Here is a 144,179-nt window from a genome sequence, read left to right as displayed (position 1 = left end):
CTCACATCTGAAATCAAATGGGACACAGAACTAGAGTTGCAAGATCAGCCAGACACGTGGAAGGTCATACACAAAGCAGTATGGAGCTCATCAATATCCATGCAATACAAAATGCACAATGCAAGACTATTGATGAAATGGCACTATACCCCTCAACGGCTATCTAAAATGTTCCTGGGGAACCCCCGTACTGTTGGAGGGACTGTGGAGATGTATGTGGAATCAATGGTGGAAATGTGTGAAAGTCCAGACATAGTGGAAGGAAGTTTTGGGGTGGATCAGAGCAATAGATGTATTAACAGAATACTCTCCCCTCTATTAGTACTGTTTGGCATCGAACCAGAAGGTAAGGACTCCGATGCACCACTCTCTCACATGCCTCGGAATCTATTGTTAAGCGAGAATGTGCATAACGATCAAATGGAAATGTAACATTTTACATCTTAAAAAGAGAGTGGATCATAAAATCCCACTCCATAAATGAGATGGAAAGTCTCACTGCCGCCCTACAAGAATCCTGTTCGCACATAGACTTGATCTGGATCCTCTTTATAGAAGACTACACAGCTTATTGGGAATCATTGAAAGGCACAAACTAGTATTGAACAGTGATGTGTTTAGAGCGAGCCACTATAAGTCCCGACAGCTCTTATGAAGAGCCCCCGCTCGGACTTCAACAAAGGGTCAAACGGTATCTGTCAGATGTGGACAAGGTTTTATCGAAAAAAGTCGACGTGTTGAAATAATAATTGTGAACGGTGGACCTTTTTGGGCCATATTAAGAATCCCTGTGATGGGTAAGGGAGGGGGGTATATATTGGAGAAACATAACAAAAATTAAGGTTTTACTGTTGTTTAGCACTCTTTGTTTAGTATATCTTGTGACTATCACTGTGAGGTTAACATGTGTATTAGGTCGCTGTGACACTTGCTGTTAATTGGTGGACGCTGGTGCTTGACAGTAGGTTTATGCACCGACAAATCAGCTTGACCTTGTAGACATGGATAGTACACTAGCACCTGTCATTTGAACGCAACAGTACTCTGACCATCTATGTTAATCTTTTATATGTTCATTCCAGGCCAGGTCACAGTACATAGATATCCCTGGTATCCCTTGTTACTCTTGTGTTTTGACACTTGCTGTTAAACCAATACAAATTATATTAAAAAAATAAAGAAAATGGCCCGGTCTTCTTTTTTTTTGCCATTTTCTGTTTGTGGGGTCTTTCTTGGGATGTACTCTGTGCACCAAGCCAGGTCTGAGCCCTTTGTTGCTTTTGCCTTTGGCGGGCTTCAGTACTGAAACCCACCTCTGGCTCCAGTGTGTCTGGAAGGGCAGGAAGTGAGGGAGGTTCCCGAAACCCCCTTGTCCTTTCTCTTAGGAATGCCTGAATGCATCCAGTTCTGATTGGCTGGCTGGCTGTCCTTTCAGGACAGCCACCCTGTTGTTTGAGTGACAGCTAGGCTGTGCATGAATGGGAGAAACCTGCTTAAAAGGCGAGGGTTTTAGGAGTGAAGACAGAGTCGACCACTGGGAAGAACAACCCGATGAAGAAACCGTGAACAAAGCTTGATGCATCCTCCTGGACCTTTGAAATGCCCGGCGAAGCCCTGTGGCTGTGCTGAAACTCCTTTTTCTAAAAGACAAGAGAAGCTCTGGAAGAGACGACTTCTTCCCTTGGATTAGTGGGACCAAATATCCCAGAGACGAACTCCACTGGACAACCTTCCCCGACTGGCTGTACTTCTTTGTTGCAGCAGTAACCTAGTGCTAGGTGTCGGGAAATACATAGTCAAGTGAAACGTCTTTTATCCGGCCAGAAGCTCCGGGAATCTCTGCAGGACACTCCAGAAGCAGGACGACCACAGCTCAAGTCCCCTCACCAGAGTGCAGGACTCAAGGAGTGCAGGAAGCCCAAGCGGTATCCAAGAGCCACGGTGGTGCTGTTTACAGTGCGCTGAAACCGCAAAGTGATGCTGACCTGAAAAGAGCCCGTAGCTGCTGCCGACCTCTGAATTGCTGCTGCAGGAGTCTTCCAGACGTCCTCCCTCTTGTCCCCATGAGTGAGGCCCAGGAACCCAGGATCTGCATTGCTGCAACGGACAGAAGCCAGCTGGACCACTCTTCTAACAAAAGGTCCTGTTCTGACTTGGGCTACTTACCTCAGTGTCTTTAGCTTTACTTTTCTCAGTTGAGACTTGCAGTAGCTACTTTGCTAGAGTTGATTCCAGCTCTACCCTTCACAAGTGTAACAGCTTGTGACCCTACAGTGATTTTTCTTCAACAAACTCTTTAACTTTGTGCAAGACTTTGCTATCTAAAAAGTGCCTCAGCTCCATTGACTGTGCTCCAATTGAGTTTGGCTGTCCTGGCTCCCTGCAGACTCTTTTAGTCCATTTGACTTTGATACTTACTATCCCTCATAGGTGATAACTTGGTTTTTAGCTATTATTGCTGGGAAAGGTTTTCATTTAGACTTCATTGGAAGATTTAAAGTGCTCACATGCTCTGAGAACCTGTTTAACCATTTCCCTTCCCTTAACCTTTCCTTTCTACCAACCTCATTATTTACAAAGTGTTCTAGTGATATATAAATGCCATTACTGTCCTAGTTAGTGAAGTCACCTCAGGGTCTAGGAAGTGTGTAAGAAGCATCTCTAAAGAGTATCTACTAGCTTTGTGTTGGTTCTGGAAAAGGATTTTAAAGTGTATTTGATTGCTACATATATTGCCCTTTTTAAAGAATGCTTATTTAAAAACTACTGTTAAATAAATAAATAATTGTTTATAACAGAAACCTTGATAATAAGTGTTACCTGGCTACTTGTATTTGTGGATTTCATTGCTACAGCTCTACAGCTCACAGTTACCCCTCTTGAGGTAAGCCTGGCTGCTCGGTCACACTTCCAACTTGTGTAGTACAGGCCTATACCAATAGGTGGGTTACCCAATACCAAGAGGACAAGTGTTTTGTATTCTTCCACAGTGTTAATACATCAATTCTTGCCAAATACTGGTGGCAGGCGGTGGGATAGACATAGAGTTGTTACATTGATTATTTGCTGTACTTGTGCCTAACTAAACCAGCCACAAGGCTAAGCTCCATCAAAAAGGGAAGCAATTGTAATATGCCAAATATGGATAACTTTAATGAGGCAGCCCTGATTCTTCTGACAGTAGATCAACTAAAAGAACAAGTGCAAAACCAGGGACCAGGGATCTGACTCTGAAAGGAAAAACATTTGAATTGATTACAAGGTTGTTGAATCACCAAAGTTTGGATAATAGGCCTGTAACACCTATTCACCCAAGTAATGTGAAGACAATGATGAGGATGCTAGTTTAGAGTCGAGCTCCAATCTGCAAGAGAAGTCAGAGGAGGTAGAAGAGTCTCAGGAAGAGAGACCATCTCTGCCACAGCCTGCCCTTATGCCTCAGCCATTTTCCATTTGGACCCCATAAGGTCCACATTTGAGCCCAGAATATGTTTTTCTTGAAAGACCTAGATTAGAGTTGGTGTTCAAGAAAGTAAATGCCCAAGCTGAAGCCAAACATCAAGAGGTGAAACTAAGAGAAAGAGAGATGCAACATGAAATGGATATGAGAAGAATGTCCCTTGATTCTGCTTCCCTCTTAGGGTCCTCTAGGTCTGCTAGTCCCAAGAGGCCTCGCCTGCCCAAAGGAGCAATATGTATGAACCTAAACTTTATGTGTTGGATTGGCTGGGTACGTTTGAAGACACCTATGGTCTTCAAGGAATCAGTGGGCATTATTTAATTTCTAGGCTCCCCCTTAATGGCTGTGATGCTGTGATGGAGTTGGGTGCCATTGAGAGAAAGGGTTATGAATCAATGAAGCTGGCATTTGTAATCAGATTTGGAAAAACTCCTTCCCAGTACCTTAAGAGGTTTAGGACCCTCAAAAAAACTGGTAGTACCCCTTGGGCTACCTGGGTATTTGAATGTTTGAAAACAGAGATTGATCCCATAAAGCTAGCACAAGCAACTGACTCATGGGTAGCCAACAGGGAAACTCATAAGGATACTGGGGCTACTCACACAAAGGAGGAGGGAAAGCAGCATAAGGGTGAGAATAAAGATATTTCTATTCCAACCACCCAGAAGAGGTCCACAAAATACATAATGGTAGATACAATGGGAAACCTGGTAGGTCTAGTGAACCCTATGTTGGCCAACCAGAGGGAGGTCAGAGGAAACCCCCATTCCAGAGAGCATTTGGGAAATGCTTTGTCTATGACTCTGTAGACCATGTGAAAGCAGATCCCAGATGCAAGGGTAAACCTTCAGGGGTCAGCACTGCCTCCTTAGCCTTCCTCCCTGAGGGAGAAGTACAAATGGTTAGTGCCCACTTTCACCTACTGGCTGAAGAACCCTTTAGCGTTCAAGCCAGTGTATCTTTAGTGTCACTGGGTCTGTGTAAAAACAGAATATGGATGTGTATAGCTCCATTCCAGATAACACAAAAGGGTAGGCAGTGTTCTTGTGAATGGCCAGGAAACTCCTGCCATGAGAGACACTGGGGCCAGCAGAACAGTTGCAACAGATTGTAGATAAGGCACCCAAAGGACCCACTATACTTGCTGGAGGCCCTGTTCAAATAGTTCCAATTCTACCAGCTCTTATTCAGTGTATCAACATGACGGTAAGGATCCCTCTTAGTGTTCAGAATGAGGAGCCTTGGAGAGTCCTGTTGTGGAATGACTTAAACACTCTAGGAGTAGTGTTCAGTACCACCAGGCCTCCCAGTAGGAAAAAACAGGAACAAACCAAATTGGCTAGAGAGGCAACCTTACAAGACCACTCTGATCCTGTGGGATGCTCTACAGAGAACCCCACTGTAAGTCCTTGTGTTAGTAAGTTAACCTCTAACCAAGGCAAATCCAAGACTAGAATATTAGGGAAATGGGAGTCCCAACCATGCTCTATCATTGCCAAGCCAATTGTAAAGCCTCTGACCCACACTGCTTCCGAAGAAGAGGTGGATAGACAAATTGGACCCCTATCTAGGCCTGTGAGAACTGGCAATTCTCAAAACTGGTGGAAAACCAGGAAAGACAGGTCTAAGGCTAAACACCTTAAGACTGTTGGATCTTCTGTTTGAGACTCCAGAATTAATCCTAGTGTTCAGAGGGAAACTTCTAAGCCAGGTAATGTAAGATCTAAGTGGAAGTGGAAGCATGTACCTTGCTTGACCACAACCCCTCCAACTAAGATACTCGAGACCGAACATGCTCTTGTGAGAGAGGTGGTGAGGAATCATGGACGCCCCTCCAGGTCTAAGGGATTTCTTTCCAATAACCCCTTTAAAATGCCTATTGCAGGTTCAGAAGTTGTCACAGCTTCTGAGGGACTGTTAAATCAGATCCCCTATTCATTAAACAAGAGAGATGTACCCAACAGTATTTTTAGGTCATATAGCTTGCAAATGAAAACTAATGTTAAAAAGTGCCATGGCAAGGGTTACAAAAGATTTCTGGTGTTCTCAGCAAACAACTTAACCAACTTGCAACAGGAGATCCATCCTGGTGAGGATTAGATCCTCCTGTCCCTTAGTCTGGGGGGATGAGTGTTAGGGAGAATTTTCATTTTAGTGCTAAATTCCTCCCACCTTAGAGACCCCCAGCTCTTTTTGCTGGACTTTAGGACTTTTTAATTTTAACCCTGGAATGAGTGAGCCTTTTTTCTCACTCTCTCATGTGTTTTGACCTGATTTGGATTATGTGTTTCCTTTGTTTTTGGAGTCTGACTTACTCCATAGGCATCTACTTTTTGTATGGGGAGACACAGCACCTTCAGTGCAGTGTCACAGAGAAATCATTTAGATTTCTCATAAAGTTTAAATACCTTTTCTTATGTGAAATACTGTTCCTAAGAATAGTTCAGTGAAATTGACTTTACTTACCTTTTCTCTTTGTAGGTTTAGCACACCTCATCTTATGTGGACTGCTGGTGAAAGACCAAAGAAATATCGAGGCTTAGTACCACAAAATGAAATACGCCAATCACAGGTCAAGAAGATACAAGTATCTTTTATTACTGTACAGTATCAAAGCAAAACAGATAGCTATCTGGCTCACAACACCTCGCAGTGTGTACCAGCAGACACAGTGAGGGGTGAGAGTGCTGGACATCTTAACATGGGCTCATTTATACAATTTACAATAATTGTCCAGCCCCTCTCCAAACTAATGATTTACATACTAGGGTTTGTGTCCAGTTCAACGGATTTAACAAGTTTGCATGTCCATGAAGTTACAATGGTGGCGTTGGTTTTCTGATCCACAGTAAGCCTTGTTTCAAGAATCGCTACAATGCAGTTTGGCAAAAAACGATCTGAGTTTGTTCTACATTGTCTCGTTGTTTATATGAGGATGAGGCTTGTGAACGCAGACAACACTTGGATTGCAGTTCATTAGAGTCACAAAGTTTCTTTGCATTGAACAGTCTGCTCTCGGTCAGCCTAAATATCAACAAAACTCAAAGGTCGTTCGGCTCAGCTGCAAGTTGAAAACACAGTTCACCATTTTAGGACACATAGCAGGAGTCAAAATCAAAATGGCGGATGGTTCTTAAAATGGCGGCGAAGTTGATCAGAAATCGAAACATTTCAGACACGATTTTCCGTGCAACGCTAATGGGTTTAGGCCAATTTTTATAATAAGGCGGTGTTATACAAATACAGTTTAACAAACTCTCCTTTTGGCCTAAGCCAAGAGCATTACTTAAACATTCGCTTTACTCAAAATTCCACGCCTCAATGTCCGTACATCCTGAATCACATTCTTCAGAAATATCAATCGCCATGAGTTCCTTAATAGTGATATCTTTCATTACAAAAGCGTTAGCAGTTTTCTTGGGTGCATCTACGTTTGGTCCTAATGTACCTATAATTTGTGTACAACATCCTCCTAACATTGAACATATGGCAGGAAGACATTGTATACAACAACAACAAAACAGTAGAACACCAAGAATTATCATTAGGACTGAAAAGAGCTTCCAACCCCACAAATGTAGAAAGTCCCAGAACCAAGCACTAAGATTCCAGTTTCCCTTGGGAACATGTACTTCCGTACTAAAGGTATGCAGATTTTGTATTGCCTTGAATATGGTAGGGGAGGAGTCAGGTATGAAAACACAGCACGTAGATCCCACCAATTTACATACCCCACCCCGCTCAGCTAGGATGACGTCTAACACCATCCTATTTTGGAGGGCCACTAATCTAATGGCCTTTTGCTCTAGCGTCATGTTGTACAGTATATCGGTGGTTCTGTTGATGGTTTTCTCCAATACCCTTGCTGGTCTTCTGATATCCTCAGAGTTCATTATTTGTCCCCAAAATGTCACAAAGGATTTTGCTACATCACCCAAGACTTGTGAAGGAGTATCATCATTCTCATCCCGCCTTGGACGAGTTCTAGAGACTTCAGAGGTGCTGGTCACATATACCACTGGTAACAAGATACCCAAGTCACAAGTACCCTGCCAATCTCTAGGTAACCAAGGATAAGCTTAATTACCACAAAGTAAACTGGGTCTCCTACATACAAAGGTCTGTCCTCACTGCTTAAATTTGCAATATTGGTGCAACCCTCGAATGTACCCATTGGCTGAGAACCATCCCTTTGTATACAGAAGGAAACAGAATTGAGGCTATGATTAATAGTGTAGGAAGGAGGTATGGCATCCGGGTTGCCTACGGGAGTCATCTTGAAAGAAATTAGTGACTGAAAAGGTCTAGAGAGTCTATCAGATGGCCTGATAGAAGCAACATTAAGTTTGCTCCTATTTGCAAATAGGGAACATCCCAAAGGTGTCAGGACTAATTTTTTTAATTCATTCAAATTAGTCCCATCGAAGTTCCCAGAAATACTATCGTTCCAACGACCAAAGAATAGTGCCCTTAGTGAGGTGTAGCATGCAGTAGTTAAAGGAAGAGGATGAATATACCAACCCAAACCCTTTTCCCTGTGTTGTGGCAAGTGTGAACACACCCAGCAATTTGTTCTTTTTAGAATTGCATGGGTCGCATTCATGATCAATAGAAGAGTATTATTATGATAGCCCTGTCTGTGTTGGGAGTCTCGAGGAGGAAGAGTGTGCAGATGCACGAAAGGTGGAGACACAGTGGAAACAATTTCAGTAGGTAACAAAATCTCAAGGGGACGCACCCCTTCCAAGTACCAAAACCCAAGCGAAAATACAATTGTTAAGCAGGCTAGTACTGTGATTAGAAAACAATGGGTCCTTAGGGACCATGATCTTTGATGAACAGATTCTTTATCAGCCACAAGACCGGTAGCTTGTTCCGCACGAGTAAATTTAGGAAAGTACATTGTTTCTCAGAGTCCATTTAGAATCCTCTCCGTTAGGCTCTTTTAGTTCATCCGTCGGTGGCTCCTGACCACGTGGCCTATCTTGCTTGAAGGTAGCTTTGCCGGTCCCTGACTCTTATTTACGTTTCAGCGAAAGAGTGGGCAGGGACTGGCTCAACGATGGTTCCTTGTGGGCACAGCCGATGCTGTGCTGTAAGTTTGATTCCTAGGACACAGATCGTACCTCAAGACTCCAGGTACGGCGTGATCTGCAAACAGAGTGTTGTTGCTTCCTGATGGAAGTGGTGAAGCAGAAGCAAGATTGCTCAACGATGCAGAAAGATCCAAAGAAAAACAAACAAAGCAGCAGTCTGCCCCCAGGCGCCACAGGCTCAGGAAGAGTTTCTGGGACACCCTCAGTGTCGGTTAGAACAGACTTGTGATGCATATGAAAGTGAACAATCTCCTTCTCTTCCCCTTCGTCGTGTGGCAGAAGAAAAGGTATCTTCTTGATGTGCGTTGCGTGGATCGGGTGTCGTTTTCCTTCTACTCGTACAGCTATCTGTGTGGCCAATAGGACTTGAAACAGTCCTTTCCAGTGAGGTGCAATATAGGATGCTCTTTCAAATGCTTTAGTGAGCACCCAGTCGCCGGGTCGGAGTCGATGACCGGGCCCCTCGTATTTTACTGGGAGGGCTTCTCGCACCTGTTGATAAATCAAATACAACTTTTGAGTTAACTGGTCACAGTACTCAGAAAGGAGCAAATGCTCCACATATTTTAATCGCTTAGGTTTAGGCACATTCCAACTATTGGCTAGTCTACCCATGATTATCTCATAAGGAGAGAGTACAGTTTTCGTTTGTGGGGTCGTCCGCATGGACAAAAAAGCTATCGGTAAGGCATCTGGCCATTTCAAATTGCTGCTGGTACAAATTTTCCCCATTTTGTTCTTTAATATACCGTTATGGCATTCTACAAGTCCGGCACTCTGAGCGTGTCTGGCTGAATGGAACCGTTTATCGATCTGTAATCCCCTGCATACTTGCAGGATAACAGCAGCGATAAAGTGTGGACCATTGTCCGACCAAATGACCCTCGGCAAACCAAACCTAGGAAAATATTCCTTCAGCATGGTTTTCGCCATCGTCATTGCTCTGGCATCTTTTAAAGGGAAAACTTCGACCCATTTGCTAAAAGCACAAATGACTACCAGAACATATTTGTAATTCTGACAACACTCCATTTGAATGAAGTCAAAGTGTATAACCTCGAAAGGCACAGAGGGGGGCCAAAACTCCCCTCAGTGTCGATATACCCTTCCCCACATTATGCTGTAAGCATACCATGCAATTTTGGACCTAACCCAGCAGTTTTTCGAGATATTTACATTTACCCAGAGAGGTTCTAACAGTTTACACATTTTTCTAGCACATATATGAGTTGGACCATGAGCCATCATAACCATAGCAGTGACATAAGCATCTGGCAGCATCCATCTTTTCTTTCCATTATCTACCCAACAACCTTCATCGTCTAAACTTGCTAAACCCTCAGCCCATTCCTTAAGCACTTCTGAAGTGGCATCAGCCTGAATGTCTTTTATACAACCAATTCCTTCATCTATTATACAAGTGTTAGTGACTTCTTTTGTTATATACATTTCGGAATACAAATCGGTGGCAGTTTGGCTATTCTATCAGCAAAAGCGTTTCCTCTCCCCACATCATCTGTTACTTTCTGGTGTTCTGCGCAAGTGCTGAGAGTAGCCATACTATCAAAGTGCTATGTTGTATCATAGTTCCATGTGAGGTCAAGAAACCTCTCTCTGCCCATAATCTACTGAAGTTGTGAAGCACCCCAAAGGCATACTGACTGTCTGTAAATATATTCATACTAAGCCCTTCGGAAAGTTCACAATCTCTAGTTAATGCAATAATCTCTGCGGCCTGCGCATAGTTATACAGAATTCCTTTGGTCTCCACAATAGTGCTTAATGTAGTGATAGCATAAGCAGCAGTGGATGTACCATCCAGATGTTTGAAGCAGGAGCCATTGCAAAACAGCTCCCCTTGTCGATCTTCTAACGGTATATCATTTATGTCAATTATGCCTTTAGTCTCTTGTTCTGTGGTATAGAGGTAGTCATGTGACATCTTGTCACTGTAAGCAATTTGTTGCGGAAGAGGCAATAGTTCGGCCGGATTTAATGGGCAACATCTTTTAATTTGGATATGCGGTGCAAATAGAATCAGCTCGTATCTTGTTAATCATGCTGATGTGAGATGTTGCATTTGTGTTCTGTTTACTAGAACATCTACAGAGTGAGGTACCATCACGGTTAAGGAGTGACCCAGAACCATACCCTCACTTTGTTTTACAGAAACAGCGGCAGCAGCAATGGCTCTCAAACATCTCGGCAAAGCACATGCAACAGGGTCAAGCGTTGAGGAAAAATAACCGTACTGACTATTCTTCCCTCCATGTTCCTGCGTCAACACAGCCAAAGCGCATCCATTAGATTCATGGACATACAAAATGAAGGCCTTGTCATAATTTGGTGTGTCCTAAACTGGTGCTGAACACAACACAGCCTTGAGCAGATCAAAAGGTTTCTCGCAATCCAAGTTCCACGATAAAGGCAAAGAAATTCCCTTCTTTGTCAATGCCAACATTGGTTTTATCATTAATGAGAAATTAGGGATCCATTGTCCAGAGTACGAAGCCATGCCTATCAAGGCTCTCACCTCTTTCTGTGTATTTGGGCAGACATGCTAGAGATGCTTTTTATCTGTTCAGGTGTCAGTCTTCTCCCCTCCTTTGACAGGAGATAGCCTAAATAGGCAACCTCCTGTCGATAATATTGAAACTTTTAAAATGAAGCATTATGCCCATACTCTGCTAGATGGATAAGCAGCAACACGGTGCCCTCCTTGCAAGTAACTTCTGAGTCTGCAGCCAAGAGAAGATCGTAGACACACTGTAACAATGTACAAGTGGAAGGCAACTCAAGTGTATTGAGCTGTTCCTTCAAAGCTCTACTATAAATGCTTGAACTCTCAGTGTACCCTTGTGGCACACGAGTGAATCTAAACGAGCGTCCCCCTAGGGTGAACGCAAACAAATATCTACTGTCAACATGTCCAGGAATACTAAAGAAAGCATCCTTTAGATCCACAACACTAAAATGAGTAGCTGAAGCTGGAATCATCATTAATATAGTGGTCACAATAGGCACAATTGTAAATTGTGGAGCAACAATCTTATTGATAGCACCTAAATCAATAATAAAATGGAAAGGAATTGCATTATCCCCTTTATTATACTCGGTAGAATCAGACTATTGCACAAACTTCCTGCAATTTCCTCAATCACTTCTCGATGTACAAAATCAGAAACTATACTCTTTAAAGCTTACTCACCGTCAACTGAAATCTTATACTGTGGAATACGTGGTAGTTTAACACCTGGTTTCAACACAATTTTAACAAGCTCAATTTGTAAAATACCAACATCATTATCATCAACCGCCCATAAACATGCCGGTACTTTATCCAATTCAGTCGGGAAAGGCCTAGTCAAGAATTGTGAAGCACAAGTTTGCTGAGGTGAAATCGTCAAATGCACTCTTTCTGGAGAACAATTAATTACTGCATTCAATTCTTTCAACAGATTCAACCCCAACACATTTTTGCCACAATTTGTCATCAAAAGAAATAGCCATGAATTAGTAAATGGCCCCAGTGAAATCAGTACCAGCTGAGAGACCGGACTGACCCCTGGCATACCACAGAACAATACAGAAATGTTATTCTGCCCTGACATTGTAATATCTGGAACCCGTGAATGATCAGCGGAACACTTCTGTGCTCCTGTATCTATCAAAAATAGATGCTTCCTATTCCCCACCTTCATTTCTACGTGGGGCCCTTTCTGATCGAAGGGAATAGGTACTGGTTCCAGACTCTGCTTCGGGCTGTCCTAACGGAATAGTATATCATCAAATGCAAGATCCTCAGAAAGATAGAAAGCCGAAGGATTATCAAAAATGTTCCCATTGTTTGCAATATGCTGCTGACTATCCTGTGACAATGACTGTTGATTCTGAGCAAACAGATTTCTACCAGGAACACCTATCCCATGACGGCCTCTGGATTATCTACCCATGGTACCATATGTGTTATTCGATCTCTGCTGAAGGATCGGGCATTGTGCTTGCCAATGACCTTTTTGTCTGCGATAAGCACATTGGTTCATGTGTACAGGACCCATTTGCGCATTACTCTGTGGGGTAAACTGACCTCTAAACTGTGTATTCCTATCTCTAGTTCCTCTTACTATTTGCTGTAACAATACTTTGGTTTTCAAGTCTCCCTTCTTCTTTTCAATCCTCTCTTTTTAAGTATTGACTCTATTTTCGTAATACTGAGCCATGTGCAATACTTCGGACTGTGATTTAGCTTGCCAGGCACTTTCAGAAGTCATAATTTGTGATTGGATATCAGGCAACAATCCACGCACAAATTTGTCTACAAACAACCTTTTACCTGACTCTGTGCTTAAGTCCTGACCGCTAAAATCCGAAAACACTTGTTCTAACCGATTAAAAAACTTGGTAGCGCCTTCAGATTTCCCTTGGATGCAAGCTGTAAGCTTGTCCCAGACTATTCTTCTCTCTGGAACTAAAGTCTTCAATTTAGTTACTATTCTGTCTGGCATTGTTAATATCACCTGTGGTGGTTCCTCGCCAGCTTTCCTTTCTCCATCTATCTGTACCAAGTCAACCCATGTATCACCCAATCCTGCCAAATCATCTACAGTTCTAATCTGTTTCCATAAATCAGCAGGTAGGATCACAGGGAACAATAAGTCTATATAACCCAGCGTGAAAACTGCCGAATGCAAGACAGATTCAATATCTTTGTAAAATCCTGTTGGATTTTTCCTAATATCTGTAATCGTCTGTCTAATGGTATTCACTTCCGGTCTGGAAAATGGGACATGAACAAACTGTGAGACATAATGAGCTTCAATGGTAGCGGCAGCTGTGCCTGTTGCAGCGGTAGCTGAAATCTCTACTTTAGGAACAAATGTCGGAGGAACCTCCCTCATTGGCAATTGAGAAGTAGGCAATTCTGAACGTTGATTAAGCAACAGGGCTAAATCAAGTGACAAAGCAGTTAAAGAAGTATCAGGCTAAAATGCTCTCTTATTAATGACCATCAAATCTGCAAGTCAACAAACCTTTTTCTTCATACACTCATCCTGCAGGTACTTTGCCATTACCTGTAACACTTTCCTTTGCATATCCGGTGTATACTGACTGAATGTGTCATATACTTCCATGGGAGATATTGAAACATCCGAAATCCATCTAAGCGTGTCTCTTGTGCAAATACGCGTTTCTTCACTCATTGATTTACAAGAAGGAAGAAAACGTTTCTGCACATATGAGGCGCCACTCTATAACCATCCATATCATCATTCTGTAACCGATCTACCTCCCTCTTGAACTCAAAAACCCTCTCAACATGCTCATGTAGTTTCTCCGCAGTGTCCCTTGAGTAAGCTAAGACATTCAAATCCCTCAACCCTTGTGGGACATCCATGTCCATCAAATCACTCCACATTTCAGCCAAATGCATTCCCATCCCCTCTATCAAAATATTCTGCTCAGAAATTGCAATTAAGACGGCTGATTTTTCACCTGCTTCTATACATTTCTTAGCTCATGCATACAATTCTCGTTTTCTAGCTTTAGAAACTATACTATGAGTCACTACTTCTGAATCAGCACTCACCCCTTCAATTGCTACAAGTGGAGCAGAACCACTTGGAAAAGAAAGTTCAAACAAGTCTTGTACAAGGGGTAGCGGAGACACTACCACTGGTGGTAAAAACAGAATTAAGGGAACAGCAACTGGCGGTAAGGGCGGAGATGCAGAAGTGGGAACAACAACAGGAAGAGGAGCAACAACAGGAGGAGGCGCAACGGGAAGAACAGGAACAACAACAGGAGGAGGTGCAACAGTGGGAAAAGGTAAAAGAACAGGGAGAGTCACATAAGGAGGTGGTGCAGTGGCGGCAGTCCTACGCTCGTTCAAAAGTTTATCGATTAGCTCATCAGAGGCCTGAGACGGATATATTTTCTGTACCCCAAGTTGAAAAGACCTATCCATGCTTCTAATAGATTCCGACTGTTTCTGTTGATCATACAATAATGCCTTTTCAGAGTTGGACATATGTCGACGTGCGTGCTTCTCTTTACTCTTAAATTGCTGCATAGCTTCCTTTCTCCAATTCCTAATTACATCAAATGCTGCAGGCCTAGCCTTTTTCTTTCACAATATAGACTCCAAATACTCTATTCGGGCAATCTCAAAACTACCATGAACTAGTCACTGAAATTCGGAAGCATGTCTAGTTTGTCTGTGCCAAATATCGTTGAATACTACATTGCCAAGGCCGTACTTACAGTACATAGTACACGCCGGCAAACCCTCAGGTGGCGCCGGTCAGCCATATTCCAAAGATTGTCTGTCTCTGTGGCATAAACCCCTGAAACAGGCAGACAATTTCCTAGGCATGTCAGATCACTGGTGTAACCTGGCGTCGTTGAATTTACGAGCGCAAATCTACAACCAAATATCAGGATACTTAGGAATCGGGGAACAACTCACCTGATTACAAAATGCAAAGGAGGTCCTATCGGATTACAAAGGATCTTTGTGGTTGGCAATTTTGGCAAAGAGCCTGCCTCAATATGGGGACTCTCGTCAAGATGTCCTCTCGAACCATTTGCTCACCGTTCAGGGATCGGATTGTGCAGTACTGTTGAGGTGTCACGTCTCATGAAAAGGGGCCCCCTTTTTTCTCACTCTCTGATCCCGGTCCGATAGCCGCGTCTTCTTTTCAGCGAGGAAACATCAATCTTGAGGGCCACTATTCGGGCGCCATCTGAAAGACCAAAGAAATATCGAGGCTTAGTCCCACAATATGAAATACGCCAATCACGAGTCGAAAAGATACAAGTATCTTTTATTACTGTAGAGTATCAAAGCAAAACAGATAGCTATCTGGCTCCCAGCACCTCGCAGTGTGTACCAGCAGACACAGTGAGGGGTGAGAGTGCTGGATATCTTAACACAGGCTCCTTTATACAATTTCTAATCATTGTCCAGCCCCTCTCCAAACTAATAATTTACATGCTAGGGTTCGTGCCCAGTTCACATGTCAAATATTACAATATTGTACAACGGATTTACCAAGTTTGCATGTCCATGAAGTTACAATGGTGGCGTTTGTTCTCTTATCCACAGTAAGCCTTGTTGCAAGAATCGCTACATTGCAGTTCGGCAAAAACACACGATCTGAGTTTGTTCTTCATTGTCTCATTGTTTATATGAGGATGAGGCTTATGAGCACAGACAACACTTGGATTGCAGTTCATTCGAGTCACAAGGTTTCTTTGCATTGAACAAACAGTCTGCTCTTGGTCAGCCTAAATATTAACAAAACTCAAAGGTTGTTCGGCTCAGCTGCAAGTTTGCAAGTTGAAAACACAGTCCACCATTTTAGGACACAAAGCAGAAGTCAAAATCAAAATGGCGGATTGGTTCTTAAAATGGCGGCGAAGTTGATCAGAAATTGAAACATTTCAGATGCAGTTTTCCGTGCAACGCGAATGGGCTTAGGCCAATATTCACAATAAGTTTTAGGCTTTGAGAAACCTATGGGGGGTACGTGTGTGGTAGACCTCAGCGCCCTTCTGTGTTTTAAAGAAAACTCTTGTTCAAGGTCGCATACCCCCCATAGGTTCCTCAAAGGCTAAAACCTTTGTGACTGGTACCTAAGACCTCGCAGACCGGGATTCACCCACATTTCACTTAGCCATAATGGCAGAATATTTAGGAAACAGAGAAGAAGATGCTGTGAACCTCTTTGCTCCAAAAGGAAGCAATGCACATGCCTTGGCATCCAACCTGGCCAAACCTAGAGAAGATCTTTGATACAAATTTGTCAAACTTGAAAGAGCATCTTGTAAAGAAGTGGACAAATATTGGGAAATTATTTCCCTAAAAAATTATGTTTCCAAAAAACAAATACTGTGAGGATTAAGGATTTTGATTTTCCCGGACTTCACTAAAGATGAGGATAAAGATCTGGCCGACTCATGGGAAACATTTTTAAATCAAAGCTCAAATACCATGCTAGAACTTTTGATTGAACATGCTTCATGTGAACACAAAAGAATAACACAACAAATTGAAACAATTAAAAAGGAAATCACTGAGGCAAAAGCTTTGGAAGTCACGAAAGTGAAAAATTATTAGAAAATGTTTGAAATCCTTAAAGAATATCAGGATGAAATCAAATTGAGAAAGATGAGGAAATTCTTCTGGGACAATCGAGATTATCAAGACGACAAAGTTTAAACATTCCAGGACAAAAACAATTCACCAAACCAGTCTCAAGAGACAGTACTCCCAACACCTCACCAAGCAGTTGGGATGCAGACTCAGAAGGGGATACAGATAAAGACACAGAACGAACAGATAAAACAATTGAAGGACAGGGATTCTTAAATCAAATTAGGGGATACAAAAGACAACAGAACAAACTATCAGAAACAAGTTTGTTTTTTATTACCACAGCAGACAAATCAACAACAGCAAACCGCAGGAGGAGGGGCAAGTGTGGGAGTGGTAGATACAGGCAACCCAGACGCTCTGGAGGATTTCAGACATCTAAAAAGAGCAGGGGTGAGGGAAGCAGCGAAAAGGAACAGCAGAGAAAAGGAACAAGTAAATGACTCAGTATTGAATTTATCAAATCATCAACTCAAACCAGAACAGATTTTGCTATTGAACAAAAGCTTCGCATTTGCGCCATCCACAGATTTCCAAATGATGGATGTTCACATTGATCTATTTAAATTTGTTAGGAACCTAAAATTAAAAAAGTATTTTGCCACACAAGTCTCACTATTTCGTGCCAAAGAATCAGAAATTGTGAACAGCAGCCTAACCATTGAAGATTCAACCAACATTCACCTTCTCAGATCACTACAGGACATAACAGAACGCCCAGTTCACGAAACACTACATGAACTTCAAATACGACAAACTAGCCTTTTGACAAAGGAAATGAAATCTAAATCCAAGTTTACACCACAGTTAATGCCAGATGATCTTGTTGACACATTCTACAAATCAGTTACTAAAGATCTTAATGATCTCATGGATACAAGAATGAACAGCAAAGGCAAATTCAAACACAAATTCAACAATCTTACCTATATGGAAAGAAAAGCTCTGCTTAATTTAAAACAAGATCACAATTTGACTATTAAGGCAGCAGATAAAGGAGGAAAGATAGTAGTTATGAATCGGGAGGACTGTGTAACAATGGCGACTAACCACTTGAACACACCATCCTGTTATGTCAAACTAATAACCAATCCCAAAATGGAAATACTAACTGAAGTAAATAATGCAATAACAGGCTGGCATAGACAAGGACTCATCACAGATGAAGAGAAACCATTTTTGGATATGAGACAGCCAATTTTGCCGACCATTTATTTTTTGCCAAAAATTCACAAGCATTATGAAGGAATCCTGGAGGGAAGACCCATTCTGAGTGGAGTAGGGTGGGCCACAATGAAAGGCAGATTACATCGACAACATACTAAGACCCTTGGTTGTCACAACCAAATCTTATCTGAAAGACACCACTTCAGCAATAAACAAACTGGCAGCAGTAGAATGGCACACGGATTACAGACTAGCCACCTGGGATGTCAAGTCCCTGTACACATCCATCAGACATGATACAGCTTTGGAAACAATAGATTATATTTTTTTCCAAGGAGACTGCATCCAATTTCCAATCCGTCGGCATGCTCAAAGAAATGTTATTACTAACTCTACAAAATAATGTTTTCATCTTCAATGGACATTTTTACAAACAAATCAGAGGGGTGGCTATGGGGGTTAAATATGCCCCGTCCCTTGCAAATTTAGTAATGTCAATGAACGAAGATAAGTATGTTTACCAAGATCAATCATACTACCAACAAGTAATCCTATGGACCCGATACATAGACAATGTCTTGTTGATTTGGAAAGGAGAAGATACAATGGGAATAGAATTCATTGGAATTTCCAGTGTGAATGAAGTTAACTTTTTGGACCTAAACATCTACATATCTAATAATCTACTCAAGACAAAAACTTACAGAAAGGAAACTGAGGCAAATTCAACCTTATTTGCCACGAGTTGTCACCACATTCCAGTGATCAGAAATATTCCCAACTGTGAATATGTCAGAGCCTGCAGGAACTGTACAGAACAAGGGGATTTTGAAGAGGAATGTCAGCTACTTACAAGCAGGTTTAAAGCAAGAGGATATGGGAACAAAACCATTATCAAAGCACAAGAAAAAGCAAAAAAACTGAACAAGCACCCTGACACCCAAAGTAGTGACAAGTAATAAAATGGAGAAAATCCGTTTCATCACCACTTACTGTGCAACTAATGCAAATTTGAAAAAAAATTGAAAAGAAACTGGCATCTCTTACAATTGGATCCACATGTCAAAAACTTCATTGAAGAAAGTCTGTCCATCATTTACAAACGAGCAAGAACAATCAAGAACATACTCAGTCCTTCCTTGCTCCCAGAACTCAAAATGACTAATACTGCACCATGGTTACCACAATTACCTAAAGGTTTCAGAAAATGCTGCTCATGTTCAATGTGCACACATGCTCTAGACAACATACTAATTTTTGAGGATAAATAGGGCATCCAACACAACATAGTGGACTATATCAATTGCAAAACTAAATGTGTTGTAGATGCTATCATATGTCAATGTCAAGTGATCTACTACATAGGGAGCACCATCAGAGAGCTGAGAACCAGAATACGAGAGCACTTCTCATCCATAGGAAACCAGGACATTAATCTACCATTAGCTCAACATTGGCAAAAAAAGCCACCAGTGGAGTTACAAGAGACTACTGAGATTTGTAGGCCTTAAAAAGTGACCCTTGGACCAAGAGGGGGTAACCAGGAGTCTAAATTGAGACAAGAAGAAACTAAATTGATTTAAAATTTCGCTTAGTAGAAAGAGGTTTGTACTCAGACAACAAGATGTCCTCATTTCTGTAGCTGACCTTTTGGACATTTGCCATAACCATATCTTTTGGGTCTTGTACCACTACAGTGATCTCAATTCCAATCAACTCACATTACCTTTGTACACTAAGCAAAAGTATATCTTCTGTACACTGTGATAACATCTGCTATTAACCATAATTGATCTAAACATGAAACCAACAGAGACTGGGGGGATACCGTAATATAGAATAGTAACGACCAGGGAGAGTGTTTCAATTAAACAATCAGGCAACTAGCTGCAATTAGGAACGTAACCACACATTGTCTCTGCATTGCCGGGATTAGAGACCGGGTTTAGAGGGGCTCAGCAGTTGCCAGTTCAGCCACAGAGTAAGGTACCAAGGGCCAGAACCATTGTCATTGTACTTATAAATCATAGAAACACGTGAGGGCGTGCATCAACATAACTAATGAACATAAGAGTTGATTGTGAATCATCAATTCCATTACGTAACTAAGCACAGTTACCCACTTAGGGATTGTAAATTCAATCGAAAAAGACGGGAACATAACATGCATTTTTCAGTGGTAAAATATCTCGCTAACAACCTGAAATGGAGTCTAGTCGGTAATTCGGGATTACAATCTGATAGAACAAGTTGGGATCAGTATATGCATTTCACAGGGTCAAAACGCTTTGCCATTAACCCAAAAATCGTTTTAGCCCAAAATATGGCTGCTGTAAAAAACATATTAGTAGGACTAGGTTGCTTAGCAACCACACCAAAAACAAAATGGTGTCCACCGCGCACCGCGAAGTACGTGGAAGTACTATTTGCTGGTCGGAGAAGCTGCTCTCTTTAAAAGCTCACGGACTTCAAAGAGCTTTCTTTTTGAAATACAGCCAGAGGAAGAATTTTACTGCAGCACCGTGCAGATGATGTCCCTTTAAGTAAACCACACCACTACTCTGACACGTGAGTGTGGACACTCCCCCTGTCTACTGGAGGCAACCTATATTAGCTATATTCCCTGCGCACCTCGCGCGTGCACCGCAAAGTACGTGGAAGTACTGTTTGCTGGTGGGAGAAGCTGCTCTCTTTAAAAGCTCACAGACTTCAAAGAGCTTTCTTTTTGAAATACAGCCGGAGGAAGAATTTTACTGCAGCACTGTGCGGATGATGTCCCTTTAAGTAAAGTAAATATTGCAGGAATCTCCCCTTCTTTATGTGGACTATGGATTGAGTACGAGGAAGTTTGTATATGTGTATTTAGTTAACCAAAGTCCCCCCCTTCGTTTCCATTGAAGTATTTTACCAATGAGTCAGTGGATTGTGTAGAGCCGCTCTGCCTCTGTGTACATTCTAGCCCCTGATTACACTTTCCATTGTAACCAGTGAGCCAGTGGATTGTGTAGAGCGGCTCTGCCCTTGTGTTCCTGCCTGTCTCTCTTAAGTCTCTATAGTCTTCAGCAAGTCAGTAGGCTGGGTAATGCGGCTGTGCCGTTGTGATTAATTTAGTCCCATTCTTTGTTTTTATTTTAGCCACACCACTACTCTGACACGTGAGTGTGGACACTCCCCCTGTCTACTAGAGGCAATCAATATTAGATGTATTCCCAGCGCACCTCGTGCGCGCACCGCAAAGTACGTGGAAGTACTGTTTGCTGTTTGCTGTTTGCGGTGCGCAGCGCGAGGTGCATAGTGCAGGATTTATGCTGCATGGCATTAAGAACAATAAAATAGTTACACTTGTGAGAAGAACATAAAGTCTGCATGATTGTTAACAACGCTGGGCACAATATAGCTGAAAGAGTGTGCGCTAGTGAAACGCTGCGTAAGGTGAGTGGATTTGGAATTATTATTTAAAGTTGGTTTGGTTGGTATATTAATAAATCCCAATTGATGATGAATCTAAGATCTAATAGTAGTATAGACACTGAAGTAAAAAAATTAACTGAAATGATTCAGCGACCAAACCATGCTTGCAAAAGGAAGATCATAAGCAAACACGGTCTCTTACCTGAAGCCAAGTTAGCCAAAATGATGACTTTTTTTGACAGAATTGAGTCCACAAAGTCGGGTGACACCAAATTAGCAGAGAGTGTAATGACAGAAATAAGTGCCGAGCTGGTGGATGATCTCTCCAATAGATTGCTGTGTATTGGAGTGAAATTGCTCTCTGAGCTGTTAGAAATTCCAAATAGCAGAGGTGAGATGAATGCCCATAAGAAAATAAGTATGACAGATGCTTGTAATACCTGTACCGATATGGCCATATGGAGTGGCACAGAGTTGTATCGACCCAAAATGTCCAATCCCAGTGATTCTATTAACTGGCATGAACTAGATTCCATGACGCCTGAAATAGTAAATGAAGCCAGACACTATGATGGCGACAATGAGGAGGACTGTACCCGTAATGTTGATAAATTGAGTAAACTGGGTGAGGACGTAAAAGAAAGAGTTATGGTTGACCCAATTTCTGGCCTAATAACATATGCTGTCACTTCAACTAAGGTGACAAACACAAAAGTGCCTGTCCCCAATTCTAGATTGAATACTAGTATGATCTCTATAAACAGTAAAATATCAGAAGAAAATGAGAGCTTCAGTCCATTGAAAAATGAAGAATTATGGGAAGCCCTAGAACGAGTGCTAACTGAGATTGTAGATTTATGTGACACTATAGAACGTAAGTTAGATAGTCACACTGTCTTACTGCATAAAGGCTCCAACAAAGAGTGTATGACATTTAGAGAAGTAGGTACTAATACTGAAATGTCTTCAAATGCAGCTGCCCAAGGTGGTTCTGATCTGGAGGCCAACATGGCCAAGTTACTCAACGATCAGAATCCCCAGGCTGTGGGGTATTCCATTGACTCCAATGCTATGGTATGTTGGTATAAGAAAAAGTTGAGAAATGGGAAAAAGCTAATGAAACATAGAAAATTGAAAACAATACAAAGACCATTGTCACATGATGCATCTGAGAGAGTGATCACTAATGGATGCATTGTGAGAGATGAAGTCATGCCTAATAATGTTGAAAAATGTACATCTAAACGGGAAATAGAGGTCCTTTTAGAAGCTGTGAGACCTAAACCGATTCAAATCACCAAAGAACCTAATTACTCAGGCAAACACATAGTGACAATCCACGCTCCAGTGGATAAGATTGGAAATGATAGTCACAATAAGAACAAGAAGACAAGTAAAGTGCAAAAGATATTAAAACCCACTAATCTTTTGAACAAATTAGTAGTCCCGACATTGGATGAGTGGGTAGTCCCAAACAAGGAAAAAGAAAAGAAGGAAAAAAAGATGAATAATAATAATGAAATCTCTACTAAGGTACTAAAAGCTATAAAAACTCTTTTCTTGGAAGAGAGTACTGAGCATTATCAGAGTCCAGCCTCTTGTCCTGAATCAGAATCTTCTCAGGACAGCTATGTGGAGGAGAAACAGGCTGGAAATGCAATACATTTCAGCGAATATAGTAATGATAAAGTGTATGAACCTACCTACATGAGAGATCCACTAAATGTTGTTAAGGCACTACAGTTTCAGGCAATTGATAAATCTGGACCAATTGAGATATTAAATAGACAGCAAATAGTCGAACTCTGTGCGTTGGTAGTCCCGTTGCGGACAGTAAAATCAAGTGATTTTAAGATAGTAGACCAACTAGTAACTCCAAAATTAGTCACCACTAATGTGTGGTGCTCAGAAGCTACGACTCTTGAATTTATACTAAGCCATCAAGAGTATTTTACTAAATTAGGATACACCTGCACAGAAACTTCTATGCGTAAAGTGAAATATCAGAGGGTAGCAATAGAAGTAAAAAGAAGTGAGAATTCAAGAGCCGTAACCATGAATGAGATTCCAACGGAAATGAATTCACCTAAATTGTTAAAAGCTGCAAAGGATCTAGTGAAACAAATTAATGTTAGTAATGTTACCCAACCTAGAAAGGCCGGCAACCTAAACGATCATAGTGAGACTAACAGTGATCTAGATACAGTTGGCTACTGGCAATGGCTACCAATAGAGTTCAAATACAGATTAGAACAAAGTTCCTGATGACATCAATATGATGATTTCATGGAACACTAGAGGGAATTTGCACTATGAGAAAAAAGATGGGCTCCTCAAAAAATGTGGATAGCTTCTGCTTAGTCACATTGCAAGAGACATGGCTATATGAAACATGCCAAATTGACGGATGGTGTTCTATTCAAAGTCTGGCATCCAAAGGTCCGAGAGGCCGCCCAAAAGGTGGACTTTTAACAGCTATTAAACACCCATGGACCGGTGTTAAATCTAGCTGGTCTAATGAGATGGTCCTGGGTGTGATTGTAAAAACTAATATCCCCCAATTCTTGAGTATTCTACTCATAAATATATACAACCCCCCAAATGGAACTAAGAATAAAGAGAATGTAGAGATGCTAACAAAAATTATAACAGAACATAATGCTGTGCTTCCCATTATAATTGCAGGTGATTTTAATGCTAAAATAATCCTACCAGAGGACCAAATGTGTGAGGATAGGAGTTCTGCAATAAATATGGTGAAGCCTGGTGTAAGTTGTTAGTGAGCCAACAGCTGATTATGCTTAATGGACATACTAAAGGTGATGCTAAACGAGGTGCAACAAGAGTAGGATGGGGTAGCCTAACTACAATTGACTACATTTTTGTGAATGAAAAGGCCAATAGATTCATTATCGATATGGCGATAGGAAGCCAAGAAGAAAGTGACCATTTACCACTTATTGTAATGTTGGAATACCCGTATGAGGAGGCAGAATATCATATGGCTGGGAACATAAAAGTACACAATGCCACTAATCGGATCTCTTGGAATCCCACAAAATTAGAAAAAGTGAATGTGTTAGCCATTAATGAGCTACAAAAGTGTTGGGATATGATAGATGATAGACAAACAGTCATTCATAGCGAATTTATTGGGAATTATGAAGAGGTCATAAGTAAAATCAAAGAAGCTGTCTCTCAAACACAGAAGTATTCCAGCAATGGTGAAAAATTGAATCTTACACATGGCAAGCACAACTCATATGATCCAGCAATTCATAAAACTAAAAATGTGCTGAGGAAAGCTATTAAGCAAATTGCTGAAGCCAAGAGCAGTGATGCCACCAAATAGATAAAATGGTTAAAAGAACAACATAGGAAGTGGCTACGTAACCATAAATAAAACAAAGTATGTGAAACATGGCTAAACATTGCTGCACAAGCGAGAAGTAATAATCAGCACGGGATGTGGAGAGCAATAAATGACGTAAAAAAATGTACTCTCCCAATTAATAGTGTGGCAGAAAAAGAGTGGATTACGCATGTAAAAAACACCCTGGGCTCTGATGAGACTAAAAAAGTTGGGCTGTTGATAAGTCAGGCAATATGGGTGGGCAATTATTCCAATACTTCTCTGGTTACCATGATTGAGAAATTGCACTCTTCAAGAGCTACAGGCCCTGACGGACCTGCAATGCTCTACTACGTTTGGCACCGGAAGTATGGACAAAAGTACTTAATTTACTGTTCAGATGGATTGGTATGAATGGGTTGATCCCAAAATTGTCGCATGAAAGTATAATATTGCCAATATGCTGGACATCCCGGCAAAAATATTTGCAAAAGTATTACTGGATGATCTAAACATATGGATTGAGGGGAATAAGATCCTGCCGATTTACCAAGCAGGGTTTCGAGCGAAATCCTCTACTACCCATAACATAATCAATTTAGTATCAGCAATAGAGTAGTCGTGGAATGTCCGCAAATTGCCAGTATATGTGGTGTTCATAGATTTCTCAGCCGCATTTGATACGGTGATAAGAGAGAAACTATGGGACAAATTGAAGCTGAGGGGGATACCAGAAGGGCTACTTTTTATGATACAGCTACTTTACTCTGACGCTTCAGTTAGAGTATGTTAAGACGGCAAAGGGCGACTCTCCCAAGCAATTCCCACAGTATGTGGAATAAAACAAGGTTGTAGGCTAGCAGCAACATTGTTTAATCTTTACCTGGCTGATTGCATGAACGAGGTGGATGAAAGAATGGTCAATCCAGTGAAGTTGGGTATGATAGATCTCCCATGGCTAGGATACGCTGATGATTTGGTCCTGCTAGACTGTACGCCGGCAGGGCTACAAACAAGGCTAAATTGTCTGATTCAATTCTCTGAAATGAATGGGCTAAAGATTAATATTTCAAAAACCAAGGTAGTGGCCATTCTGGGAAAAACAAAACAAACTCGGCCTAATAACTTTAAGTGGATAGTGAAATCAGAGATGCTTGAAAAAGTTGAATGCTACAAGTATTTGGGAGTCATAATAGACTTGAAGCTGTTGTGGAATCATCATTGGAATGCAACTAAACTTCTATGTTTAAAAACACTGGTGCAATTAGTAAATTAATTGGTAAACAAGGGGCAATTTCAGTAAATACCATCTTACTATTATATGCCAGTAAAATAATATCTTGTCTACTATATGGAGCTGAGATATGGGGAAGCAAATTAGCGAATGAAATGTGCAAATTGGAAGGACATTTTTTAAAATGGTTGTTTAGATTACCTACTGCAATATCCAGTGAATATATTTTATTAGAAGGTGATTTTAGATTTGCAAAGGACATATTGGAATATAAATCTGCAATGCTATATGCAAAGTTAAGCACGTCGTCCACTAGCACTTTTGTAGTCGAACTGATAAATAATTTTATCATGGATGGTCACAAAAAACATTTTAGATCTTTGAGTAAATTACATATGGTATATGTGAAATGGGCGACTAATAATGTAAAGAGCTGGTTACTTTTAAAGCAAGTTAAGATCAAAAAATGATTACAAGGAGTAATATATAGTCATGCAAAGGAGCGTGACATGATTACCTTGGGCCCAAAATCTACACGTGGCTTATTTCTAGAGCATTGGTCTTTAGTATCTGTGACACCAAAATATTTCTATGCTTTTCCCGCTGCAGCCATTGTGAGACAGTATTTTATGTTCACATTTAATTGTTGTGAAACGATGGAGATCCTAGGTGCTAAATTGGGGTATGAGAGAAACACAAGGTATTGTAGATTATGTGACACGGAACAAATTGAAACTGCTAAACATTTGCTATGTCAATGTGAAAGTCTTGTAAACCTTCATGAAAAGTATCTTTTACGTTATACGAATTCCAGTCTAAATGAGGAGATAGAAATCATTTGGAAAAGACTGATGGAAGGGAATGACATGAATCTGATATATCATATGATGAAATTTTATGAATTAATTTTAACAATTTTAAAGGACTTATCAGAGGATATTTTTGTATGTAAATTTTAACAAATGTAAAATGTGTGATAATGTGTTTTAATCTATGTTTATATATGTAAAGCCATTTATGGCTGTGAACATATTATAAATAAATAAATAAATAAAATGGTGTCCAGTTCGATGTTCGAGTCGAACGAGGACAGAAACGCACGCATTAGGGAACCGAAGGTAAGATCTTTTTGGAGCCCCCAAGTCAGACACAATTAACATTTCAAGAAGAGTATACGCACGCGTAACCACGTGCAAATCAGTGTCATTGAGCAACTCTGCGGCACGATGCGGGCACATGTGACAATATTATTTAACCTAATTCTCATCGAATGCGTGGATGCTCAAACTATATGAAACAAATGACTATTCACTACATGCCTATTAAAACTCTCCTATTTCGAGCTCCCATATATGCTGGCACGCGGCACCACTTAGATCATACCCTCTCGTCTGCAATTACCACTCGCATAGTATAGAACTTCCAATATAGGCTTAAACTAATAACAAGTATAGCAGTACTCAGGAAGTAGGCACCAATATACTACACTTACTGACAGGTCTGTTTAAAATATGTAATTTTTACTCAAAATAGGCTGGGATTTAACCCGTTAATGGACACACAAGCTGTTAAGAAAACTATATATGCAACTAAGACTGGGTAAGCGCTATTTGATTTCCCTAAAAATATATTGGATGCTACAATTGCCATAACTGAAGATGATTTATATAAATTCATCAACACAAGCAACAATGATTTTTGACTACATTTCTCTCTTCTCTTTTCTCTTTTGATTACCCACAATCCTCCTACCCTTACCCCTCCCTCAATGGCCACTCCAACCGCTTTGTTTTTTATTTGGGTTGTGCACAATGTTTCTTATAAATTGATTCATGAAATGATTGTTTAAATTGTGTATAATAATTAAAATATTGTGTCATTTTATTTTACAATTTACCATTTGATTGAAAACAACAATGTTTTATGATTTATGTGATCAAACTTATGGATGTTTAAACAATGGTCCATGTTACTACCTTTTGAACTTTTTGTACATAGCCCTGATTTGAAAAAGACGGAAGCACCGTCGAAACACGTGTCATCACAGAGGGCATTTGTTAACATAAAATTATTGATTACCGAAACTGAGGTCATCTGTCTTCTTTTTTGGTCTTGGGCGCATGAGCGTATTCGAGTGTAACGGCAAACACAGTACAATATTCATAATAAGGCAGTATTATACAAATACAGTTTAACACTGGGGGGTTACTTAGTAGCCCCGTATCCTACCTACGTATGTAAACATTTGTATGTTACCCTCACTACTTTATATGGCTGGTGGCAGTGGCTTAATTTTCCTACCATTGTGCTTTTCTACCGCAGGCTGAATCCTCAGCTGCAGTATAGCACACATGGGTGACTATTTTGTCAAAATTGCCCGGTCTTCTTTTTTCACCATTTTCAGTTTGTGAGGTCTTTTTGGGGTTTTACTCTGTGCGCCAAGCCAGGTTTGAGCCCTTTGTTAATTTTGCCTTTGGCGGGCTTCAGTACTGAAGCCCGCCTCTGATTCCAGTGTGTCTGGAAGGGCAGAAAGTGAGGGAGGTTCCTGAAACTCCCCTGTCCTTTGTCTTTAGGAAAGCCTAAATGCTCTCAGTCCTGGTTGGCTGGCTGGTTGTCCTTGCAGGACAGCCACCGTGCTGTTTGTGGGACATCTAGGCTGTGCATGAATGGGAGAAACCTGCTGAAAAGGTTAGGGCTTTGGGAATGAAGACAGAGTCAACCACTGGGAAGAACAACCCGATGAAGAAACCATGAACGAAGCTTGCTGCATCCTCCTGGACTTTAGAATTGCCCGGTGAAGCCCTGCTGCTGTGCTGAAACTCCTTTTTCTAATCGACAAGAGAAGCTCTGGAAGGGACAACTTCTTCCCTTGGGTTAGTGGGACCAGCTAACCATGAGACAAACTCCACTGGACAACCTTCCCAGACTGGCTGTTCTGCTTTGCTGCTGCAGGAACCGAGTGCCAGGGGTTGAGAAATCTGTAGTCGAGTGCAATGTCTGTGATCCGGCAAGAAGCTCCAGGAATCTCCCCAGGACCCTGCAGAAGCAGGACGACCAGAGCTTGAGTACCCTCACCAGAGTGCAGCACTCAAGGAGTGAAAGAAGCCCAGCCGGTATCCAAGATCTGCGGTGGTGTTTACTGTGCGCTGAAAACGTGAAGTGCAGCTGACCTGAAAAGAGCCTGTAGCTGCCACTGAATTCTGAATTGCTGCCGCAGGAATCCTCCAGATGTCCTTCCTCTTGTGCCCACGACTGAGGCTCAGGAACCCAGGATCTGTATCACTGCAACCAGACATAAGCCAGCTGGACAACTCTTCTTCTAACCAAAGGTACTGTTCTGACTTGTGGTACTTACCTAAGTGTCTTTAGCTTCGCTCTTCACAGTTGATCCTACAGTGATTTTTCTTCAACAAACACTCTAGCTTTGTGCATGACTTTGCTATCTAATAAATGCCTCGGCTCCATAGGCTGTGCTTCAATTGATTTTAGCTGTCCTGGCTCCCTGCAGACTCTTCTAGTGTATTTGACTTCGATACTTACTGTCCCTTGTAAGGACATGTATAGCATTTTGCAAAAAAATAACAGCATTTTATTGCCAGCAGATAATAGTATTTTTCTAGTATGTAATATAGCAATTTTTTTTTTCTACAGTATAATATAGCATTATTGGTAATATGCAAAGTACAGGATTTACAACACAGCCAAGCCCAATTTGAAACTGCAGATATTCAGAGCACGTATACAAATGTTTAGTGTGCTGCCAGGTTCAAATAATTAAGTGCACCATCTATTTTTGGATGCTTCATATGGAGACTACATTATAATACATAACCGACTAACATTAAAATATTAATTCTAACTTATGTAACATAAAATGCAGTCTCATATGCAAAATGAGGAAATCCATGTTTTGGTGGCACTGCTGAGATTTATTTTTAAATGCACACTGGCGTTTTCTTCAGTTTGTGGAGAGCAGAAAAATTGCAAGCGGCAGGAAACAAAGTGAAACAGTACCTCTAAGCATAAAGCATTCATTGTTCTGAAAATGAGGGCTGCTACAGAGCACATTTTTTTACTATGATTGGTGGAAATTGTAGGCAGACAAGCTACGTCAATAAGGGGATGGATAAGAGTTTTCTTAGTATCAAGAAATGAGTAAAGCAGCGAGTTCATGCTGGGCTAAGAAGACTAACGGAGGTTCCAGGGGGTAGAGTGCTAGCTGTGGGACATAATTAGCTGGCACTCCCCACACAAGATTACGGAAGAATTTCACGCTGACACTGGGTCTGCATATGTGAACACAATGAGGTTGTGCCGAGGACTTCAAAGAAAGGCTGACCTTGGTAGACAAGTGCTAAGTGAGGACCAGATAAAATGCTGTATGTGTGGCTAAGATTTATTGCAGTGTAGGGAAATTAGGAAATCATTGCATGTTTATTTTTCATTATTTTCGGAATGTGGGAACATTAATGCATGTTTAAAAATAAATCTGCTTGTTGTGTTTTGTTCTCTTGTATTGCAGAGGATGCTGTAATTAACCCATGGTAAGACTTGGTGATTTGTAAATAAGATTCAATACAAGAAGTATTTATAAAAACAAATGGGATTTTTGTGTCATTCATGCATCTGGGGATTATTTACATAAGTGATGTGTAAAGGGGAGACTCATATCAGTGCAGTAGTGCATTTGCCAATTTACCAATGCAAGTAAAATAACAAACAAGAGAAAGCTAGCAATAAACAATTATAAAGCAGAGGTTTGTGTGCGGTGTGATGAATGTTTCCATCCTTGCATGCTGATGGGAAGGTGTTTGATTTTGATCTGATACATAGATTACTGGGCGTACATGAGCCAGTAATACCTGATGGCACGTAGAGTACTGGATGTACATAAGCCAGTAATACCAGCCACAAACTGCAGGTAGCACTATGAATAAAATCATTGGGTTCTACTAAAGTGCTAGGTCTGGGGCTCTCTACAGACAACTCGAAGGTATTATAATAGAAAGGAAAGGTTTGTTTTATGATGCAATACCACAAAACAAGATACCACTACAGAACACCAATACAAGCTAACAAGGTATGGTCACTAAACTAGTGTGATACCAGACCCACTGTAAAAGTAAGACTACTTTAGCACCAAATTACTGTCAATATTTTTACGGTAAGAAAATCCTGCCAAATCCCAAATGTATCCAATAACACAAAATCTCTTACAACCTCATAGGTGATAACTCTGTTTTTAACTATTATTGCTGGGAAACGTTTTTATATAGATTTCATTGGACGATTTAAAGTGCTCACATGCTCTGAGAACCTGTTTAACCTTTATCCTTCCCTTAACCTTTCCTTAATACCAACCTCAGAATTCACAAAGTGTACTAGTGATATATAAATGCCATTACTGTCCTAGTTAGTGAAGTCACCTCAGGGTGTAGGAAGTGTGTAAGGAGCATCTCTAATGAGTATCTACTAGCTTTGTGTTGATTCTGGAAAAATATTTTAAAGTGTATTTGATTGCTACATATATTGCCCTTTTTAAAGAATGCTTATTTAAAAGCTACTGTTTAATAAATAAATAATTATTTATAACAAAAACCTTGAGTATAAGTGTTACTTGGCTACTGGTATTTGTGGATTTCATTGCTACAGCTCTACAGCTCACATTTAACCCTCTTGAGATAAGCCTGGCTGCCCAGTCACACTACCAACTTGTGTTGTACAGGCCTATATCAATAGGTGTGTTACCTAATACCAAGAGGTCAAGGGTTGTGTACTCGCCCACAGGGTTACTACATAAATTATTGCCTAACACCCATCCACTTGCCAGATCAATATGGGTAGCTATTAGAGACATGGTCACCCCTCCCCAACTTCGCTTTGGCCAAAATGCACACATGCATTTTAAATTCCTTGGATCCATTTTCCCAAACCTTGGACTATTGTCCCCCGAGGGCATTCACCTACAGTGCTCTAAGGCCATACCAATGGGCTAAAGGTGCTATACAAATTACAAATTATATTACATTATATTATATTACTTGTAGAGTGTATGAGTTCTTCATCCTTCATTCGGGTTTGTGAATGCCCCCTGTCTCTCTCCGGCTTTGGTGTGTCTAATTGTGTGAGCAGATCTCAGGCTTCATACTTTCCCATGCTCCTTGCCTAAGTAGCGTTCTGGCTGGGCTTAACATCTTGAATGGTATTGAAAGGCAGTCTCCTCTAGGGTCAACAAATAAAAATGACTAAGCATGTTTTAAGTCACATAATATTCCTACCAGTGCGTGTGTGGTTGTGTGAGTGAGCTCTTGGCTGTTAGTCAAGACTCAGTGATGAGGAGGAGACTGGTTTCAGCCTCCACTGGATGGTAATATATGTCAAAAATGCATTTGAATATGAACTGGACATTGATAAGAAGACGGGTTGTTTGGTGTTTAGGTTCTTCATGATATACTTTCTCTTAAGTGGCCCCATGATGCCGGGCGCGGTGCTGCTCTCAGCGCGGGCGCGCCGGCCGTACCAGTTCAGTGCCAGACCTACCTAGATCGTCCCACCACCAGCCCATCACACTGCTGCTGCTCCATGTCACATGTTTGGCGCTGCAGCAACTGCTGGCACAGGCTAGTAGTAAATACGCAACTAAAACATGCTCCTCCTGTAACTGCGCCTCGATGCCCCCGGGCTGTGTGAGCGCTTTAAAAATGCAAATAAATAAAAAACCATTCTGTTTCAGTCACTGTTGCACTGTATTTGTCTCTACCCCTTCTGCCCCATCTGACAGTCTGTTAAAGTACACCAAGTATTGTTAATCGGTTACCTCCAGGAAGAGCACCCTCCCCTCATCCCGTTCTTCAGTCACCTCATCCAGGTGTTTTGTGTAATCAATTTACACTCAAGCCCTTATTAGTCATCACATCTCATAAATGCATCCCCCTTCACCCTTCCTTCAAGTATGAGCATGGTGTTGTATAATTTGGAAAAAGTAATTTCTGCAAGACATTGTTGTGAAATCAACTGCCTGTGCTACTTCTGCTTTAGGGCCTCTTTCTACCTTAACACATATTAAAAAACTAAATATGTTTTGTCACCCAATATTCAGGAGCCAGAGGAGAATGCATATTCCGATATCTCCTTCCCACTGACATGTCCTTGACATACTTCACTAAACTGCGGGGTGTAACAGACACCCACCTCCCTATCTGAGGATTCCCATCTGAGGATTGCATGTGCTCTCATTCGGAGCACATGCTCGGAGCGTATTCTACCCAGATTAAGGGGCCACATCTGGTGTTTAAACCACACATCAGGATAGAAAACATGCGCTGGAATTATGTAAAAAAATGACAGCAAAAGACGGTTGAGAATTATACACGAATACTCAACTAGTGCTTTTATTTATGATGACAGATTAGTGGGCACATGCATGTTTATCCCCGTCTAGTTTCCATGTGTGTATCTTTAAGCCTGAAATGGCATTTCACAAGTTCGTCTTTGCATGGGCTTTTCTCGCGAAGGGCAGTCGGTTCGGTTTTGGACCAATCCGTGCACCGTTCCGGGTCCCCTCGCTGAAGGTCGTTTGTGAACTAATGAGGCTGATAACATTAAAAGGAAGAACGGAAACACCCCGGCAAAAATTCACAGTTCATGTTTCGCTTAGATGAATGCTATCCAGGGCCGGACTGGGGCATACAATTGTCTCGAGTCGGGCTCGGCACCAATGAAAAAGTGGGCAGTTTTAAACGACAATTAATTCCTTTTGTGACAGGCACTAGTGGGACCACGCTGCCGCCCGTGCCCCGCCCGGTCCTGGGCTTTGCCCTGCCTTGCCTCAAACACTTAGGCTACCTTCCGTGGGGCCACCACGGCCATGCTAAGCCTGATGATGACAAAAATAGGTGCGCTGCGCAGCGGCCCCACGGAAGGTAAGATTTTAAAAGAAAAAACATATATTTGGGCGGATGGGGCCAATCACTTTTGAAGTGATGGGCCGCAGCCGCCACTCAAAATAAGTTATTTCTTTTAAAACCTACCTTCCGTGGGGTGGGGCCCCAGCCACCAGCCCCACGGAAGGTCAGGTTTTCAAAGAAAAAAGTAAAAAACATATCTTTGGGCACAATCCACGGGCCTGGCCACCCGCGGCAGAGTCATCTGACTCAGTCTGCGGCAGCCCCTGGTCACAGAAATTGGTCTGGGCCTGGCACTGACTGCAGTCAGCAGCACACTGCACACAGGTCACACAGACAGAAGCCTGGGCACGGACGGGCCCCTGGTGGGGTCCTGACTCCTGGGCAGTCAGTACACGACCAGGGGACCATTCCACCGCCCGGGCCCCGACCTGGGCCTTCCTTGCCTGATCACTTGACTGTGACAGGCTCAGGCTGCACCGCACGCAACAAGTGACTTACCTGCTTTGCTGGCTGGGACTTGGTCTCCTGTCGGGGTCTCAAGGTGGGGGGCGCACACTGGCACCCGCACAAATGAAAAAGCAGGAAGAGGGGGCCCCAGGAAGCAACTAGTTCGCACCACGCAGTGCAGCAGGGCAGGCTCTCTCTCTCACAAGTCAGGACCGACAACGCCACGCCTCGACACCTTCACTTCACAGTAACTCGTGAAATGAAGGTGGCGCCGCGCTGCCTCCTGTGGCAACAACAACTCATCACCATGTAATTTCACTGGCTCATAAGAACAGCCAATAAAAACTGCACATTCTGTATTACTATACAGAATGTATCAAATACTGCATAGTAACAACAGAATGGTAGTTTTCATTGGCTGTTTATAACAGTTTGTTGTTCATTGCTATTGCTGGCCCCTCCCAGGCCCAGCCAGCCATGGCCTGCAACCTGCAAGCACAAGAGAGATCGAGATCTGAATGACAAATCGCAATGATTTATAATCGAAGCTTAGCGAAGTGGAAGAACAAACAAAGCAATGGCACGTGCGCTGGCCCCGCATGAGTTCCGGTGCCCAAAAAAGAGTGCCGGTGTTGGGCACCGGCAACCACCCCCACAAATTAAGCACTGACTTCACAAATATTGGGCCACTGATGGCTCAACTATCAACAGCATTTATTCCTGTACAATTACTGTAGACTCTGCATCAGCAGGGTATGTATTTGATGAAAGGATGCTGTGGTGAATTCCTGCAGAGGATGAAGCAAATGTCATGGGTTGCAAGTATCCCAGTGCAAACAGCCGGCTGCAAAAATCTGTGCAAACAAGGACGCAAATATCAAAGTGAAATCCTACAGGGTGAAAATATCATGTATGCAGCATAGTGTAGATCAGCCACCTGCAAACGTTGCAGCATGTAAGTATCACAGTTCAAAGGACCATGGTGCAAACATCACAGTGTGTAGCTGGAAGGTCCATGTAAGGGTGTAAATGTCAAGGATCCAACATCACAATGCAAATCAGCAGGATGCAAATAGCTAGGGAGCAAATATTAAGGTGCAAAATTAACTTTGTTCAAATATAACAGGGCAAAAGTAACAGTGTACACCAGCAGGGGGCATCTATCTGGGGAGGGTACCAGTAGCAGGGGTAAAGGGAGGATTTAGGGATAAGTCACATACCTGGTCGAAACATGGATCTGAGATTGAAGGGTTAGGAGGGTTATCAGTGCAGAGCAGTAGAGACAGCAAAAAGGAAAGACCGTCCTGAGGGGCCTGATGTAGTCAGGGATGCCACATGACACGAGCCACATCCTCAAAAAGGGAGATTGTGCCCAGCCATTCCCGGAGACGGTTGAGCAGGGTAGAAATAGACATGGGCATTGCAAGAAAATAAAATGTGTTAAAAACAATACCAGCACAACAACAGTGTTTGGTTGGAGGGGAAGGCCAAGACCTGAAGACCACATTCATGTGACTGTCGTACTGCAATCAGGCCAACTCTGTGGATGAATTCTGGGAGTCAATTGGGGAGGCCACAAGGTTGCCAGGTTGGGCTATTGCTTGCACAATTGGGCTATTCAAATAGTGTGCAGGTTAGGGATTTTTGGGCTAGTCGACACACCAATTCTCTCTCTCTCTCTCTCCCTCTCTCTCTCTCCCCCCCCTCCCTCTCTCTCTCATGTCCAGGGCTGCAGCCAGCACCTTACCAATCTTGAAAACAAATGTATTTTGTTATCAGTAAACTCTTCCTTATGTGTGATGGCTGGGACATTTGCAACTGAAATACCCCACACAGCACGAATTAACAAAAAAACCTGTGCCAAATTCCAAATCAGTTCAAGTGAATAGAATGAAGTCCCCTTTTAAATATTTGTTTATACCCAGGATGTCTAATAGCTCGACGTGAGTGGGGTAGATACATTTTAACATTTCTGACTCTTTAGGCCTGGAGTAGGACAACATTATGTCAGTGGTCAAGCAGTGGTTAATGTGCACTCCAGATTATTGTATGGTTGTCTGTGGTGTCTGTCAGAGCAGTGCTTAAGGAGTGCAGAAATTTATTTTGGTGGTTTTTTTATGGATTAGTGTCACTTTTAGGTACATTTAGTGCACCTTCTGGTGGTGTACATTCCATTGTGTAAACTGTGTTTTGGTGGTAGAGTTGGTATCGAGTTATGTTGTCAGTTAGGGTGGAGGTAGAATGATATTGGCATGGTTATTGTTACCATGTAATTCTCCAATCAGTGCCACATTTTATTGCATGGAACAAATCATGCAAGCATGGGAATTTGGGCCTTTAGGCAGCAACAGCACACAGAGAAAGATAGCGTTGTGCTTTCCCTTCCATCTCTCCCCTCCCTCTCACCCCATACCACTCCCTCTATTTTGGCAGCAAACAGAGTACCACTAGTCCCCATCCCCACATCAACAACTTCATATATCACAACATATACATACATTATCAAAACTATAAAGTCTAAAGTCTGTTGAGACCCAATGTTTACGTGCCAAACCTTAATAAAACAGAATTGAAGATATCGGGGCGCGGGGATTAGGGAGGCAATGAGTGATCAGTATGATATGCAGGGAGGGATGACCATTGTAAAGGAAATGTGGGTCTCACATTACCTGCTGTGAGCTACGTGAAGCTCTTTTATCGTGTCATTTACTTACCTCCATCTTGGGCAGTTTGTCAGAACACACTGCATGCAAACAGTGATGTTCTCTCACGCAAGAGAACATCACTGATTGTATGCAGTGCATTCTGTGCAGCCAACCAGACAGTCATGGAGGTCAGGAAATCACTTAAGAGCTTCCTTTATGAATGGATGAACGTATTATAAACCAGCACTACAAGTACCAGAATGCAAAGTTAAAACCAAGGCTGACCTAGTATCTCCTGAATGAAATGGGCATGTTGGCATGCATTCTTTTATATGATTCCCTCACCACCGTGTCTGGATGGCTTGGCAGAATAAACTTCATGCAATCAGTGATGTCCTCTCACGGGGAACTCTTTGTTTCTATTGTATTGGTTTGTGCCTGATTTGCAGTTTTCAATATACGATCCTAAACAAGTGTAGTTTCGTGCGTGCAAATAATATTTTGAACAGAACATTTAGGCCCATGTATGGCCAAGTATGTTGTTCGTCAATTGTTGGGCTAGTTCCTAGCTCAATTTGGGCGATAGACAGGTTTCCATTTCTGGTAATCTTTAGGAAGGGAAGGATTAGTTCATGGATGGAAAAGAAAGAGGATGCCTGATCAATAAAACCAGCAAAATAAAATATAAAGGGAAATAAATGGTAATCAGGAGTACAGCTCCACTCACCGCTGGGTCCAGTGCAGTGTTGGCATGTTGTGTAGAATTTGTTTGTATTGTTAGCCTTTCGGATCTTCCCTGCATTTGACGATATTTGCTACTTCCCTTCTAAAATGTGATGTATTCCACCACGAATACCTACTTTGAAGATTATTTATCTTGTTACTATAACACTTAAAGTTAATGTCTAAATGTAAAGTACGTGCAATGATAATCCCACAAACACGTGTGTGCTGCTAGAAAAAATGCAAGGTCACACAAACAGAAATACATCTTGCTTTTCAAAGTCCATCAGTCTGCTTGAGAGTTAATAAATAGCCTCGTAGACGGGGTGGGGGCTTTACGGTGGTGGATGGGTCAGGGGAATATAGCCATGGGCCAAAAGCAATTTGCAACGGTTAAGTCATAACACCACTGCGGAAGCGAAAGACATGCACCAGAAATATAAAAAAACACTTTAGAAATGAGGCATTTGTGCTGAAGAATTGACAGAAAATGATCTATGACAAAAATGGGAACCCCATAGATATGGTAGAGAAAATCCTGCTTAGAAACTTTGGGGAGCAAAACTGCATTTCGGGTAATACATCTGTTTGCTTTTTATGGTAGGACATTTGATCTTGTTGGGACTTTTTTCATTTTTAAATTGCAAATATTCTCGACGTGTACTTTTAGAAATGTATTCCATAAGACCTTTGAACGCCCACATTTGTAATCCGTTGTCTATGTTTTGTTTGAATTTGGTCCTGGTGTTTTCTCTCCACCTGTTAATGCCATTTCTTGCTGGAGAAATAAAATGTTTACCCATCTACTATGACATTTTGAACTTATAATTCAGCTCTATATTTAGTCCTGAAAGAAAATACAATAAAAATGTGACAGTCGACCCCCAGTAGGAATTGTTGACTGTCTGCACAATCTATATTTTTCATCATAAATGTCTTATTTTTGTTAAAAAAAAAGTATAGAGCCTTCAAATTCACAAACACATTATCTAGCATGATATGTAAAAAAACAAGACTGCGACTGGATCAATTCAGTGGGAACTTGAAAATGATCTGGAGACAATAAACCGGCATTTTGAAACGCTAACATTTGTTCAACTGCTTTAAATAACGATTCTATTCCATTTAATGCTGACCTATGCAGAATGTTCAGGTGGATCGATTTTTCTTTAGAAGCTTACGAGCACTGGGGAAAAAAGGGTCCATAATGGGATTGTGGTTTGATGTGTGGTTTGAACTTCAAATATGACAGAGCCAGAAGTTTTTTAAAGTACATTACAACGATCTGTCATCATCCACTCAATAATTGTGCTGTGCTTCATCCACCCCCAGCTGATGCATTTCCACATATCGAAATGTTATCCATCAAAAGTGTTTCTTTGTATTCTTTCACAGAGGGGTTTCAATACCATGGCAGCCATCGAACAGTACAGCTTATTGTTACCACCCCCACAATCCAGGATATTGAGGCGATAAAAGCTTAATTAAGCTAACGCATATGTCTGTCTAGACATTTGCGTGAATTACTGCCACAAGAAGAGACCCATGCTGTATTGCTACCTAGAAGAACAACATAGAGGTGGCGTCTCTGCAATAGCGTGCACAGTTTTGTTTTTGTAGTTTGTTTGCTTTTTAAGCAACAAGCTGTACTATTCTTTCCCAAAAAATCGATGATGGGTTCACAAGGTTGTAAATAACAAGCGGGTAATGTCATGTCCTCTGCACATTAGTTCTTTCGAAATCCATTCACATTTCTTTCTGTTTTACCTGTGGGACTCACTATTCAATAGAAGTCACTTTTTCCAGGGCATACAAACGAAACATGTAAACAAAGCACTTTCAAAGCTCAACAGCAAATAATTTGCACATGTCTCAGTCAGCGCAACATATACAAAGGAGTGTTCCTGCCATACATCTAAATATCAACAAGTGCATTGCAATTATATAGAAAAGTGTGCTAAACTCTACCTCAATTAGATAGGACAAAACACAAATACATACATCCAAAATAACTGACAAACTTAATGTAAACATCTAAGAAAGTGAAAAAATAGTGCAGTCAACAATGATACCGTCAAACATGATGCAATTTAGCTTCTAGATTCACAGGATCAATCAATAAAGTCGAACTTTGAGTGTACATACACTCAATGTTTGACAGAAGTACAATTGCAACAAGGCTAAATTAGATTATATTGGTCAGAACTATGTTACTCCGATTAATATTATGGTCCATTACATTTCACATGGAGCACATTGAATGATAGGTTCCAACAGGTAGACCTGATTATCTACATTACTAATTATTTAGCAACTTCATTTCGTATAACATTTCAGCGCTAACTGATTCTGACCACCTTCCTCAGGACCTTTCAAATACAATTACGACCCTCAATGAAGATATTATTTGTTTTACTTTCCTTTAAAAAACGATGGGCTCCACTGTATAAATAGACAGAAACACACAGTGAAATGTTGATATTATATATCATATGGATTTAGTCTTACAGTCCTGTTTAGCAACAGGTATCGGCTACTCACCCTGAATGGGAATCGGAACGATTTACTATTTCACAGGGACATTTGACTGTGCATATTCACGTTACAATAGACACAAATTATTTGTATTCATCTAACTGAGAGAAAGACATGGAAAAAAGCACATGACATTATTGCGGGACAAAGTCCATAGTATTTACATATTTTTACAATTAATCAGGTAAGTTGTAACAGGATCTCATTTACCTCGAAGTAGTATTAAATCCCCCGGGTTATTCAGATAGGTATCAATAATAAGCAGTGGCTTTTGGGGTTTCTAGATGGAAAACCGATGCACATTGTATAGATTAGTTTGACTGTGATAACACAACCACACATATAGCATTGTATAACTCATTGAGCTCCTTACTAATCTATGTTGTACCAATAGATAAGGACGATATTTTCCTACTCTGACAGAGCATGATCCTGTAATGACTTTTTATCAATCTCGTAGGCTTACCAGTTTTCTCCAGTTTGTTGTATGCAGGATATTGTTATTGGTCCATTGTAATTGGTTATTTATAACGTGCTTCATATCCAGAGGTTTCTAAGCGCAGACCTGGGCATCGAATCTGCGTTGCTCCATGTCGTTTTGCTTCCAAGGCAAGCACAGTGCCCCTGAGCTATCCGAGATATGTTTCTGTATTCTAAAGCAATCGCTTTCTTATGCATACTTCTAATTTATGGACATCGGAATGAGAACCGAACTACGTCATTGCGTTACAGCGTACAACGTCAAACAGCAGGTAATATTAACGTCATGACGTGCAAAAGTCAGATGACCTATCGCTATTATTATTCAAATAGATGTTACAAAATCCATTGAGCTTATTATACATGCAAAGTATCCATCACTCTTAGCATAAAGTTACAATATCCTTTAGGCTTAACAGGAAGTTCATAAGAAGCAATTTAGTTGAAACAAAATAAGTTGTTATTAAGGTCAACTCACTCAGTATGTTCCCATCAGAGCACATAATTGTTGTTAGACCTTACAGTCATTATCGTGGCATCCAGATATAAAACGTCAACTGACTTAAAGCCACTATAAAACAAATATCTTAAGGATAGCTTAAATCTCTGATAGGAAGTGACAGCCATGAGCCCTTTGCACAATAACATGCTCTGTACACGCCAGATGGAATAAAGTCACCCATCGGCCATGTCCCAGAAAATCCGGCCACTGGCCATGGCCACAGGCTATGCATCAGGCAGCAATGTTCGATCACAATTCGTTATACCTACATTTTGACTCTATAAAAAATTAAGTTCAGGACAGATGTGCAAAAGCATGCTTTCGGGTCCTTGCCAATGCTCCTCGCACAGGTTTGCTGCAAATCTGTCTAGCACGTTTGGGGTCTAGCCGCGTGCAGAATTGTTTTCCCATTCAAGCCTATGACAACTTCGAAAATGTTGGGACACTCCCTTACCGTTTTGCCCCCTCTATTCAAGATCCCTTCAAAGTTTGCACATTAAAAGTTGGGTCTATAATCATTTTGCAGACATTTGTGCAGATCCGTCAAATGGTGCAAAGTTATAAGCCATCCAAAAATGTTGGGACGCCCCTCTAATTTTGCATCCACTTGCCAAAATGGTTCCAAATGTTGCAACAACATTCAAAGTGTTGTGCAGTTTTGTTGAATGGCACCAAAGGTTTAAGCTGTCTAATGCCTGTGCTTCACCGACCGTGTAATGCAGACACATGGAGGGAGGTCCTCAAACAGTTGTCAAGTTTGAGAACATCACAACAATGTCCCTGAATGTCTGACCTCGGAGAAGAAAAAACACCAGATTTTGGGCTTTTTCTAGACGTATCCTAACCCATCCTCATCACCTCTGACCTCCCCAGTGAGAGTGTCATTTGTTTGACAAGTGTAATGTATTTTTGAATATGTTTTACCGTGATGTTTGTGGACTATGGGTGCAGTTCGCAAATCCAACATGGTGTCCATTTCAAAAGTATTGACGCACCTCAGGTTTCTCAATTGACCAGTCAGCGGCCATGTATGAAGTATAGGAATGTTACGCGTCTGTCTGATTGCCTCAGAGATGTCTGTGGACACCAATCTCTGTAACTAAGTCTGCAGACTGGACAGAGATATCACACATTTATTTTGACATACTTTTGGGGCATTTTTAACAAATCTACTGGACAGATTAACAACAAATTTGAAATGGCATGGTTTCAGGACCAGGCTGCCGGTCGTCACGCAAGTTTGGTGCAAATCTGTCCAGCGGTTTGGACTGTAGCCATGAGTAAAAATGTTTTCCATTCATGTCGAACCAGATTTAAAAAGTTTTGGAACCTCCCCTATAACATTTCTCCCCACTGACAAAACTGCACCACGCGTTGCAAAACAAATTCAGAGTCAGATCTATATTTGTTCAGTAAAGTTTTGTGAAAGTTAATTGAACAGCGTCAATGTTATAAACCAGCCAAAAACTGCTGTTCCTATGGGAAGTGCAACTTAACCATAACTACAGGGTCGCTACCACAGACCCTGTAATATACACACATTAATTGACAGGTAACATGGATGCCCCAATGCTAAGAATGTCATTATCAAATACAGTGATATTTGCCCCGTATATATTTATCCTTCACTTATGTTCCATCTACAAGCGTTTCCTGTCTTGTGACCAAGGTTCTTCAGGGATACTAGCCTACTTCAGAATACCTGTAGGAGAATCTATTGACCTGTAAAGTCTCGCCTCTGATGCCAGACTTCTAACTCCTAGTGAGAACATTGGTAGTTCCAGAGTGTATTTGCGTACGTTGCTATTACCAGACCAGAGAAACATGAAATGCTTTCCCAAATCTATATTTCAAATATATACATCTCTGTTCAACTGGATAGATGTTATTTAAGTAAACTTCAAATTCTTCGGTTGATTTTACGGACAAGTATGATTGACCATTTACACTCATGGATGCCTTCACCAGGTATTCGGTCCAACTCATTGTCCCCAAAGCGTTCTCAGCTAAATATTTAGCTTCTCTAGACGTGACCAAAATGCCTGAATGCCCAATTTATTTGCCATCAATTTCACATGTTTATTGAAAGTGCACAAGCCGAATTTCCCTATTATTAGTACCCAGCTCCTCTCTATAGGCCTGCAGTGGCAGACTTGTCCATGTAACATCCTACCTGGATGCGGGCCTGCTGGAGCGTCAGGACGCCAATAATTGTTGTGTGTACCTGTCCACACACACACACACACCCTGCTCTGCCTATTGAGTGATTATTAAATCAACTCTGATCTAGGGTCACTGTCAAAATCTGCCTTCAGATCTATAAAGAGTAAATAAATAGAGCACTTGTTTACATGGATTTGTGGGTATTTGGGTGATTTACATTATCCTAATAAACCTGATCTACACAGCTGATTCCTTTTTGAACACCTGCCTGCCAAGGGCGTTACATTTTATTGTCTCTCACCCAATACTCTTACCTAAGTTGTAGGACTGTCCCATGCTTTTTCCCCACTGAGCCTAATAATGCAATAGCATGGTCATTTTCCATATTAGTTTTATCCCCTTTTTAAAAGTTGGGGACTATCTCTACACCTCACTGCACTAAACAAAATCCTAATAAATGGAGCCCTGATGGGAAGACTTTCGCAAAGAAATTCCATAGGAATTCTGCCTTGCCCTGGTGCCCTCCCTGTATTTTGGTGGTGGAAAGCCTTAGATATGTCCTCAATTCGAAAGGGGTCAACCCTCACTAGTGCATCATATTCCTGTGATCCTGTGGTAACAAACGTGTCCTTAGCATGAGAATCTTGGTAAAAGAAACTAATGTATGTATAAAATGTTTCCTTAGTCACGCCATTCACAGGGTTTACCATGTTCTCTGGGGTTATGTTGTGTCCAATTTTCCAAAATATCTTAGTGACTTTATCATTAATAGTGTATACAGTTTGTTTCCACTTTAAACGCTTGAACTATAACTTTTTATGTTTGATGACTTCTTTTTACTCCCTTTTCTCTTTTTAACCACTTCATTACTTTCCCTCTGTTTATTTTCAACAAAAACAGAATGCACTTTTTTATTCGTTTACATTCTTTATCAGGGGAAATATAAGGTTTGGTCAAATATGGGTTATTATAATTATAGATCATATGGTATAGATCATAAACCATTTATTTTACATTTTGGCTCCTTCACATGGTTCTTCATTGTTATATGCATTTGCTACATGATTTATGCTCAAATACATATTTTGCTCTGCAGCCTTTTTCCACAGTTTCCTTTCCTACAGATTAATGTATTGTTTGGTAACAGATCTTCAGATTTTGCTTTCTGTTAAAAAAACCTCTAATCAAATGATTCCGGGATTATGCTCACTCTCTGCTCCCACCTCAATGACACAGTTTTTACCATATTGGCAGGGGTATATATTTTTTTCATCCCATGAAATGATCTCAAGCCCATATTCATTATGCCTTTTCTAACCTAAAGTATGAACACTGTTGGCCTGGTGGCACCTGTCTCTGAGGTACTCCAAAATCGATATTTCTCCTCTGTTAGGCCATCGAACTTTAGGAGTGGTTCAAATTGGAGATTACAATGCACAGTAACCTGGGTTTTCCTCTCTCTAGGATTCTTTCAATATATTCATTGATAATCACTCCAATCAACTGAATAGTGGCCATACCATTGCTGCCTTGTACTCTATTATAAGTATTTAATAAATAATATGTTCAAATTATCTTTACATTTGATCCTTAAGGCTTCTACGTCTAGAGACATTTCATCTATTTTATCATTTTGAACCTCCAATGTAGCTTATAATTTTTGGGGGTGAATGCCCGAAAAGCTGTGAAAGTGCGTGGACACTGAAATCATGCAGAACTTGGGGGGGTTTGAGTTTACCTTAAACTTGGTCCCCCAGGCTTAGCTTGTATGTACGTAAGCATAGGAGTATGTGTAGGAGAAAGAATGAGGAGGAAACCTGTGCCACTCTAGTCACTTCAGGGCAGAACTTGCATACAAATAGTATGAACATATATTTTGCAGTCACAATGCTGGCATCCATTTTTGTAACAGACCAGCTTACTGACCCCGCTGACATTCATGTCCCGTTTGCAGAGTAAGACTGCATAGCTGCTGCAGTCTAGCATGCGTGGGATTGTTATCCATTTATTTTACCACATATTTAGTAGTCTTGGAAGTACCTTTTATTCATGTATGGCATCATACTTAAAATTCCTTATTTGATGAATGCAGTAATTATGTTCCCTTTGAATATTTACAATGGTACTGGATCACACTTTGAGATGCCTTTCCACATGCATCCATTCTGTGGCTCGATATTCTGTGTTTTGTCTTAAATGTGTCCTCTTTTCTTAAATTCCATAAAGTTAAAGTGCATCTCTGGGTAGTTTATTTATGTTGAACAACTTCACTGGTCGAAATGTACTCTTCGCTATGTTTAGCACATTGTTGATTCTTTACTTTATATGTATAAATCTGAACTGAAAAACATAGACTAGTATTCAATAGATGTTCCAGCATCTATACATTGTCCATTATCACAATTAGTACATTTGAAGTGTAAACGGGAGGACTGTATAGTATTTTCCTAGAGAGCTTAGAATAAAGATCCCCACCCTGTTATCTACTAACACTGCTTTGATCATTGTCAAAACATAAAATGCACTAGCAAGACCATTAACTATTTTTGAAGAATTATGTTAGCAATGCGAAATGTTGATTAATTGACAAAAATCCCAAACACATATTAACTGACCAGAGATAGAAGCATAGGAAAACTTCATGGAAACAACCCGTAGAGATAGTCCAAACACATGACTACTTTGGAATAAATGTCTCTGCCCATACATCATGCATTACACATATATATTTCTTGGGAGGATAGCTCAGGAGCAACGCGTTCGCCTTGGAAGCAAGATGATGCAGTGCAACACAGGTTCGATCCCTGGATACACGCTTAGAAACCTCTGTGTATTAAGCACGTTATAAATAACCAATTACAATAAATAAGAAACAGACCTGTAATGAATAAGAAGGCGTTCAATAAACTCTGCAACTAAGACAGACCATGCAAAACCAGTAAGGAAAGCATTAAATGGCGCAACATATCTGGGGTGGGTGGTCAGTTAGGCTCTTGTCTTTTTACTTGAAATAAATCCTTAGAAGACTCCAACAACTTAACATTGAGACCACCTAAATAATTACTCCCAGAAATGTAGGGGTTGACCATATTGGAATTAGTGAGAAAATGGAGCCTTTAATAAGATGGCTTATGTTTTGGGAACCCACAGGGAATTTGATATTAAAAAATGTGTTGCACAGGTTACTGTACACCCGCATGAGGTTACATTTCCTTGGTTGTCCTTAATATAATAATCTCCACTGCATCGAGGTGGAAATGGCCTGTAACGGCCTGCCATCCTGAGTCGAGGCAGGCTCGAGCAAAACGAGGGCCTCGGCTAGGAATCTGGGCCGCTACCGGCCATGTCCTCCCCCGACAAGTGGGTGATAGCCAATCACACCCCAGGGTTCACAAAGCTCTGGTCCAGCAGGTAGGTAGGCAGGGACAGGAAAGGGGAAGTTTGTTTTGGGGGTCGAGCAGAGGGTGTGGGCATGGGGAGGCAACAGGGAACGGGTTCCTGTTGCCACTCCACAATCTAGATGGCTCCAGACAGGGAAGGGCCTCGGGTGGCTGGCAACAGCCGACCGTACACAGTGTGTTCTTGCCCTCAATTCCAGCCACCCGATTGGCTGATTACCCTACCCCGGGTGCAAACGAAAATACATTTCTATACCCTAAAACATGAGTGCAGAACGATTTGTAAATCCTTTGTCGATACGTGACTCTGACAGAGCTTACCTGTAATCTACCTTTTTGCAGATAGTGCATAGGAAAGATGGTTAGTGCTTTACTAAAGACGGTATTCCTCAACAGAACTTGGGCGCGGACATCTCCGTTATCCTGATCAGTGCAGATAATGCCGCTATTAGGTGAGTGTCGGTCAACCAGCTGCCTCTGTTTGGGAAAAAAGCAATCTCAGACAAATTTGTGAAACCTTACCTATCCTTTTTATGCTTAAGGTATATGAAGGAACCTCAACCACACTCCCATACAATATATGCAATCAAGGAGGCAATTAGCAAAACCAATGCTGAATGGTAGTACTCATTTAAATTATTGTTTCATATGTTTTGTCTTTATGTAATACTTACACAGAAACTATTTAGCCAAAAAGTGAAGAATGGAGCAAGATGGTATAGATAAATAATGTATTCATTGGGCCTCATTAGGACCCTGGCGGAGAGGGTATTACGCCAGCGTAGTGCATGGCGTACCTCTCCGCCATACTACGAGTTCCCGTAGCGCCATGGAGGTTTTCTCCGCCTGGTTTTACCAGCCGGAGAAAACCATGGCGCTACGGGACCTCGTTGTTAATTACGCCACCGTATTTTACGGTGGCGTAATTAACTCCTTCCCCACTCCCATTATACCCTATGGGGCAAAAATGGGAATGGGGAAGGGCAGAATGGGGATTGGGGATTTACCGCTCCGCCGAGGTCGGAATGGGGCGGTAAATCCGCCAACCCCCATGGCGCTATCGGCGGCTTTCCGCCATGCTTCGCGGTGCATTTAGCACCGCGAAATCCGCCTGGGTCGTAATGAGGCCCATTGACTTTAGATATAGGGCCTCATTACATGGAAGGCGGTAAACCATGGTGCTATTAGCACCATGGTTGTCGCCGGTACCATGCTGGTACCACCATGGAGGAAAGGGGAATTACCACCCCATTCCAAGGTTGGCGGGGCGGTAATTCCCCCTTCCTCCATGGCCCTTCCCCATTCCCATTTTTGCTCCATAGGGCATAATGGGAATGGGGAAGGCGGTAATTACGGTACCGCAAATTGCGGTACCGTAATTAGCACCATGGTCCCTTTGCGGGTCCCAACTTTAACGTCTGGCCTACACCAGCCGTTAAGGTCGGGTCCCGCAAAGGGACCTCGTAGTAAGGCGGTAAGGGTTAACGGTCACCGATACCCTTACCGGTGACCGTTAACCCTTATCGCCTTCCGTGTAATGAGGCCCATTGTCTCTTGTATATGATGTTACCAGCAACACATCCTTCTCTAACCTTGGTAAACAAACATAAAAGCAGGAGTGCAACTTTGTATATTACAGTAGCTTTGAGTTCACATGCATTTGATTGATGTGACCTGTCCCGAGTAGCATCATGCCTGCATGTCCGCCTTCGACTATGTCTTATCATATTTGTGGCTGTGTAAAATGAAATACAGGAGTTCAGAGCATTCTTTTTGAAGAATTGTATGTCGGGTTGTACAAAGTTTAATAAAGAGTTTCAAAATCAAAGATTGTTCTGCAGATCAAACTTAAAAACACACAAACTTTCTGTTATCTAATTTTTTCTGTTAAAAATCTTGATTAAAATGTTTGAAGTATAATGAAATGGTAATACCAATAGGGTAATTATATCATAAAATTAAGCATGTTTTATATACAACATCAAGTCTATGAAAACAGGAACTATAAACTTTAACCATGAATCAATAGATATCATATACTTATTTAATTGAAGTGAATTGATATGGAATATGATAAAAGCAAGTAATAAGACTCACAGCGGTGGACAAACAAGACACATTAAATGAAACAGTAGGCAGGAGGGAGGTACGCATATGCGACTAAAGACGAAATATTACTTTTGTTCCAAGTAAGTTGTAAACACTTCCCATTTGCTATAAAATGAAGGATTCCATTAGAGAAAGCATGTATTTTTTCTGTTCTACGGAAAAAACAGATGGAATTCCACCACAATTCGTAGGATAGATGTTTTTGCAGATTTCCAATTAGAGGCAATGAGATGACATCCTTTGTAAATTAAAACGTTAAATAAGCTTGGTGAAGACAATGGGCCTCATTACGACCCTGGCGCTGACGGAATGATGGGGGCCGGTATGGGACCGGCCCCCTTCATTCCGTCAGGGCTGATTACGAGGTTCCCTTTACGAGACCCGGATCAGACGTCTGGTAAAACCAGACGTCTTTTCCAGGTCCCGCGAGGGGCAGAGGGAGGTAACAACAGGACACTTGTAATGTGCCCGTTGTTACCCCCCTCCCCATTCCCATTGAGCCCTATGGGGGCTGAAATGGGAATGGGGAATGGTTCTTGCAAGGAGGACTTACCGGGTCCTCCTATGTCGGAATGACCCGGTAAGTCCCCATTTCAGGAACCCAGTAAAGGAGCCCGGTTTGGAGGGAGCCATGGTGCTAATAGCACCATGGCTGCCTCCAAACTCGTAATGAGGCCAATTCATATATGGATTAGCCAAAATACCAATCCTTAGATTACATAAAGTTAATGATTCTTAAAAAACAAATATAAGCTGTAAACATTTCCATATTTTCTCCCAAAAGGAAAACACATATTTTCATTTAAATATATAGTGTTATTTCTAAACAATATTTTGGAGTACATGTCTGTCCTAGATACCATTCAGAAATGTTGTTAAATCCAATGCACTGCATGCATATACTTCAGGGGATCTGAGATGTTTGACTTTTGAATAGGCAGTCTTGGGCACTCACCACTCAAGCTGCTGCCAGAGATTGAAAGGTGCTGTGCATTATGGGCTAGTCAACATACTATTAACAAAATACCCTTAAAGAGTCTCTGGCATTCCGTTTCCTAATATTGGGCCTCATTCCGAGTCGGGCGGTAGGGGATACCGGGCACCGGTAAGGTGACCGGTACCGGTATTCCCCTACCGCCCGATTCCGAGGTCCCCTAAGGGGACCCGTAAGGTACGTTTGGTCAGACCAAACATAGCTTACGGGTCCCGTTAGGGGACCAGGGTGCAAATAATGGGCTTGCCATTCGCAAGCCTGTTATTTGCGCCCTCCCCATTCCCATTGAGCCCTATAGGGGCCCTATAGGGGCTCAAATGGGAATGGGGAATGGTTTGGTCAATGGGGACTTACTGGTCCCTCCAAGGTCAGAATGGACCGGGAAGTCCCCATTGACCAACACTGGTCCCGGACCCGTTATTGGTGGCAGTCATGGCGCAAATAGCGCTATGACTACCACCAATCTCGTAATCACCCCCATTGTCAGTTTGCTGTGCTTCCCCTTTCATTTGTAGACATGTGAATCATCATTTAGATATTTTTTAATGTGGGTGGACAGTCTTGGTGTAGGTCTTCTTTATTTAGTAATGCAGTTTGTACCTGCATTGCCATTAAAATCTAATAATCACAATACCCTTTCACCTCCCTGTAGCAGTCCTGAAATATTTTAAGGTAATTTCATGACTCCTTCAAGTAACAATTACTTCACATCAACGGAGATCATTTTGAGTCACCACCAAAACTAAATGACAAAACAAACTGCCCTCTTCACAAGTAACAAATAGCTCTTTTTTCCAAGGCATACATATCCACTGACATTATACAGATGAATATTACACAAACAGTCTCTGAAGCAAGCAAGTAACCCCACCTTTTAACTAATTGCCATACAGGTGTGCAGTGCATCGTGCTGGAGGCAGCTCAGAATTATCTCTTAATATATGTAATAATTGTGAACTGATGTGAATTTTAACCTATAATAATTGTACATCTGTAGGGAGATGAAATAGGGAAATACTTTTGTCTATTCTGAATTTCAACAAGAGTAGCTCTACATTTCATAATCCACATTTTAGCAAAGGTTTCAATTTTAACTAGGGCCAATGGCGTGAGACTCATGTGTGTGACTCAAAGGTTTGAAACTCAGGCCAAACCTAATAGAGGCCAATGTTGGGAATCCACAGAACACATGCTACAAAATCATTACTTTGCTCCACGATACCACAGTTGTGGGCTGAGCGAGCTGCACTAAAATGCATAAACTAACATGAAACTAACATACTAATTTACATTATCCATTTAACATATTACAGATTCCCATACTAACTTTTAGTGCAAACCAGTCCATGCTGGTTACATAAATTTAGTGCAGATTGATGAACATGCATCGTGGTTAGGTAATTAAATAAACTAAATATGCAGGCTTAAAGCTGCACTGTGTCTGAATGAGGACATGACAAATCATGTGGGATGTCTTAACCCACTTTCGCTCTGCCATGCGGCATCACTGTGTTCTGATGGTGCCAGAATTATCAAAAAGGCAGCAAAACCCTTGTGCGCGCCAAAACCTCTGAAAATCACGCTTTACAACACAAAAAGATGGCTGCCAAATCTGCCATGCATGTTGTCAGTGGTGGAACAGAGATATCACTCCTGAAACATGTCACTGGGCTTCACAACAAGTAAACATGGAGCACAGAGGGAAAAGCAATGCTTTGCTGAAAGTAATCCAAAATCTTGCTTTTAAATCCTTTTTTCTTGGTTGCTGAAACTGCAGAATGTCGGTACAAAACACTCTCAAACATCCAATATTCTTGAAGGTGCTACAATTCATTTAGTTCAAGAAATAATTGTGCACTTACAATGTCCTGAAAAGCTACATTTGTTAAAGAAACATCCACAGCAAAAGTTGCCTGCCTGTGGAATCTGTCAAAATCTGGGCGCAGTACCCTCGGCCGCCTGAATGACAGCTGTCAGAAGCCTGCATGATAGACTTTAAACTTGTACACACTGAAATCAAACAGTTGAAAACTAAGTGGCCTGTTACTGAGAGTAACCTATTTTGTAACTGTTTAATCCCATGGTTTAGAATCTGGAATAAGTGTTCTAGCTGCTTGTTTTGAAATTACAAGTTGTTTTAAGCAAAGGAAAAATGCAACAGAATAACATTTGAATTTAAGCCTGGCTAAAAGCAACCAAAGCAGTATAACAGCTTCCACCACAGAGGCAAAGCCTCACCCTTTTGCTTCCCTCCACCAGGAAATCACACCTAAGTGATGATTATAGGGTGGGAGGAGAATTTGGGCTGCAGTGGGAAGGAGACAATGGACATCCTCCTGCTACAGGAACTGCCAAGTGTGAAGGGTTGTAAAATGGCCTGGGCCCAGGAGGAACTGGGAGGAGACTGCTTCTGAACTGCAAGGACATAGAAGGAGGTGGAGACAAACAACCATTTGTGTCTGGACATTCACAAAGAACATTTTTTTAAATACATATAAGTTACCACTTAAAATTGTTTCAAATACAAAAATCACATATTTGTGAATCTAAATTCTGACTGTACCTTTAAGAGGCAGCAAAACCGTGTGAGATGTTCTATAAGGAAAAGGCGGAAAATGTGGTTTTACACCAAATGTATTTATGCCAGAAGTATGAAACGTTATACCCTTATGCCTATGTTATACGCGCACACTTGCAGAAATTTGCTTATCAATTTGACACTGTGTTCCTGATGAAAAGGGCAAAATTCTGCGGAAAGCAGACACAAGATCTCACAGCCACAGGGTTTTGAGGAGTAGCTGCTACACAAAATATGTAATCTGTATAGGTGATTGTGATAGAGGTTGCAAATGTGTAAATATGGATTGTGCCAAAAGTAGATTTTGTGTTCAAGAGGCTAGGGGTGGACTCTAGGCCTCGTAAACCCACATCATAAAGATGACATACTGTTTTTCTCCTCCTAGCAAGGAAGAGAGGAGACTGTGGCCAATCGCCTGTCAAGGGGTCGAGCTTAAGATAAACCAGCACACACACCCCTTTATCATAAGCATACATAGAGACAGCTCAGGACTCACAGAGACAGACAGATTCACCAACTACCCGATGCTGGCAGAGCACCCTGCTAGAGAACCATCCATCCTCCTTGCTCCTGACTCCAGAAACTTGGCAAAGCAGAAAGGCCCACTATATAGCTGAACCATTTTCAGCTAGGCCTTAAATTTCCAGAACCAGAACCAGAATCCCACAAACCTAAGGGGAGAATCATATAGAGCCAGGCTGCACTGTACTGCTTGCCTGCTGAAATAATTATCATCAGAACCAAGAGATCCAATCCAGTCCTGTGCCGAGCTGTGACCAGAGCCATTGCAGACCCGATCCAGTCCTGTGCCGTGCTGTGAACAGACCCAGTCCAGTCCGGTGTGCCCAGCTGCCTATCCCAGAACCAGGTTCCCTTCCCGGACCAGAAATCTTGACGGACGAGAATCCTGACGGGTCTGTGTAAAAACATATCTAGTGAGTATCTATAGATAGGACTGTGTCACTAGCATATGTACTAGCCATAGTTAACCCCTGTCTTAAACCCATCCTCTCTTGTATTCAGAACCAGTAGTGTTAGGAGTATTTTTGAATTGTCAGAACTTTTCTTGCGCTAAGTTTCTCTCATTTGTTTTCTAAAATCATAAGTCATTAGTGTTGTGAGTAAATAAAGTGAATCCCAGAAAGAAATTGAGAATCCACCACATGAAGGGTTCCCTGGCCAGGAATGGTAGAGATTCATGTGTGACAGTCTCTTTTTCTATAGTCATAATCTAGTTTAAGAAATCCCATTTGTCTTTTAAAAGTGCATTCCTGTTTCCCATTTTTGCGCCTATCTAAAAAAAACGATGTCCACTGAAACGTCTCAACTTCGTCCATAGCACATTTTCAACTTCTGCTTGTAGCTAACATCCACAGCTTTAATACGCATCTAAAACCGCATTCCAAATCCATATAGTTCTCCCGCAATCGCGATTACTGCGCACTGAAAAGTTTGCCGCGAATTTCGTTTTAGGGAAATTATGACACGTGTAAAACAGCTTTTGATTGCTCCCGAGCTCAATTTTAAGATTTCACATTGCTTCTTAGTATTACATAATTGCTAGTGTTTATTTGCAACCATCCAAAGCGGCCCCCATAAGAATTTAAACAATTTCAGCAATTTAACCCATATTTAATGTTGTTGTACATTCCATTCTAAGTTAACTTTAAAACCCTATTCTGCCCGCTTGCCAATCAATTCTGTTTTTCTCTTGTGTTGCTGGGGGGAAATTGGGATTGATATTTTGTTTGAATTCTGCCATTCCTGAAACTTGTTCTCTCCTCCTATCTCTTTTCATTGTCTATTGGGGGGTTGAGGGGTGTGCAGGGGGAAATAGTAACCACACTGCAAACTGTTCTGAACACACACACAAAAGTATTATTTCTGTGCTGAATTATTTTGCTCACTATTACTCCTTGTGCATTAAAGAGATTGCTTAGTGTTACATCACCCGTTGGGGATTATTGTGTACCCATTAAACAAAGTGTCATTGAATTGTGAATACATAAATAAATATTTTAACTTTGCAGACCAGCCTGATTCCTGGTTCAGTGTTACCGGGGGGGTTCCAGGAGAGGGGCGTGATATGAGTGGTAAATCGTTCAGAACAAAAGAACTTTTAGACACAAATAAATACGGATTTCAGTTGTGCATTCCACGCTAGTCGTTGACTTAGGTGAGTGCCGGATTGAAATCACTTATAGATTGGGGGCACATCACGAGATTTCTGAATTAGACATACCACAGTCTAACACAGCGTGCTAACTGACGGGGTACATAAACCCTGTTGGGCTACAATACTGTGCTACACTGTAAAAACACCCTTCAATAGAAATACTCAAAGGAGTTGGCCCTCTTTTGCAAAAATAAAATAATTCTGAGATAAGTCAGAAGGAAATTAATATTTCCGGAATGGCGACCCCAGTTGAAATTAATATAGCAAAAGAACACCTACTGCACAAATTGTTTGTCAGGGGTAAATGGGCTGAGCAGGATGAGAATGTTTGGCTGCAGGAAATCAAACAACAAATCACTGCCATAGAATTAGATGTATGACACGTCCAGGGTCCATTACATCAGGCACTTAGTGAACTGTATATGGGCCCCAAGGGTAAAAGAAGAGCAATGTAAAATTGCCAAAATAGCAGCATACCTGTACCTCCACATTGGAGAAATACAGGAAAAATATGCTGAAAACCTAGACCTGGCAAAAAGGCAAGTACAATCCCTAGAGAAGGCCCAAACTGATCTGGACTCTGCAGAACAAAGGCTACAAAAGATCCAATCAGAGAGAGAAACCAGACAGTACCTGACAAAAGTAAAGGAAGATCTGGATCTCCTGCAGCAAGAGAAGGTAGAGCAGGTCACCAAATTACTGACACTGCAAAAAGAGTACAAAGGTTAGATTCTCTACTACAGAGCCAACAAAAGCTGGAACAGCAATTAAATTATAATAGGGCCTGCGCAGGGCAGATAATCACCCTGGAAAATCAGATTGATGAGATAAAAGAAGAAAATAATAAATGAATTCTTAAAGACCTTGAATCTCAAACAGAATTTGATGAAGAGTGCCAGAAAGCTGGTGCATTCAAAAAACAAAGGGACGGCCTGGCTGCACAGAGGGGCGCTCTAATTCAGGAAAGGGACACCTTAGGCCAGGAAGTCAGTTATTTAAAAACCAAGATGGAAGAAAATAACCTGGCCCTACAGGGACTGGGTGAGCTCAAAATGGACTACAAGAAACTGTTAGAGCACACCAGGAGGGTGGAAGATGCTCTAGCAAAGAATGATCAGGCTAGGGAGGATCAGACTTAGGAGGTGACCCTCCTGCAGCAAAAATTGGCCCAATACTCCAAAATTAGGCAGGAAGCACAGATGGACAATGAGGCTCTCTGTGAGAAAAATGGCACGCTCCATAGACAGGTAGCCATGTAGGAACAATTAATAGAGGCCAGAAAGGTCTTAATAGAAGGGCAAAAGTGTCAGATTCTTGCATGCCAACAGGCAGTAGGGGCTGAGAGGAGAGAGTTGAGGTCAGATGGGAGAGGGAAACCCCTGAGCATAAACTCACAAACCCTGGCACCAGAGACTTCAATCTCTTCAATTCCATGGACTCTGCCACCCCCATGTCCACGGGCTCACATGAGCCAAGGGCCGTGGGGGTGGTAGACTTCAACCCAATGAGGAATATGGGGCTAATAGGATAGCGCCTCCCAGAAATGGATGGGCGGGCATCTATGCATAGGTTCCCAAGTGCTAGGTCCATCTTCTCTGATCAGGGAGACTCCAGTGAGGGGAGAATCAGAGAAATGGATCCTCAGAAATATCACTTCCCCAGAGATCAGACGGTAAAATTTGGTGGGGCACTCCATGAGAGTAGGCCCACTAAGAGCATACTAAAAACCTCTTCCCAGCTAGGACAGTGGGGGGGGGGTACTCAGCCAATCCTGGGAGCAAGGAAGAGTCAGAAGACTCTCCTGAGCGCCACAGGTCCCTAGAAACTAGGCCCCCCATTCTGCCAGCCATTCCCAAGCTTGCAGAATCCGGGAGAGCCTAGAAGACCAGACAGCCACCTCTGGTAGCAGTGCCTCTGAGTCAGAGGATGAGTGGACCAGGGTGACCCGAACTAAAAAAGGCAACAAAGTCAAAAGGGCCGTGCTCAAGGATCCCCTGAAACAAATAAAAGCTATTACAAGCGTCATTACGCCCTACCACAAGAATGAAAAATATTCGGTTTGGGAGCACCTTGAGTTATTTGAACAGATGATGGAAACTTTCCATCTGAAGGACAGCCAAATCTGTATTCAATATGTAAAGTGGACATTTTCTCCTGAGCACTCCAGCTTCTTTGCGGGGATGGAGGATCAGAACCATTCCAGATGGTCCACCTATAGGGCAGCCATCCTGAAACATTTTTCCATTCATAGGAATCCTCAAGAGACTCGCAAGGCAGCCTACAACTTACAATGTGGGGAAGACCAGGCCCCACAAGAATTTGTTCAGGAATTAAAACATGCCTTTGCGCAGACCACTAGAAGGGTGCGCACTGACAGTAAGGGATTTGTGAACACCTTCTTTCATGCTCTCCCTTAGTATATTAAGACCCAGCTAGTGAGGGACTTTCATGAGAAAAGATCACTAGACTGGGTCATTGAACAAGCAACGCGCATCTATGAAGTGCAGAAGCCGTTGGAAAATAAAAAATAGTAGCAAAAGCCCCAAAACAACCAACACCCCTGCTGCTGCTAAGGTGGTGGAGGTGAAGGTTGTCCCCATTTTAGATCTGGAGATGGGGGGGGCTAAAAACCTTCCAGGAATCCAAACAACCCCAAACCCAGAAGGCCTCGGGCCAATCCCAAACAGGGAGCCAGGGTGGTAACCCCACCAATGGGACCCCCAACTCCCCTGACTACATCAGCCCATGCTAAAAGGGAAGTAGACCCATCATGGGCTATGTGCGGACTCCTCCAGCCCGAGGGGGGGATCCAACCAGACAGCAGGAAATCCAGGGAACTTCCCTCCTCACTTCCCCCAGGAGGGCAGTAATCCCCCAAATGCCGGACCCATTTTCTTTCCTAGGTACCCAACAATTTCAACCCCCAAAACATCCCATCCTTCTCTCCTCACTTTCCTGAGCCCAGACAGCCCAATCCGGGAGAGGGGGGGCAAAGGGTGGAGGGGTACCCAAACTTCCCTAACCAGGGGTATTTTGCAAGAAGGGATAGTTACCCTTGCCGGGACCAACCCAGGGTAGATCTGAGGACCCCATACCAGCCAGAGCGGGTGTCCCAACTAGAGCGCCAGGTCCAGAACATGACACAGGATCTGGGTCATATTCTGAGGGCTCAACAGAACCCTCAGATGAGCATGGCAGCTCAGACTGCTTCAAATCCAGGGTCTGGTGCTCCAGAACAATGACGGGGGAAGAACCCCGACAACCCACCAGTTCCCTGGTAGGAGGCACAAGGGGAAGGGGGGTGTAAGGCCTTGGAGGAAGCTTCCTTACCCACTTGTGAAAAGCCCCTGGAAACCCAGGAACCGGAACCAAAATCTTCTGCCCCCGAAAGTCTGCAACTCAAGGAACAAAGGGCGGGTAGGAGAAATAAAGACCCTAAAAAGACCCATTTTGTGGAGGAGCTGAAAATCTTCCAGTTTGAAGGAGAGGGGTCCTCAGAGGATCCTGGGAAAAGGATCCTCTCCTTCAGGGATGGGGGAACCCCTCCCAAAGACAAAATGGGTCCCAAAGGATCCAAATCCAGACTGGGTAGATGTGGGGACCGAGTTAGAACTGCCCATCATCAGTACCCAGAATAACCATCACCAAAATCCCCTGGTTCAAAGCCATCCTGGTGACTGCCTCCAAAAAGGGGGGGCAGCCCAGAATCAGAACCAGGGGAGCCCAAAACTTCCCCCATATCTAGCTGTCACCTTTTTCCTACAGGTTCCCAAGATCCCAAACAAAATCCTGCCCCAATCACCTTTCTATCAGCATCCAAAGCAAAGAAACTAACCCACCAGTTGGCCAAAAATGTGCATTATCTTTGTCCCCTTGAGGAAAAGGAGGGATGATTTTATGCCCCCATCCAAATACAGGGGCAATGTAAAATTTTGGCACTGGTGGACACTGGATCCCAAGCTACCCTTCTGTCAAAAAGGGCCTTTGATCTGAATTCGGGAAGGGGGGAGAAGTACCAAATTCCTCTCACCACTCTTCCTGGACAACTTCAGAACTTCGACGGGAAGGAAATTCCTGTTGAGGGGACTGCAGATTTAGACATTAAAATTGGGCAACACAAGGTGAAGCACCCAGTCATAGTTGTGACTCCAGAGGGCACACCTTGTTTACTAGGGAATGACATCCTGCGTAGGTTGTCTCTCCTCATAGATTGTGTAAACAAGGACCTCTGGACCGAAACTAGCCGACCAATAAAATTGAAACATAGTGTCAACCTTGTTAGTTTAAATGGCACATGCCACATGGTTGAACAAAAACCTGACCAAATTGAATTCCACTTCCAGAATAATCAAATCCCAGACGTGACAGTAATTCCAGTAGGACAACAAACTGGTAATGGGGAGTCATCTCTATTCCTGAAAATCAACCTTCCTAAGTCTAAGGTGGCATTCCACACTGGAAGGAAACACTCTGAAATTCTATACAAATTCAAAATCAGAAAATCCCATTCCTATAGTCCAAAAAGATGAGAAATCAGCTCAAAGCCTGGCTGATATTCAGAAAATTTGGAGAGCAGTTGTTCATCCCTATTCAGTTAAATGAAGGGAAGGACTCTGTTCTCGCCCGAGTGTGTGTGAACAACAGTAAGAGTTTCATCAGCAAGGCCATGTTCTGCAAACTCCCAAAAGATCCAGCCATTCCCACATTTAAACTGTTAGACAAATGGGAAATGGACCTGGAAACACCCAATTCCAAACATCTCCTGCCTAGCAGGTGTATGCTCAAAATTTCCATAGGCAACAAGAGCATAATCCATAATTGTTGGGTCGTGCGAGATGTCCCTGCTGCATTTTACTTACAGTGACATTCTCAATCGCTTTGCCATTAGTTTGGACCTAATAAACTTCAAAGCTTGGTCCCGATTAGCAGGTAATCCCATGGACTTTGATGACCCAGAGAAAGCATTTTGGTCAGCACAACTACTGCCATATGCAGTTGAAATTTAGATTGGAGAGGAAGTCACCATCCCAGAATGGACCCGACAATTCTCACTGGAAGTAAAAATTAAAGAGGACAGAAACTGCAAAACCCTGATGCCTATGTCCACCTTAATGCTCATTTCCAACAGCGAGGGTTGGGGGTAAACCCGACACCACTAGTCAACATAGAACACGACACCATTCCAATAGATGTGGATAACAGTGACCTAAAGAGTGTCACTCTGGGTGCAAGCACCATTATTGGAATGGCGGTTGATGACCTACATTTTTCCATAGATTTAGGTAATGAACAGTTAGGACTAATCCCCAAGGACTGTTTTGACAGTGATAGCGACGATGACACAACACCAGACAGGATCTTCACCCGGCATGGGGGGAATTTCCTTGTGTACTCTTCCTGCTCTTATGGTAAGAAAGATGTGACCTGTGACTTCAGGAGGGATGAGGTGATCTTTCAAGTCCACGCGGACTGCCTTCCCCACCTGAAGCCATCAGTCCAAATCAGCACTTTGACCAGGGACTTTTCCACCCAGCTGGAGGAGGCTGCTGATATAGCCAAACCGGAAGTCTTTCCAGGCTTCAGGCAGATGGTTGAAGAGAGAGTCAACCTAGCTGATGCCTGTGAGACTCTGGAGCAAAAGAAAAAATTGAAACAAGTTTCTTAGATTTTCAAGATCTCTTTGCGGTGGACTCATATGACTGTAGTCGCACCGACATCCACACAACAGCAATTCCCACGGACCCTGGCATGACTCCAGTGTTTGTGAAGCAATATCGCTTGCCTCTCACATCAATGGAGTCCCTTACTGAAATAATTAAGAACCTTGTGTCCCGTGGGATAATTCGTCCAGTCCACAGCACCTTCAATAATCCGGTGCTGGGGATTTTGAAACCAAACGGCCAGTGGAGACTCTGTGCTGACCTAAGGGAGCTCAACAAACGGGTCCATACTTCCCGATGGCCTGTTCCCTACATTGACCAAGGGCTGGCCCAAATCCAGGGGTCACAGGTATTTACTGAAATTGACCTGACCAATAGGTACTGGACTGTACCTGTCAGTAGGGAGGACCAATACAAGCTGGCCTTTACCTTCGGGGGGCAGCAGTACACTTGGACACGGACTCCCTTCGGATACATCAACTCCGGCAATGAATTTAACATCTTTCTACACAAGGCCATGCCCGACTTGGGTGAAAGGGGTAACCTGGCCTATGTAGATGATGTTCTAGTCAAAAGCTCAACTGTGGAGGAACACATAGCAGAGATCCGTTATGTCCTGACACAGTTGAGGGCTGCTGGAGCAAAACTCTCCTTTCAAAGGCACAGTGGTGCAGAACCCGTGTCAATTTCCTGGGGCATGAGATAACTCCTCAGGGTCTCTGTCCCCAGGAAAAGAAAGTGGAAGCACTCCAGAAACTAAAAGCCCCCACAACTCTGCGTGAACTAAGGAGCCTCCTTGGATTAACTAATTAAAGCAGAAAGTTCATTGAGGATTACACAGAGATCACAAGACCCCTGATCTATCTTTTGAAGGGAGGGTCAAGTGGGAGTGGGGTCCAGAACAAGCTGAAGCCGCAAGACAACTCAAAAGAGGCCTATCACAAGCGCCTTGCCTAGCTTACCCTGTCAAAAACAAGGAGTTCTTCTTGGAGACAGGGTTCTCAAATACATGCTTGACTGCAGTATTATATCAAAAGCATTACAAGGTCAATAAAGTAATCTCCTATGTGAGTAAGACTTTATCCTCGGTGGAGGAAAAATTCACAATTGTGAGAAGGTACTCCAGGCATCGGTGTGGGCATTGAAGAATTACGCCCGTTTATCCAGGGGGAACACATCATAGTGGAGACTCCACCCCAACCTTTGCAATATCTTCAGAGTGACAGAATCCGGGCCGGAAATGTGAGTAATTCCCGAATTACTTCCTGGATTCTGTCAATGCAAGGCTTTCCTGTGGAGGTCAGATATGGCCAAAACAAGAAGAGTCGCCTCGCGCAATGTCTGGCTGACTTGCATGATTGTGCCAGAGAAAACTGTCTCGAGGATGAAAGTCTTAAAATCAAGGACAACATGGAGGCATAGCTTCTATGAAGTCTATGAAGAAGACCAGTGTGAGGGAATGCCCACTGTCTATGTGGATGGGTGCTCCTACCATGTTGACAACAATGGGGAAAAGGAACTTGCGGCCTGCGTAGGGAATGCATGGGTGAATGATGCCGCAGAACCCTCCGCTGGGTACAAAAATGGTCCCCGAAGTAGTCAAGTGGCAGAGCTGATGGCTGTGCATCAAGCCATCCTCACTGACGTCCAATTCCAACTCCACGAACTGGTCATAATCACAGATTCGGATTATGTACGGAACGGGTTCATGAAGCACCTGGGTAGCTGGAAAACCAGAGGCATGCTATCTGCTAATAATATAATAATATTTAAACATGGAAAATTAATACAAAATATTAATGATCTGGTCACCTCGAATGGGATAACCATCTACTGGAAAAAGATCAAGGGACATTCTAAAGTAGAGGGACCAGACAAAACTGGAAATGACCTAGCTGATCAGCTGGCCAAAACTGGAGCCATCCAAGCGGATCTACTTGAGATCGAGTGAGTCCCTGTTGGGGGAATCCAGGTCACTGCTATCACTAGGTCCCAGACAAATCCACACAATGAACTCTCAACTGCACAATGGAGTAAGGAGACCCCCGATGCTGAAGTTTTATCAACACATTGAGCACCCTGAGAACTTCCCCTGATGGATACTGATTACATAGGGAAAGAGGACCTCAGAGTGTTGATGAAATGTCCAAAAATGTTCCGAATCCAAGACGGTTTGTTGGTAAGGAGATCCATAGCTGGCCATGACCAGTGGGTGGTCCCTACCTCATTCCGAAGCCTGATGCTAAGTCACGCCCATGATGCAGCCACAGCCGGTCATCAGGGGTTTCCTAGGACGCTAGAAATCTTGCGAGAGGTTGCATACTGGCCACACATGGGGCAGGACCTCGACCAATACTTGAAGGGGTGTCTTGTGTGTGCACAATTTCAGCCAACATCACTCACACACCATGCTCCCCTCCAAATGAGGGGGATGACACTGCCTTGGTCAGATTTACAAGTCAATTTTAATGGGTCCGTGATTCGCTCCTCTAGGGGGACATGTTGACCGTAACATGCTTGTTCACTAAATGGGTGGAATATCTCCCGGCCCCAAATTGCAAGGCAGAAACAGCAGCTGCCCTGATGATCAAACACATCTTCTCACATTTGTGACTACCCCAAAGGATTGAGTCAGACTGAGGTAGCCACTTCACTAGCGAAGTGATGTAGGAAACTACACATTGCCTACCGGCTAGCCTCTAGTGGTGGAGTTGAGAGATACCCATCTGTTGCTGTTATAGCCCTTGTACATTTGTGTGTGGGGGGTTCTGCCGGGAAGGTTGACCATTTAGCTGCAAACGCTGCCTTCATGCAATGAAAGTGGAATCGCCTGAGCGGCCCATTTCCCATTACGTCCACGCAGTCCTTCAGTTCAATGTATCTGCCATCCGGGAACATATTGCACATTTTAAACTGTTTAGCTGGATCCCAAAGTTTCTGTAGTGTTCTATCAAATGTGGGGAAGATATTGGGGAAATTCCATAATGGGATTTCCGGGTCATAAGGGTTCACAAGTCTGATTCTTTTATATATATTGAACCATGCATGCGCGGTAGCGCTCACTGCGTCAAACTTGCAGGGATCTTTGTTTTTAGAGCCGAAAATAACCGAGCGAACATCGGAAGGGGAAGCCGCATATCTCTCTATATGGATATGTGCTGCATTGTCCTACGGGTCAAACCAGTGTTTGGTAAACTGTACTTGGGCTACTAAATAGTACAGCTCGAAGTCTGGGGCTGAAATGCCACCACTCGAGAATGGCTCCCTTAATTTGGTCCATTTCATCCTGGCTGTCTTCCCACCCCACACGAACGTGGAGACTAATGATTGAAGTTTCCTAAAAAAAAAATTCCGAGGCCAAATGGGTATGTTGCAAAAACAGTAAAGCAGTTTGGGGAGGACTATCATGTTAAGGAGAGCCACTCGGCCGTATAAGGAGATAGGAAGTCTGGTCCTTAGCTGCAGTTTAATGGTTAATACTTGCAAGAGTTTCTCGTGATTATCCATATATAAGGTGTGTTTATCCCTGGATACCACCTCCCAGATACGGAACTCGGTCATGGGACCATTTGAACCCGCCCATGTCAGATAAATGTTGGGTAGCTGGCGTTAAAGGAAACAGCTCAGACTTGGAGATGTTCATTCTATACCCCGACTATTCCACAAATGTGTGAATATCTGCCATAATGGGCTCCAGATTGACCTTGGGGTCCCGCACATACAGCAAGGTGTCGTCAGCGTATAGGGAGATTAATTGGGGAGGTCCAGTCATCCTGATACCTCTGTGTGTATGGTGTAGCCGGATGAATTCTGCCATAGATTCGATTGTGAGGGCGAACAGTATGGGGGAGAATGGACATCCCTGCCTGGTGCCCCAATCTAATTTGAAAGATCGATGAGATGGTACGATTTGGTGAGGACCCGGGCTTCCGGAGTCGTGTACAAACGCCTGACACAGCTGAGGAAGAACTGCCCTAACCCAGTTTAAGGACTGCAAATAGGTAGGATCATGACACACAGTCAAAAGCCTTCTCAGCGTCTAGGGTTACAATCACTGCATCAGCTTTGGGATTAATCTGGGCTATTACACCAAAGAGACGCCTAAGATTTAGGGCCGTGGACCACGTGGGGATATAGCCCACCTTGTCTGGATGTATGAGCGAGGACATATGTGGTAGAAGTCTGGTAGAGAGTATTTTAGCAAAGATCTTGGCACCTGTGTTAATGAGAGAGAGAGGTCTGTAAGAGGACATGTCATGTGCAGGGTGCAGTGGCTTAAGCAGCACAGTGCTTACAGCTTCTTGCATGGACAGTGGGAGCGAGCCCAGTGTCATTGCCTCCTCCCATACTTTTAATAATATCAGAGCCAGCTTGTCGTGGTATTCTTTATATAGCTCTATGCCCAGGCCATCCAAACTGGGGGCCCTACCCGATGTCAATGCCCTTATTGAGGCTATGACTTCATCTAATATTATGGGTGAGTCCAGTGCCATTCAGGTTTCGGGGGTAGGAGTAGGGAGTTCAATGCCCTGCAGATAGTCGGTTATTTCATCAATGGACTTATTGTCTCGGTTAGAGTATAAGGCTTTGTAAAAATCAACAAATGTGGTCTTAATGTCTACTTCCCGATTAACTGTGTCACCCACAGGAGTTTGTATACTGACAATTGGGTTTCGATGGCCTTCTGCTTTCACCAAATTGGCTAGAAATGCCCCTGCTTTATTACTCTCGCCGTACCTGCGGGCCTTGGCGGGGGTGCCTATATACAGGATTTCCCTATCAGCTAGATTATGAAATTTACCTATCGCTTCATACATTTTGGAAAGGACCTCTTTATTATATGTGGTACTGTATTCAGCCTCAAGCCCTGCCAGTTCAGCTTCAGCTGTTCCCAGTTCCCTCCTGACAGTGGCTAATAGACCTGTGAAATGTCTCCCACAATGTAGAGTATGTGTCTACTGATCCTTCATTTATTTCAAAGAATTCCTCTATTTCTGTGTGGAGTTCTTCGCATATATGAGGATCTTTGAGTATGGCCGGAGACATCCTTCATCGCCTAGTCTGTGGGGTGTCGACCTGCCAGGCCAGGCCAGGGTGACGGATATCAGAGAATGGTCTGAGAGGGTACGTGAATATATGTTGCAACCAACAACCGAACAGACCAAGGACGAACTCACAAGCCAGGAATCTATGCGTGATTCTGAGTCATGTACTAATGAGGAATATGTATACTGTTTCCCCAGTGGATGAAGTGCATGCCAGGCATCTACGAGGAATACCTGAAACATAATATGTTTCACGGTGGATGCAGCTTTCGCGAGTCCCCGGGGAGTTGTAGAGGATCGGTCAAGCGATGTATCTAGGATTCTATTGAGGCCCCCGCCCCACAATATCAGTGCGTCATCTGATGTGTCCAACATACCTAAGATCGTGTGATAGAATTCTAGGTCATCTACATTGGGCCCGTATGTATTCACTATGACCGCGGTATGTCCGGATTTCTCCCCTCCACACCAGTAAATATCTGCCATGAGCATCTATCCTACTATCCAGGTATTGAAAGCCCACTAAAGGATGTATCAGAGTAGGGACACCTCTGGACTGGGCTGAGTATTCCGTCCCATACCTAAGGGGGCCCTATTGTGGGCGAAAGCTAGTAACCATATTTTGAAGTGCATTTGTTTCCTGAAGCAGCTGTGCCTGGGGAGTATGCCTCACAACACATGCTGCAACCTTCCTGGCCTTAATGGGGTTATTAAACCCCCGTACATTCCAGGAGAGCAGTTTGATATTTATCCCATTATGACCATGTGTTGTGTGTGCCATTTCATAGAGATATTGTTTTGAGTGCCGAAGCACAGTGCAGCCGAACGTGCATATCCCGTAGCAATGTAACTCTCTGATTTTATAACCATAACAGTCCCAACATTCCACTGGTCATACCAACCCTGACCCAGCATAATATCGTGGGTGAAACCTCCTGCCCCGACATTACTCCACTTAGTGCAGATATCAAAATGTCCCATACAGTCCCCCCTACCTCCCACCCACATCAACAACCCCAACCTGATGATGAACCCCACTGAACAACTTCTGGAACCTTCCAGGGGTGAGAACATCGCGGCTCTCAGCTGCCACGGCAGAGCATCACTCAACCGAACTGCAAAATAATTGTTCGTCGGTGCCACCCAATCACCTCTTTCCTTCACTAATGCAATTATAACAAAAGGATATTGGAGTCGACGTGGTCATTCAGCCAGATCTCTTCCATCTCCTGCAGGGCACAAGGGCCTATTTTTATCATTTCTTAGTTCTTGTGGCAGTAGTGGAATTGAGGATTCTATGTAGTCCATAGCTTCCCTAGGGTGTTATAAAAAATGAGCGCGACCTCCATGTTGTATGCGCAGCTTTGCTGGGAAAATCAGTGCATATGGGACTTGTCGTAAGCAGAGCTGTTTTTTACCTGATCGTAAGGTTTCCTCTGGGCTTGTACCCTGGCCGCAAAATCCGGGTAGATGTGAATATTGTTGCTTTCATATTGGAGGGGACCCATTTCTCTCGCCAGGTGGAGTGCTGTGTCCCTATCTTGGTAGTTTAATAACCTGGCGATTATAGTTTGGGGAGGGGCCCCGGGTTTGGGTGTCGGTGCTAGTGTACGGTGAGCCCTCTCAATTAGGAACTGTTCAGAGAAGGATTTTTCCCCAAACAAGGATTTTAGTAGCGCTTCAACATGTATCTCCATAGGGCCCTTGCAGAAGGATTCCGCCATTCCCACAATGTGAATATTGTTTCTGCAGGATCAGGATTCCAAATCATCGCTTTTCCCTCTGAGTTTGCCCATCTCGCTTTTCAGCAGGGTGATTTCACGACTGTTTTGGCAGATGGAGTCTTCATTGTTGCTAAACCTGGATTCAGCCTCCGTCACATGTGCACTTTCTTTCTCCACGCAAGATTTTAATGAGCCAATGGTGGCAACAATATCGTCTAATTTCACATTAACTGACACAATCCCACTTTGTACCGTGGTTAGGAGTTGTTCATATCTGGCATTCTCTGATGTGATTGCGGGGGTTCAGCAGGTGGTGGGGGCATGGTGCCCGGGGTTTGGCTGCTTGTAAAGGAGTCCATAGGTCCAGTCTTCTTCATCTTAGTGCTGGCTCCACTGGGCATTGCCAAGTAATCAAAGCACCAGTGCTAATATGATTTGCGCGTGGCCCGAAGTATAGGGGTCGCACTTAAAAAGTGCTGGTTATTGTAGATATCTGTTGTCTTTTAGTGGCAGTCCAAAGCTTAGTTTGCTTCCGTAATGTTCCTGGTACCTGCAGTGGTAGTCCGGTAAAGCACTGAGGTCGAGCTTAGTTTACTGAGCAGCTCTGGTTCACAGCAGGGAGGTTCCACAGGAGAGATGTATATTAGGGGATCGAGTAAACATATGTGATCCCAGTAAAGTGCCAGGCTGAACAATGGTTCTCGGTAGGGATTCGGGATAACTGGCGAAAGGATTTTCACATTCACAATGGGCTTATCCCCTGAGTCAATAGCAAGTGTCTTTATTGCGTAGACAATTGATGAACCACCTGTCTGCGCATCAACCGATTGTTGGGTTGTGTTCTTTCACGTATCTCAACACTGAGTTAGTATCGTCCATATTGCCCTGTTTTAGTTGAACTCACAGCACACTTTGCACCCACCGCGTTATGCCTATTCACTGTAGTTGCATGTAAATGCAGACTCTCTTAATGCTCCACTCCCTCAAGGCAGTGTAGGCAGGTAGCCAAATACAGTGTCTGTGCTCGATGTCCCAGGAGTGTCTCAGTTGCTTCAGACCCCCACTGCCCACCGTTGCCGGATACTGGATGAGGGTCCGCAGTACAGACCAGAACGGCCTCGTCTGTGTGTGCCAGGATCCGCAAGTTAACCAGCTCCTCTGTAGTTGCTCTATCAGCAGGTGTAAAGTCGCTCGTTTAGAGAATCTACCACAGCCTCGACTGTCTTGTGTCCTCCCACGTATTCCCAGCAGAAATCAGGCGCTTCTTCTATATAACTCCAATTCTTTGCTATTATTGTGCCTTAGAGGACCTTATTCAGCAGTGTTGCGTGTATGTTACACTCACCTGGTATCCATGGGGACGCCACCCAGCCCTGGTTGGATGATTTGCACTCTCAAACCCTCTCCCAGTCCCTTGCTAAGGCCTCTGGTTAAAGATGGGTCTTAATATTGTAAAAGGTGGATTCTCCATCCTGCTCCTCGTGGCAGGGGCACGTAGATGTGGGAGGCGAGCAGCGACCAAGTTACTTGCGACTCCATAGGTTTGCTGCTTTACAGTCTTTATATGCAGTTCTTATGGTCCTCTTAGTTCGAATAATAATGTCTTGCTTCTTTCCTTTTAGGTATGGAAAGGTATTTTGGTATTGTCATGCAGTTTGAAGATGAGCATGGGCCGGTAGGCGACAGCACGGTGTGCGCGAAGCTGTCCGGTGAGTAATGCGCGACGAGCAGCGCTGTTTCACCTTTTATATTGCTATCCTGTACCTTTTCTCTCCTTGCAGGTTGTGATGTTCCTCGCCGAGCGCTGTGATGTTCCAGCAATGATACTGACCAGGAGATGACTACCCAGGTAAGAATTGTGTGGCTTTCTTCGTTCAGGAGGAAACGTGAGTAAACGCTTATTAATGCTATCTTTCTTCCTCCCCTTTCCAGGTTATGGTATTCCAGGATGCATGCGGTGCTGGATGATGGAATTCGTACCTTCAGGTGAGTGGAACTGAAGTCGGCGATGGATTGAAGACAGGATTCTATTCCAGCTAAGTTTCGTAGTGTTCTTTCTCTCTATGCAGGTCCTTGGATTCAGGTAAGCTGGCATCAAGAACTGGACACAGTGAACGTTACGCTGCCCACAGCAGAATAACACAAAGCGTGTTCTGTTGTTTGGGTGTGGTTTAAATAGTCTCAAGTAAAGTAGTCCAGGTAAAATAGTCCCAGGCCTGCCACACCCGAAGTAGTCCAGGGAAAGTAGTCCCAGGCCTGCCACACCCAAAAGTTTAGACCACATAGCTCAGGTCCTTGTATTCCTGGGCTATGTGTGTGCCTCCATGTTGGCTAAACCCCCCAAGTTAAATAGTCCCAAGTAAATAGTCCCATTCTTATGTTGGTCTTCATGATGGTTATGAGCCTGGCGCCAAAGGCGTCAGGACTTACTCCAGGAGAGTCTTGGATAAGGTTTTAAGGCCATTGGCTTGGCCCTAACTGGAAGGCTGACTTGCCAGTGAGGGCCAGGGTTAAGGGTCATGACAGCACTCCCCCCCAAGGCCTCTCTCACGGTGGCACTTCTGCCTGGTCCTGGTTTGGCTGGGTAATTCTGATGGAACCTTTTAATTAAGCGAGGTGCATGGATGTATTCACTAGGTTCCCATGATCTGTCTTGAGGGCCGTATCCCTTCCAATCAACTAAGTAGTATAGTTTGGATCTGGTGTATTTTGAATCTAGGATATCCTTTACTTCAAACTCTGGTTCTCCTTCAACTAATACTGGTTTTGGTGGTGTTGTAACCCGAGTACCAGGTTGTACCGGTTTCAGGAGTGATACGTGAAACACAGGATGAATCTGCATAGTGGGTGGTAGGGCTAATTTAACTGCCACTGGATTTATTATGGATTCAATAGAATAAGGTCCCAGATAACGGAGACGAAAGGTCCGAGTCCCTTTTATGGGCATCTATTTTGATGCTAACCAGACCTTGTCTCCAATTTTATAGTCGGGGGCTTTATTACGATGTTGGTCAGCAAATTTCTTTTGTCTGTTCTTGGCTTGGAGTAAATGTTCTGCTGCTTCTTTGAAGGCCTGGGAAATAGTTGTATGTAGGGTTTTACCCGCTGGCATTTCCAAAGGGGTTGGGAGATCCAATTCTGAAGTACGTGGATGTCTACCATATATAGTGTAGAAAGGGGTTTGTCCAGTGCTGGTGTGTAATGAATTATTATAGGCATATTCAGCTATCCATACCAATTTCTTTCCACTTGATGTAACATGCAACGTAAGTATTGCTCGAGGGTTTGGTTTGTTCTTTCTGTTTGGTCATCTGTTTGAGATTGGTGACTTGTGGATAGTCGAATGTCAATTTGGGCCATTGAACAGCATTTCCTCCAGAAGTTGGATACGAACTGACTACCTCAATCTGAGATCAAGACCGATGGAAAGCCATGGAGCCGTATGATTTCCTCCAAGAATACTTTTGCTAAACTGGATGCATTTGGAAGACCCTTAAAGGGAATAAAGTATGCCATTTTAGAGAACAAGTCTACAATTACTAAGATGGTGTTGAATCCTTGACTGGGAGGTAGATCTGTAATGAAATCAAGGGACAGTGTGTGCCATGGTGCGGGCGGAATTTCCAATGGTTGGAGAAGACCAGCTGGTTTCTGCTTTTGGGACTTGTTTTGTGCACACACACCACAAGATTGGATAAATTGGATGACGTCTTTATGCAATGCGGGCCACCAATAGTTTTGTTTTACTTTAGCTAGAGTTTTGGCAATTCCAGGATGACCTTCAATTAGGGAGTCGTGACAACCCGAAATAACCTGCTCTTGTAAATCTTTACTTGGCAGGTATAGACGGTTCCTAAAATATGGTACTGGTCTTCAATGGTGTAATGTTCTCCTTGAGTACACCACTCTTGTGAGAGAGTGGGATCCATTAAGAGTTGGCTCTTGTTTTGGAGTTCACCCTGTGTCAATGTTGTTGTAAGACCCAGTGTTTGTCTTCTGGAATGATGGCTACTGGATCTGGAGTTATGTATACCTTTTCATCAACACCTATGCGGGACAAGGCGTCTGCCTTTCCGTTTCGGACTCCTGGCCGGTAGGTGATCCCATAGTCATATTCAGCGAAGAAAAGAAAAGAGCCCAGCGCAGTTGACGGGATGATTGAGCTTTTGCTGTTTTTAGGTATTGCAGGTTTCGATGATCAGTTATGACTGTGACAGTATGTCTAGCACCAAGGAGATAGTGTCGTCATGCCTTGAAAGCTGATTTTATAGCCAAGAGTTCTTTGTCTGTGATAGCATAGTTGAGTCGGGAGGTGAGACTTTTCGTGACCAGAAGGCCACAGGGTGTAACTGCCCAGTTCCTGGGTCCCTTTGTGAGAGAACAGCTCCCATAGTCATGCTAGAGGCATCTGTTTCAACTATATAATGGAGGTCTGGGCAAGGATGCCATAGAACTGGAGCAGAAGTGAATTTTTTCTTAAGTTCTTGAAAGGCCTTCTCTGCTTCTTCGGTCCAATGGAACTTTTTATTGTTTTTTCGCAATAGTGATGTAATTGGATGCACTATTTGGGAAAAATATGGGATGAATCAGCGGTAAAAGTTTGCAAAGCCCAACATACTCTGGATTCCTTTACATGAAGTTGGTGACGGCCAGTTAAGAATGTCATCTACCTTGTGCCTATCCATTCTGATACCTTTTGGTGTGAGGATAAAACCGAGGAACTCCACTTCGGTGACATGAAAAGAGCATTTTTCGAGTTTAGCATACAGTTTATGTTGGTAAGGATGGAGCGGACATGCCTGACATGGTCTTCTTTTGTAGCAGAATACACTAAGATGTCATCAATGTAAACCAGGGCGTAAACGCTGATTAACTCTTGCAGAACATCATTAATAAAGTACTGGAATGCAGCGGGAGCATTGCAAAGTCCAAAAGGCATTACCTGGTATTCATACAAGCCGTATTTGGTACGAAAGGCAGTTTTCCATTAGTCTCCTTTCTTCACTAGAACAAGATGGTACGCCCCCCCTAAAGTCCAGTTTGGTAAAGATTTGGGCGTCTTTGACTTGATCCAATCATTCGGGAATAAGGGGCAGTGGATAACGTTTTTTTAAGGTGATCTGGTTTAATGCGCGATAGTCGATGCAAGTCCTCAAATCTCCTTCCTTCTTTGGTACGAAGAATAAGGGACTGGCTGCCGGTGATTTAGACAGGCGGATAAATCCATTTGCCAGGTACTGATCAAGATAAGATTTCAAATGGAGGTTTTCTGGTTCAGTAAGTGCAAAGAATCGGCCACAAGGGATCTGCGCACCAGGTATGAGGCCGATCTGACAATCGTAGGGCCTGTGCGATGGTAGAGTATTAGCTTGTTAATCTTGGTATTCATTTGTTAGAGTACTAGTCACACCTAGTACAATCGCCACCGTATTGGGAGTAGCAGATGTACATAAGTCTGTTTTCCCCTTTTCTTGGTAATAACAGGTGCAAGCACAATCATCGGAAAAGGACAATTTCTTGGCACGCCAATCTATTAGAGGGTTGTGAGCTACCAACCATGGCATCCCTAAGATTGGTCGAAACTGAGGAGCTTTGATGGGATCGAATGCAATAGATTCTCGGTGTCCATCCTGGCACAGTAGGGTTAGTGCTGCTGTACATTGGGTTACTGGTCCGGAAGCTATTTCTGTCCCATCAACAGTAGTAACTTTTTCAGTAGTCGACTTAGAGTATAAGGGAAGCCCCATCTCTGCTGCCAGATCCTGGTCTACATAATTCCCAACTGCTCCCCTGTCTATGTATGCTTTGACAGCATGCATCCGAGATGGTTGTTGGTGATTGATCAAAATCACTGGTAATGCAAAGTGTGAGGTCTGTGGCTCATCGTTCTTGCTCGACAAGGGGACCTCTACGCTTGCCAGGCTTGGTAGTTTTCCGACTCGTTATTATCTTCCTTCTGTGTGGCTTCAACAGTTCTCCTTGGTGGTTTCACTGGACATTCTTTGAGGAAGTGGCCTGATTATCCGCAATATAAGCATAATTGCTGTTGCCTTCCCTTGTCTCTTTCAGTTTCAGTTAAAGGGGGCCATACACCTCCGATTTGCATGGGTTCTACCGTGTTTTCCAATGTACGTGGAACATTATCCTTTGACCGGACATACACAGCTTGAGTGTCTAACCTTATCCGGTCCGTTTTTCGGTCTTGTAATCTGTGATCTAACTGCACCACAAGGTTGATGAATTCTGCACAGTCTTTAGGTGGGTTAACCACTTGAGCAAGGACATCCTTTAGTTCCCCTTGTAGACCCTGATGAAATAGTGTGGTCCTTTTTTCCTCAGGCCATCCAGCTTCAATGACTAGTCTGTTAATTGTTGCTATATATGTAAGCAAGTCTTTACTTCCTTGACGGAGTGACAAAAGTTTGTTGCCTAATGCTTGGCCGTGGGTATGATGAGCAAAGAGTTTTTCCATTTCCATCTGGAAACCCCCAAAGTCATGTAACAACGGGCTATCCTGACTTACCAATGGTACCGACCAATCCACAGCACTGCCACTCAGATATGACAAGACAAAAGCAACCCGCGCTTGGTCGTTAGGAACAGCCTGAGGTCTGCAAAGGAAATGAAGACGATACTGGTTCATGAACGTTGCGTACTTCTTGGGGTCCCCTGTAAATCGTTCAGGTGGAGCTAAAAGAATTGCTCCAGGAAGGGTTATTTGTACTGGATTGGTGGAAGAAGTTGGTACAGGTGCTGGCGGAATGTTACCAGGCAATGGGGTCTATCCTGCCTGTGATTGGAGCAGTTGTCTACTTATTTTGTCTGTACGATCCTTAGTAACAATCAAATCCCTCCTAAGAACGTTGGTTTCTTGCCTGGCTGAATGTATTTCAGCGCGCAATTGTCCCAACAGCTGAGCTAACTGGTCAATTTCTGAAGTCTCCATGACGCCCAGGTGGATAATATTATTGAGGCTTTGGGTTCTGTTACGCTCACCTGGTATCCACGGAGACGCCACCCAGCACTGGTTGGATGATTTGCACTCTCGAACCCTCTCCCGGTCCCTTGGTAAGGCTTCTTGTTAAAGATGGGTCTTAATATTGTAAAAGGTGGATTCTCCATCCTGCTCCTCGTGGCAGGGGCGCGTAGATGTGGGGGGCAAGCAGCGACCAAGTTACTTCACTGGTGCAAACCCCTTGTGGGAATCCAGGCCTGCTGCAACTCTGTAGGTTTGCTGCTTTACAGTCTTTATATGCAGTTCTTATGTTCCTCTTAGTTCGAATGATAATGTCTTGCTTCTTTCTTTTAGGTATGCAAAGGTATTTTGGTGTTGTCATGCAGTTTGAAGATGAGCATGGGCCGGTAGGTGAAAGCGCGGTGTGCGTGATGCTGTTCGGTGAGTAATGCGCGATGTGCGGCGCTGTTTCGCCGTTTAAATTGCTAACCTGTGTCTTTTCTCTCCTTGCAGGTCGCGATGTTCCTCGCCGAGCGCCGTGATGTCCTCCCAGCAATGATACTGACCAGGAGATAACTACCCAGGTAAGAATTGTATGGCTTTCTTCGTTTCGGGAGCAAACGTGAGTAAACGCTTATTATTGCTGTCTTTCTTCCTCCTCTTTATAGGTTATGGTATTCCAGGATGCATGCAGTGCCGGATGATGGAGTTCGTACCTTCAGGTGAGTGCAACTGAAGTCGGCAATGGATTGAAGACAGGATACTATTCCAGGTAAGTTTCGTAGTGTTCTTTCTCTCTCTGCAAGTCCTTGGTTTCAGGTAAGCTGGCATCAAGAACTGGACACGGTGTGCGTAACGCTGCCCACAGCAGAATAACACAAAGCATGTTCTGCTGTTTGGGTGTGGTTTAAATAGTCTCAGGTAAAGTAGTCCAGGTAAAATAGTCCTAGGCGTGCCACACCCAAAGTAGTCCAGGGAAAGTAGTCCCAGGCCTGCCACACCCAAAATACTAGACCGCATAGCTCAGTTCCTTGTAACTGGGCTATGTGTGTGCCTCCATGTTGGCTGAACCCCCCAAGTTAAGTAGTCCCAAGTAAATAGTCCCATTCTAATGTTGGTCTTCATGATGGTTATGAGCCTGGCGCTAAAGGCGCCAGGACTGACTCCAAGAGAGTCTTGGATAAGGTTTTAAGGCCTTTGACCTGGCTCTAACTGGAAGGCTGACTTGCCAGTGAGGGCCAGGGTTAAGGGTCATGACAGCACTCCCCCCCAAGGCCTCTCTCACGGTGGCACTTCTGCCTGGTCCTGGTTTGGCTGGGTAATTCTGATGGAACCTTTTAATTAAGCGAGGTGCATGGATGTATTCACTAGGTTCCCATGATCTGTCTTGAGGGCCGGGATTAAGGGTCATGACAGTGTACTGCCTCCGAATGTATTCGTGGATCAATTCATCCACTCCAGGCCCCTGTAACATCCAGTTTGCTGGATGGTCAGGGTGGTCCACACACCTTCCCCCACTCAGGAATCCCTGCACCGCCAGTGCGTGTTGCGCAGACTGGCAGAATAGTATGGGTTATAACTGATAAAATGCTCCTTTCTGTGTACTCACGGCGTTGATTCAGCAGTCCTTCCATGATACCTCATGAGTTTCGCCAACGTTCTGGTATCAAGCACAAAGTAGGCGAACTCGCCGATACACATGGTGCGCACTGATGCTCTGCACACCCTCCACGCGGCCCGCACCACGGGAGTCCCACAGCGAGGCACGCAGCACAACTGGCCGTCCCAGACCCAGAGCAATAACACCACAGGGTGATCCAGCGCTGCCCCGGAATGTACTCCATGACTCAGCGGTGCGGCCTCCCCCACGCGGCCCGCAGCAGGAGTGTCCAGGAATGAAGTGTCAGCTTTTCCGGGGGTATGCTGCGCAACCGTCACCGGTGAGGGTCGGGCCTCGGGTGCGTCCCCCCGGGCAAGCAGCATGGCACGGGGTGCAGGAAACTGCCTAAGATGTGCCCGATAGTTCTCCGGGGGAGGTCTTATCACCTAGTTCCCCGAGGTCCGGGAGTCCCCCACTGCTGCCAGGCTGAGGTGGGCAATGTCTCCACACCGAGCCCTGAAATAGCCGAGGTCGATGCACTCAGTGGTCCCACGAAGCGCCATCCACCAGCTGCCGAGCAGCAGACCCTCGCGCAGTGGAGGTGTCGGCGTTGGAGAGGCGGGAAGCATCTCTCACGGCCTCCTGGCCTTGGCCGTGCAGTTTAGGAGCGATGGGCAGCCCCAGCACCCCTCTCCATAGCAGTCGCTGGCTCAGATATGTGAGCGGTAGCCGAGGCTCCCGCCGCAGGCCTCCACTGGAAACTGTTGTTATTGCAGGGATGTCGTGGGAAAGCCCAAGAGTCCTTTTGGCGGGCCAGCAGACTCCGCCCACCTAATGGCCTTGGCGGATTTCTCCATTGGCGGGCATGAGTAGCTGCAGCGCGGAGCACCTTCTCAGCGCCCGGTTCAAACTGCTCCCAGTGAGTCTCACAACACGGATTCCTCAGCTAAATGTCATCCGATTTTCTTTGTTTTTTTTTGCTGGAGATGTCCACACCTGCTGGGATCCGAAATCGTCGTGTGTTTCTCCTGGATGGCTCCCGAACAGGATTTATATTTATGAAAGGATTCAAGCCAGAGAGGGGCTCACACCTCAGGCAGCCATCTCGGGTGCGCGCAACAGCGCCCCGTAAATTTATTCTGAGATGCAAGCCAAAAGGGCATAATGTGCTATTGTAAATAAGAAAACACAGATGAGTTAATTGTTTAGAGTGTACTAAGTCCATTATTTGATTATTGTTAGTGATCCCGGTAAAAGAACAATTATCAGGCAGTACTCTGAAGTTAGGCTACCAATATACCATAAATACCACTATACCACGAAGTACCAAAAATACCACTATTCCACAAAATACCACTAGATATCAAAAATATAGCCAAAAAGATCTCTAACAATATCATAGTATGTTTCAAATGAATACATATGTTTTAAAAAACAGCCTGGTTTAAGGACTGATACACAGAATTGTAAATGTACTTCAGTGGTTAGTTGTCTTTCTAATGCCTTTATCATGTTTTCACAGAATTCTCTGTAATGGTTATGGCACTCACATTTAACACCATTGTGTGTCATAATTCTGTGTAATAATGATAGTAGGGTACAACAGATGATTTGCTGTCCAGTCATCATCTTTGTACAGTAGAGTATCCACTCTCTCACACAGGTGTCTGAAAGCAAGTAAAATGGAAAGCTTACTGCACATCAGCATCCATAAATATTTACTATATTTGTTTTACTTTTTTACATTGTTTTTCAGTTTTATACAGCACCAACAATGATGTTGCCCTCCAGTGCTTCACAAAAAGAATTGAAACAGTAAAACTGCTTTCAAAACCAAATAGCATACTGTATAGACATCTGAGAGCATACACATTATTTTAGGTATGATAACCTCAGTATTATCATGTTCCATTCCACCATCTAACTTTCAGAACTGTATTACAGAAGATCCCAGAATCCTTATTATTCAGAGTATATAGAGAAACAATTTAATTCAAAAGTATTGTTTGTTGTAGAATGCTGTCTGCATGTTGTGTTGCACTCAATCATTCAAAGACACATGTGTGCTTAGTTTTCTTGACCTGTGGGAATGTAGGACTGACAACTGCACTTTATTTGAAATTGTGCTAATGCTGCTTGTGCATACCCAAAAAGTGTTTGCGCATTCACAAGATGTGGTTGCAGTTTTGAAGTTTATTGAAATTGGATGTGGGAACTATAATAGTTAACAGAGATACCTGGACATACCTTAGAAGATAGTAATGCAAACAGTCCCTAGATTCTGCTATTCCCTAGATTGGCAGTCCAGGAATTGGCAGTCCAGATTGGCAGTCCCTAGATTCTGCCATCTTCATTATTGCAATCCTACTCTTCCTAGTCAGAGTCCTTCCTTCCTTCCTTCCTTCCTTCCTTCCTTCCTTCCTTCCTTCCTTCCTTCCTTCCTTCCTTCCTTCCTTCCTTCCTTCCTTCCTTCCTTCCTTCCTTCCTTCCTTCCTTCCTTCCTTCCTTCCTTCCTTCCTTCCTTCCTTCCTTCCTTCCTTCCTTCCTTCCTTCCTTGTACATGATTATCAACATGCGTGTGTCTTCATATATTTTCAACAGCCAAAACAAAAGTGTCCCAAACTCAAACTTGAAAACTCTGGCACATGAAGAAACACAAAGGCACTGACAAAGGATAGAGGAAGGAGAGACTTTAGGGGAGGATATCCTCAGCACTGTAGCTATCAGTCTTTGTGTAGTTAGCTCTCACATCTGTTTCAGTCAGCTCTCCAACCATTTCAACTTAATTCTATTATGCTTTACCAAATGTCCCTGTTTAGTCATATTTACATTCCAGTCAACTAATCTTAAACATTATACTTTCGTGAATTGATAGTAACCTCAGTTCATTGCTCCTGTCATCTAAAAAATGTGCTGAACAACCTTTCTATACTCGTAAAATCATATTTGTAGCCATCACAACATATCTAATCATACATTCTCCAGTTCCTCATGACAAGATAGTCAAGTGTTTGCCCAACAGTAATGCTTTCAAGTGCAATTTCACTCCCGTAATGTAGTCTAACTCAATACAGAAAATTCACCCAGAATTGGGTCACTCTGTTACAATACCATTACATAGTCATCAGATTAGTTCTAATCTTTCCACATGCCAAGTATCTGTCATCAACTGACAAACCCAGCAATTAAATACATGTTGGCATGCAGTATTTATAAAAAAAAACAAAGACTGCTGAATGCAATGCAGAAACTGATCAACAGAAGTGTCGAACTTCATTCTGTGAACATGACTCATATTAGCCTCATCAAATATCCTCCTGTACTCTGCCTCTCAAAATCGTATCTGTTACTTTATCTAATCCTCAGATGACATTGGCCAGAATCATTAGAGTAAAGGAACATCCTCATGCTTAGTCATTCCTGGGAGAAGAGGAAAGACGGTTTCACTTCAGCAATACCATGCCCTGACCCATATCCACCTCATCTCTCTCCGTTCAGAGAAAAATGTCCTTTCTCCTAATGCCTGCCCAGGTACACTTGAATTTTAATAATTGAAAAGAGAGTATGGAATTATTCGACCACACTTGGTCAACTATGATTGTGCCCCTCTGGATCTAGCTAGACACTTTGAGCCTTTTCCCAAGAGATGTAAAGAATGGGTTCTGCTATTGGCAACAAGGAAACACAATTTTCCTACTGCCTCATGCCAGTTATAGATTTCTCATAGAACTATAAGCAGTCTTACTTTGCACACCCAAGCTTGTACTCAGCTTCCAGATGAACGTTAGGAGTATCAGTGTGCTATTTTCCAACACCATCCACATGCTCTGTTCCCTTGAATTCAACCAATCGGATAGGTGATTCAGAATGCAGAAACGGGTGTATGTCCAGAATATCTGGGAGCCCAAATATACTTTCCTCTTTTAAATCTCTTAGAATGTTTCATAAATAATTAGCCCTTTTTCTATGGCCGCAAAGCAAACAAGCCATATCCTATATATTAATGTCATCATTATTTATCAAAGCTATAAGGTATATGCACCGAAAATGTAAAGGAAAGTGTGGGTAACACCAAATTAAATTCATATCAATCAATATTGGTGTGAACAGCAGCATACATTGGGATCTGTGTGCTTTGCCTCATGTATATACATAAGAAATAAATACTTGGACAAAGAAGAGGGATGTTAATGTAAGGATCCAATTACTTACCAGTAATTATGCAATAAACCCTGATGGGCGGGGGCATTACCGTATCGGGTCAGCTTTAACTTTAGCCCCGGGGCATTACCAGATGCAGTAATGCCCACATCCGGAGTGGTTTATTGCCATTAGCATACTGGTACGTTTTAGCAGATTTCTAATACTTTTTCTTCACGTTGAGAAAGGCGTGTTTGCTGTTTCTCAACTTGAAAAAACTACAAAACAAAATGGCCAACATGGACAAGGGAGAAGAGAACTTTGCGTAGCCCTTTTCCCTTTCCATGGTGTCTATTACTGTGACGAGGATGTGCTGGAAATACTGAGTGTTCCGGATGTCGGCAAGGGACAAGGATTCTCCAGGGTTGGGGGTGGTTGAGTGATGTGGAAATTGGGGGTGAGGAAAGAGGATGCAGGGGTGCATGGCCATCATTTACCTAAATGCCCCAACAGGGAAGATGATGACCTCCAGCTTCTGAGGAGGTTCAGGGCAGGGACCTTACCATGAGGACGAACCCCTGCTACAAGGTTTCTGATTGGCTGGGTGTTAGGAAAGATTTCGTAATTGTAGGTAATTTTCCTTCCATGTGGCAACCCCTAAACTTTTTGCTGTTGTTTTTCACCTTGTTCTTGACTTTGCCAGAGAAGTGCAGCCTTCTGCCGCACTCCTCTGGGCTTTCGCTCTTTTCTTACGGGGAAACTGACATGCCCTTAAGACAGTCAGTACCGGGGAATGCTGTTTCCCGTAGTTTCTCTTATCATGTTGCGGCTTTAGTGCAACATGACACAAGAGGGCACTGTAAGCTAAGTTACAGCTCTCTTGGGTCTCTAGCCTTCTACAGGCCCTAGATACTCTTTTAGGATGGTATTTTGATCGGTGCAAGTCATTCAGGGACTGGAATGGTGGCAGCGATCGTTTTGTTTATTTTGAGCTCCTTTTGGCGTTCTGAGCACGTTTTTCGCACTGAACCCAAAATGGTGGCCTGGCTCCCAAAATGGCCAGACCATGAGGCTCCTTTGTCCTGTCCACTGACCGTCTTGCTCCCTTCACCTTCCCCAGGTCGAGCGACCCGGGGCCTTCCTTATTTGGGCATGTACTTTCCCGCGAAACGTGGTTGCTTTCGCGGGCTTCTACATGTCTTTTGTGTGCCTCCAGGATGTGGGCTGGGATGTCTGGTCCCAATACACATCCTGGGTGCCAGAGAGTCTAGGGTGGTGTGAATGCCTGGGACCACCGTGGTCCGTGATTGGTCCACGTATGGTATGTGTGTTGATGAGCGGATCTCCCATTGGCTCCCCTCCGTTTTGGCGCGAAGGGAACCGTGGATAAGAGGGGGCTGGAAACACCACTACCATGTCGATCTCCTGAGTTCTCACGAACGAAGGAATACAGGAGCCAAGTATCCTGCAACCAAGAGGCTGGACCGAGGAATCGCTGGTGACCCGCTGAAGGAATCCTCCTTTGCACTGCTGTCGTCCTGTGAAACCCTTTCCTCCTTGGAGCGAACCAGAAGGCCTGTACTGGTGCTTCGACCTTTGGAATAGCAGGAACAGCTATTCCCGGCGACTTCATCCTCTCCTGCCAAGTAAGCCTTCGGAAGTGTCTCTGGGCCATCCAGTTGACTGACCAGCTTACAAGGGAGTCCTGCTCTGTAACCGCCGCCAGGTTGTGTTGTATTTCGAGTCCTTGTCACTCTCCCACGCTTCGTACGCTTGGCGTCCCCAGGTCTGAAGGGAGGAGTGTACATTTGGCTTGAATACACACGGCCGCTCCGTTGTCCTGCTGCGGCAACAAACTGTGCTGGTTTCGTCGATTGGGACGTCTTTTTGCTCTACACGACTACGAGGCGTTCCCTGCTCTTCTGAACCTGCCAGCTGCTGAATCTACGTGGAGAAGCCTGGGTCTGCTTGCTTCGGGGACCGGTGAGTAGTTTAGCTAGGATCTGGTCGCCCTCCTGCAGTATCCCATTGCTTTTCCCTGCTGTGTAAAAACAGCACCCTTTTGGCCGTACTCGCGCTCTGCTTCTGCCCGCTGTGGAGGCTGCGCTTGAGTTGCGGAACCTGTTCTCCTTCTGCTGTGCACTAACCCGAACTGCCTGACTTCCTCCGAAGAGCTTCCCCTTTTGCCCGTTGGCACCGGCGTGGCAGGTACTTTGAGCACAAGGCTCCACTCTTCGCAGGGCTCGGACTTCCATCTAGTTAGGTGCCTCTGAAGGCGAACTGAGTCTAAAGCGTTATCGCACTGCCTGTTTTCCTTTCCTTTCAGGTGGACTACATATTTCGTGCTTTAAACGCTTGCGACTGTGTATTTGTATATATATTGTGTTGATATGGTATGTGTTGGTTTAATATTGTGATATTGTGATTTTCTCGCTACGGTCATTATTTTAAAGGCCTTAAAATAAATGTGTATCTATTTTTGATATAACTGTTTGGAGTAGTTTGTAAGCGCTCTTGCTTTGTGTGCTCATTGCGGGCTTTCAGTCACCCTCACCCCTCTTGAGACCTAGTCTTGACCGCCGCGATCGCTACCTTGATTGGTCTGGCTCGTCCAGAGGTTACCCTGTTCCAAGTAATTAGGTTGGCCTTCTGAACTTCTGCGCCACCCGGACAGAGTTCAGAAATCCGTCTTAACAAATTGGTGTACAGCGGTGGGATACGACTGAAGGTATCCAGTGTTGCGCTCGAACTAAGGCATTTCAGGTTATTCCAAACAGTACACGTAGTGAATTGTTGTAGTATAACTTTAAAAAGGCCATAGTCCTATCAAACAGTATGGAAACAAATACCTTGTTAACTTTAAATGCTTCCAAATCAGAAACCTTGAAGAAGATGTGTGCGGAGATAGGTGTTTCCTCTCAAGGCACTAAATTGGAAATGATCCAAAGAATCGTGGCGTGGCAGGAAGCGCAGCTTGACGCTATAACTTCCCAGGACAGTGCAGAAGGTGGTGGGGCTGCTCTCACTGGTAGAACCGACGGTTCTGCCGCTGCACTGATCCATCGCGACCACGAGGACAGGGAGGATGTGATGTCTAATGTTTCCTCTGCCAGTGTTGATGGGGAGGCTATGCTTGAATTCAAGAAGCAAGAGCTGCGGTTTAGGCAGCAGGAGCTTGAATTCAGCATAGCCAAACTAAAAATCGAACAGGCAGAAAAACAAAAAGACAGGGATCACCAGTTGGAACTGGCCAAGCTTCAGGTTGCAAATGGGTCCAAGGGTCCTGGACATGGGTCTGGGGCTTCCTCTCATCCACGGTTTCCGAAAGATCTGCTCAGTGTGTATGAAGAAAGGAATGACATTATGGACTGGCTGAATGCGTTTGAGTATGCATGCGAAGTTCAAGAAGTTGACAATGCTGATAAGATTGCGTGGTTGCTCAGTAGACTGCCCCCTTCTGGCTGTAGTGCCATCATGGAAATGTCGAAGGCTGAGCGAGCTGATTTCGCAATGTTAAAGCAAACTCTCATTTTAAAGTTTGGGAAGACTCCGGCCCAATATTTGAAACGTTTCAGAGAGTATAAGAAAAAGGAAGGTGGTACTTGGGTATCTTATGTCGCTGAATCTTTGAAAAACTTAACTGGCTGGGTCGAAGGTTATAAGGTTTCTACCTTCGAAGGCATGATAAATCTTGTCATGCTGGAACATATTTTTGCTTCTTCTTCCCCGGAGCTTAAGCAGCATTTGGCCGATTCGAAGGAGATAGATCCTAAGAAGCTGGCCATTGCAGCAGACTTATGGGTGTCACATCGAGTGTCCCATAAGGACAAAACTCATCCTGGTAAGCAGGAGGAAGGGAAAAAGTCCAAAGATATGGAGGGTGGGGAATCTGCTAAATCTTCTTCCCATAAGGGCCACAAAAAGAAAAACAAGAGTAAGACACAAGAGAACTCACAGGGCAGTGGAGGTCCGCCTCCGAAACAGAACTCTGGTTACAATAAGCCTCCCTACGTAAACAGACCCAATGGGGCTTGTTTTTCTTGTGGAGCAACTGACCATGTGAAGGGGGATCCCCGTTGTAAGGTTAGACCTTTGGGGGTCCACTCCGCTAATCTGGCCTTCTCCTCCTACGAGGAAGAAGAGATTACAGGAGCATCCTTCTCCTCAGACTCATTTCCCAGCGGAATAGAGGCTGAGGTAGTTTTAGTGTCCCTGGGTTCCTGGGAGCCTAAAGTCGCAGAGGCTTATGCTAGGATTCCGGATAATACCAAGCACTAATTTAAAGACAGTGTGCTGATGGAGTGGATACTCCAGCTCTTAGGGATAGTGGGTGCAGTTGCACTGTAGTGGATTCTACCTTGGTAGACTCAGAGGAAGTTGCCAGAGCTACTCTGATGCCCACTAAGTTGGCTGACGGCCCCCTCCGTATGTTTCCCGTGATCCCTGTAAATCTTACTTTAAATGGTACAGCAGTCAGGATTCCAGTGAGCATTCAGAGAAACGTCCCGGGAAAGGTCTTGTTGGGTAATGATCTCAGAGCTTTAGGGCTCGTAGGAGACACTGCCGAAAGACCCTACACACGGTCTCAAGCACGGGCAGCATTGGCCAAGTCCAATACGCCGCCCCAGCCGAAGGGGAAACCCAAGGCGAAAGGAGTCTACAAGTCAAAACGAGGGAAAGAGAATATTCCCCCGAGCTCGCCTACCACTGCGGTGGAGGAAGTTGGTCAATCGCCCGGGCCTGACGAGGAGGTGGCGATGCCTGAAGTATTCGACCCCAACGATCATCCTGAACTAAAAGACTTGTTAGTTGAAGGAGGTCCTGATAGGAACGAATTCAGTAAAGGCCAACGTGAGTGCCCATCTCTGGAAGGCCTAAGGAGACAGGCCTGCTCCCAGCTTGAGGGTGAACCTCCTGGGAAGCATAGGATTTATTGGGAAGGTGGACTCCTGTATAGCGAGCCCACAGAGTCTACAGAAGGAGACCATAGGAGGTTGGTGGTTCCCCTTGCTGTTAGGCCCTTCCTCCTGCAGTTGGCGCATGAAGTTCCCCTTGCTGGTCACCTTGGTATGAAGAGGACCAAGCAAAGGTTATCCATGCACTTCTACTGGCCCAAGATGGGGGTGCAAGTAGAAAGTCACTGCAGGAGTTGTGCCTCCTGCCAGTTGTCTGGTAAGGTTGGCGCGACAATCCAAGCTCCGTTGGTACCGCTCCCAGTTGTGGGGGTACCATTTGAAAGGGTAGGGATCGACATCGTTGGTCCCCTTGACCCGCAAACATCCTCGGGCAATAGGTTTATCCTGGTGCTGGTCGACCATGCAACCAGGTATCCTGAGGCCATCCCATTGACAACTGTAACTGCCAAGTCAGTTGCAGAAGCTTTACTCAGCATATTTACTAGGGTTGGCTTCCCTAAAGAAGTTGTGTCGGATCATGGCAGCAACTTTATGTCGAAGTATAGGCAGGCTATGTGGAAAGAATGTGGGGTCACCTACGGGTTCTCTTCTGCATACCACCCCCAGACCAATGGTCTGGGGGGGGCGTTTCAACAGGACGTTAAAGAGCGTGATTGGGGCTCTGGAGGAGCCTCAGAGAAGAAAGTGGGATCTTCTTGTTTCATGCTTACTGTTTGCCTACCGAGAGGTACCACAGGAGGGTGTTGGCTTCAGCCCCTTCGAACTTCTGTTCGGTCAGCCCGTACGGGGACCCTTAGCCATCGTCAAAGAGGGATGGGTGATGCCCACTCCCCCTGTTACTACCAATGTAGTTGATTATGTGCTAGGGCTCAGAAAACGGATGGTACTTCTGATGGGCTTGGCTAGTGATAAATTGAAGGCAGGGCAAGCGCTGGTGAAACATTGGTACGACCAGAAAGCTTCCCTCATCAACTTTACACTTGGTCAGCAAGTCCTGATCATGAATCCCATAAGGCCTCGTGCTTTACAGGACAAATGGTCAGGCCCTTACCCAGTGGTGGAGCCCCTGGGTGAGGTTAACTATTCAGTGGACCTTGGAAGGCCTGGACAGGCTCTAAAAGTGTTTCACGTGAATAGGCTGAAGGCTTTCGGCCCAAGCGTCGAAATCGCAGCACTGCTACTGGCTTCAGACGTTGCGGGAGAGGAGTCTGAACCTCTCCCCGACCTGTTCCCAAGCAGTCCTTCAGATAGCTCTTTTGAGGGTGTCCGAGTGGCCCCTCACCAAAATGGACAAGGCTCAGTGGTTTACCTTGGACATAAAGTAGGTGGAGGGAGGAGACAGCCTCTACTCAGTCAGGTACAAGCAGTACAATACTGGCCTACCCCCACTACGCAAACCCAAGTGAGAGCCTTCTTAGGACTCACGGGGTATTACCGCAATTTTGTGGCAGACTATGGCACCATAGCTGCTCCTCTTGACTGCCCTCACAACTCCGAAGAAACCCAAGAAGGTAACTTGGACCGACGAGTGTGAGAAGGCCTTCAATGGCTTAAAAGACTCCTTGTGCCAGGCCCCTGTCCTCAGGGCCCCTGATTATCAAAGACCTTTTATCGTGCAGACGGATGCCTCTGACACTGGGATAGGAGCTGTACTATCACAAGTAGATGAGAAGGGTAAGGAACACCCTATCGGTTTTATTAGTCGCCAGCTTAAGGACAGAGAGCTCAGATGGTCCACGGTAGAGAAAGAATGTTTCTCTGTTGTGTGGGCCCTAAGGAAGCTGAGGCCCTACCTCTATGGGACCCACTTCACTGTGCAGACTGACCATAAGCCGTTAAAGTGGCTAATGAACATGAAGGGGGAGAATCCAAAGTTGCTTAGGTGGTCCATAAGTCTACAAGGCTTCGACTTCACTATTGAGCATAGGCCAGGTGTCCAACATAGCAATGCTGATGGGTTGTCCAGAATGTTTAACCGACCTGAACAAGAGACTCATCCAGGAAAGATTTTGTAATTGTAGGTAATTTTCCTTCCATGTGGCAACCCCTAAACTTTTTGCTGTTGTTTTTCACCTTGTTCTTGACTTTGCCAGAGAAGTGCAGCCTTCTGCCGCACTCCTCTGGGCTTTCGCTCTTTTCTTACGGGGAAACTGACATGCCCTTAAGACAGTCAGTACCGGGGAACGCTGTTTCCCGTAGTTTCTCTTATCATGTTGCGGCTTTAGTGCAACATGACACAAGAGGGCACTGTAAGCTAAATTACAGCTCTCTTGGGTCTCTAGCCTTCTACAGGCCCTAGATACTCTTTTAGGATGGTATTTTGATCGGTGCAAGTCATTCAGGGACTGGAATGGTGGCAGCGATCGTTTTGTTTATTTTGAGCTCCTTTTGGCGTTCTGAGCACGTTTTTCGCACTGAACCCAAAATGGTGGCCTGGCTCCCAAAATGGCCAGACCACGAGGCTCCTTTGTCCTGTCCACTGACCGTCTTGCTCCCTTCACCTTCCCCAGGTCGAGCGACCCGGGGCCTTCCTTATTTGGGCATGTACTTTCCCGCGAAACGTGGTTGCTTTCGCGGGCTTCTACATGTCTTTTGTGTGCCTCCAGGATGTGGGCTGGGATGTCTGGTCCCAATACACATCCTGGGTGCCAGAGAGTCTAGGGTGGTGTGAATGCCTGGGACCACCGTGGTCCGTGATTGGTCCACGTATGGTATGTGTGTTGATGAGCGGATCTCCCATTGGCTCCCCTCCGTTTTGGCGCGAAGGGAACCGTGGATAAGAGGGGGCTGGAAACACCACTACCATGTCGATCTCCTGAGTTCTCACGAACGAAGGAATACAGGAGCCAAGTATCCTGCAACCAAGAGGCTGGACCGAGGAATCGCTGGTGACCCGCTGAAGGAATCCTCCTTTGCACTGCTGTCGTCCTGTGAAACCCTTTCCTCCTTGGATCGAACCAGAAGGCCTGTACTGGTGCTTCGACCTTTGGAATAGCAGGAACAGCTATTCCCGGCGACTTCATCCTCTCCTGCCAAGTAAGTCTTCGGAAGTGTCTCTGGGCCATCCAGTTGACTGACCAGCTTACAAGGGAGTCCTGCTCTGTAACCGCCGCCAGGTTGTGTTGTATTTCGAGTCCTTGTCACTCTCCCACGCTTCGTACGCTTGGCGTCCCCAGGTCTGAAGGGAGGAGTGTACATTTGGCTTGAATACACACGGCCGCTCCGTTGTCCTGCTGCGGCAACAAACTGTGCTGGTTTCGTCGATTGGGACGTCTTTTTGCTCTACACGACTACGAGGCGTTCCCTGCTCTTCTGAACCTGCCAGCTGCTGAATCTACGTGGAGAAGCCTGGGTCTGCTTGCTTCGGGGACCGGTGAGTAGTTTAGCTAGGATCTGGTCGCCCTCCTGCAGTATCCCATTGCTTTTCCCTGCTGTGTAAAAACAGCACCCTTTTGGCCGTACTCGCGCTCTGCTTCTGCCCGCTGTGGAGGCTGCGCTTGAGTTGCGGAACCTGTTCTCCTTCTGCTGTGCACTAACCCGAACTGCCTGACTTCCTCCGAAGAGCTTCCCCTTTTGCCCGTTGGCACCGGCGTGGCAGGTACTTTGAGCACAAGGCTCCACTCTTCGCAGGGCTCGGACTTCCATCTAGTTAGGTGCCTCTGAAGGCGAACTGAGTCTAAAGCGTTATCGCACTGCCTGTTTTCCTTTCCTTTCAGGTGGACTACATATTTCGTGCTTTAAACGCTTGCGACTGTGTATTTGTATATATATTGTGTTGATATGGTATGTGTTGGTTTAATATTGTGATATTGTGATTTTCTCGCTACGGTCATTATTTTAAAGGCCTTAAAATAAATGTGTATCTATTTTTGATATAACTGTTTGGAGTAGTTTGTAAGCGCTCTTGCTTTGTGTGCTCATTGCGGGCTTTCAGTCACCCTCACCCCTCTTGAGACCTAGTCTTGACCGCCGCGATTGCTACCTTGATTGGTCTGGCTCGTCCAGAGGTTACCCTGTTCCAAGTAATTAGGTTGGCCTTCTGAACTTCTGCGCCACCAGGACAGAGTTCAGAAATCCGTCTTAAAACTGGGGGGCCATCTGTGCCCCCTGCCAGTGTGCTGATATTCATTATTCCTAATTCTATTCTTCCTTGTCACAGTAGGCCAGGAGGATAGCTCAGGGGTAATATGTTTGTCTTGTAAGCAAGACAATATAGAGCGACACATTTGAGTTCTAGTAATGCGCTTAGAGACTTGTCTTTGGTGTTAAGCGCTTAATAAAAGATGAATTAATGAATGGCTTTAGTACTTACAAATGAGCTCAACCACCCTTTGCTAATTAGAAGAACCCATGATCCTCTGTGTTATAGTCTTAGAGATTTGTTGGACTTTTTTGTTATATAATTAGGAAATTGAGTTATACTGAGGGCCTTATGCTTCCATATGGGAAGGGGTGGAGAACATACATTAAGAGAAAGGATCCTGTTAGAATATCACAAAAGTCAGTGCTAGAATGAGAAAGAAGGAGGTAGTGGTAATGGGGGATCAGAGGATTCTAAGTCGAGCTGGCCCTCCAGAGGACATTTTCAATCAACACACTTTATACATACATAACGTGATGTGGCTGACTCTAAACTCCTTCATGCAAAGTGAGTTGCAAATAATAGAATAAAGATGGTAAAGAAATCATTGCTCCGAACTGTTATTAACACATTCTTCTAAAAAGGAAGCAAGTGCAAAATGCGAACATTTTACAGAATCTCAAAAGAGTATAACCAAAGAAAAAGCACAGTATGTTTGACTTATCTGTTGGGGAGCACATGTTGTCATGATATCATATTCTAACATTTTTGCTGTGGTAGGAGATGTAAACTGTTGGACAACTGTTGGTAATCACAGTAAGACGTCAATGTTAAAAATACGTACAGGACAGTGGGTTGTGCTGCACTAACAACTAAGGTACCTTGTAGTTAAATAGGCTTGATGTGCTAGGTGAAAGGCAATTGACTGTGGCTTTGGAGTAACAGCACGAGCATATACACTTTATTAAAAGGATACAAGCAGGCCAGAAATCGTCTAGCCACACCGACAAAACTCGCATGGAATTTAGATACAGCTGAATAGGCACATGTGCATGTACTGTTTACAATTGGACATTTTACTAACCAGGCCCTGAGATGCATTCATCTGCAGGGGGTCAGAAATTATGCTATTTGATCTAGAGTATGCTTTAGATTCCAGCACGGTGAATGTGTTGTCCCTGAACAGGAGACACTGGAATTTAAGGAGCCTGCATCCTGGAAACTGGTGTGAACGGATTAAATGAGGACGAAGCTGTATATATGTAGGTGCTGCTAAGATGTATTCAATTAAGGTGCACAATTTGTATTATTCAAGTATATTTTTAACCAACAACTGCTTTGCACCCATTTTGGAGTCTATGTTGCAGAAGAAATGGAAGCGAACATAGGAATTGCAAGGGGGTAAGCGGAAACCCCATTTATGGGTTAAATGGGAGTGTAGGAAAATAGCTGGAGCAAATATGGTGGCTAGGTGCGAGTTAAGTGTCGGTGTAAGGACTGCTTACTGGTACCTATGTGACGAGTTTGGTGCTTTCTACAGTTCTCACGTTGTGTCTAATCTACTGGCAGACTGCACCTGGGAGCATCCCGGTGCAGCCGACAGGCTATGTTTTTCATCGGGGGCCGCATTGGGAGATGGCCCCGCAATACCCTGGACCGACTCAAAACCACTACCAGTGCACGAAGTACACACAAAGTGTGAGTTACGTGTCAGTGTCAGTGGCAGAGGTGGCGCAGCGTGTCTTCGTTCTCTGGGGTATGACATTGGGATAGCTGGAAGGATGAAAAAGGAGTACAGTTGATGTCCTACTGCTGTAGGTAAGCTGCATAGAAGTGTTTCAACCCTTCCATCTTAAGCGCCCAAGTCCCAGAGAAGTGGTATATTTTGGAGAGCAATTTCATTTATCATCTATTCAATTGTTCTTATTTTGAGATGTACAATTAACAAAGTGCTTGTCTTCGTGATGACTCTGGGGCAATTGAAATTGACTATGTGAGAAATACTAGGAATCGGGATGGTCAGCCCAACAAAATGCACAGGGGTAGTTGCAATCATGTCCAGTTTGCAGTGCACTCCGGTGCACAATCTTGATAATCCCATGAATGTATGATTTATTCCTGGTGTGTACATGGTGGGGAGTAGAATCTCTACCACCTCCCTCAACTATACGTTGTCATCTACAATGATCAAGAAGCAAATAACGGACTTCTTTTTTAAAGGTAGAAGTGTTAGTTTGGGGATCTCTCTGATTCAAACATGCCTTTAGCATGTCTGGTAAATCCTGATACAGTCACTGTTCATCCAAGTACTTCTCATCCAGTGACACAACTACCATATGCTGATCCAGTGAGTGATAGGACTATGAGTATCATCTCAGCAATCAGCTATCTTTGATACACAGGAACAAGCTGGGGATGTAGTTGGGGATGCATTTGAACCTGTTGATTCCCTGTTATCCATTTATCCCGTGCATGTTACAGAACCTCAGAAAAAGGAAGCCGGGAGTGAGAACACCTTGTTAGCTTTAAACTTTGTTCTCAACTCACTAGTAAAATGATTTGAACTTTTGATGAGTGAGGTTCATGTCCATTCAGGTATACTCCTGGAAATGATGAAAGAAGTTGGCAGCAGTGATTCCACCTTAGTTTCCATGAAGGAGGTACTAAATAATAGTGTCCTTGGAGCAATAGCAGGGATAACGAAGGAATTGTTACGAACGCACTATCATGAGATGAACTGTAACCTAATTTAATAAGCCTAACAAATAGCTAGCTGTCCCTGCACAGACTATAACTTTCCCTATGTGTGAGGGTGTATCATCCCTAGTCGGCAGTGATGGGCCGTTTATCTCTGTGAAAGACAGGGAGAGGTTATCCCTATCTAAACTACTTCTAAAATTGTATTGATTCACAACTGGTCTATTATCATTCTTTCTTCGTATTTGTATTTGTATTTATTATGTTTATATAGCTCTTATCGCCAGAGCGCTTTACATTATAACAACAGAATACATAGAAGATGATAACAATAGAAGCAAATTACAACACATGAATCAAACCAATAAAGCAGTATGTAGAACAATTTGCCTATGAAGATAAATCAGAAAAGAAGGGGGTGAAGAAGGGAAAGGAGGAGGGAGACAGGATGGGGAATAGAATGAAGATGCAAGAGGAGGGGAGGAAGCATAGGAGGAAAAGGAGCAGGTAGGGAGAGGTAAGTAGGTGAAGACATGAGGGGAGAGAGAGAGGTGAAAGGAGGGGATAAGGGTGTCAGGGTTGGGAATGGAGAAGAAGAGATTTCAGGGAAGCACGGAAGGAGGAATAGGTGGGGATGGAGCAGATAGAAAGAGGTAGGGAGTTCCAGTATAGGGGTGCAAGGAGCTGAAAGGAGTGGAAACGAAAAGAGGCACATGGGGACGGGGAAAAGTGAGTAGGAAGAGATCGGCAGATTGGAGGGAGCGGGAAGGGTGTAGAATGAAAGGAGAGAGGAGAGATAAGGGGAAGAGAGATTCTGAAGAGATTTAAAGACAAGACAGAGTAAGTGAAATTTAAGTTTGGAGTGAAAGGGAAACCAGCCAAGGTAAGAAAGCGAAGAAGAAATGGAGTTGTGAGGAGCTAGAAGACAGAGGGTACGGATGGCAGAGTGGTAAAGGGATTTCATGGGGGCCGGGATGAGAAGAAGGGAGTCCAAATAGGAGAGAAGAACAATAGAAAAGACGAGAGAAGATGAGGGAGGAGATTAAAGTTTAGTGGCATGGAAGATGAGAGAGGAGCAGACTTTACGAATATTGAACAGGTGGTAGTGACAGGCGCGAGAGGTAAGCGAAATATGCTGGGTAAAGGAGAGGGAGGAGTCAAATTGAATTCCTACATTGCGAACATGGGCAGAGATGGGACCATTAGAGGTGGGGAAGTGAATAAAAGGAGGGGGAGATGGAGGTGGAAGCGTGTTGGAGGGAATGAATAAGACTTCAGTCTTATCAGTTTTGAGAGAGAGAAAGTGGGATGACATCCAATTTTTAATGGCAGTAAGACAGGAAGAGAGATTAAGGTGGAGGTCAGGAGTGAAGGAAGTGAAGGAAAGGAAGAGCTGGGTGTCGTCGGCATAGAAATGGTGAGAAATTCCAAAGGAAGAGATGATAGGGGCAAGAAGGAAGGTGTAAAGAGATAATAGAAAAAGGACGAGAACAGAGCTTTGGGGTACACCGTAGTCCAAGGGGAGAGTAGAGGAGGTACGACCTCCACAAAAGACAACAAAAGAGCGTGAGGGTTGGTAAGAGGAGAGCCAGTTGAGAACAGAGCCTTTGAAACCAAAGGAGGAAAGAGTATTGAGAAGTAAGGGGTGATCAACGGTATCAAAGGCAGCAGAGAGGTCAAGGAGGATGAGGACTGAGGATTGCTTAGAGTGGCGAGCGGTGAGGAGGGAGTTGATAACTTAAGTGAGAGCAGTCTCAGAGGAGTGTTTAGGGTGGAAACCAGATTGAGTGGGGGGAAGGAGAGAAAGGTTAGTGACAAAAGCTGAGAGCTGAGAATAGACTAAGCGTTCAAGTATTTTAGAGAGGAATGGAAGAAGCGAGATTGGACGGAAGTTGGATGCAAGAAGGGGATTAGCATAAGGTTTCTTCAGAATAGGGTTGATAGTAGCGTGCTTGAAGGTGGAGGGGAAGGTAGCAGAGGAGAGACAGATATTGAAAAGGAGGTTAAGTAGGGAATGAGAAGAGGGTAAATCATCGGAATAAGGAGGGTGGGGAGAGGATCGGAATGGGCAGCAGTAGGATGAGATTTGGACAGGAGGAGGGAAACATCGGAAGGAGTAACAGGAGAGAAGTCAGACATGCAAGCAGAAGGGGAGTAGAGGGAAGGGGGAGGAGGGGAATAGGAAGGGGAGCAATTAATGTTTTGGCAAAGAGAGAGAATTTTGGAAGAGAAGAAGTCAGCGTGATGGGGCCCCTAGGGGACCCTTTCATATGGAAACAAGGCACAATCACCACACACAAACTGATAGGCCAGACACGAGGATTAATTCCTAAAATCTAGGGTTTATTGCAAAGCAAATAGTCTAAGTCGGCCGACTGGGTCTCCCGTCCCTTAACATGTGCCACCCAGACCTCGTGGGACGCAAGAGAGTAGGCATTCTACATCAGTTACATATATACACAATGATCATCTTATTATCAGCAATGACACATTCAGAACCACCCATAATGTATCTTTCTTTGCAATGGTTTCAATGATTGACAATTATGACGAATGTGACACCCTTCAGACATTTATTCAGCACCAGTTTGCAATTCGCGAAGTCGCAGACACGATTCTTTGTTTTAGGGAACATAATGCTCCTGTTCTTACTAGCAAGCTGCATGCAGGGGAGAGACACAGTCCAGGCCTCACTATCTTCTAGTTTCTATTCGTGAGCTAGAGATCGGCTCGATCTACAGGGGCTCAGTGAAGGGGGGGGCCGTGGAAGAGAGCATAATTCAAGCCATTAAATGTTAATTTCTACCATTTCTGCCGCACCAGTGAGACTAGCTGGCACCTGCGTAGTGATTAAATGCCTTGTTGCTTACTCCCAAGGACTTGTGAGGGAGGTGACCGGGCATTGCTGTCTGGGTTGTCTGGGTTGCCTGGGCTGCGTTTCAACATGTAACTAGTGACCTTGCTCTATGCATGAGCAGGAACACAATAGAATTCACTTACAGCAAAACAGTTTGAACAGAAATCAAGAAGCAGAAGTTAGTCAAAATGGCAAATTCTATTCCTACAAAATGGACGCTCTCTAGTTATGCTCATGATTCCGTTTCAATAAGCTGAACATATAATGCGGTTGGTTTTCAGCCAACAAAATATACCGCCTATGATATGGGAGGGTAATTTCTAGACTCACAAACCCTCCTCTTGGCCGTAAGCCAAGCGCATCATCCAAACATCGCATCTTCCTCTGACCAGTTATCTGATTCCAAACTTTGCATACTACTATAATCGTCATCATTGTCATCGATATTAATTGACATAAATTCTTTTACTGTCTTCATTTCATGATTCATTTTAGTATCCAATCTGGGGGTCCTTTTCTGCGTTACCCTGTGTACGCATTCCTCACTTATCTCAGTGCAAATTATTGGTAAACAGTGTATGCAACAACAACTTGTCATGAATATACTGAACACTGCTACTAGGATTGCAACTAATTTCCATCCCCATGAGCGTAATACTTCCCAAAACCAGGAACTTATGTTTAATTCCCAACTACCTTCTGGGGGATGGAGGTCAGAGCTCAGAACGTGCAACTGTTTTATCGCTTCCAAAATTGTAGGGGAGGAGTCACTTACAAATACTCAACACAATGATCCCACGATTTTGCAAAGTCCCCCACGATCAGCCAAAACTATGTCAAGGGCCATCCTATTTTGAAGTGTCATCAATCTAATCCCTTTTCCTCCAAAGTCATGTTGTATAATATATCCGTTGTCCCATTTATCGTTTTCTCTAATATTCTGGACAGTTGTCTTATATTATAGGAGTTTATTGCCTGGCCCCAAAATGATATAAATGATTTTGCTATGTCTTCTGCAATTAATCCTCCTCAAATTCATCCATGTTTGTTCTATCTAATTGACCCGTTTCACTCTTATTCCATTTCCCATAATATAATGCATTAAGGACGCGTGACATGCAGAACTCAATGGCAATGGCTGCACATACCAACCTATTCCTTTACCAACATGTTGTGGTATATGGGTACACACCCAACAATAGTTCTTTCTCAGAATTGAGTGTGTCATATTAATTATCAGAAGTAATGTGTTATTTCTGTAACCTTCCCTATGTCTCTCTTCCATTGGGGACAAGGTATAGGAAATTACATGGACTGGGCTTTCAGTGGCGGAAATAATTCTAGTAGGCAAGAACACTTCTAATGGATGTATTTCTTCTAGATACCATAATATCAGTACTGTCATTATCGGTGCTAGTACACTCATAACACACATGACTATTGTTAAGATCAGCATACAATTTTTTCGGCACTGTTTCTTCGGCAATCTTACAGTCTCCATATTTACTACATTATCAGCATTGGTGCAGGAGGGGGCAGTAGCTGGTGCAGGCAATTTTTTTCTTGGTTCTTCTTCTCCAGCAATGTTCGTCGTGATTACCTCTTACCGTTGCGCTCGTTTGAATATCAGTAAATTTGGAAGTGTCAACAAAAGTGTTTAGCCAGTTCTCAGCAGCCTGGATTGCTATACGTTGGGCAAGAGTATCGTGCTTCTGCACATTGCTCAAAGAACTCCGGAGCAGTTATCAATTGCCTTTGTACCATATGAGCCCCTCTTGTCTGTGAGGGGTGATCAACACATGGATTTTTCTTTGTTTTCTTAAAGATAGCACTGGGAAGCCGCGTTCCTGAGCTGTTGGATTTGCACAACTCCCACGCCTCTGTCCCCTAGGCCTCTGGTTCCCACTTCATCCATGATGGGGAAATAGAGGCAAAAAAGAAAATAGAACGAAGATCTGATCACTTCTTGTTTCGAGGCCGTAGATTGTACCGTATTGCTCCAGGTACTGTGTGATCGATGAATAGTGCGGGTGCACTTCCAGATTCAGGCTCAGAGTCAGCCTGCGGCGCAACTAAGAGTGGTGGGCACCAAAGTGATGATGCAGGCTTCGTGTCAGCCAGCAGCGATGCAGATTCTGCTGGACAACGTTGGGGCACTCTTAGCCCTTTTTCCTTTATAGCAATCTTTCCAGGCTTTGTTTCAGGATCAGGCAGATTTTGTGGCAGAGAACTGGCAACAATTTCCTTAGTTTCAGAGGCAGCTGTCTCTCCTTTCTCATCTGGATCATGCAGTTCTTTCAATGGTGATGGAATTCTTTTTGTGTGGGTAGCATGTATCCACGCCTTCCTACCGTCCACACGGACCGCTGTCTGTGTTGCCAGAAGGATCTGGTAGGGCCCACGCCATCTGGGTGCAAGCGATGACTTCCTCTCGAAATTCTTCACCAGGATCCAGTCGCCTGGTTGCAGAGAATGCCGCGGACCAGTATATCTGATGGGAAGGGCCTCCTTCACCTGCTGATGAATCAAACGCAATTCCTGCATTAACAGGTTACAGTATGTATTGAGCACAGGATATTCTACTTCATTCAGTCGCCTTGGCTGCGGCGCACACCAAACATTTGCAGGCCTCCCCATTACGATCTCATAGGATGAGAGCCCAGTCCTTGCTTGCACAGATGTGCACATGCACAACAAAGCTAGGGGCAATGCATCCGTCCAAGATAACTTGTTTCCTGCACAAATTTTACCAATTTTGGCCTTTAGTATGCCGTTCGGATGTTCAACAAGCTCGGCACTCATCGGGTGCCTAGCACAATGGAATCTTTTATCGATCTGAAGACCTGCGCAAATCTGTAATATTACTGCACCAACAAAGTGCGGGCCATTGTCTGACCATATGACTCGGGGCAAGCCAAACCGTGAAAAGTACTCCTTTAACATCACTTTAGCAGTGCTCATGGAGGTACAATCCTTCAGTGGATATGCTTCCTTCCATTTACTGAATGCACACACAACCACCAGTACATATTTTAAGTTCTGACACCTTTCCATCTCTAGAAAATCAAAATGGATCACCTCAAATGGCATAGAGGGGGGGGGGGCAAAGCTACCTCTTGGAGTAGCTGTTCTTTTTCCAACATTGTGTTGCAAACACATTGTGCAATTTTGTACTAGCCTTTCTGCATTTTTTTATGTGTGTGTTCTGCCATACTGTAGCTAAATGCTGAATTATTTTCTTTGCACAAATGTGCGTGGGACTGTGGGCCAAAGTGACCATTGCAGTTACATAGGAGTTGGGCAGCATACAGTTTCTATCTTCCTGTCCAACCAGCAACCTTCTAGATCTAATTCTGCAGAGCCCTCAGCCCACTCTTGTATTTCATCAGCAGTTGCTTCTGCCTGCAACTCCTTGACGGTAGCAATCCCATTCTCTATCATGCAAGGCACTTCTTCTGACTGTACTGTTAACATTTTGGTACTTAAATCAGTAGCAGTTTGTTTCGCAATCCTGTCTGCAAATGCGTTTCCCTCTCTCACTTTACATGTTACTTTTTTACGCGCCATGCATTTTACTATTGTGTTAAGCTCACCTGGCTCCCACAGAGGCGTCGATCTGGACTGGACTGCTGCGGTCTCCACCAATGTGACGCGTAGGGCCGAGATGACGGACTGGACTGGCCCACCTAGCTTTGTTTGCTTGGCCCATATGAATATTCTTCTGCAAATGGAGAAAGGGAATTAACCACCCGTGGAGTTGAGCGTAAATCCCCCCACCCCGCTGTTCTCCCCACTGATCACCTTGGATGTCCCCTCTTATAGTCTCACCTGATGATTTGAAAAGATGAGCTCTCCATCCTGCATTGAGCGCAGGGGCACGTAGATAACCAGTTGCTTCACTGGCTCGAAGGAATTGGTGAGTTCCAGGACAATATTGATTCCGATATTCCCGGCAAGACGCCGTAAGTATGTAGTTCGTAAGAGTTCAAATGCCTGACTTTCACTCTTTTTCCAATTCCTTGCAGGTTGCAGCTTGACCCTACTGAAGAGTTCCTCGTGGCTACCGGTAATGTTCTGGTAAGGATTTGTATTATCCAACACAGTTCGATAAAATGATGTCCATGTGTAACCTGTTGCTTTCTCCCTTATTCAGACGCTGAGAGAAATTATGAAGTCTCGGGGAATAATGCCTCCGGTGGTAAAATCAGGTAAGTCTATTGTGGTGAGGAGGGTTCCCCTTGTTAGTCCCTTGTTTCAACTGGCTGTCCTTTTGTTTCCCCTTAGGGGCCGGGGTTCGGCTAGGATGCAGTGGAAGCTGCGCCGATCCGTGAAGAAGAATAGTACCCCCGGTGGTAAAATCAGGTAAGTCTATGGGCCTCATCACGACTTTGGCGGTAACCCTTAAATCCGGCGGTAGCGCTATTACCGCCGGATTTAAGGGTCCGCCAAAGCAGGACTTCGGCGGATTTCTCCCCAGCTCTGAGCTGGGGGGAAATCCGCCGAAAATTCGCGCTATTACCGCCGGCGGGAAATCCGCCGGCGTTATTAGCGTGAAATTTCCCCATTGAGGCCAATGGGGAATGGGGCATTCCCGAATGGGCTCAATGGGGAATGGGGATTGACATTACCACCGAACTCGTGATCCGGCGCTATTAGCGCCAGGGAGTTCGGCGGTAGGGCTAATACCGGCGTTACCGCCCAAGTCGTGATGAGGCCCTTTGGGTGGTATTCTTCTGTGTATTCCCTTGGCTCACCTTGCTGTTCTTGTCTTCTCCTTAGGTGCCGGAGTGCGGCGGGAACATGCAGAAGGATGCCGTGAAATGTGAAGATTCTGCGAAGGCCGGTGAGTTCAGCGCGGCGTTTCAGCAGGCGAGGCGACGCGCATAAAATAACTTCTTTCTTCCAGCTCGAAGGCTCGATGGATCGGGAATTCAGGTAAGGTTCAAAGGTATTGCTCTTGTTCTAACCTTTTATCCTTCTTTGTCCCTTTTTCTAGCAGCTCCAAACTGAAGGCGGGCGTGGAGGAAGACTGGATGCCGAATTGCAGGCACGGTGAGCTTTACGCTGCTGGATGCAGAATAACGCAAAGCGTGTGCTGCTCTTCGGGGCGTGGTTTAAATAGCCTCCAAAGTATTCCCAGGTAAGTATTCCTCCCCAGCCCCACCCGAGTAAAAAAATAGTCCCTAGGTAAAATAGTCCCTTCCAAGCCTCGTTTGGCTTGGAGCTCTTGCAGCATGGTCTGCATCAGGTAAGTTTGCAGCATGGTCTGCATCAGGTAAGTTTTAATCTATGAGCCTGGCGCCTATGGCGCCAGGACTGACTCTCCATATGAGCCTGGCGCCAGGACTGCACCCAAATAGCCCCTAGCAGGGGTTGTTGGGCTTGCTTGGGGTAACTTGATGCCTGCTTCCGGGGTTGCTGGACTTGGTCTGGGTCCCCGGGGGTGGGCATCATGACATATTGCTAGGCGCTTCGGTCACGTAAGTGCAGACCGCAATCGTACTATCAAAGGGCCATGTTGAATTCTGGTTCCATGTGATGTCAAGAAACCCCTCTCAGCCCAGAGTCGGCCAAAGTTATGTACCACTTCAAAGGCATATTGGCTGTCAGTATATATGTTTACACTCAAATTTTCAGAAATTTCACATGCTCTGGTTAACGCTATTATCTCCGTGGGTTGTGCGGAGTTGTAGGGGATTCATTTGCTTTCTACAATACTTTTTTGTGTCGTAATGGCATAGGCAGCAGTTGATGTGACATCAGGTAATTTAAAGCAGGAGCCGTCACAAAACAATTCTCCATCTGGCTCTTTCTGTGGGGTGTCTGTTAAATCAACCCTTCCTTTCGTTTCTTCTTCAGTAACCATTAAACAATCATGGGGAGGTGATTCATTCCCCCTTATTTCTCCACTGGGCAGTGGCATTAATTCTGAGAATTCAAAGTGCTACACCTCATAATTTGAATGTGTGGTGCAAATAGGACAATTTCATATCTAGTCAATCTCGCGGACGTGAGGTGTTGCGTCCGGGTTCTATTTAATAGAACATCTATGATGTGGCACCATTAAGATTAAGGTGTGCCCCAGCACCATTCCTTCAGTTTGTTTCACTGACGCAGCAGGTGCTGCAACAGCTCGCAAACAACGTGGTAAAGCGCATGCTACAGGGTCCAGCGCGGAAGAAAAATAACCGCACAGTCTATTTCTTCCACCTTGTTCCTGTGTTAAAACAGCCAACGCGCAGCCTTCATTCTCGTGCCCAAATAATCTGAACATTTTTTCATAGTTTGGTGTGCCCAAAACTGGAGCAGAGCACAATGCAGTTTTGAGCAGATCAAATGCTTTCTGGCATTCTTCATTCCATTGCAAAGGCATCACAACATCCTTCTTCGTCAATGCCACCATTGGTTTCACAGTCACTGCTAAGTTTGCTATGCATTGACGGCAATAGGAAGCCATGCCTATTGTGGCTCTGACTCCTTTCTGTGTTTTTGGAATAGGCATACCAGATATACTTCCTATCCTTTCTGGTGTCAGTCTTCTCCCCTCTCTCGAAAGTAGGTAGCCCAAATAAGCCACCTCCTTTCGACAATATTAGAATTTTTTCAAACTCGCTTTATGGCCATGCGCTGCTAAATGTGACAATTGCAAAATGGTACTCTTTTTTACAAATCTCCTCTCTATCAGCAGCAATCAACAGATCGTCTATGTATTGCAATAATACCCAACCCGCCGGTAGTTATAACATATCTAACTGTTCTTTCAATGCTCTGCTGTAAATACTTGGACTCTCTGTATAGCCTTGTGGAATGCACATGAATGTAAATGACCATCCTCCTAACGTGAAAGCAAATAAATATCTGCTATCCTGGTGTACTGGAATGCTGAAAAATGCATTCTTAAGGTCTATCATGCTAAAATATGCTGCCGAGGCAGATATCATTGTCAAAATTGTGGTGACGTCTGGGACCAATTGGAATTGAGGATCAATTACTTTGTTCAATGCGCGTAAATCAATTATAAAATGATACCGTATCTCATTACCTACTTTCTTATACACTGGAAGAATGGGGTTGTTACATGTGCTACCTGTAATCTCTTCAATTACCTTCAGTTTTACCAAATCTGAAACAATACTTTTCAATGCTTTCTCGCCCTCCATCGAAATCTTATACTGGGGAAAACGTGGCAATGTTACTCGTTCTTTCAAAACAATTATCACTGGTTCTATTTTCAAGCATCCCACATCATTGTCATTCATTGCCCAAACACAAGCTGGTACTTCACCTAGCTCTCATGGCAGAGGTTTGGACAGAAATTCGGACACTGCTATATTCTGTGGTGATATTGTCAAAAAACACTCCATCAGGAGTGCAATGGATAACTGCATTCAGTTTCTTCAATAAGTTTAATCCTAATAGATTTTCCCCACAATTCTCTGTCAAGAGGAATGGACAATATTCGGTAAATGGCCCTAATGTTACTGGTACTGATTGGGACACGGGATTGATTACTAGAGTAACTGCAAACCCTACTGAAATATTCTTTTGCCCTGACAGTGGTATTTCCGGAACCAAGTGGTGGTTTATTGAACATGTTTGTGCACCTGTGTCTACGAGAAAGCTATGCTCTCTTTTCCCGACTTTCATTTCTACGTAGGGTCCTTTTTGATTTACGGGAATAGATACTGGTTCTGACCCCTGTCTTGGGCTGCCCTATTGGGGAAACAATAAATCATCCGATGTGTAGTTACCAGAATAATATGTATTTGGTTGTGTGTCAAAAATATTTCCGCTCCTGCCTCTATTGCGTTCACTTTGATTTTGGAAGTAAGGAGTCTGACTCTGATCTTGGTTCTGATTCTGATTGCCATTTCCTTGATTATTCTGGTTTTGCTGCATATTATTATTCCTAATCTGTCCATTTGTCCCCGGGTGAACTCTATGCTGTCTTCTCTGACCATACCCATTTCTATTTTGCAAGTGTGGACATTGCGCTCAGCAATGACCCTCTTCCTTACAATATGCACAATGATTTAATCCCAAAGGACCTCCATGCATGTTGGAATTACTTCCTCTCCCTTGCGCATTTCCTCTTCCTCTTTTGTGACCCGCTACCTGCTGCAGTAACACCCTTGTTTTCAAATTTACCCTATCTTTTGCCTCTTTCTCTTTCTCTGTATTCACTCTATTCTCATAATACTGGGTCATGTGTTATACTTCACTCAATGATTTCGCCTGCCATGCACTTTCAGATGTCATTATTAAGTTTTGAATTAGAGGTATTAATCCCCTCACATATTTATCAACAAATAGTCTTTTCCCTTCCTCAGTGCTTACATCCTGTCCACTGAAATCTGTAAATACTTCCTGAAATTTATTGAAACAGTCTGTTGCTAACTCATCTTTGCCTTGAACACATGCAGTTAATTTGTCCCACACAATTCTTTTTTCTGGAACTATCTCCTTCAATTTTTGTATTATTCGTCCTAATAATGCTGCCATATTTGGCGATGGTTTCTCGCCCTCTTTCCTATCCGCATCCTCTGTTGCTAGATGCTCCCATGTGTCACCGAAACTATCCTGATCATTTACTTTTCTTATTTGCTTCCATATGTCTGCTGGAAAAATTACTGTGAATATTCGGTCAATATCATTCATAGTAAAAATGGACGATCTCAAATAGGACTCTATTTCTTTATAAAATCCTGCCGGAATTTTCCTCAAATCAGGGATCGTCTGTTTTATATTATTCACTTCTTGTCTGGAGAAAGGCACATGTACATACTGTGCTGCATAATGCGCTTCTGTTACTTGTGCTGGTTGATCACCCACTGCAGGAATTTCTACTTTCGGCACAAAAGTAGGTGGAACTTCCCTCATTGGAAATACTGCACTTACTTTTCCTCCTCCCTCCCTCATATGCAACACTATTGCTAAGTCAAGCGATAAGGCTGTTTCTCCTGTTTCGCGTTCAATAGCTCTCTTATATATTTCCATTAATTCAGGGGGCTAGCGTGTTTATTTTCTATATCTCTATCCTGCAAATATTCAAGCATTACCTGCAGTGCTTTCCTCTTCATTGGTAATGTATATTGATCAAATATTTCTTGCACTTCCATCGTGGGAACACTAGGATCTGTTATCCATTTTAGCGCCTCTCGTGTACATATTTTCATTTCTCACTAGCCTGTCTTGACGGCGGAAGAAATCGCTGCTGCACATATGGTACCGCCTCTTTCCTTTCTCTCCTTAGGTCTTTGTTCCTATACCCTGACATGGAAAACATTTCAGCATATGCTTCATCCAGTTCATTTTTAAATTCAAAAAGCCTGTCCACATGTTCCTTTATTTCTACATCTCTTTCTCTGAACCGTGCAAACGCATTCAAATCCCGCAACTTCTGCGGCGGTACCTTACCAATCAACTGTTTCCATCTCTCCATTAAATATTCTTCCATGCACTCCAACAATACCTGTTTTTCACTAGTCTTCCTGAAATAATACATCAAATCCAGTGTCGATGTCTCATCGTTTCCATCTATATACATTTCTGCCTGTTCTTTCAACTCCTTTCTTCTCTCTTTGCTGACCGTACTACGGGTTACTCTAGTGCACTCACTTTGTGCCGTCCCCTCTCTTCCCATACCAGCTTCACTTGTTACTGTGAATCACAGTTCAATAGGCGGAGGGGGAAGGGGAATGTCTTGGGAGAGAGGTGCCGGTGCAGATGGATCAACGGGAAGGGGGAGTGGTTGCTGCGGCTGTATTGTCTGCGGCTGTAATGGGGACTGGGCAACAGGGATGGGTTGGGCAATGGGCACTGATGCAATGCTATTAGCCTCCGTTTTTGGGCGCTCTTGTCTTTTCTCAGTTAATATTTTATTAATTAGTTCATCTGATGAATGCAATTCTTGTTGAAGATATATTTTGTCTACCCCCATCTGGACACATCTGTCTGTCTTTCTTATATCATCATCCCACTCCTTTTCATCCTGCTCTTTCACTCTTTCTGTTCTTGACTTGTGCCTGCGCGCATTCTTTAACAGTATTGATTCCAAATAATCTATGCGCGCAATCTCATAACTCCCATGTTTTGGCCATTGTAGATCTTCTTCGTGTCTGGTTTGCCTATGCCAAATTTCACAAAACATTATTGCCCCTATACCATATTTTACATACATCTCATATGCCGGCGACCCTATGGGTGGCGCAGCCTGGCCAGTTTCCAAAGATTGTCTACCGCAGTGGGAAAATCCCACTAAGCAGGAAGACAATACCCCAGGCATGTTTTAACCTTACCCTGGGCATTTGATCTTGCAAGAGCAACACTCAACCAATATCAGGATTATTTAGAATCGCGGCACGACTCACCTGATCAATCAGGTCGTCTTTCAAGACTCAATTCATCCGTATACTGATGCAACCAAGAATCGTTGTGCCTGTGTATCTTGGCTCACTCTGCCTCGTTTCGGGACACTCGCCTCCTTGCTCTCTGGCCGGACACATCGATCAGAGATCAGTTGTGTACAGATCTGCAAAGGAGTCTCTCATCACTTTCACAGGGGCGCCCTGTACACCTTTTGATCCTGGCTCGACCATCTCGTCCTCGCTTCGTTTTTCTCCTCTCGCCTTCTTATGTTACAACGTAGACGATGGAGCAAGTGGGGGCCCCTAGGGGACCCTCGCATATGGAAACAAGGCACAATCAACACACACAAACTGATACACCAGACACGAGGTTCAATTCCCAAAATCTAGGGTTTATTGCAAAGCAAATAGTCTCAGTTGGCCGACTGGGTCTCACGTCCTGCAACGTGTGTCACCCAGACCTCGTGGGACGCAAGAGAGCGAGCAATCTACATCAGTTACATATATACACAATGATCATCTTATTATCAGCAATGACACATTCAGAACCGCCCATAATGTATCTTTCTTTGCAATGGTTTCAATGATTGACGATTATGACGAATATGACACCCTTCAGACATTTAGTCAGCAACAGTTTGCAATTAGCGAAGTCGCAGACACAATTCTTTGTTTTAGGGAACATAATGCTCCTGTTCATACTAGCAAGCTGCATGCAGGGGAGAGACACATTCCAGGCCTCACTATCTTCTAGTTTCTATTTGTGGGCTAGAGGTCGGCTCGATCTACAGGGGCTCATTGAAGGGGGGCCGTGGAAGAGAGCATAATTCAAGCCATTAAATGTTCATTTCTACCATTTCTGCCGTACCAGCGAGACTAGCTGGCACCTGCGTTGTGATTAAATGCCTTGCTGCTTACTCCCAAGGACTTGTGAGGGAGGAGACCGGGCATTGTTGTCTGGGTTGCCTTGGCAGCGTTTCAACATGTAACTAGTGACCTTGCTCTATGCATGAGCAGGAACGAAATAGAATTCACTTACAGCAAAACAGTTTGAACAGAAAGCAAGAAGCAAATGTTAGTCAAAATGGCGAGTTCTATTCCTACAAAATGGACGCTCTCTAGTTATGCTCATGAGTCCGTTTCAATAAGCTGAACATATAATGCGGTTGGTTTTCGGCCAACAAAATATACCACCTATATTATGGGAGGGTAATTTCTAGACTCACAAGCGAAGTCAGAAGGAGAGAGGGAGGACATAGCTGAGGAGTCAGGAGTGGGCGGGCAAAGAAGATGAGAAAGGTTTTGAAAGATACAGCGAGGATGAGTGGCTTGGGAGTGGAGAAGGTTAGAATAGTAGGAACGTTTAGCCGAGCTGAGACAGGAGTCATATAGAGAGTGGTAAGAGAAATAGGAGGTTTGATTAGATAGAGAGGGGAATTTGAGCCAGCGTAGCTCGAGGCGACGGAGGAGACGACGCATGGACAGAAGGTGAGGGGAAAGCCAGGGTTGAGAAGGTTTGCGAGTTGGACGGAAGGAGGGGTAAAGTTGATCGAGAGTGGAAGAGATAGAGGAGGACAGAGAGGATAGAGCTTCATTAGCCGAGAGAGAAGAGAAGTCAGAGAGAGGGGGAAGAGAGGAAGAGCAAGTATCGAAAAAGAGAGAAGGGCTAAAGTTACAGAGATCTCGTCGAGAGAAGGAAATGGGGGATGGTAAAGGAGTGGATAGATGGAGGGAGAGGGGAATAAGGGAGAAGGAGAGTAAAGGATGATCAGAAAGATAGTTGGGTAAGGTAGAGACTGGGGAGGAGGAGTAGGTTGAATTGAAGATAAGATCAAGAGAGCCAAAAGAGTGAGTAGGAGAAGAAGGGAGAGGAGAGAGAAGGTAGGAGTTAAGGATGGAAAGAAGGGGGGAAGGTTGAGAGGGAGTAGGGAGGTGAAGGTTAAAGTCACTGAGTACAGTGAGGGGATAGTGGGAGTGGGAGATAAGAGAGAGGAGGTGGTCAAGGTCATTGTAAACGGAGGGGAGGGGGCCAGGAGGTCTGTAGATAATTAGAAAGGAAATAGGGCGAGGGGAAGTTAAGGATTTTATTCCTTGCCGTTTTTGAGATTGTATTGAAAGGAAAGAAAGAAAATTAAAATAAAGAAAACAAGGTAAATCATTAACAACAGAAGAGAGATGCAAGTGGAAGAGAGCCTCACTTGTAAATCTATTTTCCCCGTTATTTAATCTGCTGCATGTTTCTAACCTTCACATATCCAGTCATGTAGTCTACCAGTTTCAGTGGCATGTATAATGATTATTCCACCTTTATCAGGACGGTAGGTTCAGGTAAGAATTATGAACTTTGTTGATTGAATACTCTATCTGCCATGCTGCTTTGCCATTGCTTAGGTTGCTTCATGCTCTGTGTGTAGCACACTCTGTAAGGGATACAGTAAAATTAGAGACACAAATGGTTTTCTATTAGTGAGATCTAAACATCGTTTAGAGGCTTGTATACAAATACTAGTCTTACTTTGAATGCATGTTAGTGAGTGCAATATCAAAGTGCTCTTCGTGGTGAAGCAGGAAGGAGTCATGGAAAACAGTGTCCTATGCCACCAGCTGTTAGGACTGAGTTATTAAAGTAAAACACACATTCCTTGTGAGCAAACACAACAACTCTGTCTCTTTTTTCATTTTTTGTTTCTTAGCCGCGCTTCACGGGCAATGATGCTGTTAGTTTTGCAACTGCTCTGTTTCTTGTTGGTGGTCTAGTCATTAGATGTAAGGCCTTGTACTCGTGGTTGGGTACCCCATGAGCACCCACCATTTAAAACATGTTTTTCCTTTAGCAGCTACCTTATTGTTAGGGAGAATTCTCATCAATGTGCTAATTTCCCTTACCTTTTGAGACCCCCAGCAACTTTGCTGGATTTCTAGGACTTTTAATTTTTAGCAGGAAAGTGTGTGAGCCTTCTTTCCCACTCTTATGTATTTTGATGTGTGTTTTACTTTTGTGTTCTTCGGATATGGGGTTTTAGACAACTCCATAGGCATCATCTTTTTCTTGTGTGTCACACAGCTCCCTCAGTGCAGTGGCACAGGGATGTCTTTCAGACTTCCCAAGGTTTAAATACCTTCTGTGGTCTGGGACTGACTACTGTCTCCCAGTGAATGTAAATTTAAATTGACTTTGCTAGTCTTTTTAAATTTCTAGACCCAGCACATACTGCCTTACAGCAGAGTGCTGGAGGTAATACCTAGTATTCCTGATGCCTAGAAAACTCATATAGCACTCAAAAGCTACCCTTTCCTCTCAGAATGGCTGGTGGCAGTGGTATTACCATGATTTACCCGACCACGACCCGTTTAAACGCTCCGGCAGCTGAAATCCACCGGAGCCATGTTTTTCAAGATGGTGTCTGAGCCCCCTCTGTAAAAACAGGTTCTGATTGACTTTTTTCACCATTTCTCTTTGGAAAGGTCCTTCTAGTGTTTGTCTCTGCGCGACAAGCCAGGTTTGGTCCCTTTGTTTGTTTGCCTTTGGCGGGCTTCTGTACTGAAGCCCTCCTCTGGCGCCTGAGTGTCTGGGGTGGACAGGATGTGAGGGAGGTGCCCGAAGCTCCCTGTGCTTAGTCTCCTAGAAGACCAGAATGCACTGTGGCGTGATTGGCTGGCTGACTGTTCAGCAAGGATAACCACCCTGCTGGGTGATTGACAGCCAGGCTTGAATGAATGGGAGAAAACTGTTTAAAAGCAGGTCTCTGGGACTTGGAAGGGTTCCATGTGATATAATCGCGGCAAAAATTGCCGTGATAACAAAATATTGCGGCAAAAATGCTGCTGTTTTTGCGCCGCAGTCAATGTAAAACATGCGGGGGATACCCCCGCAACCCCCAGACCCATTATACCATTTAAGGGAAGCGGGGGACACCCCTGCAACCCCTGCTCCCCTTAAATGGTATAATGGGGCACACTTTTTGCCGCAATATTTTTTTACTGCAACATTTTTGCCGCTATTATATTACCTGATACCCTTGGAAGGCAGAGCCGACCACTGGAACGAAAGAACTTAAGATGACTGCTACAACTCCTGGACCGTTGGTTTGCTCGGTGAAGCCCTGCTGCAGGTTTGAATAGCCTGAAACTCCCTCGACAGTGAAGCCCCTTCAAGGACAACTTCTTCCCTTGAGCTGGTGGGAACAACCAACTTGCAAGCCACCTGGAAACCATCTCCATACTGGTCGAATTTTCTTCAGAGTGCTGCTGAAAACCGCATAGCCAGTGAGAAGGATACCAGTTGGTGGACTTTAAGGCACTCACACCTTAAACCAACATTTTGCCAAGCTTGTGTACCCATCCCCGTGCAGTGGAGGAACCTCTCGACATCCTCCCTCTTGTCCCCACGACTGAGGCCCAGGAACAGCGAGATCTGCAGAAACTGCCAGCAACATCTGCCTCAGCTACAGCTTTTCTTCATTACAAAGGTACTGTGCAAACGCGGTTGAGAAATCCTCTCTGCTGCGGTGAAAGTTTGTGAAACTTTCCCAACTTTGGAGTCTTGTTTGCTCCTAATCCGACCTATAACTCTTTTTTGTGCAAACTACTTCTAAGAACATTGGCAAAGACTTAACCGTTTACTACCAGAACTGTGCTATCCTATCCAAGACACTGATCCATTGACTTTGGCCCAGGCCTATTTAATTGAACTGCCTCTTGTAGTGAACTGAAACCATTTACCGTGCCTAAGAAAGTTATTGTGTTTGATTCTTATAACCTTTGCCTTTTTACTGCCTTTTGAAAGTTACTGAATGGCCATTCTGCTGCCACTTCAGGGGAGCCTAACTTGTTCAGAAACGTATTGGTTTGGTACTGTAGTGTATTATAGTGTGGTATTGAGCTGCTTATTACCAGTGGAATGTTTTATAACTAACTGTGTAAATACATTAATATTGTTTTACCAAGAAACCTTGAGTAAGTGTTTGGTTGAACCACTGTGATTGCAAGTCCTTTGTGTAACACCTTGTACTGCTCACATCCCTCTTGAGATACGCCTGGCTGCTCAGCCCTGCTACGACAAAACTGTGCAGTACAGACTTATACCAAAGGTGAGATTGTGCTTAACCCTGTAGTCTTAATTGTGTGTAGTGTTCCCAAAGGGTACTGCATGTAATTCTGCCTAACACTTATAAATCACCAGGAAGTAACATGAGGTACCCAACCACGAGTACATGACCTTACATCTAATGACCATACCAGCGGAAAGAAACAGAACAGTTTAAAAATAAACAGCTTCATTGCCCATGGAGCACAGCAACACAAAAGTTGTTTGTTGAATCTTCGCCCATAATGTGTACTGGAAATAATAATTGGTTCCGCAATGTAATGATTAACCAAAACCCACTGAGCCCTACGGTGATGCGTGATTGGCCATGGGTTTCGGAAATACTGGGAGAAATTAGTTACCATGCACTTTTCTCTAAAATATTACGAAATATGATCTCAAAGAACAGACTTCCTGGAATGAGAATAACTTCTAGGAGGGATGATTATGTACCAGAGATACAGGTAATAAAGAGAGAGATATGGGAAGAAAGATCAGTACCATAAAGAGGTCTTAAATTGTACTAGAGTAATTCTCTAACAAGTAAAGTAATACGGCAGTACACAAATACATTGAAAGGTATGAGAGTTAAGCATCATCAGCAAGCAGGCGAGAGTATGCCTCAGAGTACTCTGTGTAAATCTGATAGGAGTTTGTAGAAATTAATCAATGAGTAAGAGAAATCTCAAGGTGAGTTACAGGAAAATCCTATTACTGGGGACTCTTGGGCTATGCATTTCTCCCAGTTACATTCTTCTAATGATAAAATGAGTTTGTATTTGCATTTGTATCTATTGTGTTTATATAGCGCTTTAATCCAAAGCACTGTACATTATAACAACAAGATACATAAAAAAATGTTTAACAGTAGAAGCAATTTACAAAACATGAATCAAACCAATAAAACAGTATGTAGAGCAATTCATCTTTGAGGGTAAGAGGGAAGGAGGGAGTGAGGATGGGAAAGGAGGAGGGAAAAGAAAGGGCATTAGGGTGAAGAAGCAAGGAGGGTAAGGGAAAAGGTGGGGTTAGGGTGAGGTGCTTAGGGGGAGATGTGAGGGAAAAGAGATAGTAATGAGAGAAGGTATCAGGGTGGGGGATGGAGAAGGAGAGATTTCAGGGAAGTATGGAAAAAGGAAAAGGTAGGTATGGAGAGGATAGAGAGAGGTAGGGATTTCGATGAGTAGAGTTTCCAGGGGTATTTAGGCCACCCTTTGGAATTGATGTTTGAATGCCTGGATATTGCAAATATCATACGTAAGTATAGCCAATCAAGAGTCCCGAGGTCTAATGGCCTTTGCAAGGGGATTCTGAAGCTTGACCCTACTTTCTGGGAATAACAGTGCCAATTGCCCGATTCCTGGCACATGGCCACAATTGTGCTCATTTTTAAAAAGAGGGATAAGTATAATCCGTATAACCATAGGCCGATGACGCTTTTAGATACTGATTCAAAAATGTGTGCCTCCTTATTGTTTGCTGAATTGTCAATTTAGGACACATCTACCGGTATACTGAAACCCAATCAAATCAGGGTTATAAAGAGAGTAGGGACTACTACTGCAGGCCTTGTTATTGATTATATACAAAAGTCTACCTTGCAAAAGCAAATACCTGAGATTTACGTTATATCCATTGATTTATCAATATCGTTTGATAATGTCGATAGGCACCCATTATGGCCAAAGCTAAAAAAGCCAGGCATTCCAAACTATTTATTGACCATCTTGATCCAGCTGCATTCCAATACGGCTTTAAGACTCAGAGAGGAAATACAACTAAATTCATAACAACATCTAGTGGATTGAGCCAGGGCTGTGTCCTGGCTCCATTGTTATTTAATTTAGACTTTTCTGACATAGGAGAGGAGTTAGTTAAATCTGTTTGTTTCGCCTTGTGTGTTTGGATGTAGATTGCATAGGTTAACATATGTAAATGTTATCCTGCTCCTGGACTGCACTAGGGTGGGTAATCTCTAGACTTTAATTGAAAATACACACAGCTGACTCTCCTCCTCGTGAACCTATGGACTAGCGCTCTCCTCATCCTGAAAGTAAGACTGGTAACGTTATCAACCATTCCAGCGCTTTCCAAATGCTATGCTTATCCCCACAAGCTTGATACCTAGTATAGCTATATAAGCTGTCCACTCTGTGCCTACAGCCCTACAAGCATTTATCTTGTCTGTTGAACTTGCTGACATACTATCTATCCTGATGTTGGTAATGCCTTTACTATGCTAATATAATCACAAACGCCACTTGACGAGCTGTAGCAACGTAGCAACCTGCTCCATGCACACCTCTGTACTAAGTCTGCACATCTATTACGAGCGTCCTGACTTTAATCAACTGAGCCGACTACATATTTGAGCCCTAGTCGCTACCTATTCGCGGTTGCTTGCCACCAAGTGATCGCACCATTTCAGCGCCTTATTTGCTTGCATTGCCTATGTCTGTTCTCATTGCCGCCCAGCCCATACCTTCACATTGCATGACCACGGCACCGCTTTCATTTGCGGCTCTGTTCGCCTGTGCTTGCCTGAAACTACAATGCTGTCAACCCCATGCTCGCTTTTGAAATAATTGAGCCCTTGCTCAGAACCGCAACTTGGACCCACTTGTTAGCTCCATGATATACGCTATTCTACCTGCCTGATACGCTCATTGTGTATTCCCAATTTTGCTGCACCACACTTTGATCTATGCCTGCATATGTTGCACCGCTCCGCGTAAGACATGTCCACATGATCTAAGCTAATTCCAGGATACCTGCCTTACTCTGCCGTGCCTTTCAACTTGACATTTACCTGATCTGCCAATACTTGCTGCCAACACTAGAATGTCTTCTCTGCCTGAATTGTTGCATCGTTACAATTAGATCACGCCTCTTGCATTCTGCATTGTTCCCTGCCTAACATGCTAATGTATATGCAAGCTTTGGTATTTGCTTTGCCTGTGTACCCTGATCTGATGCACCCCCATTGTTTGACTCTGAATAAGTAGACTTAACCTGTCTTAAACTCATTAGCCTGCATTGCTCGTACAGAGCACGCACTGCCTAGCCAAATAGTGCCTGTAACGCTTACCTATAACTGCCTCACAGACCCAGCAGCCCTTCCTCTCTAACCTCGGTAACATGCTACCACGCTGGTCCTCCCTAAGGTCACTGCTCTCCTCATTACAAGTACTACTCTCAGTGTGGTCAATTACCAGGTCATCACACCTACCACCTCCCGATTTAGCTGCACCTAGCTCCTTGCACACCTCATCCATGGCCACCTCTCACAGATCTTCTGATACCTACCAAAGTACTGCACCTCAATACAACATCTACCCCAACGATCCGGCCCTATGGCTCGACCATTTCGCCAAAAAACCCTCACCTAACCAACCATGTCCTATCACTCTTAGAAACCTAAGATTAGGATCTAGACTTATGGGTAAAAAGGGACACCCCATGTACCTGAGTTCATACCTCAAAACTCATACGCACAGCCCGCCTCCACAAACGGCCACCTCACCCACGCCCCATCACACTCAAACCATCACAGCTTCATCAAGCAACTTTGGTTTAATTAAAGCTGCCCTGATTAACGCAAGATCCCTAGCTGCGCACGCTCTGGACATTGCTGATCTTATCAAAATTCAGGAACTCGACTTCATCGCCATCACCGAGACCTGGCTGCACGCGGCTTCCGGCCCGGCACTCTCATTGGCCATCCCCACTGATTACTCCATCATCAGATGTGATCGCACCTCGAGAGGTGGAGGAATTGCTTTCATCGCTAGAAACTCATTAGGACTTAGAACCATCCCAAGCACTAAGGTGGAAACTGCAGAATTACTCTCTGTCAAGCTTGGACTCTCAGCTAACCAAACGGCTACCATCCACCTAATATACAGACCCCCTGGTCCACCCACATCCTTTGTGGATGATATCTCTACGTTAGTACTCAACAATGCTAAATCCAACTCCCAAACCATCATTCTTGGCGACCTCAATCTCGGACACCAAGACCCTAATGATCCTGCGGCCCTCGACCTAGCTAATACCTTAACAGATTTAGGTTTCACTCACCACGTACAGGAACCCACCCACATTAAAGGGCGATCCCTTGACTGGCTTAGTGACACCAATTGCAATATTAGCGTAATCTCCAACGCCCCTTGCTTGTGGTCTGACCACCATGTCATCACTTTCAGCATTGAAGCAGCCCCACCACCCAGGCCTTTGGTCGCCCCAGCCACCCTCACTAGAAATAAAAAGAACATTACGACAGACAAAATACTCCCCCTTATCCTTCCCACACTAAATAACGCTCCTGACACTTCCTCAGACCCCACCAACCTAGCCGACATGTATAACAAGTCACTGCTTGCAGCCATCAACTCTATCGCCCCGCTCAAACTGAGGAAACCCAAACAACGAGCACACCTTAACTCATGGTTTACTCCCCAGCTTAGAGTGTTACGCAAAGAGAAACGCTCAGCAGAGTCACGCTGGAGAAGTCACCACTCCGACGCCCACAAGGACAGTCTTCTGATAGCCACCCTTAACTATAAAGAAGCTGTACTCCAGGCAAAAAAAGATTCTTATAATAACTGCATTATGTCAGCCCAGTCCTATACTAAGGAACTCTTTAATATCCTTAAGGGAATCGAGACACCTGCAGCCCCCCCTGACTCTTGCTCCAAAGACAACACTTGGTGCACCAATATTCAGTCAGCACTCCTGGGTAAAATTGCTACCCTCCAATCTAAAATCGGGGACAAACAGAAATCCCTACAGCTTGACCAACCACCGACCACACCTACACTTAATACACATTTAACCTATCCGCATAAACCTTTCTCCTTCTCCCCACTCACTACTCTCGAAGTAGAAAACATCATAAACAATTTAAAATCTTCCAATTGCCAAGGCGACCCCTGCCCAGCACCTATTATCAAAGAAGCATCTCATGAGCTAGCCCCGTTCATTACAGCATTCATAAATGACTCTTTCAAGACGGGTATTGTCCCCGACAACCTAAAGGATGCATGGGTTATCCCACTCCTCAAAAAACCCTCCCTTGACCCTAATATCCCAACTAACTTCAGACCTATCACTACGGTCCCATTCCTGCTCAAGATCCTGGACCGCGCAGCCTACCTGCAGATTCAGGATTACCTCGAACTAAACAATCTCCTGAGCTTAAGACAATCAGGGTTCCGCCCTAAACATGGCACGGAGTCAGCTCTGATAGACTTGAAAACTCAGATGGAGTCACTGAAGGACAATGGGAAGCTAGCTCTTCTCCTTCTCCTCGATCTCTCTGCGGCTTTTGATCTGGTCAACCACCAAATACTCTGCCAGCATCTCAAATCCGCAGCCCACTTCTCCGACTCTGCCAATGCCTGGATCCACTCATTCCTGAGCAATAGATCCATGAGGGTCTTCTCACCGCTGGCATCAGCGGATCCCTCCCCCATTCACTGTGGCGTTCCTCAAGGCTCGTGTGTATCCCCTACGTTGTATAACATATTCACCAAGCCCCTCTTCGATGTGCTTGACTATCTGGGTGTCTCCTACACTAACTACGCGGACGACACCCAGATACTCATCCCTATCACAGGAGACTACACAGCTGACACCAAAGCCCTTAACGATGTTTACTCGGTCATCCAGGCCTGGATGGCACAGCACGAACTCTGCCTTAACGATGATAAGACTGAGCTCTTACTTTTAGGATCAAATCATCGGCTCAACAAACTAGACCAAACCTACAAGTCCTTCATTATTGACGGCAATGACATTACGCTCTCCAAAGATACTAAGACGCTAGGGGTCTATCTTGACTCCTCGCTTTCTCAGAACAGACAAATAAATGCAGTTAGGTCAGCTTCGGCCTATACCTGCAAACTTATCACTATCACTGCCTGTAGACCCTTCCTAAACTCCACCAACTGTGTCACACTCGCCAGAACTCTTGTTATGGCCAAAATCGACTACTGTAGTGCTCTCTACCTAGGGACCAGTCAGTCTAACCTTAATAAATTGCAAACTGTACAAAATAATGCCTTAAGGGCAGTCTTAAACATCCCGAGATGCTCTCATATCTCCTCCGTCAGATTGGACTTACGCTGGCTCCCGGTAAAACAGAGAATTGCCCTGAAAACCCTAGCTTTGACTCACAAATGTCTGAACAACAACGCCCCACCTTACCTGTCCATTCGCTTCTCACGCCACACCTCCACTCGACCTACCAGAGCAGCCCAAACTCACAGCCTCATCGTGCCTAGATGCAAACTCCAAAAAGCTGGTGGGGTGAGCTTCCCCGTCCTGGCCTCCAAACTCTGGAACACCTTGCCCACACCTATCAGAATTGAACCATCATTCCACTCCTTCAAGAACAATGCTAAAACATGGCTGCTCTCCCAAGTCTCATGAGACCTTGACACAGTCCAGACTCCATGTGGGGAACAGAACTGAATATACATTTTCTCTCTGCTCTGTCCCTGTATTATACGCTGTTAATGGTACCCTTCGGTACATGTATATATGCTGTATATTTTTGTAACTCACTGTAACTACTGATTTTTGTAACATGTTTAAGAGTATGTACATGTATATATGCTGTATATTTTTGAAAACTTCTGTAACTACTGCTTTTTGTAACATGTTTAAGAGTATGCGCCCGGTTGCCCCTGGGCCTGGTTTTTTGCACTTTATAAATAAAATAAAATCAAATAAAAACCTCTAAAACAAAAATGTTGGTGTTCAAGGCTTGTCATAGAAAGATAAACCAAAGCTGGAGATTAATTCTCATCGGATAGAAGAGGTACATTTTATACATATTTGGGCTTTAATGGTTATGGTACACGGGTTAAGCTATGCTTAACTCAGCATATTACTGTACATATGCTGTGTCAGATGGCAATACATAATCGTTTTGGTAGGTTTTCACTTAGGCCAGTAATGAAATTCCATGAATCTAAAGTATTTCCGACTATGATTTATGATCTTGAGGTGCATCATCAGCTAAAAGATTGTAATTTTGATTTCATAGAGGGCTTGTTATGGAAAGAAACTTTGGGCCTGTCGAAGGCAGTGACAATAATAATCATACAGCACGAACTGGGTCTCAAATCTCGCAACACTAACGTTATGTGGCAGAGAGTCTAGCTCTTTACAAAGTTTTGCCTTCCTCCACTTTACTCTATTTATGAGCTAATGGATAAAGGTAAAACAAGTGTTGAGTATTCTTTGATACAAACTTGCAAGAGCCTGCTGAATAATATCTCGTGTAGCACGGAAGATGTTATTAGCAATCTCTCATTAGTGAAAAAAAGAATGTGCCATCATGATTGAGCACACACATGCAAACAAATGGGGCAATTTAAGAGACATAAAGATGAATGAGTCATCACAAAGCTGAGAGTTGTGTTCCATACTTATTAATGTACCCAACATGAACATTTACTAGAATTGTATATTGCCCTTTTCATTTTAATCTTCTTCCAACCATGCAAAATAGGTTCTTGTGGAAAGAGAAGAATGTAAATGGGCAGTCTTGTCGTTTTTGTCATAAATACAGTGAAACCCTAAAACATATATTGCTCAAAAGTATTGAATAGGTACATTTAAGAAATACATTTTTTGGGTGCTATATTCAAGCAATTAGAATATGGCTATGGGAATTTATATTGGAACCTTTTTACTTGGATCATTGTCATAGATTTGTATTAATAGCTGTGTACTGCTTTTTGCAAAATATTGTTTTTTTGTAATTATGAATTAGGTTTCCAAAATATAATTAATTGGACTTATGGATGGGTATATTCATGTTGTGGTGAATGGATTTACACATTTTCCCACATATATTGATGTATTTCTGTGTTATAGTTTATTTGTATAGACCATGTGACACAAATAATAAATAAATAAATGACAATGTTCCCTACGTAACATGGTGCAAGGCTGGTTTCACAATAGGTACACAAAAAGGATGGCTCGTCATTAAGGAAAGCTTTAGAAATGAAAAAAACAACATGCGGGGACGCACTACACGATTATATGTTGTGCAAAATAGTGAAGTCATTGAGACTCAATGGATCATTTTAGGTGCTCCGGACAAATATCCCAGGCTAGAAATGAACCATATTCAAAGCACCTGGTTTGAGAGGAGGTAATGTGATAACTCAGGAAACAAAGCCCTGTAGAGGGAGCATTGTATGGTGTTTAAGGATGTTGACTAACAGTGGACATGTTTACAATAAGATCACATTTAAAAAAGGGGGCTGAGAAACAATTAAGGGGGGGTTGTTCCATAACACCAATGTTGTATAAGAGCACGTATGGTCCTGTTTTGGCAACTGTTACTGGAAAGGGGCTGGAGAGGGTATAGGTAAAATGAATCCGAATAGGATATCATAGTTGAACCGTTGGAGAGGTTTCAAAGATAATTTCACATGGGTGCTGATCGTTGTTTTTTGCAGATTGGTTTATTTTTTGAAGTTTGATTTTTTGGGAGCTACATTTTTTTGGAGTTCTTCTCTTTTTGGTTCTTATCTTTTTGAGCTTGTTGGCTTCTTGAAGTCTTGAGGATTTGGACACCGGCCTAATCATTCTTTTTGAGATTCCTGCTATATACTCATTCTGACAGCTCTTGATGAAAAGCGATTCCTGTTCTTTGAGTAGGTTAGCTTGCATCCCTTGCACAAACATTCGAACAACCAGATGCTGTGTCAAGATGCGATTGTCGTCTGACTTTCATAATATCAGCACTAAACTCGAGGGACAGTGTGAACGTCTTTCTCAGAGTATAATTGGATCATGATCACGGTGGAAGTCTGGTGATAAGGTCATTTGCAAACCTTAGACTCCTAATCCTGTGAAACATATGTACCAGTAGGAAGTATAATAAAGATAGGTTAGTCGCTTATTAAATACACAAACAGCAGTACATTCTAATTCCGAAAATAAAGGGCATTTTGGTCCCATAAGCCTTCTGATGATATTGGGCGTGCTGAAAGGTCCCTATACTATATTAAGTCCTAAATCCAAATCTGTTCATTAAAGAACACATTATTGCCTGAAGAAATTCTGTGCGATTGTGCATAAGTCAGGAAAGACTGTAATCACTTGAATAGAAATTAGCAAGGCAATGTTTTCTGCAGAGCAAGGACACTGCTGATTGCACAACATAATATAACAGTTGTCCGTTCAGTATCGCTGTCAGAGGCAGAGTTATCTTTTTCTGAGTGTGTATTTTTATGACCATTGCTAAAATGACCATTTTATGACCATTATATTTGTATTGTATTAAATGTTCCATTGCAAAGTACCGAAGAACCATGTGTGCTCCTACTAGGTGTAATAAAAAGAACAATATTTCTGAACTGAAAGCATGTTTGTCATTTGGCAGTTTTTAAACTATTCTTAAAGAAACAACCAGTGTTGATTTATATTACAGATGGACGTGTGTTCTTGCAGAATTTCTATTCTGTTTTAGATTGAAGCTGTCATCTCTCACCAAAGAAAATTAACTTAATGTAAAGACAAACATGTTATGGCTGGTATTTCAGGCCTGGTCTAATCTGGTAAGCATAATTAAATCCAACATATTTTTGGAGAACCCAGCAAGATTTCTGTAGTTAAATATTTCTGGCTACCTTGGGGATCATGCACTTGTCCGGCAGGAATTCACCCAAGGCAACGTGACGGTATTTGCTTTGCTTTTGTGTTGTAAGTCGTAGGGTGGGTGTACTGTATATATATATGATTTAAAGCAAAATACTATGAAAAGATATTTGTTCTTGGGAACTGGCCTTAGATTAATGGTATGACAAGAGAAATTGGCGAATTAGGTGGGCAAAAATGATTGAACGAACCTTGGAAAGTAGGTCGCTTAATCTCTCTCTCTCTCTCTAAAGTGTCATTTCACGAGTGGCTGTGTGAACAAGCCATCCTTGCTGCTATAAATTATTCTGCCCATGTGAATGAGAATTAGATTCAGGATATGCTTCCAGGCACAGATACTGAATACAACTCAATCGATTTGAGGAAAGATACAGACAAAGCCGTAAACTATCCAACAGAATTTCTCAACTCACTCGTCACCCCGGGAATGCCACCACATCGCCTTTGACTGAAAGTTGGGTCACCCATCATGCTGCCTTGCATTCAAGACCCACCTAAGCTCTGTAATGGCACAAGGCTGTGCATCAAAAAATGTCTGTCCACCGTACTTGCAGCGACAGTGTTGACCGGGAAGGAAAAAGGAGAAGATATATTCATCCCCCACATTCCACTCATTCTGACAAACATGCCATTCAGTTTCAAGAACCTATAGTCCCTGCTTAAGCTGGCATTCAGTATCACGATCAACAAGGCACAGGACCAGTCAATCAAGTGCACTGGAACCAACTTTGAATCTCCATGTTTCTCCCACGGGCAGTTATCTGTTGCATGTTCTATAGTGGGTTCCCCAAATCAGTTATATATTTTTGCTTCAACTGGCAAATAAAAAAATGACCTTCATCAACAATCCTTACAATGAAAATGTACTTTCGTAATATCAAAGGTTAGGTCCGTATTTGTTGGCACCATCAGCATTTTGTCACCCATAATGCTGCTCAGGAACCTCCACGTTGTTCTCATGTACAGTTATACGTTTCAGAATGAGTTTTTAAGACGAACAAAACATTGTGTTGTGTAGTCTTTATAAGAAAACATTAACAAAATATAAAATAATCAAAACATTTAGTGCATTTTTCGTTTCAGCTTTCTTATGGAGCCTTTCTGAAAAAAAAGCCACCTTAAGGAATTTCTAACAATTAGTACCTATGAGGAAATGAAATTCTGGGCAACGCCGGGTATTTCAGCTAGTACATAATATCGAGCGTAGTGGTGAGCAAGTGGTTGTTTGTGGGTGTCTATCTTCCAGTACATTTGTCCTGAAGGAGGAGCTCTAGCACCCCAAACTGCAGCCAGATATCACATGTAGCCACTGGCCGTGTGGAGAGCGGCACAGAGTGGTGTGCGAGTAGTTGTTTGTGGAGTCTATCTTCCAGTTTGTTTGTTCTGAAGGAGGAGCTCCAGCACCCCAGCCTGCAACCTGAGACCACATACAGCCACAAGCCGCACAGAGCACGGCACGGAGCAGTGGTTGTTTGTGGATGCTTGGGGATGCTGGGCTGATGGGATGATCCATCGAGATATGGCAACAGTTACCCCTTAACACTGTGGAGATCCTGACCATGGGCGGAAGATCCTGGAAGAGTTTGGACTCCTTAGAACTGGTAAGAGGAACCCATGACACGTAGCTTCTTTCTCCTTTCTGTGGGAAATTGAACTGCTAATAACAACAGAGATGAATAAGGGAGGGGAACGGAAGAAGGGGGTCCACAGTGCGGTAGGACGGAAGAAAGCGCAGGATGCACTGATGGGCCCCTCGAAAGCACAGATTGAAAGTGCATTGGAAGACTTGAGGAAACATGTCCGAATAAAATTCTGCAATCTACTTCCATTTTGGGCTATTTTGGAACTATGCAGCCGATGGAAAAGGGAAAGGAGGATATTGGGACTGAGGGAGCAAGACTGAGCAAGTCCCCAGAGGGATCTGTGCCGATGTCTGAAGAAACTAGTCCTAATAGCGAAAACAACTCAGTGGTGATAGACCCAAATGAGACCCCTTGAACAGTGAAGGATCAACAGGGGAGCAGACTGGATATCATCATCTTGTCAACTACATTGTCTGCGCTGTTATCTACCTCCTTTGACAATAACACCTTATTGTTAAAGCATTGTAATAGACTGTGTAGAAATGTATTGGGTACAGTAGAGGCAAATGAGATTCTAAACTTGTCTACACTGGGAAATGTGATTGGAACAAGGCTGTCTGTCTCACCAGATCTACAGAAGTACAGCAACCCAAGTCCAACTGGCCTTGTTGCACAAATTCTACTGTTTTCACTGAACGACTGCACCATGCCTAGCACTGGAATGCAGCTACACACCACTTAATTTGCCCTGGCTACACAGATACCGAGCTCACCCAAGCACTCTACTACACTACTGTCTCTACTGACCTGGACTATGGTCCACAGTGCTTTGAAATCATACACGTGGTAAAAGGCACTACACAAATGCCCCATAATGTAACATAATATTGAACCCATCTGGTTAACCTTGAGAAATAAGGAATTGTGACTAGACCTTGTCAGAAGGGATCAACCGCCCTTCACTGGGATGGTGGGATGTGCAGGGAGGAATCCAGAATCATCCCTGGCCCTGAGAGAAAACTGCAGCCAAGAGAGACCCACTTTCTGTCCCCGTCTTTGTGTCAGTATGTGTCTTTCCAGACCCTTGTCTTCACCCTTACCTCTAAGCACAAATGTTCACTTGTGTTTTTCTTTATTTGCAGCTAACACCAATCCAAGAACAAAGAAGAAATATATGCCCAGTACATGAAAGATTTTCAGTACTCCATGCTCCAACTGGTGAAGGATGGAGGAGAGCTGCCACAACCAAGCAGAGACACGAGTGCTGCAGCATCCTGGCTTGGAAGAGAGAGAGAGCACTGCCGCAGCTATGCATCTAAGCATCAGTAATAACACAAATATATTTGTGTACACAAACGCCTTGAAAACACTTGTGTGTGGGTGCATTATAATGCCATATCATATCATAAACCATACATTCATATCTTGAAAATACATACAAGGTTGGAAAAAACAAAGTGTAATCACGTGAAACATGCATCATATATCACCTAAAACAAGTAGTTGGTGAAAAGAGGCAAAGAGCCACAGAACAAGATATATGGGCAACTTTTCTTACCCAAAACCCATTTTAATTAATACAATGAATTACAGTTCAGCAAGAGCTTATGTCCATCCTCTTCAAGGAATGTTTCGTCCCTAACACCTAGATCCATACGCTGTCCACTCTCCACTATACCTGAGACTAGGTGATCTGATCCCCATTGCGTCATTCCCTCATTACTTGTACATCCGTTACTGACAATTGCCCTCCATCCCCTGTTGCAAGATCCCCATTCTCTTGATTTTCATTTGATTCTTTGCTCGTTAACCTTATTCTTTCCCCCATGATTGTAAAGCACTCTGTTGCTTCCTGAACCTAGGTACGCACTCAATAAATACAATAATAATAATAATAATAATAATAATAATAATAATAATAGTAATAATAATAATAATAATAACAAACCATGCAATTCATACATTTAGTAAAAAGCATCTAAGGTGCAAGTGCATGACCACATTAAGCACCTTAATTACCTTGCTTTCATCCATTCATCCAAAGGTCTGTATACCAAGACATGTATTTTAAGCCCAGTATGACTAGCATACATTACAAGTGTTCTTGGCACTTTGTTCATAAAAATAGGCTGCATACATTTAATCTGGTGATGCAGATTCACAAATTCACAACTTCCTGAGGAAGAAAAGAGTCCACTAGCTTTATTGAAGAGAGGCAGCATGGTCCTTGACTCCAGAACAAGCTAAAATGTGAAGTTCGTTAAATGGCTACCAGGGCAAAGCAGTGATAGGCAAGATTTCCATTTATGGGTAATTTTCCTTCCAATTGTGAACCCCCCAACTTTTTGCTGTTGTCTGACCATCTTAGTCTGACTTTTACCAGTGGAGCCCAGCCTTCTCCTGCCCTCTGCTGGGCTTTTGCTAATTTTTTTATGGGGAAACTGACATGCCCTTCAGACTGTCAGTAGTGGGAGACTTTATTTCCCTTAGTATTTCACTTTGTTGCTATTTCTTAGCAACATTGTATCAGTGCACAATATACCTTCCAGTACAGTGCCCTGGAGTCCCATTTTCATTGTTAAGGTCCTAGACACACTCAAAGGATTTTTTGGGAATGTACAAGTGTGTCCAGGACAGAGCTGGTGGCAGCAATTACCTTTACAGCATTTTTGACTCTTTTCTATGGTCCAAACTGCGTTTACCACGTTTGGTCCAGGACAGTGGCCCCTGTTTCTCATCGATCACCGAAGGCCTGCAAGGGGGCTTCAACTCGTTGGAGAAGTGGGCCTAACTATTCTCGGCACCTCCTGCTTAACCTGCAAACAAGCCTTTTCGGAAGTGTTCCTGGACCGCCCAGTGAACTGACCAGCTTGTAGGGGAACTTTGCCCTAGAAATGCCACTGTCTTGAATTTCGACTTTAGCCTTGGAGAACAGTAAACTCTTGGTAGAAGGGACTCTCCAGCCGAGTTTCGTACACCTAGCATTCCAATGTCTGGAATTAGGAGAGTCCGCCTGAACGTGAGCATACGTGGTTCCCGTGTCGCCCTGCTGTGGTGACGATCTTCGTGGGTGCCTTGCTGCTGTGCCCCCTTGTGCATAAGGCGAGCTGCAGTGGAACTGGCCCGATCCCTTCACCAGAAGCGGAGAAATCACCACTGTCCCGCCACGGACTGATGTCCCGGAACGTAGCCCCTGGAAGCCAGAGAGATGCGCAACTGCAGGATTAGAACCTGAAAACGAACTGGACTTGACTGGCAAAGTTTGGTCCAGAGTGCGCTGAGGGTCAGCAAGTACATGCAACTCTTACCGGTGACACCTGGCGCATCCATAGACTTTTACGCACAAGTGTCCTCTGAGGGCTACTCTCCTTTGGTGAGGTAGCCTGTGCTACCAAGGTATTCCCGATTCTTGGAAATCACTCTGCCCTCTTGTGGAGACCCTCCTTGAATAGTGGGACCTTATTCTTCATAACCTCGCACACCTTCCTGAGTCACTACAGCCCCCTGAAGAAGACCCATTTTGAACTTAACCGCACGATTGAGTGCTCCGGCAATTATTTACTTTTGAGCACAAGGCTCCACACCTCTTAGGGACTAGACTGCCTATAAGTTAGGGTTTGAGTTGTTGAAGGACTGCCTAAAGTATATTTACACAGTGTGACGCCTTTCTGTTTCAGGTTGTGGATCTCTACTCAGTGAATATTCCTTTAGGCCACGAGTTACTGTATATATGTTTCATAGTTTAGTGTTGTGTTAGTTTTGTTAATATTGCTGTGGTTATCACCTTGTGTTTGACCTAAAAGGCCTTTAATAAATATATATGTATTTTTGATATATACACCTGACTGAGAGTAATTTGTGGTTTTATTTACTGCGTGTGCTAATTGTGAACTTTCGATCACCCTCACCCCTCCTGAGAGCCTGTCTTGACTGCCGCCAATGCCACCTTGATTGGTCTGGCTTGTGCATAAGGTTACCCTGTTCCAAGAAACTATGCTGGCCTTCTGAACCTCTGCCCATCAGATCAGAGTTAAGAAATCCATCTTAACAAGCATCATGGAAATATGTGAGGGCAAGGGGAAGGTCTGAGAGGAAAGTAATGAAAGGTTTACAATAAGAATACCTGGAGGCCACAATGTTTTGGCTGATTTGATCTCCTATGTAGGATCCTGAAACATTTTAGGGATTGACTGCCCCACCTGGGTAGAATTCCACTACATTTATCCCATACAACCGGGATAGTTCCAATCCTGTCTAAAAGCGCAGAGAATAAGACACATGAAAACTACCCCTCAAACTCTCCCAGATAAGAAATGGTAAATACCTTGAGGGGATCACCTGTTGTGGCTCAGTGCAGGAAAGAAATTGTGCCAATGGCATCAGAATAAATTAGCATACAACCTCTGTGTGTCTGGTACCAACCAGACAACTCCTCCAGAGTTGTTTAAGTCATTGATGTGTCCACTCGCTGCGCTCATCTTACCCTGATGATGTGTCAAAGAAAACAGGAAGGAGTTGTTCAGTAAATACTCTGAAGATCTTCGGTTATCTGTCCTACTTCTAATAGCAACCTATTAGCAATCTAATAGAAGAAGATTCTCCTTATTCCCAGTAAAACCCTTATCTATGGCATTGCTTAGAGCTATTTAAAGCAACACCTTGTCCTACTAATGGGAGGGAAATGGGAACACTGTGCCGCCCCGTTTGGGAACCAAATTATCGGGTAGGAAGTCAGGCTGAAGGGAAGAAGGGGCCTGTGCTGCTGAACCCCCATTAACACACTGTCTTCTTAATGGGCATTACTTCTGGTTGATCAGAAGCCTCATTCAGTTACCATTCATTGGCCTAGGTAAAGTGAAATAATTCCCCTGAATTGAGCCGCATGCATCTGTTTACAGAAATGGCTAACTAAACATCCCTGATGGTACTAATGAACCAACATGAAGTAAGGAACTGATTTCTGGAAAGCTCTAGCCTTTGCTGAATTGGAAACCCAAGTCCTAGTACTAAGTAGTCACATGAAATAGACAGCCCTTTACAAGAGCCATGCCCTGTTGAATCCCCTAAAGCAACCGGTATATGGGATATCCTGTACCAGTGCAAGGGCATTTTATGTACAGGAGGAAACCAAATTTGAAATCAAACCCTTCCTTTTGTTTTGACCAGTCCTCTGTGAAGGAGGTCGACCGCATTTCTAAAATACCAAAGAAGAAATACTCCTCTGTCTTCTAAATGAGCTATAGGGGATGGAGATTCACCAATGCTGAAGAATTACCTGGAGTCTCAGGTCTCCATGGGTCAGAAAGAGCAGTATAACTGCTATACATTCATAGAGGCTGCTGTCCTAGCCCCTGCAATGATTCCCATGGGATGTGGACACTCTATTGTGGAGAGAAAGGAGGGTACTGGTTTCAGACCCACGCTTGACTACTAGTGTCTGAGTCAGGTGTTGTCCCTAGACCCTTTGGTAGAAAAGGTTGCTGGTGTTCTACTTCTCCATTTCAGGATGCCAGGTAAAAGGAGTCCTTACTCACAAATAATCCTTGCAGGACAAGGCCGTGGTGTTGAGCGACGAAGGGATCTGTGGCGTAGACTGTGAGTGCAGACGTTTCACCCTCCTGTCTGCGGTCGTCAGGTAAGAAGTTGTGAGTTTGCTGCTCTGCATTTCCTTGCCTGCCTCCTGCACCCTTGCTTCACATGCGTTCATGCCCCCTGCCCTGCGCGACCTCTCACACTCCTCCCTTGCCCCACCCGTTGCCTCTGCACGCGTGTCAAAGCCTGCCTTGTCCCTCGAAATCCTATATAGCATGGCTCCTCGTTCCCCCCTGATTGTGTGTCCTCACTACAACCTCATGATCCCCTGACCACTTGCTCCATGCTTGCCTCGCTCCCAGCCTGCGTGGCTCCTCGCAAGCCTTGATTATGTGGTTTCTCGCAACTCCCTGATCGCGTGTCCTCGCATCCTCCCGCAATCCCCTGACCATGCGCCCCATTTTTGTCTTGCGTCCTAGCCTGTGTAGTCCCTTCCCAATCCTTGATTGCATGGTTCCTCACAACTCCCTTTTGCGTGCCCTCACAACTTCCTTGCAATTTCCTGCCTTGAGCTTGCCCGCGTGGTCCCTCGCAATCCTTGACAGCTAACCGTTTTTATCACAGTCGGAAGATCTAACAGGAGAAGCCAAATAACTGAGCAGGCGCCCTAACATCAATGCGCCACCGATGGTTACAAGGTACGTATAATACACCACACCACTCAACTGGCAGCAGGCATGGAGAACCACACACATCAGTATACAGCAAGGACTATGACACAAATGTGGTTGTATTGTTCACGTTCTTTCTCTGCCTATTTACACCAGACTAAGCCTCAAAACCTCTGATAGCAGAATGCAGAGCAGATCTAAGATAAATTTGGGCACGCTGAACACATAACGAGTCTTTAGCACAGGCACCACCCCATCTCTTCCAAGCACCCATCCACATGTCTGACCATATGGGTTGCTTTTATACCAGAGCCTGGCCAGCCCTGCTAAGCCTTTCTCGGCCGAATGCGCACACGCATCATAATCATGCTCCATGACCTACAAGACGCTGGACTTCAGTGTTCCGAGGGTGTTCCCACTAACAGTGCATTGAGACTATAACAATGGTAAAATTGGCACTATACAAATGACAAGTACAGCACAACACAATACAATACTTACTATGGGTCTCTCTATGAACATCTATTTTTTTAATGTAACACTTCAGATCAGATAATAGGGTTAATGCATTTGAATTTCCCTGACATCAAGACAAGTACGGCACCAAAGAAAAATGTAATCAATAAACAAAATATACATATGCACCAACTTCCCGGATTATATGGAATGTAGTGAATACATTAGCTACTTACTTGCAGAAGGCAACTTGTTTGCATTGGCTCTTGTAAGTTCGAATTCCCAGTTAATGCATGTTTGTGGATGGGTGCGTGCACGTATGTGTTTTCCATCTGCTGTCAAGTGTATTTTTCAATGTCTATAGGCCTGCACAATATTAATAAACCAGTGTGTGTGAGTGCTGTTTAACCTATATATTTCATCTAAAATGATATACGTGTGAAATTATAAAGGGTCTGCATTAGGGCTTTCAGCTTCTTTATATTTTAGGGCTGGAGTAAAATCTATTTAGTTGTGAATTATCTTCCCTCCCACACTACAGCTGCCTCTGCCTATACATTGACAGGCAGAAGAATGCAGAGGATTTGCACTTCATACTTCGCACAGTTCTTACTAGATAGAATGATTTATTTCAAAACACATTTCATCGCATTATGTCCAGTCTATACTATGATGCAACGTGACTCTGGACCGATTCAAACCACTGCCTATATTTGCAACAAATATTTAACTTTACAAAAGCAACCCCATTTTAAAGTGACAACAACAATGTTTTCAGTTTTGTATTTCATTTCTCACTTCAAAGTTGAATGAGCCTAAAAGAAACCCCATCTCGTTTTGTATTTGACATAAATAAGGAAACACAGGGTATTAGGATATTAGCACCTGTGCCCCTAATTTCAAATTGCACCTCCTCTGCATTCCTAGTCATTTTCCCTTCCAGATTTTACCCTGATAAAGGTTGGCCAATTTTAGGGAAATTAGTAGTGGTTTCTTTTGATGTACCTTTTTAAGATGCAACTTCTGATTTTGGAAAACCAGTCAGGGATCCAGTCAGGCAGGAGTCAGCTCTCAATTGACTGATCCAGCTTCCTTCTTCTTAATGGACAGGCTCAGGGACTGGTCTGCCATCTCAAAGGAGTCAGTTCTCTTGTTCTGCAATCTTTCAGTTGGATCCCACCTTTCGCTTCCTCGCCCAATAGTCCATAATCAAGAAATCCCTACTTCTCTCTCTGTCCAATGCGTATGCTATTGTAAAATGCCTTTACCCCACCCCTACTCTTAGCATTGAGGTTTGGATTAGAAGCCACCTGACTGCTACTCTTTCTGCAAAGAAGCAAATTTTGTTTTTATGCTCTAACTTTGGACTCATTAGTGTTACCTTGATAACATTACATTTTTAGATTCTGCATGCCAAGGCAAACAGTTTGATATGTTACATGATGGAATTCTTATGATGTTCAATAATTTAGCAAATGTTTGCATGGTTCATTCTTGGAACACTTTAAACCATACAGTTTTGATCTGCCCAAAGCTGTATTTCAATTGAATAATATTCCTCTGCTTAATATTTTGGGCTCAGGACTACACACATAACTGTCATTGTATAGTGGTTTTATGGAATCTTGCTTTGAAAGTACATAATTTCAGCAGTTTGTTTCCCAACATGCAGGGGTGTACTGCAATCTGGCAAGTGTCCCTTTTTAAGGTGACAGCAAGCAAAAGGCAGAAATCCCTAATAAGCGCCAATGTTGGTACTTATTATTTGGCTTGCTCCTGCAGGGAAGGCCTTCCTTATTGTATTCAATTTATACCACCTCTTCATTAGAAAATACCTGATACACTGTTTATTTATTGGGTATTCATAATGCGCCTATACAGTAAAATGGTGTTTAAACGCGCATCAAGATAAGGGAGGGGTACAGGGATGAAAAAAACAAAACAATAATGTTCCTACTAGGCTTTAAGACATTCAGATTGTGCAAGTGTGGTAACAAGAATGCAGGGGAGAGGGGGAAGAAGGGAAGTGTAGGTAGGGGGTGAACCCGGGAAGAAGACAAACAATAATGTTCCTACTAGGTCGTGAGACAATTTGCAGCCTGCAAGTGCAGTAACAGGAACATGGTGGACAGGGGGAGGAGGGGAAGTGTAGGTGGGGAAGAACAGGGGTGAAGACAAACAATAACATTCCTACTAGGTCATGAGACAATACAGAGAGTGCAAGTGCAGTAAAATGGGGGTGAAGGGGAGGAGGGGGAGTGTAGATAGGGCAGGAAGGGGCACTGCTAAGGAGGGACAGAGGAGAATAGTACATTAAGTGCAAATATTACCTATATTGTAGTGAAATATGACAATGGTGCAATTGCCCAGAACAGGTGCCTTACAACATTAGCAAAACATACATCATCACCAAATAATGATCAGCCTATTATCATCAGCCTGCACAGCAGTGCTATAAAAATCCCTACCCACACAATACCCAATGTGGGAAAAGTAAGTAGGGGTTGATGGCCCAAACAGGCCCAATAGATTTCCTCTACCCAGACAAATATGCTTAGTGCTCTTATACTCGGTCTATAACATCCCTTGATCTTAGATTCCCCAAGAAGGATAATTTGCAATGGCATATGCCCATCGACTCACTTTAGGAGGAGAAATAATTATACATTATAGGGCGGCAGTCGCTGTCCTATGGTTAAGGTGAGTGACTTTATTCATAGGAAATGCAAAATTCTATTGCTAATAACTTTTGACTTGCAGGACGGATTTGACTGATATTTTCCAAACAAAATGTTTGTCACAAGCCTCCTCAAACTGGACATTTTGTCAAAAATATGTTAACAAATAAAAACATGAATCAAGAACGAAAAAAAATGCTGTTTTTAACCTACTCCTAGTCATTTTCCCATAGAGAAAAAGTCAACATTTTGCAAATCCAAAGAGCAAAAACTGCTGGATGGAATAGGACCAAATGAGAAACAACTTGGGAACAAAACGTTGACTCGATTTCCCAGATAGGTTTGGGGTAAATCCATCCAATAGTTTTAAAAATATTCAACAGGGAAGGCAGTGCTCCCTGCTCCCAAAAAATTGCTATATATCCCATGGAGCTTTGTAGCAGAAAGTCTGAACGTTTTTTCAGAAACGAAAAATCAGCAATTTTCCCCCAAAATTCTATTGCTAACTTCTTTTGACTGGACATTTTCAAAACAAAACTTTTTTCAAGCCCCGTCCCAAATGCATATGTTGTGAACAATATGTTATAAAATGAAAATGTTATAAAGAAAACAAAACACCACAGTTTTCATCCCATTAATTTTCCTGTGCAGCAAAAGTGCAGTTTTTGAACAGCCGCTTGTCAGATTTGGATCAACTAATAACCGAATTGGGCACAAAGCATTGATGTAATTTCCTTCACTGGCTTGGGGTAAATCCATCCAGTCATTTTTAAAATATTCCTACAGGTAAGGGGTCTCCCCTGCTCCGTAAAACCTTTTTATCAGCCTCGGTGCTTTGCAGCAGACAGGCTGAACAAGGCTAATTACTTTTGACTTTCTAGATGGATTTGGATGTCGCCCACCAAACCGTACATTTTAGGAATAATTCATTAAAAAATGAAAAGGTTATTAAGAAAATATGAAAAAACAGATTTCTGCCTACTCCCATTCATTTTCCCACAGAGAAAAAGTGCAGTATTTGAACAGCCGTAGCATGAAAACCTTTACGCATGTTTGGACAATGTAATAAACAATTTGGGCATAAAGCGTTGACTTAATTTCCTTAACTGGTTTGGGGAATATCCATGCAACAGTTTTTTAAATTTTCGACAGAGACATGGGGGTGCCCCCTGTTCCTTAAAACCCTTATATATAGGCCTTAGTGCTTTGCAGCAGAAAGGCTGAGAGGCTTTTCAGAAATGAAATGCAACCATTTTTTTTGCTTGATGTGAGAGATTCCAGCGATATTACAGTGAGAAGACACAAATGAAAGAACACAAAAAACCATTTGGAGGAGGCAAAAGGATGCCATCAAACTGTGGAATGAACTCCTGCAAGACCTTACAGAGTCTAATAATGTTCACAACATGAAAAAGAGACTGAAAACTCCTCTGTTTTTAAGTCACTCCTAGGAAACACTGATTATTTTGAACAACAGCGCTTAGATGGCTTTGCTGTAGGAGCTATATAAATATCTATAATATTAGCAATAGCAATAGCCATAGAAATCAGATCAGGCTAGAGGCTGGCATTGGGAAAGAAGACACCATGTGACGTTGGGGATTTGGGTGCCAGTTACGGGTAGACAATGTTCAGTTAATCAGGGGAAGACCGTTTGAATCTGACAAGATTACAGCGGCAATGCCGCAAGCTGTGCTCAGAAAGATATGTGCGTCACATGAAGCGTCACATGAAGCAATGAGTAATAGCACGTAATGGGAGAAGGTTAGGGAAGGTAAAAAGCAAATTAGTGCAGAGAAGGGTTCTGTGAACAAAGAAGGGAGTTGCTGTGAGGATGTGCCAGACTTTTTAATTCTGAGAAGTTTTCCCTTTATTGCAGGAATCAATGACCCGCCACTCTACCTCAGGAATTTCTATTATTAGAAATGATTACTGTGAAATGATAGCAGGAATAAGGAGTTAGACTTGTTTTTAACATCTGTGATGCTTCCATCTGTTGGACAGGCGGCAAGGGTTGCTTTGTAACAAATAAATTGTGGTACATGGCCCTTGGCCATGGCTAGTGGGCCCAAAAGAAAGATATTGGTGCAACACGTACAGAGGCCCACCTGAAGGCCGTAGCTAGTGAGGCCTCATGAAGGCCTTATGTAGTGGGCCCAAAAGAAAACTATTGGCACACCATGTACAGTGGCCACCGCAGAAAGCCATGGCTAGTGGGCTCTGAAGAAATGAAGGTAAAGCATAACTCTTAAAATTCATTGAAAAACCGTTAAGGTGATCAGATTTAATGGAACAAAACCCCTGAAATTCAGCACTCGCATTTCAATCAAGTCCACTTTGGGGAAGAAAATGCATCACATAAACCAAACAGTGATACCGGGTAATGGTTAGGAGAGGGCTAGGGAGGACAAGAGAAATTGAAGGGAGTGGGGGGACTATGGAAAGAGGAGGGGGCACTTAGTGAGTGCCTATGAGGACAGGGAAGAGTTTGCCATTTTCTAGCATTATCAGGGAAATAATGGGGGAATCCTGCGGGCATGGGTAGTTTCATGCCACTGTATGTGTAGTTCATTGCTATTATTGGGGGAATATTGGGCGAATCCTGTGGGAATGGGGAGAGATTGAAAATAATTAGCCATTTTACACCTGCAGTGATCAAATCTCCTAGGCAGTGGCAATGGGTCTCTGTGCCGAAAGACATGGCTGGTGGGACCCAAGGAAACCTATTGGTACAACGTGTACAGCGGCTAAGGACGAAGTCTTTGGCTAGTGGGCCAGAAGAAACCTACTGGTGAAACATGTACAGTGGCCACGGCTGAAGGCCCTGGGCTTAGGAGGAGTACAAGTGGCAAAGAGCACAGAGGACATATGAGGGGAAGGGGCTGTCTGTGGCAGCAGCAGATAGTCTGGGATGAGCCGGACAGCATCCCTGACCTCCTTCAATTCACCTCTGTCCCCCCTCACTTTGGCCCTCAGCACTGCAACCTCCTCCCTGAGAGCCCTCTGTTCCTGTAACTGTTTTACCCTTGCTTCCCTCACCTCCCTTGCCACCACATGCAGGACACCCAGCAACTGTGCGTCAAAGTCCACATTGCCACCTCCAGGTGTGGGGACATGAGACATGGTGACATCCGGCTGGTCCCCTGAAGGTGCAGTGATGGTAGTCACTGGGCTGGGCATAATTGCCTCCATAGGTGGGCGAGCACAGAGGGTCTGGGCAGCACATGCAGTAGTGTGGGCTCTTCCCTATAGGTTTGGCAGTGCATGGACGCGTCCAATGCAGGACCTGCAGGAGGGGTGCACTCCCTGTGCCCTGGTGCTGGACCAAGATCTGATAGGGTTTCAGGACTCACAGATGAACAGGAAGGTGGGCTGGCCTCATGCAGCTGACTGGGGAACATACAGACGTGTGATGAAGTGACAGGTGTAACCGAAGGAGGCACATGTACTGCAGAAGACGGAGCTACAGTACTTCCTTTTGGGCTACACGGCCCTGCATACCCTGTCCGTTGCCACTCCTGTGCCTCCTCGTGGCTCACCAGGCCCTCTACCTCAGACTCCTCCACCTCCACCATTCTCCTATCTGTGTGCATCCTCTGGGCATGTCAAAGTTCTGACACAACTTGAGGTGTCAGACATCAAGAGAGGGGAAAGGGACACATGAGGCAATGCACATGACAAGGGACGTATCTCACAAACATGTGGCAGACACATTACGTCGACACATGCAACAGACACAAGACACATTTGCACATGCGGATACAAATCCAAAGCTATCTTGGTTGCAGGTGCAGTGTACATGTTTGTGGCATGCACATCCAGGGAATGATAGGCATGACACGAGCATCATTGACATTCTTTACAGGATGATAACTCGGACAACACTGTAAGGAAGTCATGGTTTCAAACAGTAAGACACAGGTGATCACAGTTCAAGGGTGTTTTTTTGAACTTCAATTGGGTTTAAAAAATGCATATCTAATCCTAAATCTAAAGATGGGAGCAAGCTATGACCATAAAATATTAATAACACCGCCCTAGTTGAGTCTGTCAAAATAAAAGGGTCTATACTAATTAACCTATTGCCAATCATTACTTCTAAATACAAATAGTTTGGAAACCAATGTTATGCAAAAGAAATGATATGTCAGGATATTCAAACCGATGTCTTCCCTTCCCCACGTTTTCAACACAGGGCAAGGTGGCACACTCACGCTTAACAAACTCTCTGGCTTCTCTAGCATGAGGATGCAGTTCACAACTTCAACATAAGGCCTTCTGTGCCAAAGTCTCTTTGCCTTTAAAAGTCTCTTATTTCAGAGGGCCTCATGCAACACAACACATTAAAGTTCCTTTCTTCTTAGGACTTCATATACACAACTCTTTGGGTGATTTACTATTCACCCCGGGTCCCCCTCTGCCGGGCTCAGACCCACTTTGACACAAAATCTTCAATTGGTCTCCCTCCGCCAGACTCGGACCAAATATCTCACATATACAACTTCCTAGGTGATTTACTGTTCACCCCGGGTCACACTCTGCCGGGCTCAGAACCACGTTAACAGCAAAAACCTTCAATTGGTCTCCCTCCGCCGGGCTCAGACTAAATTTCTCTACTTCATCAAAATCGAAGACTTTCGACAGTGCGCAGGATTTTGCTTGAGCCGTCACAGAACCACTTTGTTTCACAATAACTAATTCTCTTCTTGATATAACCCTTTTCTCAGTTTACTTTTGCCACTTCTCATCTGGATACCTTTGATTGGGCACCCACTCGGGGCAGGCCACTCTGTCAAAGGTATTGTATCTTGGTTTTAAAGTTCAATCATTCATCAACAGTTCAACTTCACTTACGTCTCTTATAACACGTGTTTTAACAATGTTCGTTACAGCACTCGCCATACAATGTTGCTGCTTGCAAGCTTGGCTTCAACACAGACGGTCTTGTATCGGTCTCCCCAACTGATCGGCTGTGTTGATTTCACTGACACTGCTTTGTTCTTGGAGCCAAGGACGGTACCATGGCAGCTGGCACTTCTCCATGCCTTGATTATTGACGCGGAGGGCCCCAGTTATCTACGACACACAATGCAGGATTCTTCAGCCTGGTTTCCTGGTCTTACGCTTTCTATTCTTGAGGTCTCTAGAAAGTAATGGTTCCTTGTAGAAAAGGTTAAGGAAACTTCCCTCCTTGCGATCCCCTTCTGTGTTACTGTCTTTTCTCTCTCATTTAGTTGCCGTCTCAAAACTGCTGTTTCCTTTTGTGCTTTGCCTCACTCAGAGTGTGCTCTCGTGCTCCACCTTTTATCTATGTCAGGAAGCTTAATGGAAGTCAGATGTGTGTGATGGTCAGTAATTGCCTGACCATTGTTTTGGGACACGTCAGGTATACTGCTCAGGTGTCAGTCTGTTTTCTCTCATAGCAGGCTGTCTGTGAGAAAGTGTTTATGTTGTAAAAGAGGGTGGAGGGGTAGAGTTCCTAAGTATCATAGCTGGTAGGCTGGGGTAAAGGTGTTACAGGGAAGGGGATACCACGTCTCACCATCCAGTGACCCAATCCCACTCCCCAAAGACCCCTCACCCAGGTGATCCTCCCGCACTGGTCCACCCTCAGAAACTGGATCCAAAAGCGAAGGCCATGTCCTGCCCACCTGTATGACAGATCTCTGGGGAATAGTGGGTGAGACACATTCTGGTTTCTCACATGCCCTACCCCTATGCGATGTAGCCCCCTCTATTTCACAGGGAAACTGAGAAGGGAAATCAATGGTTCCCTGGTCTTTATCTTTTCAGTGCTCCACAGTGAAACAGTAGGGTGGCAGGACTAGGAAGCATCGCATGACCCGATGGTTAGAGTACTTTAGTTGGCTTATCCACACTAATGGAGAATGATCTGTGATAAGAGTGAACTTCCTTCCTAGAAGATAGTGGGCCTCATTACGACCCAGGTGGTAAAGGGTTAACGCCGCCGTAAAAGTTGGCGGTGCCGTTAACCCCTTACCGCCTAATTACGAGGTCCCTTTGCTGGTCCCCACCTTAACGGCTGGTTTTACCAGCCGTTAAGGAAGGAACCCGAAAAGGGACTTTCAAGGTTATTATGGTACCGCAATTTGTGGTAACGTAATTACTGCCTTCCCCATTCCCATTGAGCCCTATGGAGGCAAAAATGGGAATGGGAAGGGCCAATGGTGAATGGGGAATTAAAGCCCCGCCAACCTTGGAATGGGGCGGTAATTCCACCATCCACCATGGCGCAATCGGTAAAATACTGGTGTCAACCATGGCGCTAATAGCGCCATGGTTAACGCCTGGGTCGTAATGAGGCCCAGTATCTTAGATGGATGATGGCCCATTTGATGGCAAGGGCCTCTATTTCCAACACAGAGTCCTTGTTTTCATGTGGGAAGAGTTTTTGACTAGTGAATAGGATAGGGTGTTCTAATCCATCACACACTTGGGGCAAAACTGCTCCTAACCCTGTAAGAGAGGCGACAGCTTGTAACACACACTCTATAAAACAATGTATTACCTTTAGGATCGGGTTATGGAACAGGGTTTGTTGTAAGCTGCTGTAACATACATCGTCCTTGTCGGTCCAATGAATCTTCTGGGGTTCAGCGTTCTTTAATTTGTCTGTCAACCTAGCTGTTCTTTCCAAGAAATTAGGGATAAACCTGGTGTAATAACCGATTAACCCTAAGAATGCTCTGATGTCTCTCATGGTCTTAGGTGTGGGGGTATCTAGGACGGCTTTCACTTTTTCTCGCTGAGGCTGGACACTGCCATTCCCTACAAAGAAGCTGAGGTATTTCACGGTTGATTGAGCCAGCATACACTTGGATGGATTGGCAGCTAAGCCGGCTTCTCTGAGGGCTCTCATAATAGTAAAGAGATGGAAAAGATGGTCTTCCCAAGCCTTACTATAAATGTCTATGTCATCAATAGAAGCCCCCCAGAATTCAGAGTAGGGCTGTAATATCATGTCCAGAGGCCATTGGAAGGTGGCGGGCCATCTGGTAGGCCAAAAGGGAGGACTTTGAACTGGAATAGTGCAGGGATGTTGAGAAAGCTGTCTTTTCCTTTTCAGGCAAAAAAGGAGGGTCACCTGGCTATTGCCTGATCGCTCCAAGTACTACAGGCTTTATATAACAACTGATCAGAGCGAGCCCAGTAAAGTCACAGGGACCTAAAAACAATTTAATAAAGATTATGACAGAGACGATACATGTTACATTTCATACAAATAAATAATTACCACAAGTGAGTGAACCCAAACACATTCCTAACATTTAACATACACTGTAATTCAGAATAATAGTGACATATAGCACATGTTGAGAGTAACAGATGACTCTTTAGTACCACGCGTATGGTTGAGATGGGCGGAGAGATTATACAGCTTTTGACAACAACATAATGAGTGCCCGGCATGTGTGACCAGCGCTGTGCAGTATAAAAGGTCGACATGACTGTGTTTCGACCTAGAACTGATTCTGTTGTCTGTAAATTAGATGGCCTTCACCAGGACATGGAATTGCAGTCTGGACTGTAAGGAAAGTGCCTTAAAAACATATGACAAGGTTAACATCTAGATATACAGCACCTTTCCAATTTTAAAATTCTCACTGTTACTGAAGAAAAACAACCGGCCCGGATATGTGGATATGTGATGGCATCAGTGATGTCATCAATGATGCCATTGGTAATGTCATCTTTGATGTGCAGGGTGTTAGCCTTAGCAGTGCATGGCGGTGGTGCAAGTTATGGTTGCATAGCATAAAATAACTGGCAAATTTCTTGGGTTTTATGATTTTACTTGTAACCATAGATTTATATTAGTGCAACTTAACCATAATGCTAATTTAAGAACGTTTTTCATTGAATATAATTATATGCAATATATGTTTTTAAGTATGTAGTATGTTTGTATTATAAAAATATTCTATGGTTTGTTTTAGGATGTATTAACGGTGTTCTTTTTATTATGTTTTTAATATGTTTACTTGATAAAGAATGAATTGTTTGCATGCTTTGTATGCTTACATGTTTATTTTGTATAAAATAATATTTGATGTTTCTAGGCTTATGGGTGAGTTAAGGTTACCATGATATTTGATTGATTTTTTTTTTTTAATGTAATGAGAATATATGTATAGGTTGTTAACTTAACCTTATTTCTAATGTTTGTAGACAGAGTTTTTTAAGGTTTTGTAATTGTTTGTAAAATGTTTTCAAGTACTAGTTCATTTTGTATACTATTATGTGTTATAATGCATTTAATTGAAATATGAATGTTTGTTCTAATTGTGTTTTTTATGTTTTTGTGTAGCCATCCCTTGCCTCGAACGTTAATAAGAACCTTTGAAAATTAGTCAAATTAAAAAAAACAAATTTTTGATTTGAAAAAGTCAAATTAGATGTTATTATGTGTAATAGTTTAAAAAAATACTAATCAAAGGCTCTCCTAGTTATTTATTTTATATTTTATTTTAGTATTTGTAGAGCGCACTACAGCCCAGAGGCAACGAGGCGCTATAAGGAGATTTAAAGAAGGCTTGCTTGAGGGTTAAAATAAGCGGCCCTAGAAGGTATACTTAGGTAGATTCAGTTACAGGGTTACATACGATATACAGTCCAATTGCATAGTTACAGCGGGTATACAGTGAAAGTTCCAGTTAGTTACTCATATACTTTTCTAGGTAGCACGAGGCATAACAGAGAGTGTGCTAGGTGATATAGTGGAGGTGCAGACCTAGACTGACGGGCTCTTTTATACAAAGAGCTGGGTTTTTAGGGCCTTGCAGAAGGCTGTGTGAGAATCAATTGATCTAATATGAGCTGGGAGGTTGTTCCATAGGGTCGCCGCCATAGAGGGGAAGCTAGTGCCTCCTGCCCGCACTCTGCGAGTGTGCGGGACACAAGTTATAATATGAATACTTACATTGGCCAGCCTTATCCAGCAAACACACTATTTGTGTAATTAGCCACTCTCACACTTAGCATGTATGTGCAGATTAGCTGCTTTCAGCATCCATTGTAATAATATAGCTAACCAGTATGCCCCTTACTGCAGCCTGAAACAGACACTACATAACGTCTGCATCATGCTGGGATTCATTCATTGGGATCAGAAATACATCAAACCTAATAGACTGATGGGATTGTAACACACCCAGATGTTTTGAGTAAGAGTAGAGAGTGTGTCGAACCGGAATGGAGAGCGGGGGATCTAAGAGGCCTCTCACTTAAAAGGATGGTTTGAGACCAGAGATGTATCTCACCTTGATAGAGTGCTGAGGGAGGGGAGTGTCCCTAACTGGAATGGACAAACAGGAGAGGGAGATGAATCACACTAAAATCCACTGCTTATGGTGTGAAATTAATCAGACATAAAGGAATGGGTTTGGGGCAGAAACCGTGCCGCACAGAGATTGAGACATTTCTCTACAGGATGAATTTGTGGGTTGGTTATTGCTTTGCACCAGATCAAACAACAGTGTAGGGATATGGGTCACATTTAGTTTGAATGTCAGGGAAGGAAATGTATTGCCACTAACTAACCATACTAAAAACTCCCCCCTCTGCATACGCCTTCTCAATCTCTGAACTAAACACAACCATACCTCTACAGCACTGCAAACCACACACACTTCACAACCCCCTGACAAGGAGGCAAACCATTCACAATCTCACCTCAACACCACATGAGGCCTACCAACAAAAAACACACCTATTCTCTATGACCGGTTTCTCTGAACTGAAGCTGCCCACAGCACATCACAGCTCTTTTGCTCTTCCCCCGCTCAGTCCGACTAACAAATCATGCCACCCTACTTGCATTGCAGATCTGCCGGAGTGCCAAGAGACCACGCAGGTGGCAACATTGTCTAATACAAGAACCTATAACATAACATAACATAACATAACATAACATAACATAACATAACATAACTTGTATGGTATGGTGGAAGTAAAACTAGACTTACATGTGATTCATATTAAAATAATATATATTTGGTTTTATTGATGTTGGCAGTATTACATTTGTTCTGTGTTAGTATGTTTTTTACATCCTAAAGCAAAAGTTAAAATGATACTATGTGTTGTATGCATTTTTAATATTAATGGATTTGTTTTTTTTAATTGGCATGACGTCTATTGTGGTTGCTTTATTGTTTTAGTAATGTTTAAAGTTATATATAAATTATGTATTACATTTTAATTTTTATAAATGAACATGATTTTATTTATATATTGATATTTTATTTCTATCGCGCTCGTACACAAGTGTTTCAGAGCGTGACAAGGCAAGGGAGGGGAACAGGGGAGAACAAAACAACGATCTTTCTAGGCCCATTGACATTGAGAACGTGCATGTGCGTGGGAGAGGGGGAGGGGAAAAGTGAATGGAAGGGGGGAGAAGTGGAAAGTGCGAAGCAAAGTAGAAACAGATAAATAATAAATAAATAAATAAATAATAAAGGCAACAAACAATGATAGTGCAGCCAGCAATTGGCAAGTGCTAGGTTTAAGGCAGCAGACAGGGTAGGTCTGATAAGTGCAGGATGAAAAAGGACGGGGCTGTATGGGTACAGATGCAGACCCCAGTGCAAGGGGTGGCCCGCAGGCAATGCGGGAGGGTGGCAGGATGAGCAGGTACTTGGGCCCAAAGGACAGAGGGTGGCAGGTGCATGGTGCCAAGAGAGAACAGATCAGCAGGGGAGAGGCGGGTAGCGAAGGCAGAAGAAAAGAGGAAGGTCTTGAGGTGCTTCCGGAACCGGAGATGGTTCTTCTCAAGTTTTAGAGTGGCGGAGAGGCTGTTCCAGAGGGAAGCCCCAGCCGAAGACAGGGATCTACCCCCAGCTCGTTTCTTTGAAAAACGACTTACCCTGAGGGAGTTAGAGGAAGAGGAGCAAAGAGCTCGAGAGGGGAGGTATTTGCGGAGGGATAGCTGAAGATATTTTGGACCCAGGCCCCGGAAAGCCTTGTGGACAATGCAGAGGGTTTTGAATTTAATCCTTGCAACCACTGGGAGCCATGGAGGGATTTCAGAGCTGGAGAGATAATATATATATATATATATATATATATATATATATATATATATATCTTGCTGAATTTCCTAAATTATATTTTTGGGGGTTGCTGTATTTAAATTTGCTTTGCAGATGATGACAATTACTTGAGTAACATTTCTTACACCCAGTGGTTTATATAGTATAAGTAATAATAGTGACGAGGTACTTATGTTGCATTGACATTTTTTAAATATATAATTTTATTTGTGATGTATTTTTGCTTTACTTTAGTTGATAAGCATGTGCAAAACACACTAGAGTGTTTTTTTATAGTTTTATAGATGATCGACATATTTAATATTTGATAATATATGCAACATTTAATTGTATTAAAGAAGATCATTTTAATTATGTATTATTATAGGTTATTATGCAACACACATACATAGGCTTCTCAAGAGTTTGGAGAAAAAAAAATTGTGTGGCTGGTTTAATAATTATTTAAAAATATGTAATGTTATTATAGTTTGGAAATATACACATATGTTATTGTAATACATTAATTATTAATAATTTACAAATATTGTATTGTGGTACATTACTTATTATTAAAAAACAATTGCCCCCATTTCTAAATAGGCAAGACAGTACAGATTTTAAAGTGCAAATATTCATTTATATATCTATGCTATCTTGTAAAACAAATCTGGCTGTAATAAATATGTACTTTTTAAAAGTATGTCTTAATTGACGATACTTAAATTTTTGCAGATGAGTAGAAACATTTGTTTCTCCTACTGCAATTATTGTTCAACATTTTAAACAGCCTAAAAAAGAATAAACACACTCTGGATCAATACTTGGCAAAGATGGAAGTGACACAGAATCACCAACTTGATATGTTTTGGAAACCTTAGAAGGTACAGGCACAGTTCGCTTTTGAACTGTTACACTTTCTAAATGTTTTCGTTTAGTACTTTGTTTTTTAGCTGCACTAGCTCAAGTGGAACTGTTTTTTTAATTGATGTTTTTTTCGGTTGTTCAATTTTTATAAATATCTGCTCATCTGTTTATTTCGCATATTTGTGCTAACATTGCTGAATTTACTAAATTATATTTTTAGGGATTGCTGCTTTTTAAATTTGCTTTGCAGATGATGCAAATTACTTGAATAACATTTCTTACATCCAGTGGTTCAAGAGATTAAAAATACTCTCAAATCCAAGAACTTAATTTTCCAAATGGAATTGTTCCAGCAGTAGTTATATTTTTTTGATATTTTTTGGTTTTGCTAATTATAACAGTTGAAATGCCTGTATAACTTTCAGTAGTAGGGACATGTTGTGATGATTCTTCAGTAGTTGAACTTTCCAATGTACAAGTTGAAGAAATACCAGTCATAGGTAAATTAGGTTTTTTAATTCTGTGGGCCACGCCAGTTTTGTTTGTTAAAATGGTACTACATAAAATAGAGATTTTAAGCGGTTTTTGTGATGGTTACAGGAATTGCCATTGGCAAATCACTTGTTGTATTTTGAAGTATATGGGATGTTTTTGTTTTTGTAGTACAAGTAATCAAAGTGCTACAATGTATTTTTTTGACTGAACACATGCACTTTGCACTACTAAAATGGTACTGGTAGTAGTAGGTAATACATTTGTTTTGAAGATTATAGAATGACAGTTTGCACTTTTGAAATAGTACTAGTAGTAGCGGTAGGTCATGTATTTGTGTTATTTTGGGGAATTTGCAGAATTTCAACCATTGGAAAAGTAGTATCTTTTGTATAAGGTGTATATGTTTGTTTTCTCTTATTTAGTGTAACAACACTTTTGATTATTAAAACAGTGCTAGAACTGGTAATAGGCAATGTAGGTTGTATTCTGATTGGCACAGATGTCTGTACTGTTGAATAACACATTCAAATTTAGATTGTGCTTTTTACTAATTTAAATGTGTTGACTTTAGGTGTTAGGCGTTGTGAATGTAATTGATGAGGTGTGGCACAGGTAGCAGCAGTAATAACATTGGGAGTATTAAACAGTATATTTGTAATTTCACTTTTTTTCTTTTAACTCTTTTAAGGACATGTGGATACTGAAGGAAACTAAAACTAATTGTACACAAGAACTGGCATCTCATTAAAAAGCCAGGTACACTACAAAAGAAGCATTTGTTTGCATTAAAAAAGCAGAGCAATCTCAAGCAAAGATTGTTACAGACCTATAAGCACCTACCAAGTGAGAAATCCATAGTAACTTTGTGGGGTCTACCACCTTTGACGGGACACTACACGTGCAGCCAGTGTGTTGTGGGCCAATTCACATATACTGAACATATTGTTGAGTATAACAACATCAAGTGGACCTTGAAAGCAGTCCCGCGCCCGGTGGTTGGCGCTTCTGGAGTTAATGGAGGACTCGCCTCCATTGAGTTGTGCCATCATGTTTTTTGCAGTATACCCGGCGTAGTCTAGTTGTTCCCAAGATGGCGGCCGCCGGGAGGTTCTTATTCCTATCCCTCCCAGCGGTTGGCGCGTTGCAACCCTGATTACTTTCCTCTGTGGGTTTAGACGCTAGTTGTTTCCTCTTGTCGGCTTGCTGACACTCGTTTCCATGTCTTCCATCCCTCGAACGAGTGGCTGCGCTCCTCTCCCCTGGTTCAGGGCGGATCCCTCAGTCTGTCCAAAGTGCTATTCTCTCTTTCGGCCCACCTCCCTGGCATGCCCATTCTCTCTTTCTGTCTCGCTTTCCTCTGGTTCTCTTTTCTCTTTTCTGGTCTCGCCCTGTTTGGTCTCTCTAGCTCAGTTCCTGTTCGCTTCTGGGTTCCTCCTCCCATACCGCTCCTGTACTTTGTTGCTCCCACCTCTGTGGTCCGGGTACTCGATTGGGCTCGT

Source organism: Ambystoma mexicanum, chromosome 7q (genome assembly GCF_040938575.1).
Source record: "Ambystoma mexicanum isolate Mex_15411 chromosome 7q, UKY_AmexF1_1, whole genome shotgun sequence".
NCBI lineage: Eukaryota > Metazoa > Chordata > Amphibia > Caudata > Ambystomatidae > Ambystoma > Ambystoma mexicanum.
The sequence above is the reverse complement of the archived record's forward strand: the minus strand, read 5'-3'. Positions refer to the sequence as shown.